We start from the raw sequence: 144,179 nt of genomic DNA, 5'->3' as shown, positions 1-144,179 counted from the left end.
TTTCAGAGAACAGTCACTTTCGTAGGTACTGATGGATATAGTAAGCCTTTCTTAGTATTGAAAGGGAATGAGATGACAATCTTGCCATGAAGGTAGAAAAGTAAAAAGAAACAGGTATTTGGAAAAAAAAACAGATTAATTTCTCTGATAGGCTGGTGATGTCATGATGGGGTTTGAAGAAAATATTCATGATCACGTTGTTAAGTGAGAATAAGACACAGACAATATATAGTAATTGTGAAATACACTGGGAATGTTGAAGTAAATAGTGCAAGACAGAAGAGAAAATTTTGAGTAAATTTTGTTTTCATTCCCTTTAAATCTGGTTTACAGACACTACTCTAGGTCTCTGAGAGATGAACATTCCTGCAGAAGTCTAAGTCTGCAATATGAAGTCAGTCTCATTGATTATCCAGATAGTATATCTTACATGCCTCATTTAATACGCTGCTCTAAAACAGTTCTCAAACTGGCAGACAAGTTAAAGTGCTCCATAGCATCCGTTGCAAAATGCTAAAATTGCATGCATGAATTGGCATGGCTCCATGAACTCAAATAGATCTATTCCAGTTCTCCTCAGCTTTCCAGACACTGTACTTATGTAATTGCAATACTAAACCAAAAAGATTAATGTGTTTTAAACTCCTCTGAAATGCATTGCTGAAAACTAAATCCAAAAATGAAGACAGATGTGGTTACGTATCCAGGCGCTCTTGACTGTGGCTGCAGATCTAGGATATCTCCACAGATTTCTTTGTGAATGAGATTTGCTTTGAACAGAAAAACCTGTGGAAACTAAACTTGAGAAGGAAAGTTGCTGCTGGCTCTGCCTTTTGAATAGGAATAAGAGTGACACACTGATGCAAGAATTATGGAGCTTTCCAGGAGGGAAAGATCAGGGCCTTGACAGCACCACCATCACCCTCCTCAGAGTCATTTGGGGCCCCCACCAACACACCCTCTTCCTTTCAGGCCCACAGCTGCATTTGAGCTCAGGTCCTGGCCCATGGCCCTTGTTGAGATACACTATATGCATGCTGTGTCTGACCTTGAGCATCTTGACCTTTTCTTCACGATTTGGCCTTTTCTTCATGATTTCACTTTCTGACTCAGCTGGTAATCAGTGACTCTTGGCTGACACAGGTTACTGCTACCAGACCTTCTCTGCCCTTCATGGCTGGGATTGTGCCTCTGTCTTGGCTCCCCACCTTGCCTTGAGAAGACTCTGCTTGCTGCCTAAGTTAAATGCCATTACCACTCAATTTGGAAGGAGCACACTGAAAGAGAAAACACCTGGCACCTAGATTTTAGCTGTATCTTACTAATAAGCTACTCAGTATTTTGAATAAAACAGAGCTAAACCTTCAGTTTCAGAGGAATAGACACAATTCCTCTTTCTGTTACAGGCTTGTAAGGCATAACTACCCCACAAAGCCGAAGACATCAGAAACAGGCCTGCAACCTGCCAGAGGCAAAATGGGTCAGCCATGGGAGGAAAAGCAGATCGGGAAGCAGTTTCTGCACTCTTTAGGAATGGAGCTGGATTCCTGATAGAGCAGCTATATACCACTCACTCCATGAGCAGGCATCAGCCCTGCGTTTTCTCTGGATTAAGTTTGCAGGCAGCCTAGCTGAGAGTGTCTGGACAGAGCTCTTGAGGTGGCTCTAAAGAAAGAGCTTTTTACACGCAGTAGTTCAGAGATCCTATTCTCTTCTGCTAATGAGAACTAGACTACTAAAAATTTAACATACCATAATAACTGAATGTAAGGAAGTGTCTAATGTTACTCAGTCATCAACTTGTTCACTTACAGCCAGGAAGAAAAGATTAAATTAAGTGGGAAAAATACTGAGGCACAATAGGCAGTAAAAGTTTTATTTTATGGTTGAAAATCCTGTTTTTCAAAGTGTTTATGCATCATTCTTCCCCATCACCTATTGAAGTTGGGGTATCTTTGAACTCTGGTATCAGAATATATGAATAAAACAAATGTGGGGGCGGTTTATTAAACAAGGTTCTTTTCCTCCCTTTCCAAAAAATTCTGGATATTAGTTCAATAAGACTATTTAAGATTGTGAAACAAACCCCCAAATAATTTATGTAGTCTGATAAATTGGCAAAAGTATTGCATTTCAAGAGTACTGAATATTTTATTTTATCGTTGGTTTAAGACTATTATTCAAACAGCTAAATTTTATAATTTTTTTTAATACATAAAAAGTAAAGAAACAAAAAGCTAATTTTTAGCAGCAGAAAGACTTTTCACACTGGTCTAGCTATTTTACCTGTGTTTACTGGGAGTACTTTGGTAGACATTAGCAAACAGGAAGTTTTATTCCATATGACAAGTTGTACACCTTGCAGAAATCCTTGTAATATGCCCTCTGACCCCCAGGCCTAGATGTCAGATTTGTGCACGGTGTATGATGTCTCCCAAAGTGAACTCCTCATACACATGCAGACAGTGTTTCACACAGCACTGCAAGGGAGACAGTGAAGAACTGGCTTCAGGAGCAAAGCTGGCACACGAAGGCCTGTGCAATCAGCTCACTTACATGCCTGTTTTGACAGCTCAGCCCTGGCATGAACACTGGCTTTCCTAGCTAAGTTAGCTCTTAGCCAAGTGTAGTGACAGCTAGAAAAGAAATAATTTAGGAGGTGAATGCACTGGCAAGATATTAGCAGTCTTCACCATTCTTCAACTTCCAGCACCTTTGGAAAAGGTGACCTCCAAACCGGGGAGAAGGGGAAGGAAAAGAAAAGAAGTGGTATTTGCTCTTCCTGGTAAATAAAGTTAATGGAACACAGATGTGCCATATGCCTACGCAAACAATAATATGACCTGAAAAAACAATGCTTAAACTTTCCTGCCTCTTACTGGAAATGCTTTCTGCTTTCTGTTTGTTATAAAATATTTAATAATAGCATTTAATTTAATTGTAGCAATTAGAACCTTTTTGAGATTTGTCTTTATCCTAGGAACAATTTGCATCAATGCCTTGCCTGTAAACAGTAAATATTTGAACTTATTTGACTCTGCTCTGTACCAAGAAGTTGTCAATTTTTCTCTGTTTTACAGTTCGATTACAAACAGGTCACATTAACATCTGAAAACTAGAGAAACTAGATGGACACAAAATTTCCTTTGAACAAAATCTGAGTTCAAATGAGATTTCTGCTATCAGATACATTAAAATTCTGCATTAGGTAATTAACAGATTACAGCAATACTTTTTGATTATTTTTTTTATTTAATCACATTTAATTTGATCCTAAACCTACCAAGTCTATACTCATGCTTAAGCATGGGAAAGCAATGATTTTCAGCTTTAGCCCTAACCCAGCATCCCTTTGCTATTCTGCAGTGGTTTTGTTTGTTTTTTTTTTTACTTTTAACAAATAGAAATAAAATCACATACTGTTCTGATTAAGTCTTATTACCAAGAAATATTAAGCTGACAAATGTATCCTGTTTCACCTACTCCTCAAAACCCTCTGAAGAGTTCCTCAGATTTAACGTATAGTGGTCTACAGCAATAGATTCAAAGGGATTTTTTTTCAAGACTCAAAGACACCACTGAGTTAGTGCGGTTTGATGAGTTACTATTCCTTAGATGACCCACGTCATAAACTGTTCATGAACAAAGTTTAAGTTAGTGCATTTTGCCTCCTAATTACAACAGCTTGACAGAGCATGCACAGATCTGTTACTGATGTCCAACTAGTGTGTGGCAATGACTTTATGGCATTGTGGTAAACCATGAGTGTTGATTGAATTTAAATAAATGTTGGAGGCAGCACTATGGCAACATTGTGGATCCAAAGCATCTCTTGTGAGTCTGGGGAGCAAAATGTCGTATTAAGCATGTTCTTTAGTTCTTTAGGATGTAATCAATGTATTTTGTGTTAGAAAAAAAATTTGGGTGATCTAGTAAGGATAGAGAAACAACATGTAGTTTCCTTTACTCCAGGATGCTACTTCCCTGCTGAAGAGCTGAAGATGGGGAACTGGTATGCAAATATGCAAACCTCTACATATGACAATTACTTTCAGCACAAATTTCACCCATGATTGAAATAAGGTTCTCAATCTCAACTTGAAAAGTTTCAGTAGAGAATCTGATACTTTTGGGTGCTGTGCTGGATTTTTTTAAAGTAATTGAACCCCAAATACTCCTGTCACAATAAGGTATTCCTGTCAATAAACTGAAAAGTGAAACTTCAGAGCCACAGTATGATGAAATTTATCTCAGATGTCTTAGTTTTCTACTCTTCACCAGTGCATTTGTTTTTTTTTCCCACTGTTTACTCTCTGCTGTACATATGTCCACCCAGACTACAGTGAAAATTGTAATCCTCTAAATATAAAGCACAGGTAACAGCTGTGTCTATACTCACACAAAAAAAAAGCAGCATGTGAGACAAATCTTTGGATGCATTTCATATTTACATGAAGTGATTATGAAGTATGTATTAACCATTAGTGCTCAAAAATCTTATCAGCTGCCAGTTTCTTTATATTGTGTCTTTTTCCATTGCTGTTTGTATCATAACTATTCCAAGCTGAAATTCCGACATGAAGAATTCCTTTTTTTTTATTTTTCTAAACACCAGTCTGTCCACATTTCCTATGGTGAGACAGATAGCCCAGTAGTCACCTATAAATCCAGGTGGTATTTAGGAAGGGGGTGGTAAGCAGCACAGATGAGATGGTGTTGAGAAAGATTTGCTCTAACAAGCACCGCAAAGTGTTTGTATTGCAGATGCAGCATTGTTATTTAAAGATATGCAGTGACTATCTGCATAAGTCTTCTGTCGATAAATCTTTCTCTAGCCAGAAAAAAATCCTGACGCTACTAAAATCCTTCAGGTTTTCCCACAGGAACATCCCCATCTCTGAACTGTTATTGCTGTTCTGCTTTCATCTCTGAGCTATAACACTCTGCCTGGTCTTCGCAACACTGCTGAAGGTACTTGAGCATTGTGTCTGTGGGTCTTTGCTACCAATGGACATGTGTGTCTGGCTTGGGCAAGACTAAGGAACCTACTGGGCTGGCTTTGTTTGCCCTTTGTATTTTTAATCTGAAGTCCATGCATCAAGCTATAAGAAAATGTTCTTGCTCATATATTCCTCTGAGGAGGTGGTTGTTTGTCAGATCTTCTCCTTTATCTTTTATCGGTACTGAATCTGTCCTGCATTCCCCTTAGTTTACTGCTCAAAGCTGGGCCTTGAAGGATATGCAAGAACAGATTAATGAATGGACACTGATAATTCAGAATACAGAGGAACAGGTATACTTATTTGTCTTCTTATAAATATGCAAGGCTGTAATTAAAAACACTTAAAGACCAAACACTACATAAAATCTTTACACATTACTTCCCATTTTCTTGGGATAAACCCAAAATTTTCTCACAAAATGGAATTGCTTCACGAAAACACCCTCTACTGTCCATCTGCTCCTCTAATTTATACAGTAATGGGGAACAGCTGGATAAAGTTAAGTGGCCCTCATTTTGTGAGATGAATTTCCTTTTGTTTTCTGCTGCCAGGAATTAATTAGAGTATTTATATCTGTATTCCAACCATCATTCCTTTTCTTGAGTGTAATATGAGGACAGAAAAAAAAAAATGTTTACAAAATCTCTTCTTATATTTATTTCCTAACAGTCATGATAGCAAATGTTTTTCACCTGAGGCTTAAAAAACCCAAAGAAAAGTGCACTGACAGAGTCCCTGTGTACAAGGTCCATACAGAAGATTTCAGAAACGAAAATCATGTGCAAAAGCAATATTTGCTCTGAACATGAAAAATCCATACACTGGGATTTGTTCTCATTAACTATTCGACAGTTTAACACTTGATTCATAGATATTTGTTTAATCTTTTTAAAAGGTAGTTTTCAAAAAAACATTGGAGCTACAGACAAAGTTTATAACTGTAGTGGAATAATTCTGTGTAAATATTAAGATGTTTAATTACACTGGCTTGTTTGGATTCACAGAGCATTAGTGAAGCAACCCCAGTTTTGTAAGAATGTTTATCATTCAGTGTGACAGTACTGCATGCAAATATTTAGAGCCTTGAGACCCTTTGAGATTTCTCCACTTCAAGACCTTGTCCTGGTTTCAGCTGGGATAGAGGTAATTTTCTTCTTAGCAGCTGGTGCAGTGCTGTGTTTTGGATTTGGTGGGAGAACAATGTTGATGGCACACTGATGGTTTGGTTGTTGCTGGGTAATATTTATACTAAGTCAAGGACTTTTCAGTTCCTCAGGCCCTGCCAGTGAGAAGGCTGGAGGGGCACAAGGAATTGGGAGGGGACACAGCCAGAGCAGCTGACCTGAACTAGCCAAAGAGGTATTCCATACCATGGGGTGCCGTGCTCGGTATATAAACTGGTGTGTATGTGTCGGCTGGGAGCTGCCAATCACTGCTCAGACACTGGCTGGACATCGGTCAGTGGGTGGTGAGCAGTTGCACTGTGCATCACTTGTTTTCTGTTCTCCCTTCCCTTTGGATTTCATTCCCGACCCCCCCACCCCCCCCACTCCCCCCTTTTCATTATAACTCTTATTGTTATTGTTCTTTCATTTTTATTTTATTTTAATTAATAAATTGTTCTTACCTCAACCCTCAAGTTTTACACTCCTTTTTGATTCTCCTCCCCATCCCTCCGGATAAGGCGAGAGTCAGTGAGTGGCTGCGTGGCACTTAATTATCAGCTGGGGTTAAACCACAACAGGTCCTTATTCAAGTCTGAAACTAACCACTTATGTTGCACAAACTACTTTTTCTTTTCTAGCTGGTTGCACAAATACAGAGAGCTTGCAAGATGAACACAGCTCCAGAATGAACAGAAGAATTACCAGAACTGGGGAAGTAGAGAAGCTCATGTAGGTCATGAAGGTCATGTAATAAGTATGTGGCCAAATGTCTGCTAATGTGATGAACAGATACCAATTTAGACCTAAAGAGAATGATGTGTCAAGAGCCATAACTTCTTTCTTGTTCCTTACATCTTTGATGAGATCAAAAAGCAGGAGAGAAGATGGAGTTTCTCATGGAATCACAGAATCCTAGAATTGTTTGGGTTGGAAGGGACCTAGACCAGGTTGCTCAAAGCCCCATCCAGCCTGGCTTTGGACACTTCCAGGGATGGGGCATCCACAGCTTCTCTGGGCAACCTGTTCCAGTGTCTCACCACCCTCACAGTAAAGGCATCACTATGTATATGTTGAATACCAGCATTTTTGGTAAAGGACGGAGAAATAGGTTAACACAGTGTTACTCAGATCATTGCTTCTTGTTCATGATGCCAAAAGTGTTTCTGGGCATGCATATAAATTATGCATATAATAGTGTGATTTTAATTGTTACTTTTGAGATAAGCAGAAGCTTTCTTAGTTTGAGACATTCTATCTTTTCCACGGTATTTGTTAAAAAACAAAGCAGAAAAATACAGAGCTTAAATTACACCTGACATTAATAAAATGTTGTTTGTTACAAAGATTAGCACACGCTACTGGTTAGCGTTTAGTAAAACAGTGATAAAATTATCTCTTCTGTCTTTAGTCCCTATATATAACTGAAACAAAATACTACTTGAAGATAACTAAGAAGAGTATTGTGAGATAAAAGGGCAATTCAGAGGTGCAAGAATGCTGATCAACAGGCTTGAAAAGTATTAAATGGTTCATACAGTGATTAATTTCAAACAGTTCATTACTCAAAATAATGTTTCGCAATCTATTAAATGCTTAGAAGGGTCCTCTCTGCTACTAGTAGTTCTACAGCACAAACAGATGGTTTTGAAAGTTCCTGGCACTCTTATTTATTTTCTTCCCACTGGTAGTCTTGTCAGATTTCCAGACTGTGCTAAAGTAAAAGAAAGAAAGGCACAAAGAGAATCGTCTTGCTTCCACTGGCCCATCTCATTCAGTTTTGTATTTCTAGTAGTGACCTATGTCAGATGTTCCAAAAGGTGATGGAAAACAACACCTCATATTTATGGCCACATCGCCAAAGCCATTTGGAAGCTGAAGTTTCATTGATACCAACTTTTGTGAATTTAAGCTCTAAGGAATAAATTGCCTTGAGCATCTCAGATAACTTGAGATAGCAACAGAATAAAACAGATGTTTATTCCCAACCTGTGGCAATGACTAGTTGGTTTATTCACTGGAGCACAAGGGATGCTTTTTCTGAATTCATTTGTGAATTAACTTATGTACCATTTACAAGAAAGAATTCTATCCTTTGCTCCTCTGTGCAAGAAAATATAAATAGAGGTACTGGCATACAGAAACCTACTGCCTAGTTGCTGTGCTTTGTGCAGACGCTACCTTCTGTTAGGATTCTCCAGTGCCTAGTAAAGTATGACATTATTTGAAGCCTTTCCTCTGAAAAAATCGGTTGAAATTGGTCAACAGCTTCAGAAATTACATGAAGAGAGTATACTTTGTCATAATTCTCTCCTCCCACATAGGTATTATGCACATGTCATCAAGGCTTCAAGACTCAGAAAACTGAAATTAAATTAGATACATTCAGTGCTTCAAACAGTGAGAGGGCATAATTTTGGTAATGCTTCATCACTTCACTCCTAGTTGATGATTTCTTAGGATCCTTTAATACCTTCCATCTGATCCAAGAGAATCACATGTAATATGTTTTCTCATTCTATCTTGTCTACTGTTAGCATAATACAATCTGGCAATATTTCACAATCCTGAAAATCAGAGTTCAACACCTGCCAGTGATGGGCAAGAATGGAGTTTGTCATAGGATGCTTGAAAATTTCATAAACTTTGCAATAAAAATCTTACATTACTGCTACATAGGTTATAAAATTGAGCATTCAAACTGTCTCAACCCAGAAAGTCTCAAAGCACCAAATTTATTTGTGTCTTCTTTTTGCCACCTGTGTTCATGTTCTTTATGATGCAGGATCACATGCAGGTTTGGGGCTTTTTTTTTTTTTTTTCCCCTTAACACCCTTTTGTTCAGTGCTGAAGACAATGCATGAAGGAGAAGAATTAAGGATGTGTGAGAAACTGCGGAATTTTCAGGTCTTACACCTTGACATTAAAACACAGAATAATAACTTTTATTATATATACACAGAATAACACTTTACAGGGTGGTTCTTCATTTTTCCTAGCTTTGGTGTAAAATGAAAGTATACAAACCAAGAAATAATAAAGACTAAAACCAAACCCATTAACAATTTTAGCAGACATATAACTGTTTCAGGGTACGGATAAGAATTTCTGAGGTACATACCACCCAATGAATCACATGATTTATATTAACAAATATGAATCTTTCGATATGGGCCTGTTGTGGTTTAACCCCAGCTGATAATTAAGTGCCACGCAGCCACTCACTGACTCTCGCCTTATCCGGAGGGATGGGGAGGAGAATCAAAAAGGAGTGTAAAACTTGAGGGTTGAGGTAAGAACAATTTATTAATTAAAATAAAATAAAAATGAAAGAACAATAACAATAAGAGTTATAATGAAAAGGGGGGAGTGGGGGGGGTGGGGGGGTCGGGAATGAAATCCAAAGGGAAGGGAGAACAGAAAACAAGTGATGCACAGTGCAACTGCTCACCACCCACTGACCGATGTCCAGCCAGTGTCTGAGCAGTGATTGGCAGCTCCCAGCCGACACATACACACCAGTTTATATACCGAGCACGGCACCCCATGGTATGGAATACCTCTTTGGCTAGTTCAGGTCAGCTGCTCTGGCTGTGTCCCCTCCCAATTCCTTGTGCCCCTCCAGCCTTCTCACTGGCAGGGCCTGAGGAACTGAAAAGTCCTTGACTTAGTATAAATATTACCCAGCAACAACCAAACCATCAGTGTGCCATCAACATTGTTCTCCCACCAAATCCAAAACACAACACTGCACCAGCTGCTAAGAAGAAAATTAACTCTATCCCAGCTGAAACCAGGGTGGTATGTACCCCTTATTCCATACAATTTATGTCATGATACACCTACCAATGTATACTCACCTCTCCTGTCCTTTAACATAAATACACAGATTACCACTGCCTAAGTCTATTGACCATCCCACTAATGTCTCTTGAGTTCATTTATTCCATGACTTTGGGCTCCATCTGTTATAACAGTCTTTCTAGGCAGGCAAGATGGTACAAGTGTTGGATTGTTGCACATTGAAGCCAGCTCTGATTCTATTACAGCTGCACTGGTCTAGTTTCACCAAAGTAATTCTTCATTGGTATGGCAACTGAAGAGAAGTCACATTCAAATCTTCAAATCCAAAGTGGTGGAAATGTGTGCCACAAGATGCCCAGTACCAATATGCATATAGGTGTGACAATGTACATTATGCAACATTAACATCACATAACTCAATTCATTGGTTATTTTCACCCAAAAGCAAATCCTCTTGAGGAACATATCAGATTTCCCCATTCTCCTGCGTTAACCACCAGCTGCTCCCAGTTTCCTGAGCAAAAGTAATCTTACAAGTGGTTTTGCCTTTGTCTGAAGCAGGAATGACCCAGATGGTTTTCCCAAGCATATTTTGAAGGTGCGCTACAGGAACTTTACCACTTTCTTCAGTACATAAAAGTTTTGACTGGGCAGCATCAGTCGATTGGCAGATCCTAGTATTGACTAACCAGGTTGCTTTTGCTAAATGTGTATCCCAGTGCTTGAAAGTCCCACCACCCATTGCTCTCAGCATAGTCTTTAACAGTTCATTGTATCGGTTGATTTTTCTAGAGACTGGTGCATGACAGGGAATTTGATATATCCACTCAATGCCATGTTCTTTAGCCCTGGTATCTATGAGATTGTTTTGGAAATGAGCCCCATTGTCTGACTCTATTCTTTCTGGGGCACTGTGTTGCCACAAGACTTGCTTTTCAAGGCCCAGGATAGAAAGGAAAACCCGATCATCCAGGAACCTTGGAATTTATTGTGGACTGGCCAGAAGGTAAAGATTTTGGGATGCCACCAGAGGAAGAGGTGACACATGCTGAAGAAAAACCCGCTTGTATAATAAACTGCCAGAACATGAGAAGCAGTATGCCTTGTTTACTGCTGGGTCCTGCCATATTGTAGGAAAGCATCAGAGGTGGAAAGCAGCTATATGGAGTCCCCTACAAGTTACAGAAACTGCTGAAGGAGAAGGTGAATAAAGCTGTCACTATATACAAAAAATTACCATTATAAATTGCAAGCCTAGTTCCTGTCACTCATATAATATCCTACATTCATCTTTTATTAAATATATGCAACTGTTCAGTTCTGCTGATTTTCACACCACCACAGTGATATTACTTATTATGGTCAGCTGTCACACAAATATCTTCATGTTGATTTTGGATGGTGGCAGCTGAGAATGTTATAAAATATGTGCTACAGCATCCTGTGGATTATCAGTCCACATGAAAGTTAGCTTCCAGGAAGCAGAAGAAGACTTGTGGTAAATGTTATTTGAGCAGCGTTCAAACAAGGAAATGTAAGTGAAAAGATGTATTTAAAATAGCAATACTTCCTTCAGCAATTCTGGAAAGACCAGCAGAGGAGAGCAGACTTCATATTGTATCTGGTATGCAGAGAGGCTCTCTTGCTATCAAGTGTAGGAAGACAGTATGTGAAATCAAGGAGCTCCACAACAGCATAGGACATACCTGGTGGAGACCCAGTTACATAACCCAGAGTCCACATGAGCTGCCAAAAGCATGATTTCAGGGAACAACTTTACTAAAAATGGGGTTTCTTCCTGTACAGTTCTCTCAAGGAAAAATGCAAGAGATGTTTTGTTTCCTTGTCATTTATACTTCAACTAATTCTTTGAGCACTGGGAACACACCTGCCTTTGTGCATTTATCTCATAATTTTCCCATTTCACTATTTTTTATTTTTGCTGCTTGGTTTTGCTGTCTTTTTCATAATTGGTGGGTCAAGGGATAGGGATTTTGGCTATTAATAATTTTGGAGGGGTTTTTGTTTTTGTTTTCATTTCTCTTTTTTCCTTGTCCTTTCTATTCTGCCTGTCTCATCTTGCCTTCCTCATTAACATTATTTCTTCAAAAAATTAATATTAAGCTCAGCTTCATGGTTACAAGTAGCATTTGCAGAAAGAAACTGAATAGATATAATTCTTCATCCATCCTCTGCATATACATACTACCTAGAGACCTAGATAATTAGAAGATAGATAAATATTTTCAATATAATTAGTGATAATTGTAATATGCCTATTAGAATCAGGTAGGAGGAGACATTTGAGATGTCACCGGAGGAAGAGGTGGCACATGCTGAAGAAACCGGATTGTATAATAAACAGATTTCCTTACCTGGCTAGATTATTCTGGTTTCAGCTGTCTATTTTCCAGTTAGAGGAATACAGAACATTCTTATTACTCCTGCTAGATAGTTTTTTCGTAGTCTCCAAATGCTATTTGCTTTAGTATTGAGAATTTCACAGATCTCTCCAAAAGTATATGAGCAGTTTTGCCTATTAAAGTTATAATAAATTTCTAAGCAAGTCACTATCTTGTCAGTCAGAAGCAGCATAGCTTTCAATGATTCAGAGTAGTTAATTTCATGAAAAGTATTCAGAAAATACTTACCATTTGTAAAATGATGACAACTTAAACTTCAATATTACATCAAGCTCAACTATGATTTTTAAAGTCAGTAAATAAATTAATTAATCCAGCAAGCACCTAGCTATAACACAACCAAATATAAACAACCCATAATCCTTACAGACACAGAAGAATGTATCACTGCTAATGGCAGTTCAGTCTGTAAGCTTCGCTTTAATTACATCATAACTATTAATATAAATTTTAGGCAACAGATACAGTCAATTACTGCAGTTCCAATTTCCTTTGATTACAAAAGGATACAAGACAGGACTGACCACTATCTACAATACTAAAAGTATTTGTTGGTAACATAGGATTCATGTCTCCTATTTAAAGAAATGCAAGTGCCTGTTTCCTCTGAAAACAGCATACATTTCAGCTTGCTTTGGCTTAATGACTATTGCTTATCAAATTCTTCCTTTATTCATTCAAACATTCGTTGATAAACAGAAGAATTATTCAGAAGAAAAAAGCCTAATTGGAACTACTATGGAAAAAAGTAACTTTAAGCTGTTAATATAGGAGAGAACTTTTGATTTGCTTTGCTATCTGGAAATACTGATTTTGTGAAGCTGGAATTGAAGACCTTAGACCAAACACCTTAAATAGAGAGAACTGGGCCAACATAAATAGAAGGAATGATGAAAAATCTTTTAGTTAGCAGCAGAGCACAATTCTTTCAAAAAATATATGTCAAAATCCTATATGACTTAAAGGATTTTGAATGTACATCCTCATATGTATAGGATGAGCACATAGCCGGCATAAACTGAATTAGCTCCCTGAATTCTAGGACTGTTAAGTCAAATAGTCCTCCTTGTGAATTATTTCTTCATTTTCATCCTTATAGACCAAGGTACCTTTAGTTGACAATCAGGAAAGTTGCTAGAAATAAAGCCTGGCATTCCTTTCAAAGTATCTCCTCCTTCAAAGAAAAAAAATTGCTTGTTTTCTTATTAAGAATTAGTTCTTATTTGCAGCAAGATGCTTTGCTGTGTGCTCCTGACATAGCTAAATTCTCCACGGTACTGAAATTCAAAGTAATTCAGTATAAGCTTTTGCTAAGATCTATATAATGCTAAGAAGAACGTTCAAAATTGGGGTGGGTCATTACCATTATCGTGAATGCAGTTGTATGTATTGACTTCTCAAGGACAAGTGCAATATATTTTGGTTTGGTGGATTTACAATGGTAAAAGACTATTTGCCACTCTTTATCATGCACCATTTAAAAGTGAGAATCCAAGACAAAGAACAACATATGCATTTTTCATTGTCAAAATACTAACTTTGAGTGGAGAAGGTGATTGCTGAAGAATAAGATGATGTGCTGCATGATGTATGAGTGTCTTAAACAACAAAAGATTCCTTAACAGGTTTGCCAGGCTTTGAATCAAGACTTGTGTTTTGCAAGTGGAGCAGGAGTATGTAATATATTTTCTATCTTTCCTTTTTTCTCCTTTGTGCAGGCATTTAGAGGTGATGAAAGAAAGAAACATATCACTGGCTTGAGTAAGCCATTGTGTAGGTAGTTAAGAAAAGTTTTTCATTTCATTTCTGTAGAACTTTTCTCTCTATCAAACTAAGGCATTTAGTTTTTCTGTGTTCAAAGTAGACTGCTTCAAAATAGTCAGTGTATTGTTATTTCTTTTGCAGAGTATTGTAATAATATGGATCAAAAAGATTAAACTAATATCAAATAAAACATGGGAGAAAATTAAAACCTTCTAGAAAAAAATGTCCTGTGCATATACATGTGAGAAAAGAGCCCATAGAAATGACTGAGAAAGGGGATGACAGAGTAGAAGAAAAGCAGATATTGGGTCGAGAGTAAGATCAAAATCTTTCATATCCAGGTAATGTTAGGCCAGTTTTAAGTGATTCTGAAAATCTCACCACTGACCTATTTTTTTCTACAGCCCCCCTCCCTCCCATCCCAAATCTAGAGACACTCAGTCCACTGAGCGGGTTTTTAACCACCAAAGTGACTAATTGACCATTTGACTGAGGTCCAGATATAAGCTGGAGCATTTCTGTTACCTCTGGGTGGCTGTCTTTCACAAATTGTATGCTGAATTTGCTCAATTCACCTCTGTGCTGCCAGCCTCAGGAGAATGGCCCAGGGCTACCTGGCACATCAGACGAATGCATGGCATAAAGTAACCTTCCAGGCCAGCTCAGAAGTGTGTCTCCTGAGCAGTGCACCAGGGGCTGTGCTGCCATATCTGCCTTGTGGCTCCAGACTTGTCAAGGTGTCAGTGACACCAGTGAAAATGAAAACATGTTTTCTGACACTATGAAGACCAAAGCAAAACAGTCAGGAAATTTAAGCTTCGGAAACCATGAGGAGAAATGGAAAAATTCTCAGCTTTTAGATACTGGGCTTTTGTGATACAAGCCTATTCTGCTGTAACTGGCATGTTTATACACATGCAGATCTTGAATTAAATTATACCAAGCATTATATTTTGGTGCTGGGTGATTTTCCAAGCATTTGTTTTGTAGCCATTGTTAGTACTACAGTTCCATTAAGACACAGACTGAAGCCTAGCCTTTTGCTAGTGTTACTTTTACTGAAATTTAGGGTATGTCAGAAAGGCCATCTATAAGGAAGGAACACTGATAACATTTATGATTCTCCTTGTCACATAGTTATAGCATTTGTCTGGGCACTTACAGACAGTTAACTGCTAGATGTTACCAATGCCATGGGTAGGTCGATTGTGTTTTAATAATACCTTTCCTAATTTCCAGTCCCAGTATTGGAAAGGAGTACTGACATTAGCCACAAGCATCCTTTTAACAAAGTAGAACTGCCATTAGGCCGCAGGCATATGTCCAGCTCACCAGCACTTGGACTCAGGACTCCCTCAAGCCTTCCAGCCAATTAAGGAAGATGTAAAACGCTAATCAACTCTAAATTGTGATCTTGTTTAATGTCAGCAAAAAAAAATTATTTCCTTTCTTTTTTCTTCTTCAACAGCAGAATACAAGCTTTCCAGAAGAATAAAATACATGACTTGCTAACATACTGGCCCTGTATGACATTTCCAAGAAAACATAGTTTGTGAGTTGAGCTAGAATGATCCTGGCAACTACTGCATACAATTCAGCAGCAGTCACCATCCAAGAGTAGGCAGGGCTGCTGTGTCCTGGGGTCTCGCAGTTGGCATGCTGCTACACTCACTCTTACTCCTTTCCAAAGAGATAAAAGCATACACTGATGCTTCTGCCATCCTCTCTGTCTATATTCAATAGCCCCCACATATTCTTCTTATAATTTAGTTATACAGACATTCCAGTATTTTATATATACATACACGCACATGCCATTTTATGGAAGCTTTCATTAGCCTGTAATTGAAAGCCACCTAAAACCATCCAACAGACCCTATTTTGAACCTCCGTTTCAGTTACGGCGTAGCCAAACCGCATGTTTTACACACCTGTGCTATTTCACACCTTGCAGGCAGGTTTGCCAATGCCTTTTAAATGTTTTTTTCTGAAGATTATTTCCTCTCTTGTAACCTTCACCCATACCCATCACTTAGGTTTACGACCAAGCTGCTGGGATCTCCCTGTGTTTTTGACAAGCTGCAGTAACAGCAAAAAATTTCAAGCCTCTGACTTGAAAATGAAATGTCAGTCCACAAAGTTGCTGTTAGGGAAAGCTGGTGACAGAAGACCCGAGGGTATGAAAGCAGCCTTGTACTTTGACAACTGCAGATTCCAGACTATCAATTACATTTACCTTAAATTCAAAACATCTTCAGGTAAGAAAGTTAACCGCAGCAATACTGTAATCTTATTCCATTTGCTGTTGTTGTCCCAGTTTATTTAAATCATCAATTTGGAAAAAAAAAATTCATAGTATTTTGGCTTTCTTCCTTCCCCTTGCCCTCACCACCACCACCAATTTCCCATGAAGACAGCAGGTACATGGCACTTTTTGTTAACAGGTTATTTTTAGGAGTTGATTGGTGCCTTTGCACTAGATATAAATACCAGCCCTGAAAAAGGAGAACACTTTCTGAAAGGTGCTGTGTGCTTTAGCTGCATGCACCAGAACTGATGAGAGGCTTCAGCTACCTGCTGCACTGGCTGCTCTTCACAAGGCCAGAATGCTGTAAATCTTTGTGGTGAAAGACTGATAAATGAGACACACAGATCAAACCAATTTATTAGAACACTTAAATATTAATTTAGCTTTCATTATTAACAGCAGATAAATATTGTCATGGTTTGTTCAATCATTTCCTCACACAAATTCATAGGCTTGGTCATAAAGCCAAACTCAGCTCTTTACCAAAAAGTGGAGGTTCATATTGATGTGCCAACGTGTGGTGGGTTGACCCTGGCTGGACACCAGGTGCCCACCAAGCCCCTCTATCACTCCCTCCCCAGCAGGACAGGGGAGAGAAAATATAACAAAAGGCTCATGGGTGGAGATAAGGACAGGGACATCACTCAGCAATTACTGTCATGGGCAAAACAAGACTTGACTTCGGGGAAATTAATTTATGACCAATCAAATCAGAGTAGGGTAATGAGAAATAAAAACTAGATCTTAAAAACATCTTACCTCCACCTTCCCTTCTTCCCAGGCTCAACTTCATTCCTGATTTTCTCTACCTTCTCTCCCCCGAGCAGCACAGGAGGGGGAATGGTGTTTGCAGTCAATTCATGCTTCTGCAGATCCTTCTTCCTGAGGGGGAGGACTCCTCACATTCTTCCCCTGATCCAGCATAGGGTTCTTCCCATGAGACACAGTCCTCGATGAACTTCTCCAACATGGGTCCTTCCCATGGGCTGAAGTTCTTCACACACTGCTCCAGGATGGGTCCCTTCCATGAGGTGCAGCCCTTCAAGTACAGACTGCTCCAGCCTGGGTCCCCTGTGGGGGCACAGGCCAGACAAGCAAACCTGCTCCAGCACGGGCTCGTCTCCCCATGGGGCCACAGGTCCCACCAGGAACCTGCTCCAGCATAGGCTGCCCAGTGGGTCACAGCCTTCTTCAGGCATCCACTTGGGTTGGATAGTAGGCATCCACCTGGCTCTGTTGGATATAGAAGAAGCTTCTAGCAGCTTCTCATAGAAGCCACCCCTGTAAGCTTCCCTGCTGCCCAAACCTTGCCATGCAAACCCAATACAAATGACTCCTTGTCAGGTGGCAGTAAAGTCCCTCAAAGCTCTGTTTCAGATCTATCTATAATCCTGCAGGACTGGTGTTACATGCCGGAGACCTGAGTGTGATTCTGTTTGTATTCTCGGGAACAGAATTAAGACTCAAAATGGAGTCAAGAGCCAAGGAACTTTATTTGCCCAACAATAAATCTGCAAATGCAAACAGAGAGAGAGCGAGAAATAAAGAGAGAGAAAGGGAGGAAAGAAAGAAGGAAGGAAAAAAAGGAAAGAATTCAGAGCAGTAGCTTCCACCCCAGAGTTGTGGCATCCCATCAGTTCTATTTGTTTCCAAGTCCGGTGGGGGAACATTCCACCTGATGTTAGTTGGTTCCATTTTTTATAGAGTTGTTACAAGCTGTTCTGCTTAACCACACCTTCCACTCGGCAATGATGTATGTGTCCAACATTCCTCAGGGCCCTCCAGGCACCTTGATCCCCCTGACCCCAAGTCTGGGCACATGCACAGGGGTTTGGTTGTTTTGCAGGATCAGCCTCCCCCGTTGCTCCATGGCGTCCGTCAGTTTCCTCCTTTAACAATGTATAGATAAATCTCTGCAGTGACAGTGGTGTTACCTTCCTGCCTTAACAACGTCTGAGTTTCCTGCCATAACAATGTTGAGACAAGACATCTGCTGTGGCGATGGTGGGTCTCACCAGTGCAGTTTCTCACAACTGGATGTGGCCTGAGTTATCCAATCTGTTGTTGGTGCTAGCATGTGTTGGTGGCCTTGGACAGACAGTGTCCTGAGCTTAATAGTTCTTGCAGATTCAGCAGAGCCACTAGGCTCCAGAGCTTATCCATTCTGATGAGACATCCAACCAGTACCTCTCAGCAAACCCTTTCAATCTTGTTGGCTTGCTGTTTTCTGATAAGTACTTCTCCATCCACACCTGTAGGTACTTGTGAGGCCCATTCACAACAACTCACACAGAACAAGCCTTTGAGGCATGTCTTAGTCAACACACACTTTTTTGAACACACTGTGAAATACTCCCACTTGATGTGCAGAATTAAAAAGCTTTCACAAGTTTTTCCAAAGCTTCCTAGCATGTTCACTTTCAGACACTTACAAACCCTAAAAAACAAGGATAACCACCAATAAGAAGCAAAAAGATCTGCAACATCACATCACATCTATTTCCTCCTCAACAGTCCTGCTCAGTGCTTTATGTAATAACCTCCACATGTTTTTCCAGACAAATTTTTAATAACAACAATGAATCCCAAGTATTTTGTTGAGTCTTTTAGAAGCACTGCTATAACTTATGCACATAATCTAAAGTAGCACTTGATGTTATTATTAACAAAGACTAGATGCTTTCAAATAGCTTCATTACTAACTATATGCAAGGTGCTGCTGGCAACTCATTTCATACCAGAAAATAACTGCACTGTGGTAGAAGTTCTGTACTCTCAGACTTTCACTGAAGGTCTCTATATTGGTCACTTTATGTCCTGCTGAAAATATTGTCGTTTTGAAAAGATGATAATGATTTCCGCATTCTGCAAATCTACTTATAGGGATTGTGTGTGATGCAGTTTACTTCTTGACACTATCTTCTTCATTCTCTGCTCTGTATTCTCACATCGTGCTGTACCTCTTCACAAAACCTGTCAAACAGCACAGCTGGAGTTAATAAACTGAGGAAGGATGCCCATTAGCAGTTACAGACATCCCTGTTGTTTGATGATTTCAGTTTTCATTATCTCTGCATCAGCACTGGTAGTCCTGCAACTGAAAAGCCATCAAAATAACACAGCTTGAAATGATAAATGAAAGTAACAAAACAACCGCAGCACAGAGCATGCACTTCTGTGGGCTTTTCTAGGTGAACAGAGATCTGTATCTGTGCTGCGGCAGTCTTATACTACCACACAAAAGGTTTATCCAGATGTGATTGTTGGCTTAAAGCCATTGGACTCATTTCACACAGACAATTTTCTGTAAATGCTAGGAAACTTAAGAAATTACATTTGATTGTTCATCCGCAGAAACACATTTTAGAAGGGTACAAGATTTTTCCCTTTCTTTAAGGAAGAGAGGAAAATACAACAAAGTCCAGGAAAAGTCCATATTAACCACAAATTATCTTACTGCAAAATGATTATCACTTAATTGGAACTAGTCAGATTAATTCCTGACTAATTTCCTACATTTATTCCTGAACTGAGGTTAGGTATGTAACTCAGGAAGGTACCAAATTCTCAATGAAGAGTTAACATAATGGATCAGAATTCTCTGACCCAGTTTAACAATTAGCTGGAAGTGGTGTGATGTGAAATTTAAATGTACACTCCAGAGCAGGGAGTTCTTTCATCCTTTTCATAGAATTTCACAGAAATTCTTTCATCCTTAATAAACATGGCTAAATTTAAAACTGAAATGTATATTTCATTTTATTGTTATGAATACTATCTGCCAAAAGATGCCAACAGCATATTTTCAGCAACTAAAAGTGCATTGCTCTCACGATTTGTCAGATCTGCAATGTATTCATATGGCTGCTGTATATAATTAAACATGTAAAGCAGAAGACTGAAATTAATAATTAGCCCTCAAAATTTTGAAGTAGTGTCTGGGAATTAAGCCACACAGCTCCCATTATAGTTCAGAGAAATCACACAGCTAGAATTCTTCCACTGCTTAGGAGATCAGAAGCCAGCTTCTAAAGTATTCTTACTTGTGGGAGAGTAATTTGCACTTTCTGATTTCATATGGTTCAATGTATTTTTATTATGTGTTTTTGGTTCTCAATTTGTATATTTTTCTGATAAATTAAAAGTTATGTATTGTGATTTCAGGTGTTCAACCTCAAAGATACGATTCATCACAGCTTTTTATTGATAAACAGAAAAAAAAAATCAAAATTCACTTTAAAATAAATACAAAGTGAAAAAACAGGCAAACAGACAAAAATCCCAAAACAAAGATCCCATGGTTCTGATTTGTAAATGCCCTTTTATTACCACAAAGAAACTTCTTTTTTTTTTTTTTGTGGGTTTTGTTAATGTATATGCTATCAAGTGCAGCCAGTAAGATGGTTTTCTAATTTTAGACTCTTGTTAACACAAAGAGTAGGGAATTTCAAGGATTCTTAGAGCTTCATGAAGCCTCATCTTGCTTTGACATTTGTTGAGCAGTCGCATACATTTCCACTGCAGAGAATATAATTATAATTTAAAAGGGGCAGGGGGGAGAGAACATTATTTCTTCTCAGAATTGTGCATTTTGGCACATGCAGTATTTATTCAGGACCTAGCTACAAATTGACTCCTACAACTGTTTCCTAGTTTTCTTTCCCTAACTGGTCTTTGCCTGTATGTATATAATATACATGGCATATGATAAGTCAGGAACTATGCATAAGCCTAAATGTAACAGACCCCGTTATGTTTCTACCTGGATTTAGTTTTCTGTGGTTTTTTTTAAATAATGGAAAAGAAGACACAGTAGTTAGATATTGAGTCTTTTGATACCGAAATACTATTCAGGAACTTCAAGAACACTTGAGATGTGTTCATCATCCTTCGCCTTCCTGGCCAAATATGTGTGAACAAATTAGTTATATAGTTCCATACACTTTTATTCATATTTTATCTGTCTGCTCAGATATTGAGTATGTATTTTAAAATCTTGGTTTTCGGTAAAGGTTTTATCAACATTTTGGTTTTTAACAGTCAGGTATTTCTTACAAGGGAAAAAAAAGAAAGAAAGAAAAAAAAACCAACAGATTTTTTTAGCCCATAGTCAGAGTTCCAGAAACAGAAGAAAACTGTTGTTACTCACACTGACAAATAATTCCTTACCATTGACAAGTAACTGGGTTTTGAACACATGCTTTTACATTATATAAACCTCAGATTTCCCTACTCAGAAAGTCAATGAACTGTCTTGTGAAAGTTTGACTGCAAGCTGCACACAGACACCTTTTTTTTTTTTTTTTTCAAAGTTATTTTGAGGTAATTATTTTTCTTGTACCTGAACTGATTGCTGAAATACATTTTCTCTCCCTACTCCACCCCCAGTCACTTTTTTTGTTAATACCCTGCAGGTATTTAGAATTAGCTTTCATGTCATGCCTTAGTTCTACTTTCCCCAGGCTTTGCAAATTCACTTTTCTTAATAAACTTTTTTTTTATCATTTTTGTTATCCTTTCTTTGGATTCTTTCCAATTCCACAAGATCCTTTTTGTATTATGGAGCCCAAAACAGTGTAAAGCACTCAAATACAGTCTCACCAATTCTGCACTGAGATAAAAAATTAATTACCTGCCCCCCTTCTCCTGACCTAATTTGCCTCATTATACTGTACATGCTCAATATGGTATTTGGCATTTTGCAGCATATCACTCTGTATTCTTCTGCAGACTTTATGGTTTGCTCTGAGTCTAGTAATTTCCTGTAGCCATGGAAATTTCCAAATTAGTCTTTCACCATGTTACACATTAGGCTTTTTCACACTTCACATTCAACATGATTAGAGGTTGATTTTGTTGTATTTAGACCCTGATCATAGTACGGCAGACCAAGGTCTTTCCTATAGTCTAAGGGATAGACAGAATAGACAGATAGATAGAATAGACAGAAAAATGATAGTGTAGTTGGGTGCAGCAAATTCTTCCAATTCTGTAGTTATACTGAAAATGCAGATATCTTTTTCCTGTTTGTGCACACTACCAGTGCTACTTCAGAGAAGAATAAGCTGTGCTTTCCTAAAAAATTAGTATATAACTTAATTTTTTTATTTCAATGTCTATATTGGGTTATGGTTTCCTCCTAAGCTTTATATATCATGCCATCAGATCAAGCCTCGTTTTCCTGAGTTCTGGTAATTATTCTTCTTCACCTACACTTTTATTTTATTTTATCTTTATAGAAGCAAGAAGGTTTGCTACAGAAATTCCCTTTAATCATATGAATTATGTCACCTTGGTCATGAAAGCTGAAAGAACGGCACTGTATTAAGGGAACATGAGTATCCTCTCTTTCTTTACCAGTTAATCAGACATACCTTAAGCAGCAGTGGAAATGCTTTGTATTCTCATGCTGTTACTGATACAGCCTCCAGGACCTTAACCAATGTACAAAGACATTATCACAGCATTGTGCAGCAGATTAAACCCTGTGTTTGCACACTTAATGGAAAAAACAAATGTTTGGCTTAACAACAGTTATGGACTTGACCCAATGACTTGACTCATTTATAAAGCCAGGTATGACAAAACACGATTAAAATATTCTTACATAGATCTGTCACCAGTCTTTTAATATCTCTAGTTAACATATTCTGTTCACATGTGTTAGCAGTGTAAAAGTGTCTAAATAGGTAGACAGATTTATTTTGGGGCAGGAAAATAAAGCCACAGGGTGTCATAGTCACTCATAGCACAGAATTTGTTGTTGCTTAATAAGCAATTTATTGTACAACTTCATACTGAATCTTATGCAAACTTCAAAGTACGCCTGATGAATTGCTTTGTACCAGTAATGATGGGATCCTTAACCTATAAAAGGTGCATAGCCACATCATTCCATAAGACCTGACAAATTTCCAATGACGAACACTGCAGACAGGTACTTGCTAACCCAGGAGTCATCAGAGCCTACAAGTTTTATTATTAGTTCAGTTTTATATTGATGCTGTTGCTTTTGACCTTACAGACATATCTTAAGTAACACAGGCCTCTAAAAGATTGGGTGAGTAGCCTTGACTTGAGTTATATATGTTTTCTTGCTCTTTAGTCAACAAGAAGAAAGAAGCATCTCCCAAGGGGCAACTCAGTTTTTCATAGACTCTTACACTATTGTTGATTATTATTTCTGAGAAGCAACTCTTTCTGTAATGATTCAAGAGGAAGCCTAAATAGACTAATTTCAACCAGATTCCTAACTTTTAGAGGGTGAAGGGAATGCGCAATGAGTGACATCAAATGTCACTCCAGGCAGCAGCGTGAACTGTTGCTGTGATATTGACATTTTGTTAGCTGATAAAAGAACTCTAAAACTGTGCAAACAATTGTATGATTTGGCCTTGTTTGGGTGTTGGCTGAGCTATGTGGCTCAATGTGGCTGCTACAAATTACAAAAATGAATGTGAGCAGTTGATGACCCTGGCAGAACTGCTGATGACCTCTGCTGAGTACTGATTAGCCAGCAGACAGACACCAACATGCAAGTTCATGACTGAAGATCAGATCATTATGCTAGTGTCAGCCTCTCTGGCCACAGCTAATAAGTGCATCACTGATGAAGCCAGGGACATTGAAACTCATCTGCATTAGACTTCTGATCAGTGGAGTGCTTTTATTCACATCAGTTTTCTTCTGATTGAAAGCTTAGCACCAGTGAAGAGTGATATTACCTGTTGCCTGTAATGAAGCACTAGGTTGGGATGATGTTTCTGTAAGTGCATCCTCAATACAGAATGGAATATTTGCACAGATTCAGCCTGGTAGCTGATGGTCCTTGACTGCTTTAATTTCAAACACGCTACTTTCCATTGAAATGCCATGCTTGTTTATTTATTTATTTATTGCATTGGACCACTAGAAATGGATGCACAAAACGGATTCTTGAAGCAGTTTATCTCCCTACAGATGAAAAATGCTGTCTCTTTTTATTAGGAGGTGGGTATATGTAGGACAATATAAAGGTATGAAAGTGATGGAAATAATTAAGCTAAAAACATACACTATTTTTTGACATTGTTGACTGGCCTTGTGATACTGTTACTACTGATTTAGGTTTTTAGCTCATCTCTGATAAAATTCTCTGATAAGGTTACCTGCAAGATAACAAGTATAACCTGTTCTTCAAAAGACATCTGGTAAAATGATGAATGAATGGATACATACACACATAAGTTTCACATCTTGAATTCTCTATTCAGAAAAATAAACTGGAATAGGACAGAGTTTAGCATTCAACTCCTATAATCCCGGTGCTTTCATAACTGAAACAGAGGCATAGAGCCTGAATCTCCAAAAATTATCGGAATTCGGCATTCACAGAAGAAGTTAAAATGTCTCTCAGCTGCCAGTTTGGGAGTGTCTTTCTGATTATACAGGTTATGGACACAAAAAGTGAAATATGTAGGAATAATAATATACATATGCAAATGTATATATGTAATAAACTTTATGAGCCAGAATCATCGCTAATCATTGTTTAGCCTTTTCATTGTGAGAAGTTACACCAATAGCAGTAATTTTTTCACACCCTGAGGAATTTCCAGTGCCCACACTTTACTCTTTCAGGTAGTCTGAGGAGGAAGATATTTAACCAAATCTCTCAGGCTATAAAGGATCATAGAATCATAAAATCTAAAATTCGGAAGGATATACTGTGTCATTAGTCCACCTCTCTGCCAACACAGAATACATCTCTGTATTACATTTATGCTCTTTTCTCCACATTTGTCTTTAGTTCAACAAACTTATCCGAGGAAATTATTTTATTATTTTATTGATTTGATTAGTAATTTTCAATGATCCCTCTCCCTCTCCTTTTTATATGACCCTGCTTGGTATTGCTCCCTCAAATATTCATAGACCGGTCATTATAACCCCTTATAACTTTTATTTGGCCAAGATGATGTATATTTAACTCTTCTAATCTTTTGTTCAGTACTCATTACTTGAAGTTCTCCAATCAATGACCCTATTGTAAATCTCTCCTTCCTTTTGGTCAGACAAGAAATTTAGTCAGAAAATACCTGGAGTGAAAATGCTGTTTCAGATCTTTCACTGCTCAAATCTGGTATAACAGAGAGCAGAATATGTTTTCTGCAGTGTGACAGAAACAAACAAAAAATGTTCTGTATGATATCTGAATGATGATATTCAAAGTTATGTTCCTTAAAAGGAAAGATACTCCACCTTACATAATTTGCTCAGCTTTACTTTTCTTACCTTCTTCTGGTGTGTTCATGAAGATGTTAAATGAGATTTGAACATTTTTTCAAATCTCGGGATTTGTAGAACATTAGTATGCTACAGTCCAAAGGAAAAAAATCTAATCAGAGAACAATCCCTACCAAAGATAAAGTTATTAATTTTATTTTTTTCAAGATTTCATTCTGCTTACTGCTATATATATCATGTTTCTTGTGATTTCTTGAAAAATCAACCTTGATTTAATAGGTTCGAACTTTACTGGTCAGAGGAATTAAGCAGTGCTTATTCTGTCCACTGCATTAACCCTACCTTCTGTAGCAAATTGTTGAATATTCTTTGATAACAGGTTAATTTAATATGATTTATTTCTTATAAACATTTACTGCCTGCAATTTTCCTTAGGGTGCTAAAGGATATATTGAAGTATTCCTCTGATCTCATACATTGTACATACTTAAGAGACTTGTAAAAACTTATTCTATAAATGACAAAATTTACTTCTTGAATTCTTAAAGGTGGCATTTAATGGTTCTGATTCTGATGCTATTTTTGTAAGTCTATTTATACAATTTAGCCATGCTAATTGCTTCACATACATAATATTTAAAAGATGCATTCTTTGCTATGATTGCATGTTTTAAATTTTTCTGTATGCTCTAGATTTACTATCAACCACTAACAGTCTTACCTTTCTTCTCAAAAACAAAAATTGCATATGAAATACATCTAAAAAACAGTGTCACGCTCAAAACTCCTGCTAGCAACAGTCTATCTGCCTGAAGCATGATTATAGACTATGGAACAGATAGTGTAGAAGTCCAGTGTCAGAGACTATACATTAAACTTCAATTTATTGGAAACTAAGGAAGTAAAGAGGAAAAAAAATCAATGTTTAATATTTAGATGCTAAGAAAATTCCACTCATCTTCTGAGACCCAGACAAAGGGAATCACTGGGTATGTTGATCATCCTCTGCTTCCCCCCGAAGTTTTATAGTTGGTAGGTCTTTACAAACCATTTTATTCAAAAACTGTATACAGGGAAAAAATAGATAGAAATAAAAGAAAAGCAATGTAATATGGAATCAATTATAAGTTGTTATAATGTAGTTAATATCAGAGGTAACACAATAAAGCAAGAATGTTTTAGAGGTGGTGTATTTAAGTTCAATAATAGTTTTCAAATTTGTTTTATTTTGTTTCTGAGCTTTTCTTCCCTTTTACATGTCAACATGACCATACAAGAAAAAAAAATTATCACAGCTGTAAACATGCAAATATCATAGTTAGATTCCAGTGCTTCAGAACAATGTAATAAAATGTTGTGGGATTAAGATGGTCATAAGTAACAGTAAGAGATATTGATACAAGTTTTACAATTCAAAATGTCTATCACAGCTGTTCTCAGTACGGTATTTGAACACCTCAGACATCTGGTGCTTTATCAGCTCCTATAAAAGATTCCTAAAGAAACCCTCAAGAGAGAGAATGCCTACAGTATGAAAAAGTTTTATAGACTCAGGTTCCTGGCCACTGCCTGTCAGCATCATTAATAGTGCCAATTTTCAGCTGAACTGAGAAATGCAAAATGCAATTAATCTTTTCCTTCACATTAGATGAATAGTTTATGTGTGCACAAATCTCCTTTAAACTTTCAAGCCAGTGATGATGAGCAAATACAATTTTATCTTTAGAATTTGACTTACAGCCAAAAATGTAAAGGAGTTTAAAATCAAACAGAATCAAAATCCTTCATTCCATCCATGTCACCCCATATTATTCCCCTAGTCATTATTTCAAATATGAGCCATATAAAGTTTGAAGAGTCACATTGTGTTAAGTTACTGCATGTAACACAATATGAACAGTGTAATAGGCATGAAGCAGCAAAGAAATAGTATATCTGCTGAAAGTTGATGCAATTTACATTTGATGATAAAAAGTGCAATGGATTTTAACCTGTTACTATGAGGCTTATTGATACTTTCAGGTTATTGATGCTCTGAAAAATGATTTACATTGTTATGTACATTTCAGTACAATTATAATGTGCGTCAGCTCCAGTGGGAATGATGAAACTTCCTAAAAATAATCATGTAATTTCCTTTTCTTCCTGCAGCGTCCCTTCCCTGTCAGTGTGCCATTATGTTACAAGAACTTCAGGTGCCTGAGGTCAATCTAAGCAAAAACAAATTAATGAAACTTTAACACAGTGTAGGATTTGAACCTATTTATTATGAGTCCACTGAATTATTAACCAACTCATCTGTCTAGTATCTGGAAAAGAACCTTTTGATTAAAAACTATTGAAAGGTGGGTTTAGTAAAATTTGTTTCATGAAATCTTACTGAGTTGAGTACTTTGGTGATTTACCATTGTAAATCTGTTTTATGTTTGAATTTATCATTATGTCTATATCATTAAAGTAAATAATTTATATATAATTTTACCTATTATGTGGATTTGAGTGTATGTAACACATGAATGTATGGGGTTTTGTGTGTTTTTATAGGCACATGTAATACACACACATATGTTTGCAGAAAAGAAAGGGAGAAAGACTAGATGACTATTAATATGGCCATGGTTTTATTAATGTAATGTGGATGCATATCGCAAAGGCAGGTTGTATCCAACCCTTCAGCAAACTGATAAGTAGGAATGAAAGATCCTATTTAGAAAATTTTCAATGAGGGTGGACATGTATACTGGTAGATAGCTGAGAAGAAAATAATGAGCTTCTGTGTCTGTTTCTGAGTAACAATTGAGCAACACCAGTGGAAATGAATCTGTGTTGATGCTCATATCATCTTTAGGTACTCTTGACTACATATACAAAAGTCAAGGAGAATACTCAACTGATAAAAGCCTAACTCCATTCATTATTGGTAGGTGTAGCTCTTCAGAAGTATAGATTTTAAACACCTCTGAACAAGTGATGACGAGGCCATTAAAGAAAAATAAAATCTCTTGAAACTAACACATCAGTTCATGTTCAAATGCTACCCTGCTTTGCCCAGTGAGGCCCTGTTGAAGCAATTTCATACTCTTTTTTCATACTCTTTTAAACTTTATAGACATCTTTTTGTAGTAGATAATCAGTTTCAATACAATCTGGGAAATTTCTGATAGCATTGAATGAAGACAAAGTTCATAAAAAATATTTACTTGGTTCATCAGTAAATATTGCTAAAACCACTTTTTGGCTTTAGTGATTTCCCTATAGAGTTGGAGTTGGCTGGGATGAACCCTTGATAGTATTACTCCTTTAAATTTGGAGAATGACAAAGACATATTTTATTCTTCCTATTCAGGAGCTTCATTAATAAATTCTTTTGCAGTTTTCCTCCCTCTTCTATTTTTATTTGTTTGATTGGTTTTTTTTTTTGGTTAGTTTGTTTTGGTTTTTAACAGTCAATTTAAGAACAGCACTTAAGTCTGTAGTGTCATCAATATTCAAAGCAGTTTTAGTGTCTTGGCTAAAAGTGTACAAAAAGAAGAGCCATTTCACTCTGGCAAGGCAGGGATGGAATTTCCAGAAAGTGGCCTTCTGTTCAGTACCTATACGACAAATGATACTGATGAGCAAAGGCACGGTCTACACAACTCTGTTGGTGATATATTTTCTACCAACTAAATTCAACTGACCTTTGTCAATACATCTCACTGTCACAGAGCTCTGCAAGACATATTTAGACCTCAGAATGGCATATATGGTTTTTTGTATCTCACCCTCCCTGTCATACTGCATGTATAGTTTGAGCATTCTTCTCCTGAGTTTTGACTGAAAATAGGCACGCACATCCATGCAGCGCAAACACTACCCAAACAGGATATCCTACTAGGTTAGATGAACGCCTGACAAGGGCAACTTAATCTAGTGCTAACTGGAGTAATTAATCTTTGGAGTCAGCTGAGTCATTGTGAGGAACATATTTAATGCTTGCTGCCCACCCTGTAGCAGTTACATTTTTATTTCTGGGTACAATTCACTATGTTGTTTATTCTGGATATAGCCTCAAGTCATTTAAGACTCAGATCAGAAACAGCTAGTTTTAAACTCTCTAGGACAGAAAAAAAAATATTCAGTACAAGGCATAGTTTTTATATGACCTATTTGAGTGTGTTTTGAAAGGTTGTGTGAAATTACTCATTAGAGAAACATGAAATTGGCAATTTTTGATAGCTACATAGCCATCTTAAATCAACCTAAACCAGGAAGCTATCAGAAAAGATAAATCTGTCCATAAGGACCTTCACCTTCTCACCAGAGCTTCCTTGCTATGCCCTTACACTAGCTTTACTTATTTTGAGCTATGGTATGAATCATATCTAACAAAAAAAGAAATAATCTGTTGGGCTATATAACCACTCTACTGTCAAAAACTGGAATAGGAACATGCATATAAGTATGAGAAGAAAAATTGACCTAAGTGTACATCTTTCATTAAACATAATCCAAGTCAAAAGTGGGCCATCATGATCTTCTACTCATATTTTTCCCAGTGCCTGCTTAGTACTAGATACAACAAGAAAGTAGCTACAGAATGAGCTAGATCAGAAAGGTGAGCCAGACAAACATACATAGAATTAAGAAGGGTAGGATCATATGAGGAGGAATGACAGGAAGGAAAGCAAAACCACCTGTGTTAGTAGAAGTCCTCAATTAGGTTAGATTAAACATAAGACAAAACTTCCCTCTTTCATCAGTTTAACATGATTGTGAAGCCTCAGGGCTAAAAGTTTGATTATGTCTTGATGCAAAGCTTCATTGAATTAAAATTAGCTGTGAAGACAGTAGTTTCTAATGGATTTAATTTATTTCCTATTAACACAATTTGCAGTGAGTACCAATGGAAGGTGCAATTCAAGTTATCAGTGATACGCATAGTCTCAGGTGATAGCAAGCAACAGATGCATTAGAGAAAGGTACTGAAGACAGAGGTGGAAAAAATGCCTTCTGCCCATTGTTTCCTGAAATCTTGACTTGGTCTCTGTTGTTCAATACAACTTTAAGAACTGGAAGATAAGATTTTTATTTCCAGCATTTTGCTGGCCACTGAGATGTGGTGACAGTAGGTTTTTCTCCTGGTTTCAGCTGGGATAGTTAGTTTCCTTCTTAGTAGCTAGTGAAGTGCTGTGTTTTGTCTCTGATGTGAGAATAATGTTAATAGGACACTGATGTTTTCAGTTGTTGCTGGGTAGTGTTTCTAAGTTCTGGATCAAGGACTTTTCAGCTTCTCAGGCCCTGCCAGTGAGAGGGCTGGAGGGGCATGGAAACTGGGAGGAGGCACAGCCGGGACAGCTGACCCCAACTAGCCAAGGAAGTATTCCATACCATATAATGTCATGCTTAGTATATAGACTGGGAGAAGAAGAAAGTGGGGGGAGCATTTGATGTTATGGTGTTTGTCTTTCTGAGTAACTGTTATGCATGATGGAGCCCTGCTTTCCTGGAGATCGCTGAACACCTGCCTGCCAGTGGGAAGGGGTGAATGAATTCTGTGTTTTCCTCGCCTGTGAGTGCAGCTTTTGGTTTAACAATTAAATTGTTTTTATCTCAACCCTTGACTTTCACATTCATTTCTGATTCTCCTCCCCATCCCTCTGGGTGAGGAGGAAGTGAGTGAGCAGATGCATGGTGCTTGGTTGCTGGCCAGGGTTAAACCACAACAATTTTAAAGTCCAATTTGAATTTATTGCCTTTAATTTAAACAAATATCTTCTGTTTCTGAAGAATAGGACATGGAGAACAGGTGTTCCTGATCACCTGGTTTTTACTGCTGGGTTTTTTGTTTATGCCTTTACATATCAACTATTACTTACCTCCTTCCTAACGCAGAGGTTCCATTTTTTTTTCCCATTTCTACTCATAGGAGAGATTTTCCACTTTCATCATTCATCAATGATAAAATGCTTTTCTTGAAATGGTATGAACAATGTTACCCAAAATATTCAGGATCAAAATATAGCACTTTCTTGAAAGGATTACATTGTTTCCTTATGTACTGGGTCTTTCCCTTATGAATCATCAGGATTTAAAGTATTTTTAAATGTGAATGCAGATTAAGCAAAGTTCTTTATTGAAGTATCTACAGGATAAATTCATCCATTACCAGTAAGGCAATTTCCACAGACTTCATGGCACTTCAGGTTTGGATTTTGGTTGGCAGGCAAACAATTTGTATCTGGTAAAATTCTGTAGTAATGATTGCCAGGCATGAGACTTTAACCATTTAAAGCCAAGTTAAAGCCATTTTTTTTAGTAATAGAAACTACATTCAATATAGACAGCAGAGGTTTCAAACAAACTATTCAATGTAGCTAGAAAAAAAATCTTTCAAAGTATGTAGTATATACACCATGTAATACATGGAAATTATATGCATTCTTCCAGTGTTGGATGTAAAATCAATCCTTTTGTCAAGTGCTGCTATTGTAGACTGCCATGTTGGAGACCTACATTCAAACAAAGGACTCGGAGGGCTGGGCACTTAGCTTCCAGGGAGAGGAGCCTTCTGCCATTCAATAACTCTTCTCAGTCTCAGACGACAAATGAGCTACTGTAGGTAAGACACTTCACAGAAGCTTCTGAAAACCCTTTTAATAAAGTCTCACATCTGAGGTTAATGACAATACCTAAGGTGTGGGAGTCATGTAATAAGCGTAAATCTGACTTGGAAAATTAAAAACAAAGAGCAGGAAACAAAGAAAAAAAAAGCACTAGTTTGAAGAGAATGGCGTTATAGTCAGGAGGAGTAAATAATGAGGAACAATGCAGTATGATACATGAGGACTTAGATGGTTTAAGTACTAAAAGATGAAAGCTAGTTCAAAGCAGCTAAATAGAGAGCAGTGACAGGTTCCTAGGGAAAAAAAGGATATCAAACAATTGGGTGTGTCATTAAATATAAGAAATCAAAAGGTAAAAAGAGTCTAAAAGATAATTCTGTGTGCAGCATTAAATATGAATGATAAGTAATAAGATGAGAAAAGAAAAATCTATGTCTAACATTAAAAACAAAGGAATATTACCAACTATGCCTAAGTAGGGCAAAAAGGAGTCAGGTACAATTTATTAATATAAACAAAATCTAGAAGAAACAGACTAACTAAGATGTGAACAAAGGAAAAAGAATCACTTTCAGTTAAAAAATCTAGAAGCTTATTCACTCCTAGGAGATCAGAGTGGAGCAAAGGTATGTACTTCTCATTGTACAATTAAAAGCTCTGCTGGGCTGCAGCTTTTGCTCACTGTACCAACATCTCAGCTAAACTATCACTGCTGTGAGCTCGAACACCATGCCTAGACCTTCCTTTGCTTATGTAGTTATTTGGAGGAGTTATGTGAGGCCCATGTGATGATTCTGTAAGAAAAGTCAAAGCAAAAGAAACTGGTTTTGAAAAAATGCTTGAGGCACCAAAAGCTACAGATTAGAAGCATCCCACAATCTCACAATGAGATCTCACAAATACCTGTGAAATTGTGGACCATATGTGATGTTAGCAGAATTCTTAGGACTATGAGTTCTAATGGATGAAGTCCATTAATAGTAAATCACATCAGTGTTAAATCCCACTGCTCCTCATATTCTTAACTATGACATAACAACATTAAAAACCTGGCATTTCTTTTTTTCCTCTTATTCAACGGGGATGGTCTACTCTTTCATTAAGAGAATGACCCTGTCATACCTGGAGTTCCTAGGTCCTTTTTTCATGGTTTTGAGCCCTTGTGCATTTGGCCTTGACAAATCTTTCCTGCCATATCATTCATGATATTACCATAAAAAATTCACTTGGGACTGAAGTTCAGCATAAATGGTGGGTGATTAAGAAAAGCAGTGGGTGGCTGCTTTTTGTACAAAACTAAAAAGCTGGAACTTTTCTTGCTTTTCTCTTTCTAAATTACAAATACAGAGCACATATTAAAAATATAAGCATTCAGAACTGAAGAAATTCTGGGTGGAGTAACTGAAGTAACTACTGACTAGTAATTCTTAAGAATATGGTAACTGCATGAAGCCCTGCTACGTCCCTGTTTAGCTTCTCCTTTAGTCCATTTTCATATACCACTTACAAAAGAGACAGTGCAGCTCAGAAACTGTGATTTGTTCCATTTTCTGGTAGCAGGAGGGCTCACTGCAGCTTTGGTTTGGTGCTTTAGTTCAGTGCAGCAAGCTCTGTGAGACTGCTGGTGGCCATCTTTTAGCATCCTTTGTCCAGGTTACTGGGCAAAGTTAAGCTGTAGTACACTTATATTGATAATTCAATCTAGCTTGGCAAGGTTTTCATGGGTGTAATGCAAGGCACACTGCTAACTGCAGGATTATATCTTGCCCCCGTCAAGAGTGTGGGAGTGTTATAAATTCTAACTGAACAAAGCATATGAATTGCTTATATCATGCAAAACAATATGCTTTTCTCTAGAACAAAAGAAAAGCAGAACTATTTTTTTTAACTAAAAAAGTAATGAAAACCTCCCCCGCCTCCCCCCACCTCAGAAAAATAGGGTTTCAGACTTCTTTATCTGTTAAGACTGAAATCTCCAATGCTATAGAAATAAGAATTAGCATTGTTCGGGGTGGGCCTGTGAAGACTGCTTTTCACTTGTCTTTTTCTTAATCTGAAAAGCCTGTAAATTGATAAAACCAAATCTGCCATACAAAAATGTTTAATAACCTCACTAAAGGCTAGCCCTTACTACATCAAAGTATTGAAATTAGAAAAAGCCTTGTACAAGGATGAGAGAAGCAGGCAAAATATCTTGCACAGACACAGGGGGAGGATAAAAAAAGAATAGCAAGTTGTTAAAGTGGCTGTGAGTACTGTTCTTGACAACACTTCCATCTTCCAAGAGCAGATGTAAATGAAGGAGAATGGTAGTCGGTCACCAGTTCCATCTTGGATTAGCTTGTGTCACCCAATTTTCTACTGTTCCCTGATATAGTGTGGGTGTAGTTCAGCGTGTGGAGACAGAAGTACTAAGATATACTAAAATAACTTTTAATATAAAGGATTATTTTAGCTATGTTCTGTAACGTATGGGGAGCAGAAGGTGGCAAAGAAGAAAAAGCAGGTGTTCACAAAGCCCCATTCTCTAGGACTGTACTACATCTCAATGTTGTCTCATGCAGTCTGGGTTCTTTTACCGAGCTGTGGACTGTTAAGAGTGCAGAAGAAGGGATCCAACAATCAAACTGCATAACAAGCAATAGCACACTGGACGCTTTAACTCCTGAAAATGAGCACTTTGTGGAATGGAAACAATACAGGTCATACAATACCAGAGAGAAATAAGAGACAACATTTCTTTTGCAGGTATGAAGCAGAACCAGAGTCATGTCATAACACAGTTATCTCTGGGCTGATGGTACCTATGTATGTGTAGCACAGACCAGAATGCTTCAAAGTCAGGGCATCTTTAGTTATCACCAGAACAGATGCTGGAAGCTCTGCCTGTATCTATGTTAGTAAATTAAACTTTGCAATGCTATCTAATTGTTATCATGGTGCCTGGCACAGTTTTTTGTCTTAGCCAATTGGCATTTTCTATTGAATGTATATACTTCATTTGTATTATCAAACCCCATTCTCAAACCTGTACTATCCACCATGTCCTTACAACCAGATTGACCTCACTACTTGCTATGAGACTAACTATGGTTATTGTATCTTGCTCATACAAGTCTGACAAATCTGAATTTTCTTTGCCTGATAATCTTGGGGGTTATAAAATATCAACTCAAATGTTGTCTTATATCCCTGGAAACCATTCTGCTATTCTTTTTGGTCATACAAAAAGCACAGCTGACTCATAGCAATAATCTGTATTAATTCAGTTTGGCAAAAATCTTTTTAATGTTCTGTTTCCTTTCATATTCTTGTCTCAAAAGCATAAAGTAAGATGCTGAAGACCAATACCAGCACCTGTTTTATTTCATACTTCATGATAATACCTTCGCTTTTCGAAATGTGACTGAGCTTCCCATAAGTGGCAGTTGTAATTCCAGTTCTATATAGATGCCCTGAGATCTATTTAAAATCCCTTAAAATGATAGTATTCACCCGCTTGAAGGGTTCACTACATTCCAAGTCATCTTCATATTTACATAACAATAATTGTATTGTTTCTGTAGACTTAAGTGCCATCATTCTTTTTGCTATCTCTCAGCGAAAACGTACTGCTTCCCCTCCTACTCTTTCTAAATCTTTTTTAGTCTTTCTGATATTACACAATTGCTCTACATCATAAGCAATGCTGTGCTGACTGACTTTTTAGTCTCTGAGCACACATATTGTTTAATTTTCTACCAATAACTCTTGTATTTTGGGAGAAGGTGATCTTTTTTTCTTTTTCTCCAGACAATAGGTAAAAGGAACTGATAATGATACTAAAGTTAAATCAATCGTTCTATTCTTTCTGCATGGACATGAAACATCTCTTACTTCAAAGGAGATAATTTTTAATCTGTTAAGTCTAGCAGATTCAGATATAATCATCCAGATGTGATCTAACCTTCAGGAAAACCTAAAGAACTCTACACCACCTTCATATTATTCTCTGCATTTTCTGAGATACGTATGTAATTCCTTGTTCCACTGTTTCTATTTTGTATCTAAGTCCAGTTCATTAATTTGACAGAAAGCTTTATATAATATGTACAACCTCTTCACAATGGTGCATGACAACATTTTGAGAGAACAAAAGGAAATGAGAATGAACAAAAAGATATTGCCAGATTTTTTAATTAATAAGAATAATGAGGAACTGTCGAAATCTCACATCCTTTTCCAAGTATCAAATCACGTTGAACAGTTCAATTGCATACTCAGAGAAATGTGTATATCTTAAGTTTAAAAATAATTCTGTTTATGAGGGATGCTTTTATAGATATTTTGTTTGTTTGTTCTTTCTCCTTTCTTGTCAACTAACTTAAACACAGGAAGAGTTTCACCACAGAATCACAAAACCATAAAATGACTGAGGTGGGAAGGCACCTCTGGAGACCATCTAGCCCAGCTCCCAGCTTAGGGCAGGATCAGCTACAGCAAGATGATGAGGACTGTGTCCAGCTGGGTTTTTAATATCTCCAAGAATTAAAGGTTCACAGCCTTTCTGGGCAATCTGTGCAAGTGTCTGACCACTCTCACAGTAAAAGTGTTTTACTGGTGTTTAAATGAAATTTCCTGTTTGTGCCCTTTGCCTCTTTTTTCATTGGCTACCACTAAGAGTCAAGCTTATATTTATACCATCCAAACAGCAATATCTACAACATTGATATCGCCCCTGGGCATCCCTTTCTCCCAGCTGAACATACCCAGCTCTCTCAGCCTTTCCCCATGCAGCCAAGACTCCCATTCCTTAATTATCTTTGTGGCCCTTTACTGGACTTGCACCAGCATGTCTGTTTCTCTCCTATAAAGCAGAGTGCAGAAATGGAGACAGCACTTCAAATGTGTCTCAGCAGGGTGTAGTAGAGAAGGGTGACCTCCCCTGACCGGCTGGTAGCATTCCTACCTGCAGTGCAGGAGGCTGTTGGCCTTCATTACTGCAAGGACACAAAGGTTAAGATTTCTAAAGATATCTCCTGTCTGAATAACTTATCTTACACATGCGAAAATGAGGGTGATAACTTTTATATATGTTTAATTATATATCAATAACTGATATAAATAGAAATTTGGCACTTACATATTTCAGAGAATGTGGACCAGCAGAAGCTTGTTTATTGTCATGCAGAAAGTTATAGCAAAGAAGAAAACAGTGTCCTATCACCAAAAAAGCCTATTCCTAGACTCATTTTCCTACTTTACTGGATATATTTGACATTAATAGAATAGATTGCAAGCTACTGACATTATAATAGGTATCTAAAGTTAACATTAATTTAGATGTACTTTTAATCTTGGTAAATCTGAAAGCTGAGTCATGATTAATTGCAAGTGAAATAAAATACCAAGGAAAACAATACCACTATTTTTCAAGCAAACCATTTACATGCAAAGCTATGCAACAGCAGGACCTCTGACCAATGAAACATACAAAACACAAAAGCTGTCACCTCCTCAAATGTTTTTCTTCAGTTTCAGCTTCATACAAGAAACTATATAAGATTAAGGTAATAATTTCTTTATTAACTTATAGAAATAACATTTTCAGAAACATTGCTTTTATTAAGAAAACTGGAGCAAAGCTGAACAGTGCCACCACAAAAATATACTGCAGTGAGAAAAATAATTAGTAAATTGCTGTGCTGCACAATCCAGAAGAAGGTACAAATAACATGATAGAAAAACAGAAGAAATGAAAAGCTGTATTGTATTAGCAATGCCTTCTTTATATTAACCAGAGTGTTTTATTAACGGATGTTATGTTTACTAGTAGAAAAGATCATTGCTAGCATAATACACATACCTCAGAAGAGTCATTAATATGATACAGCTACTCTAATGAAGAATTCGTGTCACTCAAAACAGAATTATTTGATACAGAAGTACTCACATGCTGTAGTGAGTTTTGAGGATTGATTTGTTTCTAAATACTCAGATTCTATATGTAATATATATATTTGGCAATAATTGCAGGGAATTTATACCTTCACAATTGTTGGCTGAGGGCTTGATCCACTGAGGATTTGACCTTTGACTCCCACTAGAAAAAATGCAGTTTTCCCAGTAGATAATAGGGTGTTGAGACGATGAGAAGATGCAAGGTCAGGCACAACTCTTGTGTTTGAAACTGATGATTCAGAACAATTTCAGAAATCACAAGCTAGAGGACTACATAACTAATTCAAGTAGTATACTGCAATGGCTGACTTTAACTAAAATAAGAAAATTCAAGTTTCAACAGCTTTTGTAAATCTGCATCCTGTTCAGGGGCCGCAGTTCACTTGGATGTTCTATTGGAAGTGCATAAGTACAAGATAAACATCATATCCTATTCTTGTGATCATACGTGCAATATAATAAAGGCAGTACAGAACTAATAAATTAGAAGGAAAATGTGAGAAGCAACGATCAAATAATAGTCAGGAGACCAGATGGGTTTTGTAACCTGAACAGTAGCAAAAAAAAAAAAAAAAAAAAAAAAGAAAATGATGGATGTCTCATTTATATTATTTGCTACCTCTTTTATCTTTCCCTCTCTCCCTGGGGAAGCAGAATCCTCCTCACCTCTTCAGTCCCTGGAGGTAGATGGCAGTGCTGCAGTTCCACAGGGGATGGCAGGACAATCCTTTCAGCCCACTTCCTCATGACCCTTTATTACTCCACCATAAATTCAGTCAGCAACGAGTACACCAGTTCTTCTGTAACTTTGTTTTAGGATCTAGGAGCTAATTAGATGGAGGAAGAAGCACTAGGAATACTTGGGTGACAAGATTTCCAATACATGCAGTGGCAAAGCTGAGCTGAAACTGCTCAGGTTCATTTTCAAGTTGAATATGTTAGTCTTGCATGTCAATGGTGAGCAGCTGTCTCCCTCTGAGAGACTGTTATTTTTAAGAGGCTACTAAAAACCTTAAAGCTGAATCTGTTCCTAAGCTATTAATTAGCTTGGTCCAAAATATTAGTCTGTCTTAATTAAGCCAATTCCATATGGACCAAAATAAGTTTGCTAACTGAATTTCAGTTTAAATGGAAGCACTTATTACTAGAAGCATCGTATTAATGAGACCCTTTTAACAAAGGTGGTGATTTTCTCAAAAGCTAAAAAAGAGAAAAGAATAGTACCTACAGTACGAGTCCTGTATCTTCCTCATTTTTTGTGAAATGTAGTTTTAGCCATAAAAGTTTTTTTTGACATTTTTACCAATATGAGCCACCACCATTCACCTATTTTGCTATGATAGCAAAATGGCATTTTTTAATACATTGCTCACTCAATTGCTCTCAAAATCATCACTTGACAAACCAAGGATGTAGATAATGTGGGATGTTTTCCAATTTTCTGTATGTCCACAGTCAGAACTGGTGACCATGGTATTTTACTACCACAAAAAAAAAAATGATTGATGCTTTCACAAAAATCAGTACAAAATAACTATTTTCTCTCCAGCAAAAGTGGGGCAGCGAAATGCCACAGAGATTTCAGGATGCTGAGTCTCCATCTTTCTGTGTATTTTCTATTGAATAATAGAAAGTTCATGGATATCTTCACAGTACCCATCTACAGCAGGAGCATAGCCAAAATCCATTTCATTTGGTCACAAATCTTCTGTATAGGATTTACAGTTCTTCTGACAGACTGAGGAGGCTGTTAACTCACAGTCTGAACTGATTCTCCATCTGCACATTTTCATTACCACTGAGAGAAAACAGTTGCACTTATGACTTACCAACTTCTTGTTTTCTTAAGCAAAACTGTTCATTTGAGGAAGAGGGAGAAGGAACTCTTACTGTGAAAGCAATATCCTATGTTTCTTAAAGCTTTGAAAATTCAGCTTCACTTCATTGAAAAATTAATCAAATCACCCTTGAGATACTGTTAAAAACCAACACATTCATGCTATACACCTAATTATTTTGATAAACCTACTGATTTAATAACATACTTTCCTTTTTTGTATATGTTGTGCTTAGTTGCAAAAACATACACACATTTATAGTGCCAGCATAGGTCCTAATTTAAGGTGATCTTATAAGCACAAATTGGAAGCAATTATAAAAAAAAATGTTTTTAGGCAAAAGCTATGGACTAATTTGCAAAAATATTTTCAAGATTAAACTGAGAAACAACCAAGAAGCAGGTTTTACATATCCGCTATCTTCAGTCCTTGTAGATTTTAGGAAGAACGTGGATTACACTTTGGGACTACCTGACCCAAATGATTTTTACCATTGCTCATTCTGAAGGAAAATCTGATCCATTGCATTAACTGTTAAAATTGCTCACCTACATTGCAGATGACTCCCCATGACAGTATTGCAATACCAAATTTTATGTGATGATATTGGTCATGTCAAATCTGTAAAGGATGCCTTTTTAAATAGCTGTATGACATACCCTTTAAACTCTGCAGAAGCTTCCTAAAGCAAAGGGAAAATAACAATAATAATAAAGGTAATCTCTTTATATCATTTAGCAAATTTGGAATAAAAAATCTTTATATTTTTTTAAAAAAACAAGTATTTTGTGATTCATAGTAAAGGAGAAAATCACTAGCTCTGCTGATAAGGAATATTTTTTGAAAGAATTACTGAAAGGAAAAGGTTATGACCTTGAAATTCCCAGCCAATATGAATGAAATGAAAAGAGAAATTGGAGATGATGCTAAAAAAGGGGGAAAGAAAATAGATTAACAATGATGACTGAAAAGATTTATCTGGAAAAGGACATCCTCCCAAAGAAAGACATATTAGACATATTATAACCTATCTTGCTATTAAAGTGGAAGAGAATTGAAAAATTACATAAATAAGCAACTATCATAATGGCAGAGTATTATAGTATATTAAGGTGATAAAATATCCTCCCTTTTCCTGCTTCGTCAACATGTTTTTGTCTTCTTCATGATAGATGAAGAGAAAGGCAGATGAACAGATTTTTTTTTTTCACTGTCTTGCTACTGACACTCAAGTGAATGAGTTACAAAAGAATGTAATTTTTTTCAGAGAGGACAAACCTATAAAAAGAGTACATAAAGGAGAAAAGCAAGGAAGTTTATGTTAAAAAAGGATTCCTTTCCACTTTCAGAAAATATTGGGGTTTTATTCGTATTCTGTGTATTCCAGCAGCTAATTGAACTTTTCTATGAAGTAGTTTTGAGAAGAAATTTTTAAGACGACATAGGGGGTTTTTTCTCCTGAAAAACTTGATTTTATCTCTAAGCTCTGTGCATTGTTCATATTCAGTGATGTAGTTCCTGTGTAGTTTATTTTTCCACTACATGTCCAGACAAGTTTTTGTGTTTTGCCTTTTTTTTTTAATTATTATTATTTTCCTTTCCCCTTGTTTGCTGAAGCCTTCGATTATATAATTAATTTTTTGTATTGTGAATGACTGGTTTGGGGACTGTGATCTTTATATTAAATGTGTTATGTACCTAGCACAGTGGGACACCTAGTAAGTTCTGTTTCCAAATACATTGTGAGAAAAATTCAAGGAAACCCCATTTCTGAATAAAATGTTATGTAGGCACCCTGCCATTAGTCATACCTAGAGTTCCTCAGTGCCTTAGAGTGATCTTTGAAAATAAGAACTGATCACTTCTTAAAACAAAATGGGTTTGAGTTGAAGATTACTGTAAGTATACTACTGGCTGCCATTAAGCAACATTGCAATAACTAATATTCAACATATTTAGCCTTTTACACTAATTCTATAACAGCAAATTACATATTGCTAAGGAATGGAGGCAAGCACCAGAAAACTGTCATTTGCACTAATGTTAGAATGGTCCATAGCACAGATGGCACAACTTTGTTCTTGCCTCCTACTGTTCACCTCAAAAAATCCAGACAGCGGTATGTAAGCACAGGGCTTTCGTGGCTAAGAAAGCTTCATGATAAGGATGTGGCAACAGGTCTTTGACACTGTAGCCAGAAAAATAGACTCTGCCACTAAGTTCACTAATACAAGAGTAGCCTTTGTGTTTGTGTCCAGCTAATAACTTTCTCTGTTGCCCCTATACAAATATATGAATATATATGATCATTTCGGTGTCTTTTTTTCCCTTTTAAAAATTTTTCCTCTAAAATTCATGTTTTATTTGCATAGACTTCTCCACAAGTAATATGCAGCCTTCACAAGGGCAACATATTTGATGATTGAGTTATAGCTGTTAATTGTTTGATTGATGCAATACATGGCTGTATTTTTATTCCTTTACTTGATAAATGTTTAAAAATTTCAGATAAGATTATTCACTGCATTTATTTAAAACAATACTCTTCACCTGTACAGAGTGAAATATATTTTCTGATGAAAATTCATGAGATGAAGTGTCACCTTCAGAAAGCTTTTGAAAAACAAACTGCGAGGGTGGATCTTTCTGTCTGAATTCAAGTTTATAGTTCCATTGGAGTACCCAGCCCATTTCCAGTGACAAGAAATGTACAGTGATATGTGTACCTTTCCTGAACCTATTACATGCTGTGCCTCTGCGTTGGCTTTTTTGCTGCTGGGAGCAAGGCCTTGGAGCACAGAACAAGCAAAGTGCCTGGATACTGTACTTGTCATCTGAAAAATGTTTACTTGTAGTTTCTGTCTGGCATCTGAGCTCATGATTTTCTGTGCTTCTTTAAGAAATCTGAAATCCTCCAGATCCTGCTTTGTGATAAAGTTTAGAAGTAATTTTTATTTTATATTAGGTCCCATTATGTCTTAAAAAGGTGGTTAGCTTTTTCTTCCAATGGCAGGTGTATATCGATGCTCTAGTTTTCTCATGTGTAGCGGGAAAACACTAGTGGCATTGCAGGACAATAAAGTGTAAAACACAATGGACACATCACTTTGCTGGGTCCAACAGTGTGAATTTTAGATGCTGAAGTGCTGTGGGATGCGTTATCCCTTTTGCTTCCGATGGCCTTTGAGTTACATTTTTCATATCAGATCATGAAAGAACATGAATGCTGGAACTTTGAACGTTCACTTTTGTTTTTCTACTTCTTTCATGAAGATAAAAGTGCTTCCTTTTGACATCAACAACATTAAGGGCTGTATTTGTTCTCTTTCTCTGTCTTTTATCAAAAAGATATTGATTACCTTATAATGGTATTTCTTTTCAGGTTATAGAAGAACAAAGCTTATTCTGTTATTCCAACTTTCTTGGAACTGTTGTTTGTAGTTTACATTTGCCTGCAACATTTCAGTCAAACAGCTAGCACTGCTCTTACTCACTTCAAAGGTATGAGATGATCGGTTGCCATTACATCAAGGCTTTATATGCTGCTAAATTTCATCTGCGATAGTTACATAGTTTATTGTCTTATGAGTAGGTCAAATTCAGTTATCTTTATTCAAGTTTTCTGACTAAAAAAATGGACTACAGAGTCCATAATTTGGCCAGCTGTTATAGTTAAAACACTTTTCCTGTGATATTGTAGGCAAAGCATTCTGGATGGGATATTATAGAATCATGGAATCATTTAGGTTGGAAAAGACCTTGATCATCAAGTACAACTGCTAACCTAGGACTGCCAAGTTCATCACTAAACCATATCCCTAAGCACGGCAGCTACGTGTTCTTTAAGCAGCTCCAGGGATTATCCTTAATTGCTTCCATATTCTAATTTATTTTTCTTTCTGAAGACAGATGCACATGGACATTCACACACATACATACATGCATGTGCACACACACAACTAAGACAAATATGTTCAAGCCAGTCTTGAATAATGAACTGTTTCAATACAGACGAGTCTCCTAGTTGTGCCTCAAAAGAGGCTTTTAATTTGAACATAATTAATTTTAACATGTGTGGTAGAAAATTGAAAATGGAACTGAATGTTGCAAAATCTACAGTGTTTATCTTCCTGTTTGTGAAGGAAGGTTACAAAGATCCCATGCAGTGCTTCAGCCTGAATTGTTCTGTGCATAGCCAGGCCCATGGGACAATGAAAGGCCATGCCATACATCAGAAATAGCATGAGGGAACAGAAACAAAATAGTAGCAGAAACAAAACCAAACCATAGCATATGCAGTGACATAACAGGGTAGTAATGAATCACTGTTACTGTTATTGACTTGAAGTAAGTTAACAATCAGTTGGGGTGAAACACAAATGCAGACAAAAGAGAGAGGGTTATATCACCTAGAGAGCATAGATTTTTCCTTTTCAGACTGGTGGAGGCTGACAGTTTCATCAGCTCTCCCCTTTAAAGTAGGGTTGCTTTAAGTGCTGAACCACAAATTCTCCTTTTGGAAGAGCCAAGAACCACTGGCTGCAATTCAGCTGCACCAGCCAGGTCAGGATGAGGAAAGGTCTGGAGGGCAGAGGAGTCCTAGAAGATAATACATATGCATTGGAAAAGATGTGAGCTGATTCCTCTGGGTTTCTTCCCATCTTCATTGAGGAATACATGGTGAGTCTTGGGAACTCCTTCCCCTTCACTGCTTTCTCTGTGCTTCTTTCTTGAAGTCTAAGAAGTACATAATAGGACTGTGGGCCAGGAAAAGGAAGTAGTAATGTTTTAACTTTATTTTTTTTTAATTTTATTTTTTTAATCACAAATATCTGTTTTCTGATTTTTACAAATGTTGCTTTACCTTGCAGATGAATACAGTAGAAATAAATACACAGAATTTTTTTCAGAGTTATTACAGTCTAATACTATACACACACAAACACATACACTTGTGTAAGTGTGCATTTATAAGAAAGCTACACATAAATGTGCCTAATTCTATAGATAAGGAAGTTAAGATGGGGTTTTCTAAACAGAAAAGTTAATTATGCAGCATCTCATAATTATTCTAAAAACATTTCCAGTCCATGTACTACTGGAGGATTGTTTAGAAAAGGCTGTGATTTACCATAGAAAGCATTCAGAAAAAGCAGAAAGTAAATTTACACTGACTGTATTGTATTCAGTGATGACAACCTTACTCCTGAACACTACAAGGTTCCTTCCTCCCCCAAGCAAATCATATGTTTCTATTCAATAATAATAATAATAATAATAATAATAATAATAATAATAATAATAATAATAATAATAATAATGTTTATTCCTGCATTTCTGTAACAGAAAACATGAAACTTCAGTCTTATAAGCGTACAGGAAGAAGATTTCTCAACAGAAAGGGAAAATCTGGCTTTAACATATTCCAGATGTGTGGATTTCAGCATACTTATATTCATACAGACTCATATGATGGATTCTTTTATTTTATTTGAAACCTATTCCTTAAAGCAAGCATTTGTATTTTTAACTTTAGGTGAGGTTCTAAACATTAGCATTTGTGTGCGTTTTATTCAGCCTACCTCATCATTTTCTTGTTTCATGCCCAGGGCTTAGCAGTTGGAGTTTAAAAACAGCCAGCTTTAATGTCTATGACTGACATGTAATTTCTGCTTACTTTAAAGCTTTTTTGCTAACTTTGCCTTTTTTAATATTCTTTCCTGTCCATAATCACAAAGCTACATAAGCTCTTTTGTGCCTTAATAAATATTGTCAATTTTTTAAAGCTCAACGTGTTGTATATTCTTCTTCAAAGATAGTTATTAAGCATATAAAAAGAAGCTTGTTAAATTTGTAGGTTCATTTTTGTTATTATTATTCCTACAGCTTATATTTAAATGAGGAAAGATAATCCATTAAAGAGGTTGAACTGTCAAAAATATTGCCATATCTATAAATAATTATAACCTTCCTGGGTTTAAATAACATTATGGCTATGACACAAACCAACAAAAGCCTCTAAATTTGAAATTAAATGCTCTACCTTCCATTAACACTATTGTTTTGGTTAGAAACTCAAAGCCATGTGAATGCAAAGGATCTATTTAGCTCATAGCTATGACATTATTATCTCATGTTTTTAAAAGTGAACAATGACACGTAACATGCCTGTTTGTAATATATATGTTACATCTTAGTGCCTTAAATTACATGTCTAATGACATGCATATATTTTACTTCTGCAGAAGTATTATTGATAATAGAAGAGTTAAAAGATACAGCAACACAGGCACTCAACTTTGCTTCTCATTATCAGATCAAGTAAACTATTCTGAAAGATACAGTGAAAGCAGTTTTGCTTGTCACACTAAGAAGAAACTTATCATTACAGCTGGACAGACAGATTTTCCTCACCCCAAAATTCATTGCTGAGTTGTTTTTCAAAGAACAATGTTTCACAAAGCACTTTAAAAATTTCTGTAAAATAGAAGACACACAGAGCTGAATTATTTGTTACATAGATTTTGCCATCATTCACTTGGAGTTGCTGGCAGAATTCATTCATTATTTGCCAATGTATATGAGTATTAGATTAATAATAACATTATTTTAATATAATTTAAATTTTGCCTGCCAGGACCCTTACCACCCCACTGCATGGCAGAATATGTGTGAGTAATTACCTTCCAAGACATACACATCTAAAGACAACCAAAATACATAAAGCCAGCAACTGTGAGCTCCCTAAGTCACCCCTCCCACACTGCAGTTAACTAATAATGGATCTTCAGGTGGGAAACTGCAGTCATTTGATTTGAGGACTGCATACATCCTTTATTCTCTTTCCTACACAATCCATTTGCTTAATACATGTTTATGACATATTTTTTTCTAATTATAATCTATTTCACATCAAACACTGACTGATAAGGGATCATTTAATATGAAAATTTGGGGTAAAGCATTTCAAAAAAGGAAGTGATGAAGGAGAAAAAAGAAGTGAGTGGCAAAGTGTTCCAACTGAACGTTGGAAAAGAAAATTTTTAGAAAGCACTCACTCTCTATGAAAATTTCCCCCAGAGCCCATCCTGCCCTCAGTGAATGTTTGAATGAGGATGGTCAGGTCAGGGGAACGATGACGCAAGATTTACTAACACAGTAAACTGCCCATTCTGGGTTGTACTTCCCTTAATGCATGAGGGGTCCCATCTTCTTTCTGACTTACCTCCTTTCTTAAGACAAAGAGTAGAAATAAACTTTCAGCAATGTAACTTTCATTTTTATGTGTAATTTAGTTAAAATGAACATTGATTAGTGCACTTCATGTATAATGCCATGCACTAGTCAAACTGGATATCCTACAAATGGAATTCTTTGTGTTAGGCTTTGCTTTTCTTTTAAAGCAACTAGGGCTAAACTGTAGCCCTGTATATAAAGATGTATATTGAGAACATATTGCTCATTTCACTGCAAAAAACATTTCTGCAAGCCTTTGTATTTTTTATTGTGTTTAATTTATTATATCCCTGTCAAATTGTAGCAAATTTCAAAGTAAAATAAAAATGTCCAGGAGTAGGGAAAAAAAAATTAAAGTAAATCTTAAATTACAATGTTGCCAAACAGCATAAAATACCAACAAATATCTTTTTCACAACTGAAAAGAAAATACATTTTAAAGTCCATGTAAAACCTTCCAACACACACTTCAGAGCAAACATTTGTATGACAAACTGAAAGAGTATGGAAAGAGCTGTTTTTCCTACTACACTGATTAATCACTTCTAAGGCCAGAGAAAATATCACCACTACTGTGTTTTCTTACCTATCTAGAGAATTTAAGCTGTTTCTATAGCTTTTAATAATCAGTTTAACTGGCATTTTAGCAGCAACATTAAACCTAGGCACAATGTTGATCTCTCCACCCTTCAAAGACGAATAGGAAGGCTCATCTTTAAGCACATGCATAACAATACTCACTCTAGGCTGTGCATGCACATCAAGGTAGGATCATCTACAATATTTTGGTGTTTTGCTCAAGTACAAAGACTTTATTACCTGAAGTTCAATGCTCTGGTTTAGGAAAAAAAATAATAGATTGCGATGCTAGTGCTGTACACAAAAACATCTCACAACGACATGGTAGGGTGGGTGCACACATAGGTATGCATCTTTCAACTGAAGGTTAGGCATACCAAAGCATCTTGCTCTCAAGGATCTTCTCAAGTCTATCTAGAAGTCACACTTATCTAGGACATCTAACTTGACTTTGAAGTAAAGTAAGTTTTTATTTTTATAATGATCTCTAAAGTGTTGAATAGTTTGTCTTGGTCATTTGAGATACTGTTCATTTTTCTGTTAAGGTTACAATTACAATACACCAAGACTCTTTTGTCTCTGTTTTTTTTTTAATTACTTTCCTGAACTGGTAGCATGCTAGCTATAGAATGAACTTATTCCTCAGCACAGGTTTTGAAACTCTACTGATAAGGAGCTCACAAGTATTTTGAGAGTCAAAACAAGCTGGAAAACAGAAATACAACCACAGATGTAGCAATCTTCAAAAAAGGTCATGAAAACAGCTTCTGTCAGTTACTAGTCAGTAGCAGAATATCTGTATTACTAATCCCATAGCATGACCTACAGCATGAGGCAGAAAAATCAGAGCACATCAAAATAATTAAGACCAAATATAATAAGCAGCTTTGACTTCATACAAGTAAAATTATTTAAGGAGAAATCAAACATATTGCATTGAAGATTTTTAATCGAATGCATTCATAAGAATAGGGTACTTCTTACATTTAAAAAAAAGAAAAAAATATTATCTGATTGCTCTTTGATGGACAAAAAACATTGATGAACTGTGGATGAAGTCACAAAAGTACAAATGTCTGATTCAACCTGAAGTGGAAAAGACTCCACCTTTTTCTCATTTCCCTGTTAGAAAATATACTGTGTCTGGTCTTAAGTCTGCTCTAAAATATCTCCATTAATTCTTTAGAAGAAACAAAGCAAAATACCTTACTTACATTGCTAATTTAATCCTAGAAAAACTAGATCTTTATTCTTCCATTATAATGCAAGCGTTAAGTACTACTTACTTTTGCAGTGAGGCTGGAATCAAGTAAATAACTCCTGTTATTGCTACCTCAAAAAATAAAATAGTTTTAATATCCAGTATCAGAGTTCCTGCTGTGTCCCTCTGAGGCTTTTTCATACCAGAAATTGAACTAATCTCTATTATGGAATCAAAGTAAATAACATCCCAGCTGTTATTTTGTTTTCTCCCCAAAACAAAAAGTTAAAGTAGCACAAAAATAATAAATTTATTTTAAATACCAGAGGATATAAGTGTAGGAGAAATGAAATAAAGTTCACTGACCTTTTTCCTTAATTTTCATTATTTTTCTGATTTATGTTAATAATCAAGGGTAAGCCACATGTGACTTAGTTCCATTCCCTGGAATAGTTTGAATCTGCAGGAGATAAAGAAAAATTTAACAAGCTCAGAACTGTGAAATCTTCACTGTGTCTAAATATCATTTCCATATTTAATCATACTACAGAGACGATTCTTTAAATGTCATGGATTTTTCAGACTGACAAGTTCCTTCACATTAGAACATGTTCCTTATTAGAGTGAAAAATATTGTGTTTTCCTTTCACACAACTTCTCTTCTAGAAATCTGACTTATTATTCAGTACTAGCTGCCAAAGCTGTATGAGGGCTTTATTTGGAAGGAAGTCAAGAACTGATGTAACAAGTTTGCTTTTCCCATCTGCATTGCCTAAGTCCCCAAAAGTTCCAATTTCCTCTCCTTTGCATATTGGCTCTCAAGGCATCAAAACCACACAGCCTATAGACAGGAAGAATAGCCCTTGCATCTCTTGAGACAGTAGAAATGAAATCCATTTGAACAAATAACCATTTTTCCACTAATAAGTAGAACCTTACAGGTTACTCTCGGTGTGGATTTTTCACTACTGAGTAAACATTTCTCTTTCCTTCCCTTTCCTAAGAAGCAATCATTTTCAGAAATGTCTGTTAGCCAAAGGAAGCCAAATGAAATGGTGGATTTCTCACCCTTTGGCTTTCAGAAAGCGAGGAAATGGCTAGTGTATGTATATAAACAGCTAATACAGTGCTGAGTCCTTGAAATCTGGTCATAATAAAAACATATATACTTTCTATTCAAAGCAATTTCAACTTGAGCATTGGTATCTTTAAGAATTAATTTTTTAATGTCCTGTTTCATAGCCTTCATAGTTTGCCAACAACTTTCCCAAAGTACATATCAAACAGGAAGAGGGAAGATGAGAGTAACAAGTTGCACAAATATGTGAACAGAAGTGTGATACTTTTCCCTTCAGCAGTAATGGACACCAGTTGACATTTGAAATAATGATTTCACTGGTAAACTGAAGCATTTGAAGCATAAGAAAAACTCACTGTCCTAATGAACATGCTAATAAAACAGTCTAGGAAATTTCGTGTTTAGATTCACTTTTCCCTTTGTGTTCATGTATCTTCAAACTGACATTATCTTGGGATTTCAGCTTTCAAAATGTTGATTTTTCCTTCAGGGAGAAAACTGTTTGTACAATGCAAAATTTCACTGTATCTGGGCTCCACAAACCTTTCCCCCCCTCCCCCCCGCCCCGTAAGAATAGTTGTCTATATTAAAACATTTTGATGGAGTATTATCAGCTGCTTTATCCTGTAAAATGCAAGTGTGCATTCTTTCATTAGAGAATCATAACTGCTGATACCATTCACCTCCAGAGCAATGAAAGCAATGAACTGCAGTTACTTCTTCCCTTTTTAGCTATTTCCAGGAGACCATAATAAGCAGAAAACTAGCATTAGTAAGTTTTAATACTCTTTTATTTTGTATTCAAATCAAATTTATCTTAATAGAGAAATATTTTATTTACCTTTTTTCCCAGCTACTTCCCATAAAGAAACATTTTTGGAAGTAGACCTCTCATTACTTCTTTAGAATTAGTTTATGAAATGTGGAGCTGGATAAAATTGAGGGTTTATCCCATTTGCTGTATTTTTAATATGCAATTCTTCTCAAACTCTCTATCAAATTGAATAGCTGATGCACTTTGAACACTTAGCTCAAAAAGATAGATGACATTAGTTTAAGATTTATATGCTACAGTATCTGTCACAATAATAATAAAATCTGACAGTGCAGATCATATGGGTTTTTCGCACAGCAGAGGTAATGTGTTCTTTGGAAGATAAAATGACAATTTGTTCAAATCATAGGTTTTAAAATTTTAGACAAACAAGGTATCTCTCATTCTACGTATCTCATTCTTTCAGAAATTTTCTTTGCTAAAAATACTATGGCAGGATCCAGACCACCTACATTCTGTCTCTGTGGGAATCTGACACATTGTGGATGCCCAAGAAAATGATCTGAAAAGCCTGCTTTGCAGGGCTGCTTACCTCAGAGACACTGAAGCCTTGCTAGGTGCTGCTGTGCACAGCCCGTGAGTTCCCATGTTCTCTAAACATCAGCTTTACCCTACGTCCACAATCACCCTCCATCAGCAAAGGGAGACCCCTGGCTCCTGCATCCTTACCCAGGGGGTCCAGCATGGTATGCATACTAAATACCTTCACCTCCTTCATAATGTCAAGGTGTTATTCAATGGAAAGCTCAGTACTTAGAACGACGTTTATTTAAAAAACAAACAAACAAACAAAAAAAACCAACAACCCAAAAAAACCCAAAAACAAACAAAAAAAACCCCATGTTGATGGAAGAAAAGCAAGGTGCTTATCCCTTGCATAACAACAAATAGTAAGGTCAGCCTGCCAGGAACTGGAAGATCTATTATCTCTGCCTGAGGGAACTTAACTATAGCGCCTAATTCCAGTTGCTGCCTCACCAAATTATCATTATTATTGTGCAGCCAGGAAAACAAGAATCCTGGAGACAGTATACTAAAACAAAAATGAAAGGGTCTCTGGCTCCATTATCTAGAATTTAGGACACTTTGTTATCATTAAAATCTGACGGACCCATTAGCTCTACAGCTATGACGTAATGCAGCATATTCCCTCTAAAACCTGAGCTGAAATCTGTGTACAGCACTTGCATCCATTTACTTAAGTTGGATTGTTTGGACCTATTTATTTTCCAACAGACTTATGCACTTCACAATTTAGACACACCTGAACATCACAATGTCCTCATTTTCTGTATTTCTGAAATTAGTTCAGTTCTCCACTCAACTGTGTCTTTAAAAACAAAATCAAACTACACTAAATGTATGTTCTTAAAATTGTTAAAGCAAAGAAGGGTAATGTACTTTACAAGAGAAACTTAAGTCCTTGTTGTTATTTTCTTTTCTAGGACTTGCACTAGCCTTGTCAGTTTGCACCGTGCACAATAACACAAATGTTTAAGGACACACCCTCAGGTAAAGAAACACATTTTCCGACTATGAACTGAATTAATCACAGATAAGTCTAACACTAACCAGTAGTATTTACAACACCATTTAAATGTTACACAAGTGACACAAAACCAGAAACTTTTGGAAAGCAAATAGAAACAGCTGATTGGTGTTTGCATTAATTGCCATTTGCAGCAGAAACTTCTGAGGACATCTCTTAAAGCCTTTAAATTCAGAGCAGCCACTGTATTTTCTTTTTATGCAAGAACCCACTGGGTACCTGTAACAGTTCTTATTCCTATTCCAACCTTCATAAAGAAAGGTCATTGTAACAAAATAAATCACAGTGCAGTCAGTGTTTATCTTCATATCAGAATCTATACCTTCTACCCAAGCTTGTAGAGTAGGAAATTAAAATATAAACACAATAGGTTCGAATATTGGAATGAGAATTTATATTTTTCTTTAAACTTTTTACCTATTTCTTGATTCCAAACCATTTGTATGAAAAGATGTTCACCAGCATTCACCTATGCTACCTCTTTAGTTTCAGGGTTATCCAAATAAATATTGAAGATTCAATATTATATTCACTCACTATTTGAATATCCAGTATTACACAGATAATGTTCTGAAATATTTTAAAAACTGATTCCACAAAAAAAAAAAAAAAAAAAAAAAAAAAACCAACCTGAAATTTCATTCAGAGCCTTCCTCAGGCAAAATCTTTACTCTTCCCGAGTAACTGTTACATGTGCTGGCGGCCTGCTCTCCTGGAGATGGCTGGACCTGCCTGCCAGTGGGAAGCGGGGAATTAATCCCTTGGATTGCTTTGGTTGCGTGCACAGCTTTTGCTTTACCTATTAAGCTGCCTTTATCTCAACCCTTGAGTTTTACATTCCTTTCCAATTCTCTTCCCCATCCCTCTGGATGAGGGGGAGTGAGTGTGTGGCTGTGTGGTGCTTGGTTATCAGCCAGGGTTAAACCACAACACATATTCCAAATAAACTTGTTATCCTGAGCCAAATGATTGATAGCACTCTTGTAAAAAAAAAATGCATGATTGTTAGGCAATAATTTTAACACTTAGCAAGGTATTTTATGGACATTAAATAAGCCTCTGCTGTGCTCTAAAATTCACAGAGTTTCAGCTCCTGTAAGCCCAGATGTACTTTTGAAAATGATGAATCTGTGCTGTGTTAAATTACTTACGGATCTATCCCAATAAGACCAAGACAGGGCTATCTTCAAGGGAGCTGTAGTCAACAGCTCTGTTTGAAAGACCTTTCCAAATATTTATAAATATCCTTTTTGTTTGCTTTTCAGCTAAGATTGGCATGTGACTTTAATCAATTGGACTTCAGTAAACTTCACACTTCTGCAGTGGTCTGTTAAGCTGTTAAGACTTGTGAAGCTTTGTAGACTTTCAGATATGTTGTTTTTTGCTGACGGTAGCTGTTTCCAGTGTGCAGTAGCCCCATATAAAGGAATGACTCAGAACTGAGAATTAAGTAGAACAGTAGATTTTAATATTGTTGTGCACAGTCTTAAAGAGAAATAAATTGTTAAAATAGGTAATCATCTTCAATATTTAGCAAAGGATCCAAATGTTACCATTGGTAATGTTATATATCAACCTTCAGGAATGGAAGTTTTGGTGATCTAAATTGTCCATGTTTAAATAAACCATTTAAAACACTGTATGGTGGTTGGGAGGACAACTAACCCAAGCCTCAGTATATACAGAAGGAAAATCAGATGGCTGATATCCTGCCCTTGTTGGGCTTAAAACTAAGTGAGGCTGGGATTCACAGTCCAATATCGCTCCCATTACTTACAAATCCATCCTGATGGTGGCTACAACCTTTTTTCTTTTTTTTTGTTACTAATTCATTGTTCCTTTAGGTGCTCCTCCAGGATATAAATAAAGTGTGTTCTAGGCCCTGTTCAGTTTCAGAAGAGTCTGAAAATACCAACTCAAATATCTCAGGAAAGATGTTTTGTCCTGCAAAATTTTGGTCTGTTTGAACAGCAGGCAACTCATGTGGCAGAGGCCTTTCTCAATCTGTGCAGCTGAGACTGGACCACCAGGTAGAAAGTGACAGTCTAAACAGTCAGCAGATGTCAAGAGAAAATTGAATGTTGCCAGACATTAAACTGTTCTCAGACAGCAAGGGGGAATGAGGTTCTGTTATGTACTTTAGGGGTGGCTTATTTATCTTCTGCATTAAGAATCAGTAGATAAAATGCACAGGTGGTCCAGTACCTAGGATCCTTTGTCCTCCAGTAATATCAAACACTCAGAGTAGAAGGCTTGTAATCTTACAATTACATTTTATGTCCAAAAGATAGGTCTCTGGAGCTTTCTTAGACTTCAGCTGCATTAGCAAACTGATCAGGTCTTGGTCACAGGCTGTAGGGCTGGCTGCCCATACTGCTTGTACACAATCTTCAAAAAAATGCCGGTGAATGGCTCAGGGAATAGCATGGACTGAGGACTGTTCCTAGTAGGGGAAAGTTTCCCAGTATGCATGATGGAGATCTTGTTTTGGAAAGTCAGAGGGACAGCATTTATTTAAATTATTATAACAGGAGCCATATGAGTTTTAAGGGGGGGAAGGGAACTCTCTTTCTCATCTTTCCATGTCTAAGTGGGTAAGCAAGGTTGTGGAGGTAGCAGTGATGCATGTAGTCATCTAATTTTCCCATAAATTATCCTTTAATTATGTAAGCATCTGTGTCTCAGAAATACCTTAACATTTTGTCTCAAAGGTACACATACTAAAAATTTATAAGCCTACAATTAAAAGAATCTCCTCAGTAGGAATGACAAAACTTTTATATACTGTATTATAAAGTGTCTGTGGTATGAAAGTTTTCATGAAATATTACCTCATTTTCAAAATATTTTAAAACAGTGTACCCTATAAGCTTTCCTAGTATGCACATTTTTATACCTCAATTTTATACATATTATACAAATTGTAAGTTGAGTTTGAATTTTTCTGCTACTGCTTTGAAAATGCAAGTAATCATATAGGTCATGATCCTTGGGTTTAATTAGGTGACCATACTGAAAACATTTTATCAAAAGACTTAGATAAATAAAACAAGGTCAAAATGCTAACTCATTTTCCAGAGGAGAAATGTCCTGTATGTATAATTTTTGCTAGCAAGGCACTTAGGTTGCAATAACCTGTACCAAAAGGAGTCACAACAGAACACTGTACAGCAGAAGAAAGATTTTATAAATGTGATGTACAATTTTAAAGGGGAAAAATCTAATTTGCCTGTATTTTTGCTATCTGGAAATTTTTGTTTATGAGTTCTCTTATTGTTGCAGCTGGAATCAACTGTGAAGGTAAATTGCTGAAGAAGCAGATTACTAACCTAGTTTATTTCCATTAGACAGCACTACCTTATAATGAGTAATGGGAAAACAAGTCTCATTTTTTATGCATGATATATCCATTTATGTAGCCTTTACAGCTGCAAATATATATATATATATATGCATCTGTGATTACTGAGCCCAATCTGTTTTAATTTTAGGAAACTAAGTTTCTACACTTAAAGAAAGTGTCAATGATGGTTTTTATAGCTATATAAAAAAGCTTGAAACAGACTAAAATTACTAAACCTCAAGATAAAATATCACCTTTAAAAATTGTTCCATGCTTTCTTTCTAGGACAAATATAATCTCAATTGGACAGGTTTAAGTAAACATTTCATCATGCAAAATATTACAAAATTTTCTATTAAGCTATCAACCCAAAAAAGAAACCGAGGAAACCTCAGAGTGAACTGTCCCTGGAAATACCTTGGCTCTTGCAATCATTCAAGGTTGGAGGACTTTCTAAACAAGAAGCTGTACCTCTCTACCATTTTGTTTACTAAATACCTGTGCACTCATCCTCCCTAAATTTGTCTAATCTGTTTGAACTCTGGCAGGTTTGGAGTGGAGGTTTTTTTGCCTTTTGACATAGACAATATTCCAGGATAACGAGTTCTATAATTTCAACACTAGGGCTAAAAGTTGTGCAGAAGGGTGCATAACTTGTTAAATATGAAGACATTACTTGGTTTAGAAATGCAAGAACCATCCAGAAGGTCAACACAAGGCTGCTGCACATGTCCACTTTCAGTGACAAAGGACAGGATGCTCAGGCAAGACCTGGGGAAAGAATGCAGGACAGAACAGTCAACATTAAACATTTAAATATGGACAGTGATCTGGAGAAGAAGAAAATCATGTAGGATGATTCAAAAGCTTTCATTACATTTAAACAGACTTGTTGAACCAGTCTGTGAAGCAGTCTGTCTAAATGTCCTTGTCCTAATTCCAGCCTGGAGGCTGGAATATCACCCACAGGGCACATGTTTATATCTTTCACTTCCCTTCCCCAGGCTCTCATGCAAGTGAGTTATGTAAAGATTTAAAGGAAAGTCTATTAATATTCCCTCTCACACCATTCTTTTTCACAACTGAAACTATTTTGTTATGGAAGATAGCATTACAGAGCTAAGTGAGAGCAGGATGAGGAAGGTAACAGCAAAATACAGGCAGCTGGGAATGGTTCAGCTGAGATCCAAAGTGCAAGCAATGAAGAGACAGTATGTCAGAAGGCTGCAAAAAATGGCAGGATCTTACAGAGGAAAGGTCTGTATTGCACAGTCTGCCTGGGGGACATGCCAAGCAGCGAAAGGAATGTGAAGGAAGGGGCAGTGTGGTAAATTCACATTTGCTGCTTCTGATCTAAAAGTAGAATGGTGCTCCCTGAGAGATAAATGCATTATTCAGAAGCCATTTCAGGCCTTGGCCAAAACTGGACTTGAGGATGCATATAGAAGTACGAATACAGAAGAAACCATTTCATTGTTAGTTCCTTACTTTTACAGAATGCATTAATGGTCAGGAGGTTTTTAAATATTGCTAATTTTAGTGGTATTTTTTTTAAAGATGTAGGAGCTATCACTTCAGCCTTTTTTTGTGAGGGTGGGGGAAGATGTTGGGGGAAGAGGGAGAAAAAAACACTTTTGCTTTCCTTCATGTAGTGGAGAGAAAAGAATACTGAAATTGGAGGCTGAATCACAAAATACTAGTGCACTATGCTGTCACTTGTGTTTGTTTTTCAGGCCAAAAATGAGCTGAGATGCAGGCCCTGAGATGCAATGGAAACAAAAATATATTGATGCTTACAATGGTAAACTCAGTAGTAGAGAACAGGATATGAAAGTGAAGGCATAAAGCAGATGATGAGTCATGTCGAGTGAGGAGGTCAACTTTGCAGATACCAGTCTTTTGGTATTGTTAATTTTTTAACATACATGTTAAGAAAATAATAGCTAAGCCGTATAACTTGTTTACAGTATAAAGAGAAATATTTTGCACACCGTGTAAAATCCACAATGTTGAAAGTTTATTTCTGCCTTCTGAGCTCTACAGTTGTTTCTCCTGGATGTTTCAGCAGCTTATCTCAAGTTTTCTTCAGCTTGTTTACTGAATTTTCAGTCTGCTTGCTCAGGAGATTCTTAAACCAGACCAAGCTGACTAAAATTTCTGCAAATTGAAGAAAATGCAAGATAAGGAGTTAGAGTGTTCAAAAAGTAAGAAGAGCTGCAAATATCTTGGCAAGGAATTAACACTTCACAGTATCTACAAACATACATATATGCTATATGCATGTGTGGTTTCATCATGTGCATTAAGTAGATTTTATACGCAGTGGCAGGTGTGGTTTGTCCTACATACCATGCATAGCAGTGCATCAGCCACTCACTGTTTCCTATTTAATTAAATAGGAAAGCCGTAAGTAAACTGCTGGCAAAGACACAATATCACATACAGGCTCAGTGGCTGCCACTGTATTTAATTAATTTAAATATAATACAGCTGAGTAGAGAGATGGAAAGCAAAATCTAAGTATTTTTGAATCCAATTGTTCTCATATGTGTACAAATGTAGTAACATGCTCATAAAAACAGATTAGGAAACTATAGATAAGAGTTGTGGAGGAATACATTTTAAATGTTCTGTTGCTTTTCTTTTAGAAGGTTCATTCCACCAAAATTGGCTTTTGTGAGGTCTTAAGAAATAAAAAGCTCCCTCATGCACCACTATTAATTCTCTCTTCATCTGTAAAAACAAGCCAAGAAGTGGTTTAATTTACTGTTGATCACTGGGGAGGAAAAAAAAGGAATGCAAAATTTAAATGACGTTCACACACAAAGTTAATAGCTTTTATTACTCTCAGAAGGAAAGTGTAGCAGAAGTATTACTTCATCTAATATACAGACAGCTTTCAGCTTTATAGTCCTTAATAGTTGAAGTGCTGTTCTGCAAATATGCATGGACTTAAGACACATAGGTATCTTACCAAGACAATAGCAGTCGGTCTAATAGTGTATTGGATTTTACTGGATTGCACTGTTATTACAGACCTGTTCAGTGCTTTTCATGCACAGATTTCAAATTCCTTACAGAACAACTGAGTGACTGTCATTAATACTAACAGCTAGCAAAGGCAAAGTGCAGAGGGGTTGGGAGTTAAGTCTTAGAGACCAGCAGTTTCCCAAAAGATGGGGGACAGATTTCCAGAGTCCTAGTCCAGTGCATCTACTTGCACATTGTTTACTTCAAGGGGGGTAGGGTGGGAAGGAAAGCTGAAGTAACACACTGATGTGAAATAAAAGCTTATTCAAATCTTGATCCAAATCTGACTGATAAGTGATGCAAAATGGTTATTTTTTGAACATTTCAATTCTTAACAACTTATCCAAAGCACAGAAATTGCAGAGATGAAAGCCCTGTCCTAGAGTACATTTATCTCCATATTTAGAGCAGTCTTTTCATGAGTTAAGAGGACTTCAACTCCTTCTGATGAATTGGTCAGGGGTTTGGCCTTGATCAGCTATAGACTGGAAATAAGGAAAAACTCACTCATAAAATCTAGCTCTTAGCTGTTACTTAAAATGGATCTAAGTCAGAGAAAATATTTAATTTTTGATGTACCATGGAAATTCAGACTAGGAAACTCAGCTGAGTCACTATTCAGTTGAGTCACCCAGCTGACCAATTTCTGCTATTGAAATTTCTTATTTGGAATAACCCCATGACCTAAAATAATAACAGCTATGACAAACATTATTATTGTATAAAACCTGATGCATTTTTCTTACTTACACAGTAATTGCTTATGTTCATATATTTTACCTAGAAAGTGAATGAACTAGTATCTGCCAGCATAAATTCTATATGTGTATCTATAGTTACTACTGTACGTTACCAGTTTTTTTCCTTCTGTTGTGTGTTTCAGGATGTAGTTTCTGCCTTTAGATTGGATGTAGTTTCACTGAGCTGTAAATATGTCTCCAGCCAAATTATCTACATTTAGAGGAGGGTTTTTTTTTTTTCCCTTGTCATCATCTGAGGATAGAAGAGACAATGAATACGATAAGACTATAGCAGATATCCAGTAATGCTGTTATCAACTGGCTAACTCAGCAGTATGCTTTCAGCATTTTTATGGCACAGCAAAGACGGGAAAGATCCCTTTCTGTCAGTCCAAATCAGCTGCATGCTCCAAAGAACGGCAATAAGCATACACAAAGTACCAACAGAGTTAACGCTACTACCAACATGTTCTTCAGTTTTCTCATCAAATCTACAGCTTGCTCCTTCCATGAATAAAAAGTCTTTTCCTCTTTCCATTTGTTACTGTAGGTAAGATCAATCATTTTCTCACTGATGTCTTCCCCTATCAAAAAATTATCTCTTGGGGAAGGATGAGTAGTATGACATCCTTATTAATACCAGCTGAATCAGTTAAAATCCAATGAATACCAAATGTACTAATGATAATGTGTGAACAGTAAATAGAGTTTATTGTTACTTACACCAAATAGTGCCTTGTTTATATATGTTTCCACAAAACAGTCTTATTGGAGTATGACCTTGAAGAATGAATTTATTCCTTCCAGCCCATTAGCACCATCTACTGCAACTTGGCATAACAACAGTCCTTGGCACAATAAGCACAAGTTTCAATTTTTGTTTTCCTTACATCTGTCATTCTTGGGATTTTATTTTTATTCCCACTTATTGCTCCAGTGTGGCCTATCAAAAAAGGTCTTAATTTGTAATTTCTGAAAAAGTTACTGGAAATGTGACTTCTTTTTCAGAAGAAATCATCCCACACACTTCAACTGGTTGACCTCAATAATAGTAGGAGTTTTGAAAATATTTAAGGTAAAAATATATTTTCACTTTCTCTTGCTTTTACCTGTCAGGGTGGAGGGGAAGAAGGGAAAGATAGTTTTAAATTCAATATAAACTAAGTCCCTAAAGTCTATTCCTGCAAATGAAATAACAGTCTTCTCTCACGTGTTGTCAGGATTGAATAGGAAAGACTTGGTAGAATTTCATCAGGTTATCAAGTAGATCCTAGAGTTTCAACATGGTCCTCACAAAAATTCATTCATAATTTTCCTCCTGAAGCAGAGTGTTCGTTTATAGTGCTAAATACCATCAGGAAAGAGGGTTAATCCATTTGATAAAGGCTTGGGATTGTCTATCTGTCATCATACTTAATTTTAGCTATATAAATTTCTCCTTTGTCTCCCTCTTTTCTTCCCTCCATTCAAAGACAGTTGAACCTGCAAATGCCTCTGCATATTTTTGTTACACTGGGACTGGACTGGCTACCTTACAATGCCATGAGCTAAATCTTACCGGTTTATTTAGATTCGTTCTGGCACAATACCAATGGCTGCAGTGACTGTTCTGACTCCAGAATCATGCTTAGGTAAATGAAAAAGAACCATGCTTTCAGATGTGTTTCAATAGGACCTGTCACATGCTTGGCTTTATAGTGCATACCATTTATGAACCCATGCTGAAGAAAAGAGCCACCATGATGAAATTAAAGAAAAATAAGTTATTAGAAAGGAGGAATGTACCTTTTCCTCGTATAAACTAATGTAAAACTTGAATTTCCCCCTTTAGTTCAGTTCACTTTACTCCAGAATGAGTACTCTAACAAAGGTTACACTGGTCCCTCAGACCACCCTGTCAATCAGCTTATTTGTGCCACTTACAAAAATATGCCTACACATGCTTGCCTTCATGGGCTTAATATGATATGCTTTATTTTGCAGATATCGAATCATTTAAAAGTTGTTTGCTTGTAAGAATACCTGGTATGTAAGGCACAGATTTAGAAAAAAAAATGTTGTTAAGCAGTGAACATACAGAAAGAAATGAGCTCTCTAGCATGCTGCAATACAGCAGAACAGCAGCCTTCCACAGAGAACAGAGTGAAAAATCCCACAATTGTAAATTAGCCATGTTCCTTCCTTCTCCTTATGCAGGCATAAGATAATTTCTGAAACCTTTTCCATATTTTCTTTTAGCGATTTGAGGATCATAAATTCCAAAGATTATATGACTCATTATGTGCCTTTCTGGGTTATACAATGGCAACTTCCTTCTCAGGCAGGCAGGCAAATCTAGAAGTCAGGAAACAGAAATACATAATTGCATCTTTCAAACATATGAAGAAAACAAACAAATTTTTGATGTAGGTCTCCATTCTAAGTCAGATATTTATTTTTGTTACAGTCACAAAGTATTGGTGGAGGAATATTTCCTTTTCAGTATGTCCTTCACACTCTCCCCTTCAGTCTCTTGAAACTTAATATATTATTTTCTTTTAGCTTCCAACTCCTCTTTTACCTGTCCATCAACCCTCTATTCCATAGATCCAAGCATGGTTTTCAGTCTTTTTGTCTTTTTTTTCCTAGAAGAAAGGAGGTTGTGTTTTTTATTGTTTTCACTGCAGTAAGAGGAGATGGAACATTGATTGCTTTAATAAAACTTTCTCCTATACTCCAATGTTAACTTATCCTTTCCACATATTGTGTTTTGCTGTGCTAAAACTTATTCTCTACAACAGGTAAAGTTTTCTCCTTTCAGTAATTGATTACATTTTTAATATTAATTAATTCATTCGTATTGGATATTTTCATTGTATTTTAGACGTTAAATTACCATTATGACAGGAGTTTAAATGAGCTAGTCATGATCTTGAGAGTAAGGACATGCACACAGAAAAAATTAGAACAAAATAGTGCAAAATTTATTCAGGCATTGACTGATTTACATAGCTCCAAATGCCAAACATAATTGTATTGATATTATAACATTTATACTGTATCTGTTAAAATACCAAATTTGTGGTACGTATTATGAATAGAAGTTCAGATCTTTGTCCAATTTAAAATTGGTGGGCCTACTACAAAACATTTAATTCAATAGAATAAGTCACTATAGGATAATGTTTTAAGCAAGACTCCAAGTGGTGAGGTGGGTAGGATCTAGATCAGGTGAAAGCATTTTCCTTCTAAAAACTGACAGGGTGTTGGATTTTCATTCAGGTAGTCTCTGATGAGTTTAGAGAGTAAATTCCCAAAACGATGCCATGTGATCTTGTGAAGGAGGTGTCCTTCAATATTTCAAAGAATCACTGGGTCGGCACTTTTTAAGCAATAAAAAAAAAATAAATTTGATTAATGGTTTGTCAGCATTAGTGCATGGATTAAAATATCTCACATATGAGTGACAAAGCATTCGAAGTGACAATAGACATGTAAAAGGGTCAGACAAGAAAGCTCAAATATATCGTTCAGCTTCTGTGAAAGAAATCACTAAGAAGACCAGAATTCTTCAGTCTGGAAAAGAAGTTAATTACAGTATAGAGTGAATAGAATACAGTATATGGTACCTGAGTGCCATGAACTGACTGGATAGGTATTAGCTTTTCCTCCATCTTTCACAATGACAGAAATATGAGGAATCAAATTAAGGTAGCAGATACAAACAATAAAAATAACAAAAATAACAATAATAACTAATAATTCATGGAACAGGAAGCCAGGAAGGTTTATACCAAGGGTTGTTATAGGCACTGGAAATCTATATGAGGTCCAGGGGAAAAACTCATGGACAAAAAACTCCACTGAGAAATGACAATCCCCTGTGTTGAAAATTGGAAGCTGAAAAATAGGAGGAAGGTCTCTTTTCCTGGCATCCTCTTACAGTCACTCTTGAAAAAAAGAATAAAGATTAAAGAAACCTATCAGAATTGAGAAACTAAATTGTGCTGAAAATCTGGATGTGTGCTAAACTCATTGCAATAAGCAAGGCCTTGCATTACTTTTGGCTGTGAGGCATCCCTGAGATGCTTTCCAAACTCTGAGTCCTTTATTTCTCCCAGACATCTTTTTTTGTCTCTTTCTATCACTAGCATTTATCACCTGTCAACAGATCCTTTAGGTCCAGCTAAGTTCATTTAAGCTTTGTCTGCAGGCAGAAATGACCAATGTGAATTAGTTCCAGTCAAACACCAACCCTTAAACCTCAGTCAAATTCTACACAAATCATTACATATCTTGTAATACAAAATTTAGCTTAAAGTGTTAAAAAAACCCTAAGTTTTTTAAACTTAGGTTTTTTAACTGATTTTTAAAAATCAGTTAAAGTGTAAAAAAAAAAGTTAGTATTAATAAAAAGTGATAACTTTTCAGCAATTGATCATGGACCTGTAGCCACAGGCCACTTAATACCTCATTTACTGGTTTTCCAAAGTTTGAGTATTGCTGAACTTCATGTTCATGCATGAACTCCATGAACACTGGAAATATGACCAGCTATAATCAGATGAGCCTAATTTCAAATTAGTAAAACTTTCAGGTATCTTTTTTTATTTTTTTTAAATTGTCTAGTGAAAGAGAATGGCTTCTTATAGGATAGATCTTCATATGCACAGTAATATTAACACGAGCCTGTTGTGACGTTCCTGCAACTGCTTGAAGTTAATTATATTGAAATATGCCTTGCTGTGGTTTAACCCCAGTCAGCAAATAGGTGTCACACAGCCACTCACTCACTCTTCCCTGGCCCCCCAGTGGGATGGAGTGGAGAATCAGAAAAAGAAGAGAAAAAAAAAAAAGATAAAACCCATTGGCTGAGATAAGAACAGTTTAATAATTGAAATAAAGTAAAACGTAATACTGATAATTATAATAATAATAACAATAATAATAATTTCAATGGAAAGGGGGACATCAAAAAGAGAAAGAGAAATAAAACTCAAGGGGGGGGGGGGGGGAGGGAATAAAAGGCAGAAAAAGTGGTGCAAATTACAGTTCCTCATCATCCACTGACTGATGCCCAGCAAGCCCTCAAGCTGTGATCCCACCCCATCACCACTGGCTAACTCGCACCAGTTTATATAGTGAGTATGACATTCCATGGTATGGAATACCCCTTCGGCCAGTTTGGGTCAGCTGTCCTGGTTATGTCCCCTCCCAATTTCTTGTGCCCTTCCACTCTTCTCACTGGCAGGACATGAGAAGCTGAAAAGTCCTTGACTTAGTACAAACACTACCCAGCAACCACCAAAACCATCCATGTGTTATTAACATTATTCTCATACAAAGTCCAAAACACAGCACTGCACAAGCTACTAGGAAGGAAATTAACCTTGAGCCACCTGAAAAAGAGACGCTTGCTTTTCCCAAATTCATTATGCTGAAATGGTGACTATGGCCATGAACTTGCAGAGATGTCCATAACTGAAAGCAAAGGCATATCCCAAAATCTTTCCAGCTGTACTACAGGGCACTGTCACATCTGCCACTTCAGAAAGCAAAACAAATGAACAAAACCTAACAGTCTTTCCCCTTTTCTTCCTCCTTTTTACTATTGTCAGGCATGCTTCACAACATGAAACCTGTATCCCAGTCATCCTGATTTTATCCTGATCTGCTTTCTCCATCAGTTCATCAGCACTCTGGGAGCACTGGTGTATCAGTTTCCTCATTATCTGAAGCCCTTTTCTGATGCCTAGATTCACATTGGCAGAAAAAAATTATCCTCTGATCAGAAGACTATATTATGCAAAGCTACCAAACTCTTCTGCAACAGCCTAAATCAGGGGTCCTCAAACTTTTTAACCAGGGGGCCGGCGCGCGGATGCAGTGGCAGGCAGTCATCTGCGGCTGCTTGGTTTCACCTCCCCAACCCCCGGCGGGGGGGGCGGGGGGGGTCTGTAAATACCAGGGGCCGGACTGAGGACCCTGGGGGGCCATATCCGGCCCGCGGGCCATAGTTCGAGGACCCCTGGCCTAAACAAAGCATTGATTCAAACACAATCTAATGAGCTAACAGTTGGCTTTAGATGGCTGAGTAATGCTAGAACAGCTCAGCCTGGAAGGTCACCTGGTTCAATATTTTGTGGGGAAGGGAACCTAAATGAGATTACCTGGCACCCTGTCTATTCACATCTGGAAAACCTCAAGTGATGGAGATTCTACCATGTCCCTGGGGAGATTGTTCCAGTGAATGATTGTTCTCACTGTAAAAATTTCTTTCTCATGTCAAGATGAAACCTCTCCTGGTGTAACTTGTACCTGTTGCTCCTTGTCATCTCCATGTAGCTCTTTAAGAATAAAATAAAGAGCTTCCATCTTCTTTGTAGCTACCCTTTACGTACTGGAATACTGTGATGAAGTCCCCCCTGAGCCTTCTCTTCTCCAGGCAGAAAAGATCTGACTCCTTTAGTCTTTCCTGTAGGGCAGGTTCTCCAGACCTTTGATCATCTTCGTCGCCTTCCTTTGGATCCACTTTGGTCCGTCTGCATCTTTCTTGAATTGTGGGGACCAGAAATGGACGCAGTACTCCAGGTGCAGCCTGACAAGCACTGAGTGGAATGATTGCATCTCTACCTGTGTTAGTAATGCCTCTGTGGATATGCAGACCAGGATCCAATTTGCCTTTATTGCTGCAGTGGAACACTGCTTACTCCTGTTCAGCATGTTGTCCACCAGAAGCTCCAGATCCCTTTAAGCAAGGCTTCTCCCCAACCACACAGGTCCAAGCCAGTACTGCGCTCTATGGTTATGTCACCCAAGGGCTCTGTATTTGTCTTTTAAACTTCATGCTGCTATTGCTAGCCCACTCCACCAGCCTGTACAGGCCTTGCTGTAAGATGGCTGTCCCTTCAGACATGTCCACCTCATCACACAGTTTGGTGTTATCAGCAAACTCGGTAAGGGTGCTCTCAATCCTATCATCCAGATCACTTATGAAGATGTTGGACAGCATGGGGCCCAGTATTGATCCCTGTGGGACCACACTGGTGACAGGCTGCCAGCCTGAGTGAAAACCACGGATCACCAACCTCTGAATGCAGCCTGTTAGCCAATTTCCCACCCATCTGCAGATTAGCTACCCAGAGTCTTGCCAGTTTTGCCGGGAGAAGGCTGTGGGAAAAACTGGTGAATGCTTTGCTGCAGTCCAGCTAAACAGTATCCACAGCTGTCCCCTGTAGACGGAAGATATTATTTTGTTTTAGAAGGTTATGAGGTTATTTTGGTATTATTTGCCCTTGGTAAATCCATGATGGCTTTTCCCAATCACCTGCTTCATTTGTTGTGTAAGAGTTTCCAGGAGGACTTGTGCTATTACTTTCCCAGGGACTGAAGTAAGACTAGTGGTCCTGTAGTTTCCTCAGGTGACTTCTGGGCCCTTCTTGTAAGTGGGTTACATTTGCCCTTTTCCAGTCATCAGGGAGATCCCCTGATCTTCACAACTTCACGCTTCAAAAATCATGCAAGAAGATTTCAGGGATCCTGCCAAGTACTAATAATCACATTTCTGCCCTACCTTATGGGACCTCAAAGAAAAATAGTAAGATTTGTCTGGCAGTGAGACAGCAGGAGGACAGTGTCATGGCAGCCCTAATTCTGCCCAGTTTAAGCAGTGATGGAATTGCAATAGAGGCTGAGTCAGACTCATGGAGAAAGACAAGAACTCCATTAATTCATTCACTTAAAATAAAAGAGGAAATTATTGTACTTCAGTGTAATAAAAGAGTTTTCCAGGCACCAGCTACCATGAGGGAAGGGAAGGAAAGACATTTTACAAGGGCATGTAGTGATAGGACAAGAAGCGGTGGCTTTAAACTGAAAGAAGGTGAATCTAGATTCAATATTAGGAAGAAATTCTTTACTGTGGGGGTGGTGAGACACTGGAACAGGTTGCCCAGCAAATCTGTGGATGCCCCATCCCTGGAAGTGTTCAAGGCCAGGCTGGATGGGGCTTTGAGCAGCCTGGTCTGGTGGAAAGTATCCCTGCCCTTGGCAGGTGGGGTTGGAATTCAATGATCCCTTCCAACCCAAACCATTCTAGGATTCTATGGAATGGTCTGTGCTACAACAAAAATATAGCTGTTTGTACAGTGTATAGCACATACATCACTAAATTATAGAGTAAGAAGGAACATGATATCAGCCAGTCTTTATCTGACAAACCTATTGCACATTAGGCTGTAAAATTTTGCAACCAATAGGTAGTGTGGGGTGGTGAAGAGCTTCAGAGAATAACTTGATAAAATTACAAACTAATCCTAGAAACTTTCAGACCTAACAACCTTCACACCAAGAAAACACTCACAGCAAAAATACCTCCTGCAAGCCTGATGTACTGACACTCAGCTGGTTCATAGTATTCCACTTTTCCAAAAATGTCAAGGTTTTAGAAGCTGTAATTAAATTGATTGTTACAGGTATCATGTAACCAGAAGAAACTTGGGATCTTGTGGACATGCCAAAGATCCAGTGGAAGCAGTTTTCACTGCATTTCTGCAAAATGGTTACTTACACATTTGCGGTATAGGTATAACTACTTGCTGACACACATAGTTGTAAATATCTTCACAAGTTACAAGTCAGTGGCAATTCTACTGTGTCTTAAGTCTGAAATTTTATTACTGGCTTCATGGTCAGTCGGTAATGAGAAGAATTAAATTCAGTGACCTAGATTCTAAATTCTAGAAAATGAAATAAAGTGCTGCAGAGAGTAATGTTTTTGCAGCGTACATCAAGTATTTTGTTAGTTGAAAAGACTGAAACACTGTGATGCACACACTGGAGCATATCTAATGTAATATCATATATTATATATTACCTTTTTGCATTTTATTTTATATTCCACCATCATTCTACTCAAACAATAATGGAGAATATTGCTTGCATCACAGAAGAGAAAGCTATTTAAACAAATAAGACAAATGCCGTATAGTCTGCGTCAAGACACTCTTCCACCAGGAAAGGGATTGGTTTGTTTTTAAGGAACTACAAGACAGCATTTGATGACTCTTATTATGAATCTTACTATGTTTCAACTAGGAAATCTATATTCCCTCTCATCTTATACAAAGCATTTCAGAACCACTTTGATTCAGTAACATCTTGGAAAAGGAAATGGAAATCCTTACAAAATATGAGTCTTGTGGATAACTGCAAGCTATAAAAGATATTTGGGAAAAAAGTCCTGAAAGAAAAAGTTAAGTGGCAAATGAAATTTTCTTTGGAAATACAAAAGTTTTGCATGCTTCTGTGTGGGGAAGAAACAATCACCTAGAACTAGCCAAGCAACTGTAATTCTTAATTACATTGTAGATTTTTTTCATGTTGTTCTGCTTAGGCCTATTAGAACTCATTTAGCTGTAGTTTTAACTTCCATTCTCTCGCAAATTTAGTTTGTACCCATTAATTACAACTGTCATGAAAGAAATGCAGCCATTAACAGTGCCAAAATCCCAATACATGTCTACACATAAGCCTGGGATGTGACACTACTTGTTATGAAAGCTTTGACACAATCCTCTCCTGAACCCCTGAAAATTATTAGCTCAAAATATTGTTACTGGAAAAAAAGACTTTATAGCTACTTATGTGAAGTGAGCAATAGGAGGACAAATGTTTTCAAAACAGGTTAACAAGTTATAATTACTGAACAGTTATTATCTCACGAACTGGAAGAAACTTTCCCCAGGGAAATTTCTTTTTACACTATGAACTTCGAAACTGGAACTGGGCCTGGAAAAAATGGATCAAACTAATGTGACTGATATAAGCACCAAAGTTTAGTTCATTAGATCTATATTTAAGAGAGAAATACAAAACAGTTCATAATGGTCTACATATGTCTTTGTTATTACCTAAATGAAAAACAGTTGTAAGCATGCCTAAACTAAAATGGTGGCACACAGTATTTGATAGTGCAAATGAAGACAAAAAGGCAAAAAGAAACCCTGTGGAAGACTGTGAATTTCTAATCAGATAGATCGGCATGAGAAACAGATGTTAAAATAAGCGAATCCAATATTTATATCAACATCCATGAGCAATAAAACCTGACAGTCACTAAAATGAGAAGTATCTTAAAATGAAATAGAGCAAGACTACAAATTTTTACTTTAGTCATGACAGCATCTCGAGGTCAGATATGTAGCACCAGAATATCAGACCAGGCTGCCTAAGATATACATCCAGACTTCCCACAATGTCAAAGAAGAGGAAGAGAGACAAAAGGAGATAGAAGAAAAAAAAAGAAGAAGAAGGAACAACAACAACAAAAACTATCCAGAGACAGTACATACCATGTGAAAAGTCATGATAATCAAGCCAGTAGGAGAGAACATCAAGCAAGAAGACAGGAAATCCTGTAAATTAACAGCTACTTGGCTTGGGAACTGCTTCTACACTTGCTCAGGGAATAATATACTAAGGATGGTGTTCATTTTGTATTGTATAGTACAGAAGTCCCTCTATGCCCATTGTCAGGATGTAAGCTTCCGGATCAGGTCGAGAAATTAAAGACTGTACCTGTTATATGTGCATACAAACCTTGTAGCACTCAGTCTTATTGAATGATGAACGAGAACCTTTCAGGCTGCAGGAGTGATTCAGAAGCCAGGTTCTACTTCCTAGGTTAGCACTCTAATCAAAAAGATACTATGTTAAATATATGTGGGTTTGCATAAGCATTACTATCTGTATTTCTATGGATGGACTGAAACTGTTCAATCATATTGTGCTATTATTCCTCACATTCTTATCATGACCATCCCCCAGGTTTGTGTGATTCTTAATTCACAAGCAGTACGAAAGCATCTCTGGGCACTCAAGTTACCAGTGAAATACCTGGTAAACATAGATTTCTCAGGAGTTAGAAAACGGTGAATACTAAGCTGTTTATACAGTTCTACAAGGGCCTGGTTCAGGTTCTCTTAAAGTTAAAACAAAGCTGTCCACAAATTTCAGAAGTGCAATGAATCATTGAAGAGTGCTGTCCTGCCTAACAAGTATTTTGATCTTTATAGTCAACATTCATTTATGTAGGTTTTTAGATGTAATTGATACTATTACATATATACTCATATTAGCTTGTCTAGTTAATTCTAAATGGAAAGGAAAACACATTAAACTGCATGCTCAATTTAAAATAAAAATGTTTCATTATGTTACTAAAATCCTATTAGCTGCAAACTGCAATTACTTCAGCATACTGACTTGCAACACAAACTAAAAATTAAGGTGGTGTTTTGGAGGTTTTTTTTTTAAAAAAAAAGACTTTTCAAAGGAGATACCAGCTATCAGGGAGAATACCAGGTATCAACTCTCAGCTTTTGGTAAATAATTCATGAAAAGGAGATTGCATGGAAACAGTCTGAAATGCTTCATTAGCCAGAAGAATTTGTACCCCACATATCACACTCTAGTTTGTATCTCGATCCTAAGGGCCAGTTTCAAATCCCTATGGAACAAACTAAAGTTGCTAAGGAAAGCACTAGATTTACTGGCATTTGAACCAAAATTACAGTTTCAAATTCACAAATGCACTGAGATAATTACATTTTTGTTGTGTGCTTAAACCTACTGACATATATTCAACAATTTTATTAGTTACAAACAATAGCTTTTTTCCATCTCACCTATCTTTTGTTCACCTGACCTCATCTGCCACCACTGTGCTGCTAAGTTAGGTCTGTGGACCATCTCATGAGATGAGATACTCAGACTGCAGTTCCATTCACCTTTTCTTGGTGGTGAAGCTGATATAAGAAGCTCATGATGCAACACAAGCATCCCTTACCAGCTACAGTTTGCCACCAATTCAGTTCTCCAAGTATTGCTACCTATTATCACAGTGTATATACATATATATGTGTATATATATAGTATATATATTACAGACACATTTTTATATTATTTATATAATATGTGTATAGGTGTGTGCATTTAAAAAATATATTGTATACCTAGTCAAAGCCATGAACCTGATTTAAAAGAAGAAAAATTAAGGGAGAGGGAAAGGGACATGAGTAGGAATAAATAGATAAAATAGAGAATGTCCCATGCTGTATATCAGAAAGAAAAGGTGTGTGAAACCTTGTGTACACATATATTACCTTGCTGTTGATAAACATAACTTGACATCTAAGTAGTATGTAGGAAGAAATTTAGGGGCCAGTCTTGGGAAAGAATGTTCTGTTGCAGAAACAGTCATATTCCGAACCTTTCTAATCTTTCCCCAGCCTTCAGTCTTTATTTCCCACACGGGTTCTTTATATAAATTCCATTCTTGTTTAATTACTTCCCGTATTCCCTCTTTACATTTAACAACCCATTTTTAGGGGTATTGAACCATTATACTGGGATGTGTTGGCACTGCAGACCTCAGTTTACAAATATATTTGAACTATCCATAAGCAACCTGTAGTAACCTCATAGGGCTCACCTAGCCTGTGCTACCATGGCCAAAATGTGCCAGGGAGCTGAGTTAACTCATTGGTAACACCAGCCAGTCAGACAAGCAGCAAGTTGTTTTCTGATCTAATAGTTAGAATACTGTATACTGTTAAACCATTGAATCAATTCTGACATTGTTTATTTGGAATGACTACCAAATAATAACCTAATATTCCTCATGGGTATCTATTCATACAAATAAATCTCATTATGGAAACACCCTATAGCTAGATCCAAGCACAGTTACATTCTCTGGTTTCAAAGTGAATTGAATGGCCTTTGCCGTATGGAAGGTGAAATATTTCTAATAGATGAATCAAAAAAAAATTTGACAGAAGTGATCTGCTTATGATGCACATGTAAGTTTCCTGTTGAAGAAAAATTGGGTAAGTGCAATCTTTATAGATCCAGTATGATCCGTAAGGTGACAGGAAACAATATGTATTTCTTTAATATGGAACAAAAGATGAAAACCCTGTGAGCTTTCAGAAAACATCATTGAGGTTAATGTGTTATTGTTAATGATCCTATGGCTTACCAATATGTCCAAGCAGTAAAGTTAGCTAATGCATTACTGTTTTTTCCAACTTCAATTCTTTCATACAACAAACTGATAGGAATATAATGGTATTAAGACTAGAGAATAAAAACTACAGAGGAGAAGACACTGGGTTTTGTTCAAGGATACCAGTATTCAGCCTATATTGCATTCATTAGTATTTACAAAATTTACTTCCTGACAGTAGCTGTTTGTATAAATTCTGACCTCGATTACAAATATGACCTATATGAATATGCAAGAAAATGGCATTACAGATTGCTCATTTCCAATAACAACAGGACATGGGATTAACAAATTGACAAATACTGGATAATTTATGCAATTGAAATTTCACAAGTAATAAGGAAATTAAAAACACAAAAACATGCTGAATGCAAGAAAATGTGAGAGACAGACGCAATGAATAATGATGAAGATGCTCGGTAGCCACTTCATAGTAATTTCTGAGCAGTGGTAAATGTCACAAAATTTTAGTTCTAGAAATGAATAACTTCAGAGAAAAGGTCTAGAGACAAAACTTTTTTGATTCTCATTAGTATAAATCAGAAGGGCTCCAGTGTCAGTGGAATTATCCTAGAACTACCTTGGGTACAGCTAGGATCAGTATCTAGACTTCTGAAAACTAAAACGTACAAAGCTTTTTTTCCAAAAAAAGTCTGGATTACTTATTTTGTTTTGTACTTCTGTGTTTTGCATTTTCAGATCAAGAATTTTTCTCATTTGTTCTTATTTCATAGTTCAAACACTAAGGACATGTATACATATGTGAGCATGACCACACACAGCCACATGCATGCACAGTTGTGAATTTTCTAAAAGAAAATATCAACTTCAGAAAAGAAATCAACATTTTTTACCTTGCAAGTCACAATCAGGAATTCCTCATAGCTGTTCTGGTATCCATTTGAAAACACTGGATGTTTCTGTTAAAGTGAATTTGAGGCAGAACAAAAAAATAACTTTACTTTGACCTGAATGTTCTATCATTAAAAAAGATATCATTTGATCTGGTCTGAGTAAAATATAACCTCTTCAGGATTACAAAACAAAAAAACAATGTAATTGACTATTTGTGTAATCACACCATGCAGTAAAGTTTACAACTAACTATTCCTCTCATGGTCTAATTTCCCACTTTGCCTTTCTGCCAATCCAAACCAATAAAATGGCCTACAAAAGCATTAAATTACAATAGTTTTAACTGGGATGGAGGAGGTAAGGAGGTCATGTAAACAGGTATCCAACTCTCCTGAGAGCCTGTAGGTACTTGTAATACTCTTTTCAGCTGTTGGTCATCACCTTAAAGCTGAGCCTGATGCTAAAAGGGAGTTGCTTCTTGTCTGCTTCACTTTACTGTAAAGCTGAATAGCTTCATCTAGCCCTTTCATAGCTTTTGCTGGAAGAAAACACTCACTCTTCAGGCATCTTTATTCAGAAGGGGGCAACTTAATAGCTGAGTAAGGAAGTCTGCTTACATAAGACTCTCCACAACACCATTCAGAACAAACAGCTGGAAGCTTAGGCTCCAACTTTGCACTGACATAAAGTCAGGAAGTTTTTTCACTGTTAGGCATTGCTCAGACAAGGGGCCGTCTTACAGCAGTCTCACAGCTGTTGGTGTCTGCTTTCCAGCTGAGATCATGACTCAAGGTGTGTTTTTTCTCCTGTTCCCTACCACAGCAAAGTTAAATGCCATGGCTAGAAGAAGCAAAGGTCTGCATGTAAAGGAAGGGAAAACAGAGTAATTACACCCTCAGGCAATAAAAAGGTTACCACTGTTTTTCAGTTCAAATAAATAAATCAAACGTGGATGCATTTTGCATGTTAGCAGGCATGCTATGTATAAGTTTGGGAAAAGGGTTCAGTTCCTAACCATCAAGACCCACCCAATATCTTGAATACCAGGCCTGTTTGTCAAACTTTGTGATACTTTCTCAAGGGTTTTCTCTCTATAAACAGCCATTTTTTTGTACAAGTGAAATAGGAATGAGACAGGAATGATTTCTGTAACATCCTTCCACACAAGCATAATAAGTTCATCTTCAGTCAACCACTTGTCAGCCAAGAATAAGGAAAACAAAACTGCTTTTATACACTTCCCAGTGAGTGCTGTGCTGCTACCTATTCCAAATATTCTGATGAAAAAATTATTGTCTCATATAGATCCTCTTATCCAAACTTAGGTTTTGGTAACTTTCAAAAGTTTAAAGGGATACCAGTATATAGTTGTTTTAATTGTCATTTGTTAGAAAAGCATCATCATTTACAAATTTAACTACAATGTTAATACAGCTTTAAAACTCTGAAATAATTATCTGGTTTTAGGAGGATCTCATCACACAGGCCCTTTACTGGTGTTATTAGAGCCATCTGCTTTGTCCAATAACATTAATTACAGCCTGGAAATGTTTATGTCTTCTAAATTTATGCAAAATGCCACTATGGCTAATACAGAGTCTTCAAGAGATTCAGAAAAATGTATACAGATCAAGTAGTTAAAAAACCTCGTAATAACAAAAGCACCACAGGAAACAGACTGCACCACACCTGTCAACAAGCAGTTGTGCATTCCTATGCATTCAGATAACTAAAGTAGAAAGATCATTCCTCATGTTGTAATTAGTTACAGATCTTATTTATCTGCTCTCCATATTATTGATTTTTATTCATAACACTGGAGCCCACATTTGTCCCTTTCCTGCACTATAGCATGATCTGGTGTGAGTGCACACTATTTTTAGTTCCTGCACACTTTAAATCATATACTCTGTTATGACTCAGGCATGATTCATGGCCATATCTTGTTTTTCCATTTCTTAGCAGACAATACAGATATGTTAGTTTGTTTCAATTTATGCTCAACACTCTTCTAAAGCTTCTTGTTTTTATACCATTGAGCAGTGGACAAAATAGAACTGACTATGGCTAATCCAAATTTGTATGGAACATCTACTTGTCACCTCAGCAGCTTTTCTCCTTTCCTCCTTCTGCTGTTTGTGTAAATGTCTTCTTACTCTCATTTCAAAACTTTATTAGATATTCCTTCCATCAACCACAGCAAATCACCCTGTTCATAATTCAGATATTAGAAAACGAAGAGAACTGAACACAACTTGAGGACTGAGCATTCAGATTTAATATACCTACATTGCTTATCTGGGACTCAGACTGAAGAATCTTCAGAATGAAAGGCAGGGTGTAGAAAACACACATTTTTCTTTTTCTTGGTGAAGCTCTGCCATAGCCTGATTTATGATAGCTAGAGATAAATTCAGAACATTTAAGCTTTTTCATATAGGTCTGTAATGTTAGTTTATAATCTGGTTGATATTTATCATTCACAATAGACATAATTTTGATTTATTTTTATTTTTCTTCTTCTCAGCTTTTGCAGAATGCTGATGTGTGCATTTACTTACAAATAACGTCTTGATATTGCCAAAGTTCTCTTCTAAATAATTTTTAAATAAAGATTTCAATGAATTCTTTCTTTTTTAAATCTTCATAATCATTAATCATGTTGAATATCAGACTTAACTTCTTCATTGGATTTAGAAATATATAGTGCTATATATTATATATAAATTATATATTTATAAAACTTAATTTGCAATTAATTTACATTGTACTTTTTTGCACATTTTATAAACCCACATATATCACTTTTGAAACAAAGTTTAGGATTTGCTGACCAAATATATTCATGACCTGGAAATCTATACTGTATCTTCTGCAGTTTCTTGACAGAGGCTGCAAAAGTAACAAATACGTAGATATCATTGACATGTCTACCACAATCTCATGCCATAATGATTGGGCTAGGATTCTTCCTGAATTAGTAGAATTTCCAGGAAAAGAAAACATTTTCTTATAAAACCAGGATTTTGATCTTTATGTATTTAAATGGCAGTGGAGCATCTGGTTGTACAGTTTACTAAGTCAATCTTAGTACACACACCAAAAACAAACAAACAAACAAAAACCCCACAAACAAACAAAAAACCCCCACCAAACCTGAAATCTGTTCAGTACCAGAACAAAATGGCTTTTATAATTTATTTTTACTATCACAAAAATAAATATGTCAATGTTTTATAAAATTTAACTTTGATATTTCCATATTTATGTATTCTGGTATTTTACAATGAAAAAAAATTTTTTTTTTCATTAAAGTATGAACAAAAACACACTTTCAAATACCAAAATTTCCCACAGAAGAAAAGTGTTATTTTCTATCCAGTTCTAGGAAATATTAGAATTATTCAAAGAAAAGTATTTCTGTCATTTCTTTCCCTATATTTGTATGAAGCTCTTTGTGGAAAAAAATCAAAGGGTAAAAGGATGCTATATTTTATAACTGTAATGCTGTAGTACCTTCAAAGAGTATTTATGATTCTACTAAGGGAATATGGGTCTGAAATGTTACAAAATGTGATTTGAAAAACCAATTGCCTACTTCTCATGCTGTTATTCGGTTACTTTGACAGATTTGCCTGAGAGAATGGTTTTATTTACTTTTACAATTTGATTGTTTTGTTTATACTAAACACATTCACTGTGATCCATGCTCAGCCCTTGATGGTGTTAAATAGTTCATGCTTTTCCTTAGGGCAATTATTAATTTCTCATTAATCAATGCTTTTAAATATCTACCTTCAGTATAAGAAGAACTGTGCACCATGAGAGGCTTGTTTCCTGTATGTCTTATAAATCTGCATCTCAGCTCCTGTTGGCATCCTCTTTTCCCTTTGACTTCTGCAGAAATTAGGAACCCTCAGAAGCTCAGAAAAGGTACATAGAACACTGCAATGTCAAGTCTAGCTTTTTACTGCTCATGAGATGCTCATATATAAACCTTTCAGTACACCATCTTGATAGGTCCTAACTTAATTTGACTCTGTTCTGGTGATAAAAGGTGGGACAGAAGAACTAACAGAAAGAAGGTAAGTATTATGAATAGGGAATTCTGGTTCTCAAGGAACTTCACATAGTAACATACGTGTGCATTAACATACACCTACATAGCGTAACCCTAGTTTTCCATGTCTGAATCCTATTACATTTCTATTTAGATTTAGGACCTCTTGATCTAAAAATAGAATATGTAAATCCTTCTTACAGCATACTTTGTAAGTGAATGTTTTTCCTTTTTTTTTCATCATTTAAATACAGATAGGTACTTTTTGAGGCTTCCAGAATTACCCAAAAGATACATGCTAAAAGCATTTCAGGAACAAATATAAATTATTTTACATTACTTGCATAAAAGCATTCAACTCTGCACCTCTCTTCCTTTTTCTTGCAAACAGATCAAGGTCTGCTATCAGTCCTTTCTGATCACACTTCTATTCACTTAGTTTTGTTTCCCCTCATCCAGATCTGCAAGCCTTGAAACTTCTGAACAACTTTCCAGTTCAGAAAGTTAATATTGCCCCCATTTCACATACAGAAAATGAAAAAAACAGAAAATGCAGTTATCCAGACAAAGCCACTGAAGAGAGGTTCCAGGAAATGAACAGACATCTCCTGATTTGAAGTCTAACTTCCTCTCTGAAAGATAGTTTCTCTGCTGATTCCTGACTTAACAGGTTAATGAAACACACACTTGAAGCACTATAGATGATCCCAGTATCTGAACTAGCTTGAAGTGTGTCTGTATTTTGTCTTGGAGGGTGCATACCTTCAAACCCCACTATCCATACAGTTTGGTTAAAGTCCTTCTTGGGATCCACATTTCCATTAGTAGACTCCTCCATTCAGAAGGCTGGATCACCAAAGGGATGCTGGATGCTACTCAGGGAGATATCTATCTGATAAAGACATGGATGCTTGAAGCCCCACGGACTCATTTTTTTTTTTTCCTGCTAAAGATTTTTTGAGTACCTTAAGCTATTCCTGGTGATCATGTTCAAAGCCATCAAAGTCCTGAGGGACATAGTTCGTGCATACTATCCAGCTGATTCCCTTTCTGCTATGTACAGCTGATAAAGTCAGTTAACATGTTTCAAAAAGGAACTTCCTCCTGATTTAAATGACACACCAACTACTAAGTTTTCAGGTCTGTTCTTTAAAAAAATATAAGCTTTTTGGTGTATGTTTACCATTCCTTTACCATCAGAAATCTCTTCATACAGTCATTTGCACAGTATTATCAGGTCAGTTGTTCTATTTGAAAGCTAAATGTATTGAGTTTAAAACTTTAAAATAACTTTCCAAAAATTCGAAGTATTCTTGCATTTCTTTCTAGAAATTTTTCCCCCCAGATTTTAACCATCATTTTTCTATATGAACTGGCACAATATGTTGTTACTGGTCTTAGAAATTATGTCTGTAGAATATTAATATTCTAAATTTACTGGCTATTCTTCTTTTGTATAATTTCTGTTTAGTCTTTATATCAAACAAAACGTGTCATTATAACACAAATCTGATGTGTTTTTGAACTGTTACAATTAGAGGGCTGCCTATGTTTGAAGAATGGGACATACTACTACCAATTCAGCATAAATAATTATGCCTTTACAGTAATGTAATACAACATATATATTTCTATAATATTCTAACAAACTATCTGCATTTAGATATTTAGCACTCTGAATTACTTCACATCTCATATTCTCTTTCTAAAAAGAATATACATAAATTACCATAATTTGCTGTATCAGTTGTGAAATAGAGTACACTGTTGCTTGCATGTGAAAAATCATACCTATAGCTAAAAATCCGTTGGAGATTTATTCCAAATTTCACTTCATATATAATTATGAAGTAGAGCAAATATCTCAGAATGGGCAATCCATACAACAGGATCTGAGCTCTAACTGAGAAACTGACAGTGAGTTCTGAAATGCATTATTGTAATGTCTTGACTTTCTTGTCTTTGCTGTAGTTGCAGTTTTCTAGCTGCACTCAATGTAAATTGATGAGTTTCATATAAGATATTGTAAAAATACCCACTCCAATGTTTGGAATGCTGGCCAAGCGATTCTCTCCTGTTCAGCATCACTAGTGTAATGTTCTTTCTGTTATGAATTTCTATTGTTATGAGTTTTTGAAGGAAACTTGCCCAGAAAATGCAGTGTGGGTCTGCTCAAACAAGTCTAATAACTCCGGGTGTTTTGATTTGATCACAGATGCTGGTGTAAATACAAAAGAAGTTGTCATGGTCTCCTCAGCACAATGCCCTGTAAGCTACAGGATTTGGTTTTGTTGTGTAGGCAGAAAAACTACAGGGAAAAGAAAACTGAGTTTTCAAGATATTAGATACTTCTTTTACTCATCAGACAAAAAAAGCTTTGAACGAAAGCATCCCTGTAGGCAGCACCCACTTGCCTAATAATAAAAAAAAAAAAGCAAGTGAAAATATAACAGAAAGGTGCAATCAAAAGTTTGTATGCTTCCTATAAATGCATATGATTGCTACATGATTATCTTCAAATACAGATGGCTTAAAATTATAATAAGGATTGAGAATTGAAAATAACACTTTACGAGTCAAACCCTGCAAACCTGCAGGCAAACTGCTTGCCAGTTTTCACTACCTCTAATCAAAATAATAGTGTACAATACAAATTGATGAAGGGAGGACAGAAGAAACACCCTGCAAAGTAAGTATTTCATTCTGTTAGGCACTAACTGCAGACATAACCTCCAATCAAACATTTTGGAGGATTGCCAGCAACAGGGTGAGAGAAAGCAGAAAATTCCTCCTAAGAAGATTATATGGCTGAAATCACCACTAAATGTATTCTGATAGAACTAATGGGAAGTAGGTTCATGCTACATACCTCCCTCATTTTTGTACAAACCGCTGGCCCAGTCTGAAGTGTTCATGTAAACACACAGAACTGGCTTGATACAACAACAGATAAAACAACAGAAGTGGTTGATACCAAGGGCTATCTAACCCAGTGACCTAGCTCAGCGGTGGCCAGAGTGGAGGCACATGGAAGCATAAGAGCAGGGCAAGCACAGAGGTCACTTCCTCCAAATATCCTTCCAGTCTTCAGCTAAGGTGCCTTTGTCTATTCCTTTTTGACCCAGTGTAAAGGCTAACACATGAAATACCTAGGTGTGTTATTTGTTAGTCTTCAGGGCAGTAGGGGCAAAGGCTTTCTACCACACTGAGCAGTTCTTGTCCATAACATAAAATTTTGAAGGCATAAAAAGAGAAGCAATGATTCAAGTAGTAATAAAAAAGAAGAGGAAGCTTCAGGAGACCATTCAGAGACCAAGTAGGACAGCAAAGGTGTTAGAAGCAGGTATGGATAAGAGAGCTAGTAACACAGCTGGAAAAAGCCCAGCAGCTTATGTGAAAAGAAATGCTCTTACTAAAGCAAGTCATTGAAGAAATTCAATGCACAACATGCCACTTGTGATCTGTGTAGACCGTGTATTAGAGGATAAGAAAACCATGTCCTTTCCAATACTCACCAGAGAATGACCACCATATTAGCTTCTACATAATTAGATCCTTTGAAAAATCCTGACAAATATTGAATACTTTGCCTGTTGTCAAACTGTGATAACATATTTTATAATGATCTTCTAATGGTTTGCTAATGTCAAATGCAAAGTTTGGTTTGTCAGTAAGATTTTAAAAGTGATTAATGCAAAAAAGGTCAGGTGTATGGGGAGGGAGAATGATGTGGTCATTGTCATGAGGGGTTGGCAAGAAAGCAAACCAGATCTTTATTTATCTATTTATTCAGCAGTCAGTTAGAAAGCCTGACACTATCCTTCTGAACATGTAATGATTTCAAAGGCAGAACTCATACCTGTATCATTTTGGGGTCTGAAACTCCTGACAATTTTTTTAATAATTCTTTTATTATCTCCAGAATATCTTCTGAATTGAGATTTTATTTTTTATTTGTTTTAAGAAGAAAAAAAAGAAAAAGTGATGATCTGGTTAGAAGCCCAGATCATAGACTATGAAAGTTTCCCTCTTGTTTTAATGAGTTTCAGATCACTCCTCTGTTGTACAAGCACTTTACCATCCAAATATTTTTAAATATTTTACAAATTATATATATCTATGGTACCTTTAAAATAAAACTACATCGAAGGTAAAACAGAGTAAAAGTTAAGTGGGAAGCCTGCACACAGCAGTATGTTGCCTAAACACATGGAAAAGAAAATTTATGTCTAGATAACTGAAAAATCTTGCAAATTTTATTACTTCTCCCTATGCCCCCTCAGCAAGGAAATGGTAATAAAAACCAAAGTCTTAATCCTCAGTATTTCTCAGAATGACAACAGTACAAAACCATGAAGAAAATGAGCTTCTTGGAAACAAAAGTGTCAAGCTTAGAAGAAGAATTTATTGAATCAACAATGTGTGAATCTGAGCTTCAAGGAATCTTGAGAGGTTAGATCTGATTATTACATCCCAAGCCATACCTTTTCTAAATTGGCAAATGTTATTTTAAAATACTGAGACATTTCTGCACTTAGGCAGTTTAGATAGCAGCGATGCCTCCTTTTAAGTAGGTGAACAACAGAAAATATGTAAAATTACTGTTTCTGTAAAAATGGAAAACTATACAGCTGCACAAGCTGAGACTTACAAACTAAAACCCAGCATACTCCCAGAGGCAGTATGCAGCTATGCAGGGTAGATGCAGAGTTTTCTGACATGTATCTCTGCTTTAAACAACCACAATGCTTAATGCATTTTGGAAAGCTAGACATACTTAATATTTTTTCCACATTTCAGATTTAAAGCACTTAATAAGTCTTCATAAAGCTTTTACCAGTGCCAAGGAAACAAATGCACATTGTTTCTACCAGCATAGCATCTGCAGCAAATGTTTGGAGTGAACTTGTCACTACCACCACATACACAAAAGGTAGATTTAGAGTAAAAGAAGCAATACACACATATTTTGGTAACTTATTCTGTTACAAATAGAAAAAGAACTAAAAGCCAACTAAACCTAGAAAATGTGAAATTTCTTCTTTTTAATGGTGTTTGATTTCAAAATACCCCACATATTAAAAAAAAAATAATTTTGAAATGGGAGGAATACTTCAAGTCAATGAAACAATTGATTAATAATGTTTTCAACTTTTATTACTGTCTCTCTTTTTTTTCCCCCCTTTAAGGCAGGTCCAAAATTAAATTTATATTGTTATTTTCCTTCTGGCAAACCAAATAATCTGTTATTTACATTGCCCAAGATCCAGTCTGATAGTTTCAGCTAGTTTATCAGCTAAATGCAAAAAAGAATTCACAAGCAGAACAAAGTTCTTTGTTACAAAGCTACCTCATATAATAGTTAAAGATACAGTGTTAAAACAGTCCGTTTTCCTTATTTTTCATAGATACAACCACAGCTGATTTCATAGATCCTTTGCTTTCAAACACAACACCAAAAAAAACCCTTGCAAGTCTGTTCGCATGATCTTGAATTATCTTCGGTCACGCTGAGCATTGCATGATGCTGAGTTACACTTGCCAGTGCTGCAGCAGTGGAGTATGGTTCCCTGGATGAAAAGAGGCTGGGAGTCAGAAGGCCAAGACTTTATACCTTTCAATGAATTTTGTGAGCTGAAAGCAGAGAGCTGAAGGCAGGAATGTCCTCACTCTTTCACAGAACTTTTAACGTAACTTGGACCTAGTCGCTGGTCAGACATAAAAACAAGGCAGAGTGACTTTTTTTTTTTATTATTTCTATTATCAAATCTCGTTTATTTTAGATTGTATGTTCTCTTTAGGAAACTATTATTTACAGTGTTTGGGGTTTTTGGCCAATAAAATTTAGAAAAAGAAAGTTTCTTGACAAGGTAATTTCCTACATATTCACATGTTGGAAAAGCTCTATTGACATCTATTTCCAGCAGGCAAACCAGTCAGGGTAATTTAAAAACACAGTGAAAACCTCAGTAATGTCTCTACTTTAAATAAATATGCATTTTTATTTAAATACATTTTTACTAGAATTTAAAATTTTATGCGGTAAAAGTGTCTGAAACTTCAATTTCGTGTTTTGCCCAGGTCCCTTGATATTTTCTGATTTTCTTTCTTTTTTGCTATTCTTAATTGCTTATTGCTTAGATTGCCCTTTGAGAAAAATCAAGTGCCATGTAATTATAATACAGTATAAAAATACCTACATAATCACGTCTTGTCTATGTGGACAAGAAACACATCCAAAATAAAAGTGCAGGAGTAACGAAACAGAAAACTGCCTGAAGTTTCTGTGTTCTAGTGTATCATTGTATACTTTAGAAACAGTTGCAATCAACATATGCAAAACTAAATTTGGCATATAAGCCAGTTTTGTGTTCAAAGTTAGATAGTTTAATGCTAAAAGGGCACTTTTTTTGTAAACGCTGCATAACTAATAGGCTGTCCTAAGCATTACACCTAAAAGGTCCCAAGTGTGTCTGAGGATGACCGTGTTTCTTTTGGATCATTTTAATAAAGTGAAGCCTCAGGAAAGAAAATATAGATTAATTCTGCATCAAAAAGTAGGGTTAGTCATTAAGTTTTATGTGTTTTAATTAAGGATGCCCATCAAAAATAAAGATTAACAGTTGTGTCATTTCATACAAAACAAGAATGTTAAACATAGCAGGATCAGTTGTAGTGTCCTCTAATGTGCTGGAAGCAGACAGCATCTATTCTAAAGCACTCTGAAATGGGATCTTTGCCTTTCAAAAATGAAATGTGAAAGAATTAAGTACTTCTGATACCTACTAAACATACATAGAAAGCAATTTTGGGAGGTGTTATTAATATCAAACTAAAGGGAAGCAGCGGAAAGTTAATCAGAACACCTTCAAAACACGTATTTATTTAACAGAATTTCATATTTCTTGTTTATCCTCAATAAGCATGTATGTCTTCACATATGGCTGATTTATGGAAACTGTTTCACAGAAGGAATTGTCACTCGCTTCTGTTTAAATTGGGGTCTGGAAGTCTATGTGTAACAGCATTCCTGATAATTGGTTCTATTATGAAGCACTGTCATGGCAAATTTTCCAAGCACAAAACAGAATGCTGAACACTACCTCCCATGAAAAAAAAACCTGACACTATCCTGCTTCAGCAGCACAAATTTAAATTCTAATTGCATAGAATAAATGCAATTATACCTCACATAATGCAGGTGCCAAACCTGAAATTTGGAGTATATATTTTGAACAATACAGAGTTGCCACAGAGCTTAAAACAAAGACAGGAAACACTATGGTTTCAATTCTTCTCTAAATATAAAAGAAAAGAATCCATCTGTCTTTTCAAAGTGTACTACACTGGTACACATTTCTTTTTAACTCACTGTCTAGCAGACCTTTGCTACTTCATTAACACATTTTTCAACATGTCTTATATATCTGCAGTGTAGCAATCCATAGTTTATTCATGTTGAGAGGTTAATATTTCTCAAAGCAATTTAGCAATGTTTCTCCTTCCTTCCTTTTGTAAAATCTCATCTGAATGGCTCTGAAGCAGAACTAGGCAAGAACTGACCCAAACATAAATCTTTTTAAAGATTTAAAAAAAAAAAAAAAAGAAAAAGAAAAAAAAAAAAGGAAAACTTGGGGATTTATTTATTTGTCTTGGTTCTGGCACATCAGCTTTGCTTTGATTCTAATTTTCATGCCTTTTTCTATTATCCAGGTCCAGCTAGCACTAGAAAAAAAATAATGCATTGTAAAATTGTTTTCATAATATTTCAAGTGAGAATGAAACCCAGAAGTTTCCCAAAGACTATCGCATAACATGATCTTACAATATAACCAGCTTAATTTACAGTTGTCTTCACACATTTTGAGATTCTCCACTGAACCATCAACTAAAACATCCATTATTTTTTAGGACATGAAACCTCATTTTGAGGATAGTTTGGACAGATATGAAAAGTCAGCTAAAAATTCTGAATTAAGTTAAGTTTACATAAAAAGCAATTCACACTTTAGTTCAAAAAAAAGTAGTATTTCAAATTGCATAATTCATTTGGTTACATTGCATATTTTTTTTTCATTTCATCACTCTATTTCTTTATTGCAGACCATATCTTATCATATTCAGTCAAAAATCATAAGGTCTCAGGGGAATCCTTGCTCACAAAATTATATGCCAAACATCCTTTATCAGTTTCATATATTAGTGGTCATTCAGATAAATAATGAAAAATCCCCACATTTCTTTTTAACAGTAGTCTGTAGTCACAAATGTGTATACAGACTTACTATAAGGTTTTTAAGGAAAAAATTCTTAATTTTCACTTTTATTTTGCAGTTGAAACTGCAGTGATTAGAAGTGCAGATCTGAGACCAATAAAATGAACCCACAGGAGTATGTAGGCAAAGCATAATGCACTGCAGAAATGGTTTTTTCCCTCTTGGGGATTCCCCACTACACTTCTTGCCAACCAGCTGTGGGGTAAGTTTAACAATAGAGATACCTTACTTTCTCAACCAAATAAGAAGAGGTTATCTGCCTGGCACTCAGAACATTTACTGGATAAAAACAGAGCACAACAAAGGCTCATTTGACTGCTGCCTCATCCATGTGATCTTGAAAATTAAATGCTTAGCAAACTATAAATACATTCACAAAACTTTTACAGTCCAGGGGTCCTGAAACTACAGCCCATGGACTGGATACGCCCCCCCAGGGTCCTCAATCCAGCCCCCGGTATTTACAGCCCCCCCCGCCCCCCCCGCCGGGGGTTGGGGGGGAAACCAAGCAGCCGCAGATGACTGCCTGCCACTGCATTCGCGCGCTGGCCCCCTGGTTAAAAAGTTTGAGGACCCCTGTTTTAAACTAAGCCTTGAAGTCTGAAGGCAGTTCATATAAGCCACTCTTTAGGCCAATTAAAACTATGACATGATAATTTCACATAGCACTAAACTACACAATCAACTCTATTGAATTAGTGCTGCAATCCAAGATAGGATATGCATATTTGCAAGTCCACTTATTTTGTAAAACCAGGAGCGCCATTAAATGATGATATTTTTTGTATTTCTCTGTAATTTGAGAAAAATCTTTTACATTTGCAGGCTTTTATTTCTTAAGGATTCTTATTCACAAACTAAGGGTATGTACACAAAGCTTTCAGGGAACAGTTTAAACCAGTATTTCATTCACTTTTTGCAACAACTTTTCTTACACTTGAACCCAAATAATTTCATCTTTCTCAAATTGAAGAATTCTACCACTGTTTTTAATCTTATCCACTACTCACTGGACTCTGCATTTTTACTTGTATCACAGCATTGTCAAGCAAAAGCATAACAGGCTGGCTAGGCTGCTTCCCCATGCTTTCCACATGGATTAAAGTCTTCTAACTGATCCTTTTTTTCCTTAACCATCACCAGTTTCAAAAGAGTACAGAGCCTTCAGCTATGCTAAATCCTCTGCATTTCTCCATGTTGTCTTTCCGACTCATCTATAGTGCCTCTCTCTTGACCCAGAGAATTAACTACTCTTCTGGCTTAGAGTCCCAAGCACCTCCCGCACAGAAACCCTGACAAAAACACACACCCCTCAGGCCTACTCAGAGGCCTAAATTAATTATGCTAATCAGACTACCCTGGCTAACCCAATTAAGTTTAATTAGCTGATGTCTTTCCTCCTAAAACACCTTGCCTTAGGGACATTTTACCTCTGTTTTTTAGCTAGCTGGAGAAGTCAATCTCTTTTTGCAAATTTGCCCCCTGGCTACAGGCTTTCAGCCGGGATAGGCTCAGAGCAATAAGCTTCTCTAAAGCCTTAGCAAAGCTTCTTGTTTTCTGAATACTTAAAACTGGACTGTATTCACACTGGAATTTGAGCTGTGATCAAAAGCAGCTTATTTAGCAAGTCCAGTTTCCATATGATGCCAGGAATGCCATTAATAAACATCTTTTCTTGGTTTTCTCTGTCATTTGAGAGACGTTACAACTCTTTGATCATATTCAGGAATACATCTGTCTCGACATAGCTGGGCCATTGACCAGCTACTTCCTACCTATCCTGAAGCTGTACATTATTTCATCTATACCTCCCTCTGATCTGACTGCAACAAAACTCATATTTTCCTGGCCTGTCCATGCACAAAATGCAGTGATGCGCAAGCCCTCCTCCATGGCAGATCCTGGTTAAATTTTCTCCTGCATGAGACTGAAAATAATTTCACTCACTCCTCTGTACAATATAGTTGAATAAAAGCTTTTGAATTTCCAGTTCATAGAAAAACTCATTCTTTTCAAAATTTCTATCAGAGCAAAGACTAAACAAAAATCTGAAAAAAAATCTACTGACTGGAATGCCAAACTGGTGTTGTTTCAGAAATACTGAAAAAAAAATTCAGAAAAATGCAGGCCTCTGAAGTTCTTCAGATAGTGTATTAAAGTTAATGTTCCTTTCCCACTATCTGTAAATTGTTCTCTATATTATTTCCAGTGAAAAATGGGGAAAAAAATTATTTCAAATCACAGGAAATTTAAAAGGAAAGTAGAAGGCGTCCTTCTTGAAGTGCTTTTTCCGCATGAAAATGAAGTTGTGAAGTCAAAGGAGGAAGACAAATAAAATGGTGGTGTATGTTGATCAAATTACTTTTTCATCAAAATGGAAATCCCTAAAGAATGGTTTAGAATGGCAAAATACGTTCAGATTTTGAAGTGGTTTGATGTTGGGGTTTTTAAGCTTTAAAAGTTGACATTATTTTATTTTGGGTATCAAACTTGTTCTATTGTAAATAAGGTTAATAATAACTGAAAAAAATTCAATTGTCTCAGTGGAAACTTTTAGTATAACCCAAAGACTTCTGCACAATTAAGTGAATTGTTTCCATTTTTACTCCACAAATATGAGAAAAGTATTTACTTTTACAATTATAATAAATCCTTGATATTTTATTTATTTGGTTTATCCTTGAGGTTATTAAAGTAGTTATTGTGTAATGAATGTACTCTTCTATACAAGCACTAAAAGAAATGTGATCTTGGACAAATGGACACTAATTAAATACCAAAGCGACCAGTATCATATGATAAATGATGATCTAGAAAGATAAAATAAATGATACAAGAATTTGGGAACATGATTGCTCAAATATTTTGTCCTATTAAAAGCTCTGTATTCTAAATAAAATGTTGAAAACCAGGAGAGATTCCTTAAGATATTCTAAGGAATATAATGTTCTGCAATGTATAATAATACAATTTACCTTCCTATTAAAGAATAACTTTGCTTTACATTACGGTCTGCTTAGCTTTTCACCAACACAATCAAAGTAATGAGAGGCATATACGGACTTATTCTAAGTATTTCTAAATAAAGATGACATTTTCAGGATTTTATTTGTGGTTTTGTTTGGTGTTTTGTAATATGCAAAAGTACAAAATGTGTCAGTCTCTTAAGAAATATTTGTACTGATTTCAGTAAGACTTCGTTGACTAAGGGAAGATTGCAAGATTAACACCTTGATTTTACATTCTGACAACATGAATGTACTTTGTAAGTATGGTTTTGATACAGGCACAGTTCTTCAGAGGCTGTAAAACCCAGAAAACATTGTAGTAGTTCACTACTTTGCAGAATGCCAACTATTAGTATTTCTCCAATTAAATACATTAGTAGTGTGCTCTTAAACAGAAATAGGAGTCTCTAACGACAACAAGGAAGACCCTCATAAAGCTAAATGTTACATTTCCAATTATAACACTTGGGAAGCAGTGATAGGAAAAAATGCTGGCTGTTACATACCAGAAGAAACAAGTCAAAATGACTTTCTTGGAGGTTTTCTTTTTTCCCTTATCACAGCTCTACACAGTGGTGCCTTCTGACCTATTATGTTGAACATGTTCAGACTATTCAGCTGTTAGAATAAACTCCAGGAGCAAGTATGAAATGAATTTCCTATTGAAAACATGTTGATAAAATGTTGGAAGGTAGAAGTAGTGGCACATGATGGAGAGAAAATGACTTTGAAAATACTCAATCTAATGTTCATGTTTGGAATTAAACAAGTAGTTGCCTAAAGCTTCCCCTGTAATCAGGAAACTGCATATCTTGCAAATTGTATTAGGAGATGGATTCCTCAAGCAACTAAATAAACTGCAGTGCACATGAAGTACAGATAACACATTTCCAAATCTTTTTTGGGGATACAACCATAATTATAACGAAACTCTACTGTGGATCAGCTCCTCTAGATCCATTAAGGCCAGGTTGTAGCTTGTATTTAGTTCTTTAAAATTAGTATAGCACTACAAAAGAAGGGATTGAAATAACGACCTTAACATAGCAAAAGTAAAGTCACACAATAGGTAGCATATCATAGTCAATGACATTTTTTTACTCTAAGTTAGGATTTAGACTGCTTAGCTCAGTACTCCATCTACTCAAGAAAAGAAATCAAATGTATGATGTCAGTGCACAGATACTACATGCTGTATACTCATGTATAACATGTTCAAGTGGCAGAATAATTTCCTATGAAGTGTGTATATTTCCATTTCCAAGGAGACTGGATGAGTCTCTCAAAATTCTTCCTGAAACAAACATCAATGTGAGCCCCTTTCAAAGCTATAGAAGACTATCCTAAATATATATATATATCCTAAATATATATATATATATATATATATATATATATATGATATAGCTTTCTAGGTAATCTCCAGAGTTACTTGTACTGTACACAACCTCTCTTTCTAACGGTTTGATGTAGGCTCCAAAGTTAAAGTATGTGATGAATCATGCAGTAAGTCAAGGAATTATTAGAGTATGGTAGTGACCCAAAAAAGATCAGATGGTACATATTTCTCCTGAAGGCAGAGGACACTAGTGGAGAGAAATGGTACAAAACAAAGGAGTGAAGTTCAGAGGAGCCATTCCTTTTCAAGTCTTCTCACCCTTCACCTCATAGATCCTTTTAATCCCTCATGGGTGCTTCTATTTTCTGTGATTTCATGTCACAAACAACAATGGGTTAGAGAATGCAATTTAGAAGTTTGCATGCTATACAACAAAAGATGTGGCAGGGGAGCTGCAGATGAGAAGTATTGGTTTATTTTCATTCAGTGTTGACTTCTGAAGATTTTTAGGGAAAAAAAAAAAATGCAACCCTCAAGACCTGGAAAGATCTGCAGGCATATTTTTGGAGAGAGACAAATCCTTCTCTCCCATTGACAAGCTTCCCTGAATTGGATTTATTTTCTGATGTCTTAACTTTGCAAGTAAGAGGCTGAAGTAATTTTTCAAGCTCACTGAAGACAGCAATCTGCTGTGAAGTTCTAGTTTCAAAAGTTGGTATGCCACTGTTTTGATCAGTCTTTAGCCATCCTTACTAGTTGGTAGTGAGATTTGTGATATTAGTCTATACCTGTTCTGATCTCCAATCATCTGCTGCAGGGGAGGAATAAGCAGTAGTCTTGGTGAATATTTCTGTTTCTCTGATGTCATGACTCAGTAAGTTCTTTAGCAATGTCTAGAACTTTTACAGAGAAATCCTGTCTTGGTGCTAGAATTTGAACAGTTAAAAATTAATATTTTGTGGTGATTTTTAATGTATGGGGTAAACCGAATAGGCAATGTGGTTGGATGAATTGAGTGGCTGGATGTGAGACATAGCATGGACTAAGAAAATATGCCTCAGAAGACTTACAAATTGCTGGATAAACTGCTCTACACTGCACATTACCAAATATATATCTCCCCTCCCTGCTTTTTTATGATATTCCATTAAAAACTGAGTCATATTAAACTTTTTCATTTTTACATTGAGCATTTTTTCTGTGTGAAACCACATATGTATATATGAAGGAACATATATACACTTGGTTGAAATGATTCTCACATACATCAGCGCCCTGTGTCTTCAACACAGTTCTTAAGACCCTACTGCAAATGGCTTCCACATTTTCACTCCTTCAGGGTATTTTTTTAATAAATTATTGAAACATCTTCTGTTGTCATTATCAATACAAATTAAAAGCCAAGCATGTCTGGGGATTAGTTGGTTTAGCAGTTATGACAATTTTATAAAATGGCAAGTCAAAACTGTGGAACTTTATATGTGGAATAATAAGATTAGCTTAGGCTGGTGCTTGCATTAGCAAGTAACTCAGTTGTGATAGGAATAGAGCAGAAGAGCAAAAAAATTGGTGCTGAGGACCCTACATTTCCATAATACAGTTTGTTGCTGCACCTGCTTTGCCCTTGTCCTACCAGAAACTCTAAGCCTGAGACAGGCTTGGCCTGAGAAGATACTACACAAGATCTGGAATGCTTGCCTGGGGTTTTCAGGTTGCCATGACCTGATATCAAGAGTTTATCATAATCAGATAAAATTCCAAAAACCTTACCTATGTCCAAGAAAACACAAGCACCGAGGGGCATCTAACAGTCCTAACATACCTCTCCAGAGAGAGAAACGGCCACTTTCAGAATAAAATTCATCCCACTGTGAAAGAATTGCCAATGAGGTATAGACTAGAATGTATGTCTTGTTGTATAAGCTATGGAAGTTCCATCAAGTAGCCTAGATATCTAACATCTAGAATGTCAAATTTAAGAAGCAAATATCCAGATAGCTCCTCCTTCATTACTAAATCATTTTGATGTTTTAATTAATGTTAGATCAGTTGTGAAATAATAAGGACAATGTTCATTCAAACTGGTAAACATTTTTTTTTTAAAAAAAATTGCATTAGAAAAAAATTACAGAATATGGAATGTTCAGTCTGGTAACAAAGAGGGAGAAGGAGACATAGTAATTAAAGAGGAAAGGGGAGAACAGACTGGCAAAGAAATATCTGGAAAACTGTGGGAAAAGGAAAAAGAAATTGTGCAAACCCAAGATTTTTCATTCAAGCTCACACACAACGTAATTTTTTAAACTTATACAAACTTATAATTAATTTTCTTTTTTTTTGTCCAGACAATTAAACATACATAATTACATCTATTTTGCATTTTTCCATTTTCATTAAATGTTATTAAGTTTTAAAATTTGTTGCATAAGATTTCTATATTGTCTAAATATTTCCTTGATTCTTTTTTCTTGACAACATTATTTATTTTACTTGACTACATTTCCAGCTAATTTAATTTCTGAAAAGCTTATTTTTACTATTTATTCAAAAATCTTCTCCCACTTCTTTCAAAACATCAGTTGTAAAGCATAAGTACATATATGGACAGAATTTGTCTAGTTGTTAGACAATTTTATCTCGTCTTTTTTTGGTTAAGGTAGTGCTAGAGAGGTGTTCATGCCCATTCTAACCTTAAAAAAGTCTGTACTCTGGTGAAAAAGAAAATGGATTGTATACCATACACATCTGAGATCTGTTATTTTCAATAATAACATGTGATAGAAGCATTCGTTACAGACTAGAAATAACTTATTCCAACAGTTTGCCATGGTAGAGTTCATGTTAAGTGTTGAGATGCTAACAAAAAACAGGAAATCAAATACAACTGGCTCTTTTCCAGTAGATGGCATTCATCAAAATAGTATATTTCCAAGACACATTATTTCTCCTCAATCTGCAAGTTCAAGGTAACATCTTAACAAAAGAGAGTCAAACAGATACTTCTCTTAGCTGGCAGCACTGTTTATTTCCCACCTCAATAAATCTAATCTATTCTAAGAGGACTTTTCCCTCAACTTTCAGGTCAAACTTAATTTTCAGATGTCATCCATGGGTTACTAGAAATATGCAAAGCTACCTGAACTTATGAGTTAAACAGCTTTTCTAAAGAGACGTGCTTTTGTCAGCCAGACAAATGTTCCGTCTCATATATTTTTGCAGATTACAGCATAGTATTTTGATAATAACTATGGGTCAGATCTTTGATGGGTATAAATCAGAAGAGCCCTTCCAAGTCCTAGCCAGTTTTAGTTCCAGCTAAGGAAGTGATTTACACCATCTTGGGACTTTTTCAGTCTGTATACTTTATTGTTCTCTTCTCAGGTAGTATTTTTAATACTGTTCCTGCAATGAAATCATAAGATGAAAAATTCTAGTGAATTAGACGGGCAGAAATTATCTGAAAGGCTTTGGAATAAGCAGAAGTGTCTGCAAGCATAACGCTTTTTGAAGGAAAATGGGAATCTTCAAAATTATGGAGATGATAATGTTTTAAAGAACACCCACAGAGCTGTGCTACCCACACTTATTTGCTTGAAAAGCAGTAACTTGTGCCCACAACCTTACCAGTACAGCAGTCCAGCTGACTTCATGTTGTGGGGGTGGCTCTGCTTCTAAACAGGACTAGTCAAGGACTGATACTTGTATTAACCCCTTGAGTCTCCTGCAAGTGCTGGAATATCTATGTAGATTGTGGGCATGTCACTGAATCAAGATTTTTGAAAAAAGATTTCAATATTTTTGAAAAATGTCTGATAAATTTCAAAATCACTTACAAGGTCAATTTTCTTTTCTCAAGGCTTGTCCAGCCCAGCATATTTTGATTCAGCCTATACTGTGCAGTGGAGTCTAAGACTGCTGCTACTGGCTACTGTCTATATAATGCCACTGATTACTGTCTGTATACTGCCACTGATTACTGCCATGCCTACTTCAGAAACAAGAGAATCACCTCAGCTACTGATGTGTTTTGTGCAAGCAAATCAAGCCTTGCTGGGAGGAACAGTCTTGCACTAATATAGCTTTTATGCTTTTTAACCCTACTTGTTACCAGTGTTATGCCACGTGGAAAAGTTGTGTTTGGTGGATACATTGGCTCAGATCAGCACAACTTCTTGTATCTCTGATCTCCAATCTGCTTTATGAAAAATACTGCTGTAGGTTCATCTTGTAAAATTATTTTCCCTCATTACTTTTTGTGTCTTTTCCATTCATTTCTATTTCTTGAATTTTAATGGTGAAGGTCTTAGAAGATATTCCGCAAGGAATCTGTACAGGCTTATTCATCCTTTCCTTTTGTTTCCCAGAAATATTAAGCTTGATGTATCCAAGGACCACATATTTACATTTTCTGAAGCTGCATTACACTGATGGCTCCTCATGATATGGTGGTTGTTAATGGATTTTTCTCTTTCCAGCTGAAGAGCTACAAGCATATAGCAGGCATTCACATTAAGGCTGAAGCTGGGATTCATGGGGATCTAGTCTAAGCAGACACTTGGTTTTCCTCCAAAAGCAATGTAGTGAGAAAGACACCTCTAAAAGCCAGTACAACCTATCTATCTTGGATAACTATTTTAGCACAGGATAACTGTCCTTGTAGATGCATTTGTCTATGATCATTTGAAGGAGCCCAGGTGAACAGCTTAAAGCAGGCCTCTAAGTTTTAGACAAGCAATGATGGGTAAGACAAAAAGGCCAAATTCTGTGACCTTTTATTTTGTACTATTAAATCTTACTCCCATTCTATTACTCTAGTCCTCAAGGTCTCTTAACTCTGCACAATATTCAAGTGCTGCTTTGTATTTATAGTTCCTCTCACCTTTATGCCATCAGCAAATTTCATTGAGACATTGAAACATTTTTGCTTTTTGTGCCAGGCTCATAAACGAATATATTAAATTACATTGATTCTGAACCAAGCTTTGAGGAACTCCACTAGTAACCTACTTACAGCCCAACACTTTCCCCTTCAGCATATGATATTTTTCTGTTCTCTTTAGCCATGGTCTTACACAGTGTAAAAATCTTATGTTACTTTGCATTTTTCTAGGCTAGAAATTTATAGATATTCAGAATTAGACATTGGAACACTGATTTCTGCAAATTAATAAAATTAATTAAATTATCTAGTCAAGGACTCCAGGAGTGCAATTCAGTTGTCTACACATGGACATCTATTTCCCTGACCCTCAGCTGCTGCTTTAGTAGGTATCCCGAAGGCTCTGTGCCATATTTGCTGTCTCCATATGGACATACAGGGTACCTTAAGACATGTCAGATAACACTGGAGGCCAGCTCCCAGGCAACTGGTTTGTGCCCTTTGTTGATGTATTGCATGTAGACAGCAAGGTTTTGGTATAAGGCAGGCTGCAGGGGTGGCTTCTGTGAGATCAGAGGCTGCCCAGTGCCAGACATAGCCAGTTCAGTCCAGTTCCACAACACATCCACCACAGGTCAAAGATGAGCCCATTAACCAAATTGGTGGTGGATCTGTGAAAACATATTTAAGTAAGAGCAGAAAATGAGAGAGAGAGGAGGAGGGAACAAAAAGCGAGAAACAAGAGAAGGAACACCAAGGTCAATGGAGGAGGAGGTGCTCCATGGCGGAGCAAGCACACACACTCCTCCCTCAAAGGGACTGAAGCTCATGAAGGACCTATGCTGGAGCAGGTACGTACCTTGAAGGGACTAGAGTCCACAGAGGTCCTACATCAGTACAGGTACTTCACAAAAGGGACTGTGGCCTAAAGATGATCCCATGCTGGTGCTAGTATTATTGTTATATAGTAATGACTATGTTATTTTTTATCATATTGCTTAATATGAAAGTAAACTGTAGTTTAGGATCAATATATTACTAACTGGAAAGAAAATTCTTCACTTTATAGCACATTATTGAATCATAGAATCATTTAGGGTGGAAAAGACCTTTGAGATCATCAGGTCCAACCATTAAACCAGGACTGCCAAGTCCATCACTAAAGCATGTTGCTAAAGACTGCATCTATGTCATCTATGTGGTTCCTAAATACCTCCAGGGATGGTAATGGGGGAGTGGGGTGTGTGCGGGGAGCAGGGGAGGGGAATTTAATCTTCAATCTAAAACTTCCCTGGCACAACCCGAGGCTGTTTCATCTTGTGCTGTCACTACTTATCTGGGAGAGGAGACCTACCCCCACCTGCCTACAGCCTCCTGTAAGGTATTTGTAGAGAGCTCTAAGGTCCTCCCTGAGCCTCCTTTTCTCCAGACCAAACAACCCCAGTTCCCTCATCTGCTCTTCATAAGACTTGCACTCCAGACCCTTCACTAGCTTCATCACCCTTCTCTGGACACAATTCAGCACCTTTACATTACTCTTGAAGTGAGGGGCCCAAAACAGAACACAGTATTCGAGGTGCGGCCTCACCAGTGCCAGAGTACAGGAGGACAATCACTTCCCTTGTCCTGCTGGCCACATTGTTTTGGATACAAGCCAGGGTGCTATTGGCTTTCCTGGCCACCTGGATACACTGCTAACTCATTTTCACTTGGCTGTCAACCAGCACCCCCAGGTCCTTTTCTGCCAGGCAGCTGTCAAGCTGCTCTTCCCCAAGCCTGTAGCATTGCATGGGGTTGTTGTGACCCACGTGCAGGAAGGACCTGGCGCTTGTCCTTGTTGAACCTCATATAATTGGCCTCAGCCCATCAATCCAGCCCATCCAGATCCCTCTGCAGAGCCTTCCTGCCCTCAAGCAGATCAACACTCCTCCCCAGCTTGGTGCTGTCTGCAGATTTACTAAGGGTGCACTCTATCCCCTTGCCCATGTCACCAATAAAGATATTAAACAGGAATGGTCCCGGTACTGAGCCTTGGGGAACACCTCTTGTGACTGGACACCAGCTGGATGAAACTCCATTTACTACCACTCTTTAGGCTTAGCTGTCCAGCCAGGTTTTAACCCAGCACAGAGTACCCCCATGAAAGCCATGAGCAGTCAGTGTCTCCAGAATGTTGTGGGAAATGGTGTCAAAGACTTTCCTGAGGTCCAGAGAGACAACATCCACATTTCCCTCATCCACTAGGCAAATCATCTTGTCATAGAAGGAGATCAGGCTTCTCAAGCAGGACCTGCCTTTCTTAACCCCATGCTGGCTGGGCCTGATCCCCGAGTTGTCCTGCACATGTCATGTGATGGTGCTCAGGATGATCTGCTCTATAACCTTCCCCGGCACCAAGGTCAGGTTGACAGACCTGTAGTTCCCCAGATCCTCATCCCTGCCCTTCCTGTAGATGGGCATCACATTTGCTAACCTCCAGTCTTCTGGGACCTCTCCACTTTGACAGAACTGTTGATAAATGATGGAGGGTGGCTTGGTGAGCTCCTCTGCCAGCTCCCTCAGTACCCTCAGGTGGGTCCTATCTGGACCCATAGACTTGTGCACAGCTAAGTGGAGCAGCAGGTCACTGACTGTTTCCTCCTTGACTGTGGGGAACTCATTCTGCTCCTCACCCATCTTCCAGCTCAAGGAGGTTGAGTACCCAGAGTGAACCTGGTCTTGCTATTAAAGACTGAGGCAAAGAAAGCATTAGGTACCTCAGCCTTTTCCTCATCCTTTGTGGCAATGTTCCCTGCTGCATCAAATAAAAGATGCAGATTATCCTTGGCCCTCCTTTTGTTGCTAAGGTATTTGTAAAAACATTTTTTGTTATCTTTTATGGCAGTAGCCAACCTGAGTTCTAGCTGGACTTTCGCTTCTCTAATCCTAGCCCCGCACAAACTCACAACATGCTTATAGTCCTCCAGAGTTGTCTGCACTTTCTTCCAAAGGTGGTAAACTCTTAAACTATCCTTTTTTTTCTGAGTTCCAGCCAAATGTCTGTTCAACCAGGCTGGTCTTTTCTCCTGCTGGCCCATCTTTTGGCACATGGGGACAGCCTGCTCCTGCGCCTTTAAGACTACCTTCTTGAAGAACGTCCAGTCTTGCTGGACCACTTGGCCCTTCAGAACTATCTCCGAAGGGACTCTGTTAGCCAGGCTTTTAAACAGGCCAAAGTCTAAGGTAGTGGTTCTGCAGTCCCCCTTCCTTACTCCTCTGAGAACAGAAAACTCTATCATCTCATGATCACTATGTCCAAGATGTCCACCACATCATCCACCAGTCCTTCTCTGTTTTAAACAGCAGGTCCAGTGGGGCATCTCTCGTGGGTGACTCACTGACCAGCTGGGTCAGGAAGTTGTCTTCCTCACACTCCAGGAACCTCCTAGACTGTTTCCTCTCTGCTGCATCGTATTTCCAGTGGACATTCAGTAGGTTGAAGCCCCCCATGAAAACAAGGGCCAGCTATCTTGAGGCATCTCCCAGATGATTGTAGAGTGTTTTGTCGGTCTCTTCATCCTTGTTGGGTGGTCTATAACAGACTCCCACCAAGATATCCGCCTTGTTGACCCTCCCTCTGATGCTTACCAATAAACACTCAGTCCTACTGCCACCAGCATTCAGGTCTAAACAGTCAAAACACTCCCTGACATACAGAGCTACTCCACCACCTCTCCTTCCTTGCCTATTCCTTCTGAAGAGTTTGTAGTCATTCATTGCAGCAACCCAGTCATGCAAGTCATCTACCATGTTTCTGTGATGATGGTTATGTCATAGTCTTCCTGCTGCACAATGGCTTCCAATTCCTCTTGTTTGTTGCCAGTGCTGTGGACATTGGCATAGATGCCCTTCAGCTGTGCCATTGGTCTAGCCTCCAACCCTGGCATGCCGCCCCCAGGCTCATCTCTAGCAAGGCTGGTTTTATTCCCTTCCCCCTTCAAATCTAGTTTAAAGCTCTCTCAATGAGCCCTGCTAACTCCTGACCCAGGATCCTTTTCTCCCTTTGAGACAGGTCAACTCCATCTGTTGCCAGCAGGCCTGTTGCCCTATAAACTGACCCATGATCAAAATACCCTGAAATTTAGCCAGTGACACCAGGCGTGGAGCCAGGTACTAATCTTATTTGAGCTCAAAATTCTGAATCCCAGGGACATTGGTATATAAGATACACAAGAAGTGGAAAAGGAGACAGTCTATATCATCAGAGCATTGCAATGGTTTTATCTAGTATTTAACATGTATAAGTTAGACAGATACCTATGTTGATTATATAGGCTCCCTACAGCCACACCAAAGCCCTAAGGAAAGAGTCTGTACGTTTGCTAGATGGTTTTCTACAACCATTGACCATGCAAGGAGAATAACTATTTGGTTAGATCTGATGCTTACGTTTTTGACAGATAAGGTTAACAGTTTATTGTGGACAATGACCACCAAAATCTCACCTGATATATATTGGATGTTTTATATGCCTCCAATACAGAGAATATAGTTGAGTGAATATATCACTGTACTCAATATTATTTCACTCTCTGAGGAGCAATACATTATACCTACTAGCATTACCCCTAACATTTTGGTGAAAATGAGTTATGATTTGCATCATTAACTATGATTACTGTTTCAAAAATAGACATAAAATGTTTGTATTTCCCATTTTCTGTTAGAACAGATTTCAAAGCTCTCATACATTCCAAAATATATTCTTTTAATTTTTTTCCTAGAACACTGCTACTTTACAGAATTGAATAGGGCATTTCATGTTGTTGATCTATATTCAGGCCAGCTGTGGTTAGAATACAAATTAGGTAAAAAGTTTTAGAGTACTTGTGCAATAAAACTACACTATGCAAAGACAGATACTATTCAAGAGGGATATACAAGAGAACCTAAATGAAGGTCTTCAGTAACCTCACAAAAGGTATATAAGTGCCTCTGTGAGATAATTAATCAGTTTCCCATGCTTAGTGAGAGGCTGCCTAGACAAAAAAATGAAACATAAGGTTCAAGTGTTTGGATAGGCACTTGGGTCAGGGCACATGACTGATATGGCATTAAAAATTTTTTACCCCTTTTTTAAGATACACATCAAGTAAAGGAGAACAAACAACCTCTGTTTTTCACCAGTGCTCACTCGTTAAAGTGCATGCCAGGAAATAGTATTCTTAGGTTCTTCTGAGTGCAGCTCCACTTTCACAGAACAGTCTTCAGAATTAAGCTGCCCTTAGCACTGTTCATCACAATTGTTGTTCACTTGCTGAAGATGGTACGGCAAAGACAAGTATCTCCTTGCTGTCTACAGCAAACTTTCAAAGCTAAAAAGAACTTGTATACATGCAGCTTCACTGGGGGAGAGTGGGCTCCAAGAGAGGAGTGGTTGAGGGAGCTAAGCTGTTTGGTATAGGATGTTCATGCATGTGAGTTTCAGGGTGGGTGATAAAAAGGCAGTCCCAGAGCTTCCAGCAGCACATCCTACTGAAATCTTCCCTGTGGAGTGAAATCAATCAAAAACTGCCTTTAGGCATTCCCTAAGGCAAGATCAACTGTGGACTGAGGAAAATGCATCACTCAAGAGGGATAGCTTACCTGCTTTCCGTAGTTCCCCAGAACTCCATCACCCTTTTTCCAAAAGGTTTAATATCATGAAATGTGCTAGTAATGATTTTGAGGGTTTTTTTCCTTTTTTACTGTAACACCAGGCAAATTCAAACTTTATCATCCACTTCTAATTCTTCATTTTTTGGAGTCTTTTCTCAAGGATAATTGATTCCTTTGGGTTCTGGGAATTCCTTGGGTTCTTCTAGTAGCTAGCAGCAACCCAAGGGATAGGGTTTTAAGTGTAGAAATTGACAAATTTATTTGGAAAGAAGCCAACAAAACCCACAAAAGCAGAACAAAACATTTCCATTTTTCCACAGTTATTTTTCCAGTGACAGGGGAATGGAAAAAGTTCTTATATTCACTGTCATTCAAAATGAAAACTTTCTTAAAATATCAAAACTTCTTTCAGAAGGGAAATTCAGAGTGCCAGTCAGCTCTGCCTGAAATTACCTTTCTGAATTCATTCAACCTCAGAAGCAAGTCTGTGATTCTTTCCAAAGGATCTGAAAAACTGTATTGTATTTTCACTTTAAAATGCACATTAAAGCATTACATATGCTCCAACATGCATTCTCAGCAACAAAAATGCTTTTAACCCTCAACTTTTAAAAGCAGCTGCAGGGATTTGTTCCCCAGAGAAGGCAGTCTTAAAAAGGCCAGCCAAATTTCTAGGTTCCTGTGGGACCGTGCTAGGCCTGTTTGGCTTGTCTCTGGGGCCTTTCACACAGTTCAGCTGAGGGAAGTGCAATTTGTTCAGTTATGTTTGCTGATCATTCTTTTTCAACCAACTCACCAAGTACAAATATCAAAAAAGTGAAATAACTGGCCAACACAGGAAATATCTAAAGTGCACACACTTCCATTCCACAGTTACACCTTCAAGTATTGTATTAATTGGAATCTTCCCTGCATGCATAAAGAAATTAGGATTATGTAATTTTTCTTTCCCTCATAAATTAAACATTCAATATTGCTCACTAGACTGAGTTCGGTTTCTGCATTCATCCCTTACAGGAAACAGCAAGAAGGAATTGTGGGTTACCTGAAGCTGTTGGTCACCCATGTCACCAAGGTACCTCAGTCAATAGCAAACTTTCAGTTATGTTCTGTGCAAATATTAGAAAAGATTAAAAAAACACTATGGGCAAGAAAGTACTTAAAATTCCTTTTGTTTATTTCCCCAGTATTTGGACTGATACATTAATTGCTTTAGCACATCATCAGAGTTGGTATGAACGCGGCTTTAGTTTTCAACTGTGAAATACAACACAAACTGCTTCATAGGAAGTTCTTGTGATTATTGCTTTGGAGTAAGGAGAGAATCCTCTGGTAAAATTGTGAACCTATTTAAAGGTATTGAAAAAACACATTACAAAACACCCTTTGATCCAATAATTTTTCACTTTAAGTAAATAAAGTAGATAATACTTGATAATTAAAATGGCTATATGACTTACTAAGCACAGTCAGCTGGTCAGAGGCAGGAACAGAACTGAGATTCTCTTTGTCCAGTGCCTAGAGGCGGTTTGTGGAATAATCCTTGATTTTTTTCTCCAACATTTTCTTCACTGCTCTAAAAAGATAGTTACAAGACTCTTACTACAGAGCATTTTCACACTGAACTCTTAACAGCTCTAGCATGGTCAGAAGGCAATGATAACTTTAAAATTTAACTTCAAATTTTGATAAGGCTGGATAGAAATCCAGGAGACACTCTACCCCTTTTTTGCCTCTAAGATTGTCTATTTACTAGCATGTCATGGCTTTTGCCTTCAGCTCCTGGCACATTTGCAGCAGCCTAATCTGAAAATGTTAGTGTAAAATTGGCTGGATTTCCATTACAAAGATGGAATACTCTTTTTCTTGAAAAAATAAAGCATTATTACAAATAAAATATTGCATGGCTTTTAAATATTTTTTCTTATTACCAAAGGCAGAGATTTCAAATAAATCTATCCTCATGGAAAGAAATAGTTAAAATTCTGAGTAATGCAATAGCAATGCATTTTTATTGTAATAATTGTAACTAGGAATGAAATGGTACAGAGCCAATCCTCATTATCACTTGAAAATTATACTCTTACTAATAAAAATAAAACCTCAAATGTCTAAATCAATAACATAATGCTATATTTTACTTCACCTTTGCAAATATTACTGTAGCCATCCTGGAATGCACTATTTCATGGTCTAGTCAATAAAAGATGCATCCAACTTAATATATCCTTCCCTTTCCCCCAGTTATGTATACAATATCTCTAACAGATCTGTGAGTATAACAATCTACTCCGACAGCATTATTTAGTTTTATGGCACAGTCTGTATGTCAGACTAATACTAAATATACTTTGTTATGTTCATGCCTGCTACCTTGACCAAAAAAATGTCAAAGAATACCTAGCATTGTGAAATAGGTCAGCTTCAGATGTGATTTCTATTAAAAACAAAACCAACAAAAATAAAAACCAACACAACAACAAAAGAATAACTATCTTTTTTATTATGAAAGCTGACATAAATCATTAGGGAAAGCATGAAATGGCAAGCTTAGCACAGTGTTACTGAATAAAGGTCCTTAGGACCCGAACAATTTTTTTGTCATATATTTACAATTGCATAACAAGAGATTACAGATCCACAAAACCAAATTTCTAAGTACTGAGTAAATGCAGTAATACATAATCAGTAAATTATACTGCTGTCCTCATATGAAGATAAGCACTGCTAGTTCTTAGGGTTGAGTTGGAGCCACACTTTTGTTTTTAAATTCTGTTGAAGGAAAAGATGAGGATAATGAAGTGAGAGTAGAAGGATGCTCTGGTGTTAGGAAGGCTAGAAAACAGGCTTAGGAAACATATTTCATCAAGAAATTTCACACAAATTAAGATTTAGGTAACTTTGGCCAGAAAACAGTGAACTACTCTGCAAGGTCAAACCATTAGGTGGACAGAAAAGCAAGACAGTCTAACCTGATTATTGTGAAAATACTGCCAGGAGAGCTATAAATTTGTACTTCAGAAATGTATTTCTTTTCTTGAGAAAATAACTGCATATGAATTTATTGATAGAAACCAAGACTGAAACCTGAGGACCCTAAAAGCAGATGTCATCAGACATCACAGAACATGTATGTGTTCCGAATACAGCTACAGATAGAAAACTATGGTAATGAGAAAAGCTAGTTTGTAAATTGTTACAGGTTGATTACCTATGTCTATGGACAAAGAGCAATGGAGCCAGCAACTGAGCAGCACACCCACACATGGGAAGGGACATAATCTGTCATAGTAAGCAACCAACTCCTTGCTCAGACTGCCAGGATGTTATACTGCTTCTTTGATGTGAGGCCAGAAGATTTGATAAGGAGGGATGATGGGGTTTATTGCTAGTACCATAACATTTGAGAGCAAATAACAAACAAGGAGGGTTTTGAAGCAGGGACTACCTTTCAATGTGTATTTTTTTACACAAGTTTTTTAATCTGTCGGAATAGTATACATAATGGGTTTCTTACAGCACTTTGGCAGTGCAGAGGCAAGTAGGAAGAAGCTTTAAAATTTGGAATAAAACATGAGGACACTCTGGTTAGGATTAGATCAGCTAAGGAGATAGGAGGTCTTTGTTATTTTCATTAATGAAACCACAGCCAATTTAACTGTTGTTATGACTGTATAAAACCCAAATTAAAAATAGCTCTTTATCCCAAAAGAAAAGCTGCTCCACAACTCACGGAATATGTAGACCACACCAAACACAGAATTATTTTTAAAAATATTATTTATGCTTCACTTCCTGGAGCAGTGTAAGGAGGCACCAACTAGAGTATGAGACGGTGCAAAACATGGGGAAGAATTATACAAAATGATCAAAGAGGATATAATGAAACACTATGGAATCAGTTTAAGAAAGTTAAAAAAAAAAAGTCTAAAGATTTTGTTGGCAGTGAGTTCTACTAAGTAATAGAACAAATAAGAAACACTAAAAAAATATATGTTTGCACTTGTAGCATTTAGAACTCAAGGGGAAAAATATTAGCACAGAAAATACCTAATAGGGAACATGATGTACTGAATACAGAGAGAATTTGGCAGTCTGGAAAGCTGGATTCTAACCTAAATGTAATCTCCTGTCATCTCACAAAAATGCAGACAAGACGCTTTTAACTCTTCTTGCTCTCCTGGCTTCTGACTGTCTTGCTGGCTTAGTTTATGAACTTCCTAAGGTTTAGACTGGAAGTTCTCTGTTAACATGCTTATACCATGCCCAACACAACACAGCTTCAATCTCATCTCAATCTGTGCCTCTTTATGGCATGGAAAAATAAATAATAAATACTGTTTTCAATCATTTTACAGAGCAGAAACTTGATGCAGTGAGATTTTGAGAACTTTTAGGTTTATATTATTTAACATGAAGACTCAATGAAAATATTATCAGCAACAGTGGTATAAAAGATAAGCTTAAAGATAGACTTAAAGATAGAACTTCAAGAGGAGCTTAAAGATAGACTTGCTAAAACAGACTAGATGAGACTAACCGACAGGAGTAGCTACAGAATATATGCTTCCCTAGGCAGGAGAGATAGATAACGCTTGACAGTTCAGGGATCTGTTTGAAAGAATACCATGGGCAACAGTCCTGGAGCTGTTTGATTTTCATGGATCAGCTCTTCCAAACTCAACAGCAGTCAATCCCAAAGTGCAGGAAATCAAGTAAGGGTAGCAGAAGGCCTGCTCAGATTAGCATAAATTGGAACATCAAAAGGAGGCATACAAGAGGTGGAAGAAATTTCAGGTCACACAGGAGCAATACAGAGGCTCTGACTGCTTGGTCATACAGGGACCATGCAGGGATGCGGTCATGAGAACCAAAGTCCACCTGGAGCTGAATCTAGAGAGGGATGTGAAGAGTAACAACAAAGGCTTCTACAGGCACATCAGCAGAAAAGAGATAAGGGAAAATGTGGGCCCACTTCTATATGTGGTAGGAGAACTGGTGACAAAGGACATTGAAAAGGCTGAGGTACTCCATGACTTCTTTGCCTCAGTTGTTAGTGGTGAGATTTTCCTACAGGAATCCCAGGGCCCTGTGAAGAGTCAGAAAGCCTGGAGCAAGGAAAGCTTACCCTCAGTAGAGAAGTGCTGAGGGAGTTGATCAATGTCATTTCAAGGTCACTTCTTTTTATCTTTGAAAGTTCATGCCAATTGGGAGAGAAATGGGGGATTCTTGAGGACTGAAAGAAAGAAAATGTCACTCCTATTTTGAAGAAGGGCTTGGGGGAAGATTTGGGGTACTACAAGGTCATCAGCCTCACCTCAAACCCTAGGAAGGTGATGGTACAACTAAATCTGGAAGCCTGTTTCGGACATGTGAAGGACAGAAAGATGACTGGGTTCAGTGAGCATGGATTTACAGGGGGCCTGACCATGGTGAAATGACTAGCTCTGTGGACAAGGAGAGAGAAGTAGATATTGTTTACCTTGACTTTAGTCTCCTATCACTTTCTCTTAGACTAACTAATGAAATACGTGTTTGATAAATGAACAGTGAGATAACAACTGGCTGAACTGCTATGTTCAAAGGCTTGTCATCAGAGCATGAAGTTCACCTGGAGGCCAGTAACTCATGATATACCCAATGGGTCAATACTGGGGCCAACACTGCTTAACATCTTTATTAATGACATAAATGATGGGACAGAGTGTAGCCTCAACAAGTTTACAAATTACACAAGACCGGGAGGAGTAGCTGGTACACCAAAGGTTTATGCTGTCATTCAGAAGAACCTCAAGAAGTTGGAGAAATGAACTGTCAGGGATCTCATGAAATTCAGCAAAGAGAAAGGCCAAGTACCACACCTGGGAGGGAAGAAGACCATAGTCTTCTACGACTGGAGAAGGACCCTGGTGGACAGCAAGCTGAACATGAGCCAGCTGACAGCTTCCTGCCCTGCATTAGGGGGAGTGTGGCCAGCAGGTTGAAGGAGATGATCCTTCCCCTTTATTCAGCACTGGTGAGGACATACCTGGAGTACTGTGTAGCTCTGGGCTCCCCAGTACAAGGGAGACATGGAGTTACTGGAGAGAGTCTAGCAAGAAGCCACTAAGATATCAGCACCTGACAAAAGAGAGTAAAGAAGATTGATCCTGGCTCTCCTCCTTGCTACCTAGGGAATAGACGAGACTAAATGGCCACAAACTGAAACACTGGAAATTCCATTCGAGCATAAGAAAAAAGGTTTTTACTCTGAGTATGGTTGAACATCAGAACAGGTTGCCCAGAGAGTCTGTGCAGTCCCCATCCCGGGAAATATTCAAAAGCTGTCTGGACATGGCCTTCATCAACCAGCTGTAGTTCACCCTGCTTGGAGCAGGTAGGCTGCACAAGATCTGTAGAGGTCCCTTCCAACCTCAGCAACTCTCTGATTCTGCATTTTATGCAGCTATTACAATCTGAAAGGTAAGATGCATAGAAAGACAGCTTTTCAGCTCCAATGCTTCCAATAATGTTAAGTAAATTTACATTTGATGAGGATCTGGCTAAGAAAGCTTTAGAGCATTAGATGCAAGAATTCTCATATAAGCAGAACTGGCAAACTGCATAAGAAAATGAGGCTGTCAAGGAAATGTGCTGACGGTTAAAGTATGCTTCTCAGAGCAAGCATTCAAGTTTAAGGAAGGAAAAGTGAATGGGAATATTAAAGGGAACAGTGGGAAAACATGGAGGTTTGGGGAAAGTGCGTGCATGTGGAAAGACAAGAGGTAGAGATATCTTACACTCACTAATTTAGCAGAAATGCTAAAGATTTTAGAATAGATAACAAATTACCTGCAGAGAAGCAGACAGAATGATGAAAGTAAGGAGCCAAAAGACAACATAAAAAGACATAAATGATAAGAAAGATGATAGGAGGGGTTAGAGCCATTTTATTTAATAAGCTGTTGTTATTATTTCTAATTTGCTTTTCCTTTAATATCCATGGAAATAGTCAAATGTTTTACTTCTCCCATGAAAGATCCTGGGATATCACAGACACGTGGGAGAAATTCAGGGAATAATTCTAACTCAATATAAAATTACATGTTGTATATATTTGAAGAACAAAACTTCTTCCTTCCTGTACACTCGCTGGCCTAAGGAAGGGGATTGTGAGTCCCTCCTGTCATTCATTTCCAAAGTTACTAATGATATGAGGCACTACCCAGTACAGCAAATGCGGAGATAAGAATCAGTTAAATGTTAAAGCAGTTCACTGACAGTTCTCAACTCTCTGTGTACCTCAAACCACCAGAATTACTTTATGAATTATTCTAAAATCCTTCTTTTGAGATTCATTCTTATTTCATCGTTAAATACATTAAACTTTATTTCTGTCTCTAAAACATATGTATAATAAAGGAGTTTAGAAAGTATCTGAACATACATTTTAATCCTTTTTATATCTCTTGATGAACTACAAATTTCAAGAGAAAACAAAAACTTTGTAAGGCAAGAGGTGATATCACTGGAGGTAGCAATTTACTTCCTTCAACTCACTGAACTGTAAATAAAACACTATCCTAATAATTTTGGGGTTTTGTATTTTTTTATTGCATCTACAGACAGGAAGCATTCTTCAGTCGTGGTGAGGCTGTTGGAATTAATTCAAATTAAGTTTCCTTCTTGCTTAAAAAAGTGAGTTTTATGTAGTGAGGCATTGCCAACATAAGAATAAACATGATATGCCTTAATTTGTCTGACTTTCTGCAAAACACTGTTGCGGACAAAGATGATGTTTGGTAGATATTCCTCACAGCATAAGTATCTCACTGACATTTCCATAAATCTTCCTTTTTTTTTTTTTTTTTTTTTTGCTTATTATAACAATAAGGGTGGTTGGCAGCTCTGTGGAAGGTTTTGATGCCATCTTCACAGTACAGCTAAAAGGAAAAAAAAATGCAAGCTGTGGGGACTTCTAGTATTTTGGTGTGCTCAACCTTTAAAATCACAGCAAGAACTCTAATGCAGCTTAAAGGAAATAGTGGAAGTTTATGAAACTGTATTCTATCAACAGCTTTAGGAGCATCGCATTTTTCGTTAGAATAATAACTAAATTTTGACCTTTGAAGTTCTTTTCATCTCACAGGGAAAAGTTAGCTTTCTTCCACGGACTTATCCTTTAAAAAGAAAGCAGATAAATAATAATTGGTAACAGATGTTTTATTTGTATCGCAGTAACACTGAAAGGCCCTAACACAAATCAGAGGTTCCATTGTACTTTAAGCTAGGAAACACATTCAAGGAGACAGTCGCTTCTTCAAAGCCTTTACAGACAAGGCAGACGCATTCTTTCTTCTGAAGATTAGAGATGAGGCATTGAAGCACAGAACAATTGCATTTCTGCAAGTTGCACAAAACGTCTGTGATAGAGACAAAAATTAAACTTAGTTATTCTACAGATAATCTTAATTCTTTTATCACTGGATGTCCCTTCATTTCCAAGTACAAAATACTCCCAGGGTAGTGAGAGTAACCATGGAGGCTACAAAGAACCTTTTTGGATATATAACAATCTTATAAATACCAGTTTAATCCATGATCAAAATAGGAAAACTTTTCCTAAGCTGGAGGGATATAAAATGCATTTTGGATTTTTGTGCATACATGTAAAATCTTACTTTTTTCTTAATAATACACATCATGCATGTTTGCATTTGTTTCATTAGGATTTCATTTCTGCACTATTTCTTCTATGATGAACCCTGTTTCACATAATCTGTGGTATTTGATTTCCTAATGGGATGGATATCATTACAAAATACTGATGCAGGCTTTCCTTTTCTGTATATAATGCCTTCAGTATGCATGAAATAATGAATGCATAGCAAGTCTTTCCAGATTGTCTATTGATCTTGGTGCAGTACACTGTAGGGATACAAAATTGATGGAAACTTGAGTGAAACTAAAAGAAAGAAGATCCAGAATTTGAATCTTCATAAAAGTGGTGAAGTAAATTGAATGACATGTTTCTCCAGCAGCTCCCCAAACTGGCTGAATGTGTATATCTGAGCTATCACCAATAATAATTTGAGGTCCTTTTTTTACCAGCTCTACTACATTAGCAGGAACTGGAAAACAACTCACAGAGGTAGAGGTAATCAATTATTACATTAATCCTACATCAGATGCAGTATACTCTGCTTAGGAAAGAGGAAGACACTTTTTTTAAATATTGAGTGACCACATTTTGTGTCCAAATTCAAAGTAGTCTAATGTTCAAATGATTGGTTCAAATCTATTTCTGAAACTCAGATTAACTAAAAGTATCTCTGCAGAAAACTCAGATATAAATGTATATTTATATATCAGAGAATCACAGAATAGTTGAGGCTGTAATGGACCTGTCATCACAGCACTCTCCAAACTAGCCGGCTGCAACAAGGTCTTTTACCATCACATACCAGCATACTCTTCATGCCAGTCCCTCTGCTGCCTTCTCCTAGTCTGTCCTCATCCAGGGCACACTTTCTCTCTTCTTCCTCCTCTCTCTTCCTTGGCTGCTCTCTTTTCATTGGCTGCCCAACCACAAAACAGAACCAGCCACAGCTGCACCTTATCTACATCAGCCAACCCACTTCCCCTGAAGCCAACCCACAGCTGTATGGTATTAATATTAATTAACCCAGTTTCATTCCTCTACAATTCCCAATTCTCCCCCCCCCCCCCCTATATTTTTAATATTTCATACCTTATGTTTTTAACAATCATCACAACCTTTTTACAAATAAACTTTTCATACAGCCTGGACAACTTGTCTCTGAACTCTTTTTTCTTCTTAACATTTCATGCCTTATGTATTTAACAATCATCACAACTTTTTCACAAATAAACTTTTCATACAGTCCAGACAGTTTGTCCCTGAACTCATACACATATCCCATCTTCCATTTTATTTTGGGCTTTTCAGCTTCTGGGGCTGATCACCTTTCTTCTCATCTTTTTTCTTGACATCTAGGATTTTGTTTTCTTCAGAGTGGGGTTCTGATGAACTTGTAGTACCTCGTCCTTTCACCTCTTGGGTCACGCCAGAAGGTAACCTGAATGAGCTTTCAACAGCAGCAGATCTAGAGTACAGCACTAATACATTACTCCGTGTCTCAACAAGCTTCTCAACATCCTTGCGGTTGCTCATTTCTTCTACAACTGGAGACACCTTCAACGAGCACATAACACTGGCAAGAATACCACCAGGCCAAGCAGCAGCAGGAACAGCAGGAGCTGCCCGCAGCACCACCCTGCTCCAGTGCCTTCCCCCTGCACAGCCATCACCACTGTCCAGCTGTACCCACTCGGGATCCACCGCCGCTGTGGGCTGCTTTCACGTCTGGCCATGTATTCTGCTGCTGTCGCCCATTACCCTCAGTCTCTTAACTCCACAGCAGTCAGGCTTCCTTCTCTTTGATCCCAAAGGCTCACCTTTACTAGTGTCTGATCTAGATCCCCAGGCTCTTCCCGCCTATCCCAACGTGATCTGGATCGCAGGCTATCCCTGCCTGTCTCTGCTACATTAGGCACCGCCACCACTGTTCAAAACTTCAAACATCCCCCAGCACAGCCATCACCACTGTCACCGCTCACTACACTCAGTCTCATAATCTGAAGGGCCTCACACGGGGCACCAATTGTCGCAGCACTCTCCCAACTAGCCAGCTGCAACAAGGTAATTTACCATCTCATACCAGCATACTCTTCACACAGTCCCTCTGCTGCCTTCTCCTAGTCTCTCCTCATCCAGGGCACTCTCTCTTCCTTCTTCCTCCTCTCTCTTCCTTGGCTGCTCTTTCTTCAGACCTCTGACAATTATCTTGGCCAACCTACCTGCTCAAGCAATGTCACCTAAAATCAGCTGATAGGGCCATGTCCAGACACCTTTTGAATATCTCCAAGGAGGGTGACTCCACAACCTCCCTGGGTAACCTGTTCAACAGTTCAGTCACCCCCACAGTAATTTTACATTTTTTTGTTTATTTGTTTAACCAGAATTCCCTGTATTTCAGTTTGGGTCCATTGCATCTCGTAACTTTGTTAGACAGTGCTGCAAAGAGTCTTGCTCTGGGATCTTTACAGCCTTCCTTCACATACATGGATAAGATTTCCCCTGAGTCTTCTCTCCTCCAAGTTAAATAGTCACAGCTCTCTCAGCTTCTCATATGGCAGATGCTCAAGCCCTTTAAGCATCTTAGTGGTCCTTCACTGGGCTCTTTCCAGTAGTTTTATCTGTCTACCTGACTCTCATACTGGTGAGCCCAGAACTAGACACAGTACTCCAGATGTGGTTTCACCAATGCTGAATAAAGCATACACTTCTGGCTCGTGTTCAACTTGCTGTCTAACAGGAGCACCAGGTCGTTCTCTGCAAAGAGACTTTCCAGGCCCCATTGTATACTGGAACTTGGGATTCTTCTTCCCCAGGTGCAGGACTCAGCCTTTCCCTGCGCTGAATTTCATGAGATTTCTGTCAGCCTGTTTCTCCAGCCTGTCAAGGTCACTCTGGATGGCAGCACAATGCTCTGGTGTATCAGCCACTGCTTCCAGCTTTGTATCACCCACAAACTTGCTGAGGGTACACTCTACTTCACCATTCAGATCATTGATAAAGATGTTGAACAAGATTAGAGCTAGTACTGACCCCCAGGGTACACCACCAGTCACTGGCCTCCAGCTGGAGTTCATACCACTGATCACCTCCCTCTGGGCCTGGACATCCAGCCAGTTCTCAGTCCACCTACGCCACTGTCTCCTCTTCCAACCCATACTTCGTCAGCTTCTCTACAAGGGTCTCGTAGGAGACAGTGTCAAAAACCTTGCTGAAGTCAAGGTAGACAATATCCACTGCTCCCCCCTCATCTACCCAGACAGTCATTCCACCATAGTTACCTAAGTTTTCTTTCTTGCTCTTTTTGAAGACAGAAGTGACATTTGCTTTCCTACAGTCCTCAGACACCTCTTCCAATCACCATGATTGTTCAAAGATTATTGTGAATGACTTTGCAGTGACATGAGCCAGCTCCCTCAGCAGTCATGGGTGCATGCCATCAGGCTGCATGGACTTATGGACATCCAGTGTGCTTAGTATTTCCTGACCTGATCCTTTTCCACCAAGACTACATCATCCTTGCTCCAGCATTTCACCCTGGTCTTTCCCCCCTAGATTTCTGAAGGCCACTCCTGCTTATAAGGACTAAGAAGGCAATATTCAGTACCTCGCTTTTCCATGTCCTGTGTCACCAGATCCCCTGTCCCTTTCAGCAGCAGGCCCACATTTTCCTTAGCCTTCCATTTGCTACTTACGTTACTTAAGAGAAGCACATGTGTGTGTGTGCATTTCTTCTCATTCCGTGTTGCTCTCGATTAATTATTTCTCATATGTGTTGTTTAGTCTGAGAATATTTCCTCTGCAATGAAAACAAGCAATTTAACCTATGGGTGGTTGAGGATTTTTTCTAATATGGCCACAATATCTTACAGGAAAAAAAATATATGCCACATTTACAGGAGTAATTTACAGCATTTTTGTATTTTTCAAAGAGGTCTGATAGCACACCAATATTAAAAAGACTTCTCAAAATAAATAATTTCAAGGCTGCTTGTTTTAAATGTCTGATTCATTCTGTGGGCCCAGAGATGAAATTAGCAAGTTTGCTGAAAAAAAGATGCCATGTAAAATGATATTTATTCATGGCACAGCTGACTGCACTCAAAACTTTGCCTTCTTTGTTAAGTTTGACCAGATAAAGCTATGGTATTTTGAAAACAGACTGCAGCTAGGCAGTAAATAATCATAGGCACACTAGATTTTTTGACATAGAAATTATTTTACACTGTTATGTCAAAAAGAAAAAGCTATGATTTCTCCATTCCTCCTAGTTTTAGTATTTAGCACCTAAACTGTGAATTAAAATTAATTTATTTTCAAGTCTGTAGGCAAAAATTTAAGAGACAAATTATATATATATACACAGTTTAAATTTAATACTTTAAAACTTAATGAGTCATAAGAGAACAGGTTTGAAAAAAACACAAAACAAAACAACAAAAAAAAACTTTAAATGAAGATGAGAAGAGGCAGAAGTGAAATCAGCAAAAGACTTGAGTTTCATACAGGCTAATTTGGACAAAAAAGTGGAAACTTTACAGAGATGACTGAGTTACTGATGTTAAAATAGGTGTGACTTCAGAAGACAGATTGAGTCATCCTACCAAAGCTGAATCTTTCCCTAAGAATTAAATTAAATATCTCCTCCATGCAAAAAATAAATAAAAATGCAAAGAAACTTCATTAAGACAATTTTGTCCCACTGATTAAATATATAACAAAAATAGATTAGCAATTAAGCCATTTACTTCATATTATTTTCTTCTACTACGTAAACTTTGGAGTGTAGATCGGCTGGAAATTGTGTCTCTTTATAACTCATGTTTATCCCGCTTGCTTTTTTTTTATATATATAAATCTCTCAAGTTTTATATAGTTAAAGTTACCCCAAACTATTCTTCCACTAGTATTCTTCATTGATTGTGGAGAACAAGGTGTTTCAGGTTCCAGTGATCCCACATTACCTTTTCCCTGAACCCACCATTTTAACCTTGGTGAGCCATTGGTATAACCATTTCAATAGTCATCCTAAAGAAGCTTATTAAACAGTAACATAGTCCAGTGTTTTTTCTCCAGCAGCATGAGATTCTATTTAGGGAGCACAAACAAACACTTCCACTATCTTCCATCCATTCTCCTCACTTTCTCACAGTATTCACAGTAGGAATTGCAGGGGGTACAGCCCTGATTTTAGTATCCATTTATCAACCTGTTGCCCAAGAACTTGATTAATTCATTTTGGATTTGCTTGGTATTATTTATCTCCACAATCTCCTGAAGCAACACATGCCAAAAACTCACTAACTGCTATGTAAGGAACTACTTTCTTTTATATCTTAAACTCTCATTCTGCTAGTTTCAGTGAGTGTCTTCTTATTCTAGTACTGTGGGATTTGATGAAAAATAGCAGTGTATTTGCCTTATTACTGTCTTCATGACTTTGTCAATATTTACCTTCTCTCTCTCCAGGCTTTTCTTCCCCAAATGGAAAGGCTCAAGCATTTTCATCTTTTATTTTAAGACAGTGTTTCATTCCCATAATCATTTCAGTTGCTTTCTCTACATCATTTTTAAATACATAATGTCTTTTTCAATATGTAAGAAAAAACATTGTATCAAGTAATCCAGTGCATCAATGTTTATCAGGGAAAAAAAAATGTTGGTTACTGGTTTAGTCTCATTATTTTTCCTGAGGATGCCCAGTATTTTGTTTGTTCTTGAGAACAAAGTGCATACTGAGCTGATGTTTTCGGAAAACTGCCATTTTTCTGGCAGACTCCAGAGAAGTCCGACCTCTCCTTCCTTAAGTGTGACTTCAACTTTCAAGTTCACCATTACACAAGCATGATTTAGTTGTATTACCTCCCATTTACTGGCATCGCATCAACTGAAGTTTCTTTTCTCCATACTTCAGTTTTGTGATGTCCTGCTGGGGTTTCTCACCATCAGTCACATTTAACTGCCTGAAAGACCTTAGTAACATCTGCAAAATTACAGATCTGATTATACCTTCCCTATTCCAAAGTAATCCATGAAAATGCTGAATAAAAATTTAGCCATTGCTGGTCCATGTGGATCCATACTTTTCTTCCCCCTGAAAAGGGATCTAAAAGTTACTAAAGAGTAAGTTGTAGCCTATCCTTTATCTTCCTATTGTGTAAAGCCATTAAAGTACCTTTCGTCTAAACCACAGCAAATTAATTTCTTTAATGACCTTTCATACAGAAGCTACTCAAGGATTTTACTTTCCAAATCTACACATATTATGTCTTCTGCCTCTCCTTTACCCACCTGCTTCACTCACATGCTCACAGAACTCTATGTTGTCTGGCTCCTGATTACACCTGTGCTTTGTTATGTCATTCTTTATTGTAAATCATTAAAGATATCCTTTAAAGTCCTTTTTTTAGATAAAATATCCTGGCAATACTTTTTGTCAGAGGACTGCCAGTCCACTGACAGTGCCTGTTTGGAGTAGATCGTTTACACATGTTCACCAGAAATTCAGCAGTTTCCCATCTGATTCACTTCAAAACTCATGACTGAATGTGATATGGTCCTAGTGAGTTACCCACATAAGTTTGACTTTGTGTCATTATCGGATAAAACATACAAAAATTCCCTCCTTAGGGAGAGCTGTATGGATTACAAGTCAGCCTGCTTTTTATTTTTCTAGCTCCTTTGATTCAGGAATTAATCACAGAGTTTAGTGTTTGAGATGGAAAGCACTTTTGCTCACATATGCACTGAGGTTCATAGAGTCTAAACCAAGTTGGTGAGTTTAAAGAGATAAGAAGCATAAGATTTTATTTTTAATTTTTTTTTAAGGAAAGGAGGAAAGAAACCTGAGTTCACACTGTCATATTAAAATAACCAAATCTTTAAGTGAAAAAGGAGATTTATCCTCTAGCTATGCTTTAAAAGAAAGCAGCAGCTATCACTGCATGCTCAGTAATCTGTAAGTCTGAGGAAGCTTAGCAGATCATACCCCTCAAAGGAGGAAGGCAGTAGGTGCCTAGTTTTTGGATCCCTGAGTTAGGGCTGAATTGCTGAACTACCAGGATTGAGATACTTCTGACAACTGCAGTAACAGCGATTTAAGCATCTGGGCAACTTTAAGGTCAAGAACTGAAGTGCTTACAGATTACAGACCTGTCAAATATAAAAAAGAGCTCTGCAGGAGCTCTCGACCTCACAGGTTTATACTAAGACTTCAGAATATGCTGCTCTTCCACTTCAAGTACTTAAATTCCTTCTGAGATTGTGCTTTTGGTGACTTTGTCAAAATTTGCTGTGTTTGCCCAGCAATCACACCTTTTTGAAGTAAACAGATAGTTGTGAAAAAATTATAAATCCCAGAGTAATTCATGCATTTTTGTCCTGTAAAAAAAGGCCTAAAAACCAATGAGACACATATTTGCTGGTTTACATTGCTTAACTATGCTTATAATACAATACTTCGAATAAATGTATAGTGTTGACCTCTACTGAATATAATATCTGGTGTTCTGATAAACTATATATGACTATCACACACTGTCTGTGTGAGACAAATACATTAATATAATTTAAAATCTGACTTTTTCCAATGTTAGCCTCTGCCTAAAGCCACTAGCAAAGAATACCTTATGGCCAAATAGCAAATAGCTGTGCATTTGTTGCAGAATGTCTTGATTTTATTGTTAGAAAACTTGAAAATAACTCATTTAAATTCCAAAATGTTTTTCACATTTTACATAATCTGAATATTATGTTTTGCATTTCTTACAAATCCAAGTCCAAAGTTTCTGTCTATATGCTTCTCCTCTCCCTCTCTCTCAGTTATTTCACAATACTTTGAAGTGTTCAAATCTGTTGACTATTCTTTAAACTGTCCTTTACTAAGAAATCTACTGGGAGTTGGGGCGGGGCGTGCAATTGTATTAAAAAAGATTTGTGTGGAGTCAGTTCTTCTTATTTATTTAGAATGGTTCAGAAGATTTTCAATGAAATGTTGGGGACTCTTGTAGACCTCTTTTTTTAAAAAAAAGTAAGAGGAAAGTTTCCAAATGTTATAATATATATGTATAACCCATATGCATATGGTATATTATATATGTATATACATTGTATTAGAAAAGTATTTCCTTATATCTTCCCTTCCATGCTCTTATTCTCATGTTCTCCCCCTGTAACTTGCCTGTTTTTAAAATCAGAAAAGTCCTGTAACATAAATATCCCAGAAATACTTTTGCCTTTTCATCACAATAAGGACCTAATCTAATTAACCCATTTTAACCTGATTAACTTGGGAAGTAGTGTAGAATGAATGAACAAATGCATAAATGCATATAAACACATAACAATAGTAATTATTTTACTGCAAAAATTACTCATTACCTCCTAGCATTATAGCAAGACTTCTGACATTCATTAAAGAAGTTGCTCACCCACCTCGGAATACACCAGATAATCAGTGGTAATTTGTTCATTAATTCAAAGTATTATAGAAATTTGATACTCTTATCCACATCAGAAACAAAAGACCACATTTTTGGTGACACTTTGTTCATGAATTCAAAGTATTATAGTAACCTGTCACTGCTTATCTCAACTTCATTAATTCAGAATGATTGCTTACAAAAGCACTGCAGATTGAAAATGAGAGCATCTATCGCTTTAAATCCTTGCCTATTAAAACACAAACAGATAAATTATTTTTTTTCCTCCTTTTTAGAATGCACACGTTAATTACATTACTAGCAGACAAGCTGATAGCCTTTGGGTCCCTGGAACGAGGAAATCATCCAGTCTGGTCCCTTATATTCACACACCATAGAAATTTCCCCAATAATTTCCCCATAATCCATATGAACTCATAACTCCCTTTTTAGCTAGAACATCTCTTTTACTTTGTAAGACACTGGATTTATTTAAAGTTTTCAGGCAGTCAAAATCCACAACCTCACTAGATAAGATTTTATAAAGATTAATTACTTTTACTCTCAGAAATAAGTACTTTCTTTTTCATCCTTGAATTTATCTAGCTTCACCTTGAAATAAGATCCCTGGATCTCATTATACCTTTGCAGCTAAATTAAAAAGCTTGATTCCTGTAGTATTTTCCTCGTGAATATGCTTATAGATAGTGTTCAATAGGTTAACTGTATGCCACATGGACCCAGCAATATAACTTCAAAACTTGTACTATACCCTACATTTTAATATTCAAGAATACTTTTATGATGATCATTTAAAATATTGCTAGATCAGCATAACCTTCATATAACATTCAAACAGATCACTTCTCTATTCTTAAGGAAAAAAATAACTTAATATTCACTTTTGGGCTTTGTTTGACACTGAATCCTGATGCACTTAACCCTAAAATATTGACACAGTTGTTACCTACCTTCTTGTTGTATAGGATTTCCATTCAATATATACTGATTGCCATATAAAAGGCTTGCATGAGAACACTGTTGACAAGACATTGGCACTAATTGTTATCACAGAGAGTTGAGAAATGGAGAATTGGATTGACTTTCTATCTCAGTGAGACAGGAACAAATTCATCAAAGATTGCCCATCATCTCCATAACTGCCAAAGGAGCTATGGATTAGGTCGGGAAAGATCAAACACATAGTGCTTTGATTTCAGTTTCTTCTTCTCCATGTTCATATGCTGAGAGAAAAAAAAAGCTTTTTACACAGCTTCTATGAAAAAAAATAACATTTTAAAAAGTAATATTCTGAAACAAATATTGCTTTTAAGACAAACATAATGTTTCTGCATATTCCATTCCATATAAGTAAAGGTATTTGTTGACCTAGTTTATACAAGTAAGTAATTCAGCACAACAGAGGAAGACCAGCAGATCAAAACAGCTGGTGATGAGACCTGGCAACAACACCCTGCCTGGTCTGTGATTTTAATTCGGACTAGCTTTAATCTGTTTCCCTGGACCAAACACCATCAACCTACACATGCTGTGAAGAACCAGTCATTAGTTTGAATTTTTACAGTGATGAAGTGCACAGTTAGAGCAGAGGTCCCAGTTTAAATCCCACCAATGGACAGCTGGTTTGTGTGCACCAAAACATCCCTTTGAACCAAAGCAATGTGTAATAAGTGCAATTGATTAGAAGATTAACTTCAGAACTGGCCTACTGCTTCAAGTCAAAATGCTGAGGGTGCGCCTGTGGAATAATAGCTGTTTAGAAACCTGATCAAGGACTAAGTGCCTCTGAAACATGGAGGTATGCGAATTAGAGAAATAGTCAGAAAGAGGGAACTACTCCCATGTTTATTATCCCATCCATGAAAATGTGATGCAACTCTATGATCCAGGTTTATAAAAAGATGAAGTCTGGCTGAAAATACAATACTAATTCTAGCCTCTAAAGCTGTCTGCTCAAGCACTGACAGACCACAGACAACAAAAATCCTGTAACTTCACAATAAATGTTTGAATTTCTACTTCTTCTGACTTCACTTCTCAAGCCATTACATCCAGGAAGGATCTATATGAATTTCTCAGCCTGATTTCAGCAGCTGTCATATAAGTAGCCAGCTCCTAAATTCAGAAGATTTAGATTGCACCGTTTAACTTGTATGAGATACTCTAGAAGGAGTCCTCTTGATTAAACCAGCAGTAAAGTGTATTCGACACCCAATGAAACACCTACATATTCTAACAGACCTGGATACAGCATATCACAGAGCCTCAAATAAGCTGATTCTTGAGTGTTTTTGCCATTGCCCTTTCATTAGCTATTTGCAGTAACAATATAAAAGCGTCATAAACAAATATTATTCCCTGAAAATCCAGAAGTATACTACTACTCAAAAATATACAAAGATTGTAGTCGTACTCACCAGAAGATCCAGAATTCACATCAAAGAGTCTGTAGGTGCTTCTTGTAAATCACCATTGTCTTTGCCTCACTCACAACAGTCCTAGTCTTAAGACCTAGTCTTAAGAACACGGGGTATTTCTGCTTCTTTTTATTCCTTTTATGATATGTGATCATGCTTTTATTGCCACTCTTCAGAAAAATAATATCACAAAGTTTAAGGGACTGAAAAGCATTCATTTCTGTTTGTTCTTTCTCATAAATCCTTTAGCCGGATTTATAACAAAACCTATTTCAAAACTATTCCAAAGGGACTGCCCAAAAAGAAATGCAACCTATACAACAAGGTTTTCGTCTTCTTACTTGATAATTTTATAATCTTGAACATTTTTTTTAATTATGTAGATAACAATGTTCCAAGTTTATCTATTTGTAGGTACCTGAGGGTTCCAGGTATAACACTAAGCAAATACACAGTATACAATATGTTTGCTTTTTCTCAGATACCTCCTTCAGTTTCACCACAGATGATTTCAAGCAAGTGCTGTGACCATAGAAATCTGTTATTTTATGTATATATACATAAAGTATGAAACCTTGCAATGGGTTCATACCTTTGAGCTGCAAACTGACTTTCAGCTTCCTACACGAAAGCAGTTTTTAACATATAAACAAAAGAAGAAGATTCCTTCTACTTTTCAAATTACCTTCAGAAATAGAGATGCTGAAATTATTGTGTAGAAGGTATGCAACTGGCATTTTCCTGAGCTGGGAATACACACTTACTTAATACAGTGTCACATCAGATTATATCCAAGGAACACTACCTGTGAACTGTAGTGGTATCCATTAGCACTATTGTGGTCACAGGTCTGTCAGCTGTGCCAAGAAAGCTGTTGTTGCCAAGAGGTTTGGGGAGGTGCAGGTGTTAAAGATCAGCCACTGATGTGCATTGTTGCTCGAAAATTTTGTGTACAGCTTCTACTCTGGCTTTTTCATTTGTCTCTTTGCTGTTCTATTATTTGAAATGAGCTGTTGTTGCTTTTAATACCAAAGTGAGAAGGGTGCAAATTCACCCCTACATATCTGTTAGGTTATGTGAAGAAAAGACTTCTCTCCCTGCACACAGACCTGTGAGGCACAGGATCAGTCCAGAGAACCTCAATAACCCCATCAGAGACACAAGCTCCCACTCACTCTCCACCTCAGCCTGGGGTGTCCCAGGGTAGCTTCAGGCCCACAGGCTGGGGATGTCACTCTCGGACAGAGGGGAATGCAGCATTTGTGGTGGGATGCAGAGGAGGAGCTTCTTGACATTGCACCGCAGTTATGAGTTTACGAGAGAAGCCAAAGGGAAGGAAAGGGAGGGATCAAAGTGTTTGGGAGAGGAACAAGTACGGGAAAATAGACAAATAAGGTGATAAAAGGGGATGGTCACATATAAATAGTGATATTCATATATCCATGTTCCAGGTGGTCAGTATGCTTGCCTGGCCATGCCCTGCGCCCATCACCACAGTCTGTCCTGTCCTCTTATTAAATCCCATTTTTAACTCTTGACCTCAATGAGGGACCCATGTGTGTGGATGGGGGGGGGTGGGGGGGGGTGGGGGAGTGTCAGGCAGTGGGGCCGGGCAGGATCTGAGTGCCAGCAACTGGAGTCAGAACACAGGTCAGAGGAACTGTGCATCTGTGGTGCCAGCAACTGGACAGACCAGACTGCATGCACGCTGTAAGTGTATGTGTGTCACCATGTAATCACCAGCAAATACCAAACAGAACTAGTCAGGGAACAGGATATGTGGCTTGGAAACCAGGTACAGAAGTGGCTGTAGGTCTGGGGTGGATACATGTGTGCACCTCTGTGAGGAAGACAACAACTGGAGGGGCCTGGAGGTCCTGTCTGGCTGCTAGTTGGACCACAGGGTCCAGAGAGAGAGGGAGAGTCAGAGACAAGTGCACAAGCCAATCTGAGTGTCTAAGACTGCTGGCTGGAGGGATGCACAGTATGGATGTCTGTGTGTCTCTCTGCCTATGTGTGCACAAGGGGACCTGGGGATCTCTACCAGCCTTGGAGGCTGCCTGCCCAGGTGCCACCCATGGGGGAGACTGGGATCCAGTGGCAGTTACTGCACAGACCAAGTGTCTGAGCCCAGCTGCTGGAGGGATTCACCATATGCATGTGTACATATATATATTCCCATAAAGGGTTCTTCATCCTGACCAGCCATAGGGTGTAACAGGATGGGGCCACGTGCTGTTTGTTTTTGTACGAGTGCTGAATGTTTCTATTTTCATCTGTGTGACTGGATGTCTTTAAATATAAATACACGGTTTGTGGGTTTGTGTGCCTATTAGGAATGTATGCTTGTTACCAGCTGAACCTTGGGAAAAGGAGCTGCAGTACTCTCACCTCTATCAGGCTACTGAATTCAGCAACTACTAGCAATACCCAGCGTCAGTAGGTGGAAAGGGAATATCCTCAACAAAAACATTTTCTGCATACACAGTTTTCAGGAATAATATAAAAATAAGTATAAAAGATACATAGATATTTTTATGTAGAGGAATGAAGGCAGTGGGTTGATTAGCATTGATAACACGCAGCTGTGGCCTTGCCTGTGTGGCAGTGGGTTGATTGACATGGGCAATGTGCAGCTGTAGCTTGTTCCTGCTAAGTGGTTAAATAGCACCAAGGAGTGTGGGAGTAATGTGATCTGATCTTTGGAGGAAGGGGATACAGCATAGATAGTAGAATCTGACCAATGGCTAAAAACCTTGTTGTAGCCTACTTGTTTGTTTGTGCTTTAACAATTGGTGCCCTGTGTGAGGCTGACTGAGTTGGACTCCAACTACAATAACTGGTGCCCAATGGGAGAACCTGCAACCCATAACAGGCACTGTGAGAGGTGAGCCATTACAGCTAATTGATATGGGTGTATTGCAATATTTGTTGCTCATCTTAACTCAAATTGCAACTTTTGGTATCCAGTGTAGATGGGGAGTGATAAAAGGGTTAATATCAACCTGTATACAGTATGGAGTAGGCTCACCCTATGCTAGATCACTGTTATGGTGTATTTTCACAGCAGAGCTTACTGCTCATGATTGCTGTTCAGTTATGCAAATTACTTTGACCCCTATGCAAATGTTAATGTTTGAGTTGAATTGGAGGTGCTTGGTAAATGAGCAATCATTGATGAATTTAGAATACCCCCAGGATGATCTGTGTTTTGGGGTAGGGGTTCCACAATTGATGGGGGAGGCTCCAGTTAACTCAGTTACAAGCTTGCTTACATCGTTTAGTCCTGCAGCAGGGAAAAGAATTAAGTCTCCAAGCTTTATTGCAAGTTCTGGATCATGGCACTCCACAACAGTCATGGACCACAATTAAACAAGGCCCAAATGAGGGATATGTGTCATTCCTGGACAGGTTGAGAGATGCCTTGGACAAGCAAATACAGAATGGGGCAGCTATGGAAGCATTGTTACTTCAATTAGGTAAGGACAATGCAAATGAGGATTGTAGAAAGGTGGCTGCAGGCGTGGTCAATTGTAATCCCACTTTAATAGAATTAATGGATGTATGTGGGAAGGTAGGAACTGCTGCCTTCCAACTGGAGCGTCTGGCAAAGACCTTTGCTGATGCAGTTGGGGTCATCTGCTGTTCTTACACACGTGGGCAAGAAGGTCACCTAAAGAAGGTCTGTCCAAAGAGATTGAGGCTGGGAAGGGCTGATGGCTCTGGTTTGGTATGCCATCGATGTAACAAACCAGGGCATTTTGTAAAATACTGTAGATCTAAATTTAATACTCAAGGACAGTTATTTGTAGGTGGCAACAGAAAGCAGAGAAATGTGAGGAACCACATGATGATACAAATGAATCCTCCACAACAATTCCAGGCTTATGCAGCCAACTCGCAGCCCAAACTTCAGGGAGTGTCAGATTGGATGTGACCACAACAGCAGCCATCACAATAGAGAATGATAAAGTACATAAGGTCCCACTGAATGCTGTGGGACCCGTCAGCAATAAAATGAGTGCGCTGTTGCTTGGATGTTCTAGTGTAACATTACAAGGTTTGTTTGTCTTACCAGGAGTCATTGATGCTGATTATATGGGTCAGATTCAAGCAATGGTGTGGACCCCCACCCTCCTGTGTCAATTCTTGAAGGTAGCCAGATTGCACAATTGATTCCTTTCCAGGAGCAAGTTAATTATGCCCATGACAAAGTCCAGGGCAAAGAAGGATTTGGTTTGACAGGAACACCACAAATTTTCTGGACTCGGAGTGTACAAAATGCTCGACCAGCTCTAACCTGTAAAATTGCCTTTGCCAAGGGACTCCTCCTGCAATATGGGTACCAGAATGATTGACACAGGAACAGATGTAACTATTATATCTGCCTGCATCTGGCCTCGCTCTTGGTCTGTCTGTTTGGCAGGTTCCATATTGGCGGGAGTGGGTGGTGTGACACAGAGTGTCCAAAGTCAGTATATGGTGCAAGCTCAAAACTCTGAGGGCCAGACAGCAACAATCTGTCCCTGTGTGCTTGATGTCCCTCTGAATTTGTGGGAACAGGACGTTTTGGGATAATGGGGAGTCATCATTGGTACCCAGAAGACTTTTTATAGGGGTCACTGTGATGGAGGGCATACAAAGACTTATTCTGCCTTTGACTTGGAAGGCAGATACCCCTGTTTGGTTGGAACAGTGGCCCCTTCCTAAGGAAAAATGTGTAGCCCTCCAACAATTAGTCAAAGAACAATTAGCACAAGGACACCTAGAACCTTCCCATAGTCCTTGGAATACCCCTGTGTTTGTGATAAAAAAGAAATCAGGCAAATGGAGCTTGTTACAAGATTTAAGGAAAGTAAATGATGTAATGGAGGGAATGGGAGCCCTGCAATCAGGCATGCCTTCCCTGACAATGATCCCAAGAAACTGGGACACTTTGGTAATAGATTTAAAAGACTGTTTTTTCAGTATTCATTTGCATGAAGCTGGTAAATGCGAATTTGCTTTTTCAATACCTAGCAGAAACAACAGAAAAGAAGACTCCTTGTAAATGATACCAATGGACAGTGTTGCCGCAGGGTATGAAAAACAGTCCTACTATATGTCAATGTTATGTAGCAAAGGCATCGTCACCTGTATGGGAACAATTTCTACAAGTATGTTGTTATCATTATATGGATGATATACTTGTATCAGCTACAAATAAGGCTGAACTTCAACAAGTGTATCCAGTTTTGCAGCAGTCATTGGCCACCTCTGGGCTATGTATAGCACCAGAAAAGATTCAACAACAAGCCCTGTGGAAATACTTGGGAATTAAAGTGCTAGATCAAATGCTTGAGCCACAGTCTATCCAGCTCCAAGTAAATGTCAAACCCTAAATGATTTGCAAAAATTATTAGGGACCATAAATTGGGTAAGGCCATACTTGGGCCTTACAACAGAACAATTGAAACCACTCTTTGATCTATTGAAGGGTGACATTGATTTAATGTCTTCCCAATCACTAAGGAAGCCAGCTTAGCCCTAGAGAGGGTGGTCAATGGTCTGCAACAGAAAAGGGTACACCATGTAGACTTAGAAATGCCGATAAGTTTATATATTGTCATTGCTAACTATCATCCCATGGGATTGTTGGGCCAATGGAATGAGTGCTGGCAAGATCCACTACATGTCTTAGAGTGGTTATTTTTATCTATACAACCATGGAAGACAGTAAGCACTCAGATTGAACTCGTGTCAAAAATCATCACCAAAGGATGTACATGGTGTGTTCAGCTCACAGGCCAAGATCCCAATTACTTGATAATTCCCATTGAATGTGATTATGTGATTATGAACAGTTTACAGTTTCAGCTGGCTCTGGAAGGATTCAAGGGACAAATATCCTATCAAATTCCCAGTCATAAATTATTACAAACTTATTCAGACATACAAATACTTCAAAAGCCACTGGTAGCAACAGCCCAGTGCAAGGCCCTACGGTCTTTACAGATGGTTCTGGGAAATTGGGAAAGGCAGTGGTCACTTGGTATGACAGGAAGCAATGGCAAGAATTGATACACCTGATAGAGAGATCACCTCAGTTGGTTGAACTTAGTGCTGTCATTGTTGCCTTTAAAACATTTTCTCTATGTGCTGTAAACATTGTTACAGACTGCTTATGTTGTGGATGTTGCATGATGCATTGACCATGCACTGCTTAAGGAGGCAAATTCAGAATGACTATTTTTTAATTAAAAACACTATGGGTAATAGTGAGTCAATGTACACATAGATATTACATCCTGCACATCCACAGTCACACTGGATTGCCAGGATTCATCTGTGAAGGAAATGTCCGTGCTGATGCTCTCACAGCTCCTGCTTGGACTCCTCCAGTGCCAGATCTGATATGACAGGCCCTCGTGTCTCATCAGTTTTCTCACTGGGGGCTCAGGCACTGGTCTGTCAATTTAAAATATCTCTTGTGGATGCAAAATCCATCATCGCTGCTTGTCCAGGGTGTCAACAATTGGGTCTCGGACTGATGTTTCCACAAGGGGTCAATCCACATGGATATCAGTCCTTGGATCTGTGGCAAACTGATGTCACACATGTGCCTTCTTTTGGTCACTTACAGTATGTTCATGTCTCCGTTGACACCTTCTTGAAAGTTGTATGGGCATCAGCCCATACTGGGGAGAAGGTTCTGGATGCCATTTCACATCTTCAACAGGCTTGGGCTGCTCTGGGGGTTCCAAAGCATCTCAAGACAGACAATGGACCAGTATATTCATCTGCACGTATGGCCAAGTTCCTTGCTTCTTGGGGGGTGGAACATGTTACTGGCATCCCACATTCCCTGACTGGCCAAGCCATTGTGGAATGTGTTCATCATACTTTAAAGCTACTACTTGAAAAACAGAAAGGGGGAATGGGTTCTGAGACTCTGCATGCTCGCCTATGGAAAGCTGCATATACATTGAATTATTTGACTGTGCTGGCTGGGAAAGTGTCCTGTGATTATCTCTCATTTCTTGCCTTTACAGGGAGGAGATCCTCCTATCCGAGCAAAGGTTTTAATGAGAGACCTACAAATGGGAAAATGGACAGGCCCGTGGGATTTAATTACCTGGGGATGAGGGTATGCTTGTGTCTCCACAGATGCAGGGCTGTGGTGGCTTCCAGCTAGGTGTGTTAAGCCTGGTTTAGATCCTAGAATTGGCAAGAGGACATCAGATACCAGCTGTTCCACAGAACCCTTGAGAGGGGAGTCAGAATATCTGGATGACCCTGATGGGGAGACTGAATCAGATGTAGCTTTGTGCCTTCTTAACTCAACCTGAACAGCCTTTCCACATACCCTGCCAAGGGCCCTACAATAGATAATAGACACAGCCTTTTTGGTTAAAAACAAAAAGGGGGAATTGTAGAGGAATGAAGGCAGTGGGTTGATTAGCATTGATAACATGCAGCTGTGGCCTTGCTTCAGAGGCAGTGGGCTGATTGACATGGATGATGTGCAGCTGTAGCTTGTTCCTGCTAAGTGGTTAAATAGTCCTGAGGAGTGTGGGAGAGGGGGTTGGATGTAGGAGGAGCAGTGTGGTCTGACCTCTGGAGGAAGGAGATACAGTAGCATCTGACAGATGGTAAAAGCCTTGTTGCAGCCTACTAGTTTGTTTGTGCTGCAACATTTTTACACAAAAATACTCATTAAATATTATACTAGTTACATATTCCATTCTGTGACATTTTCAATATATCACATTGGAAGTTCATATTAAGGCAAAAATGACAGGCTTGCAAATGAGGTCTGCTCCTAGAGTTACCCCCATTCAATTTGTACAACAGTGCCATTATAGCGGTTATAGTCAACTGAACCAATTCCACACATACTTGAAATATAACAAAGATGGATAAATCAATGTATAGCATAGAAAGGTTCAAATGTTTTAAAAACGGAAAGAGCCAAATCCTGTTACTTCTATAAAGTTCTCTAGAGCAGTGCAACTACCATATACATGTCAGACAGGATTTGGCTTACAGTCAACATTAATATTCAAGGTTGATAAAATCAATAAACTGGTTGCTTTAAGACATACATGCATTGAAAACAGCAATAAAAACCTCCTCCATTCTTCTGCAGATTACTGCAGTCACAGCAGAACTATTGGAAGGGATAACATAAACACTAAGCAACTTCATGCAAAGTATAACAGAGCTCTAGTTAGCTAATGCTAGACTCCTAGAAAAAAAGGAATTCAAGATTACTTTTTTAACTAAAAAAATAAATATTTTTCAAAGCTTCATTTAAATGTCTTTAATACACATCTGAATGTACCCCTAACAGAAGGAAAAAGTTGTAGCCTTTTACACTTTAAACTGAGCCCACAGGGGTTGAAACCATCCAGAGGTACCTTGACAGGCTTGAAAGGTGGGCTCATGCCAACCTCATGAAGTTCAACAAGGCCAGGCCAAGATCTTGCATGTGGGTCAGGGAAATTACAGGCACAAATACAAGCTGGGCAGAGAATGGATTGAGAGCAGCCCAGAGGAGAAGGACTTGGGAGTGCTGGTAGATGAGAAGCTGATCATGGCCTGGCAGTGCATGCTTGTAGCCCAGAAAGCCAATTGTATCCTGGGCTGCATCAAGGTAAAGGTGGCCAGCAGGCCAAGGGAGGTGATTCTCCACCTCTACTGCATTCTTGCAAGACCCCAGCTGGAGTACTTCTTTCAGCTCTGGGGCCCCCAAGAAAGAACGGCAAGGACCTGTTTGAGTGAGTCCAGAAGAGGGCCACAAAGATGATCAGAGGGCCAGAGCACCTCTCCTATGAAGACAGGCTGGAGAAGGCTCCAGGGAGACCTTATAGTAGCCTTCAAGTACATAAAGGGAGCCTAGAAGAAAGCTGGAGAGGGACATTTTACAAGGGTATGTAGTGATAGGACAAGGGGTAATGGCTTTAAGCTGAAAGAGGGAAGGTTTAGATTCAATATTAGGAAGAAATTCTTTATTGTGAGGTGGTGAGGCACTGGAACAGGTTGCCCAGCAAAGGTGTGGATGCCCCATTCCTGGAAGTGTTCAAGGCCAGGCTGGATGTGACTTTGAGCAATCTGGTCCAGTGGAAAGTGTCTCTGCCCATGGCAGGTGGGATTGGAACTAGATAACCTTTATGGTCCCTTTCAACCCAAACCATTCTATGACAAAACTACGAAAGCCTGAAGTTGCCTTAAGCTTCAGTGGAATTAAGGAACCAGGGAGATATAGACAGCACCTCATAGGATGAACCCATATTGCATAACACCTGTATAATATTACATAGCATATGTTACATCTTCTTAGACATTTCATACTCTGCGATAAATGTTACACTCAGAGGTAGTTCTATTACGATCATTGGATTTCTTCACATAAAAGCAAGTTCAGTGGATGCGGAAAATTAGTTTCTGCCTCAAGTTTTCTTTTTACCATGAGCATAAATCTCATTATGCTAGCTGAATGTACATTCCTGTCATTTAACAGGACAAAGGTTTTATAAAAAAAGTATTTATTTACTTCTATAATTCTTTTTTGTGTCTGCAGACACTTTAATCAATAGCTACAGAATCATTTTCTCTTCTTGATACAATACCATTTAATGTATCTCCGGTTTAAAGTTTAAAATAGAAATTACTAGACCAGTTTTATCACTACCACATGTCCCTTGAAAACTACTTGAGGTCTTTCAGCCCAGACTCATACCACTAAACTACAGTTGCTTAATGGAGTCTAAGTTAAATCCCTTCTCCATATCCAGGACAAAGTGATTCAGTCCACCAGTCTGCTGGCTCCAGTCAGCAGGTACGTTTTGTACTCCTTGTGTTAAAGCTGTGTTGTGATGTAGCAGAGGATTCTAGATCTGTGTGAACACAGAGAGGAAAATCTTCAAGTCACAATAACGGGGACATGGGTTCCAAGTTTCATTTCAGATTCTGTTTCTACATTGTGTGTGGTGACTCATGCGCTAATACTCCAGGGTGGAGAGCCTGTCCCCCACTGATATCACTATAGCTTTATGCCTGCTAGTTACAAGGAGACAGCAGACACAGTGCGGGCTCCTCTGTTTGAGGAAGCTCTGCTGCAGACTTTGGGTGCACACCACTTCTGCCCTCACCAGCCAGTCTTTTCCTAGCACCGACCACAGCCTGACAGTTTGCGCCACACATTAAAGGAAAAATGCTACTAGTTTCTTTGCAGCCCAAAGAAAATATTCTTTTGTGTGTGCGTCCTTCTTTTTTTAATGTGCTTAAGTCTGGTTCAAAGCTGTGAATTCCAACTTCACACAGACTACTAAATCCAGGAGAAGGTGAGATTTCAGAATATGTTGTTCCTATTCCTAAAGCCATTTGCAGAACTTGGCCTTAATCCTCACTGTATTCACATTCTATTAAAGTTCAGCATCTGAAAAAAAAAAAAAAAAAGAAAAAAAACTGAGAAAGCTTTTTGTTCATTAATTGAGATCTATTTTAGCTCTAATAGTCATTACAAAAAATCTATGGAGCTGAGGGCTCTTCTTATCCAGTTGGAGGTTATATTTAATATTCTGGCCAGTTGTCTTTTACATATGGATTTGCTAGATAACAGAGCTGCCAAATTAGAGTAATCCAAAAATTAAGAATAATCATCCACTTCGTAACATTTTAACCATTTCACTTTTACAAATGAGAGTCTTTTCACAAAGGATTACCTTCTTTCCTATTAAAGCAATTGATAAAGAATTCTGCACTGCACATAAGGTATGCCAGGCACTACTTATTCTTCCCACATTCCAAGATACTGCTATATCTTAGAGAATCATTTATAGCAGATTGTTACAGGTAAAATGGGACATCACTTTTGGTCTTTCAGGCTTTACATGTCCTAAGGGTAATGATTTGCTATACATCCATAATTTTCAGAAATAGTCTCTAAATTTGATATAGCTTAGTCCATAGATGTTCAGTTTCAAACAAATCAGTTCATGTTTTTGGAAATAATTACCTGTCTTTCTATTTGCTATTGTTATTTCACATAAAGGATTAACTTTCGTTCCAGAAAGGAAGACAAGTTAAGCAGTACTATATCAAACAAAAGAAAAAAAATGCATCTGCAACTACCAATTAACATGTCTGTAGTCACAAAGGATTTTAAAATTAACATATATTTTTTTCAGACTGAAGTTTCCTAAGATTAAGCCACAGTAAATAGTATGGTATGTGAATTAGGACAAGGCAAAGAAAAACTAAATACAAAACGTGCTCTTTCCTTCCCAGAATGCTGTGTTTGTGATATTTTAATATTTGTAAATTTGAAGAGTCCAGTAGTGCTAGTTTAACTGTACCTACTCCCTAAAGCATGAGCAGTAAGAATTTATGCAAAGTCACTTCTACTGGAATGTGTTGGAAATGGAAACAGTAATCTTTCTTCAAAAAATATGAATCTGACAACCCGGTAAGTTAAATGTGTATGAAGCTTATGTGTTATTTTGCTGGACACATAGGTCAAGATAAAGGCTTTCAACAAGTAAAGGAACCTTTCAGGTGCACAGCTGAAATACATAATTTCCTATAATTTTTGGAAGCGTGAGAATAGTATGGCTTGTACTATATTTGGCCAGTTTGAGTATGCAGACTCAGGGACTCAGTATCCATTTACACCCAGACCAGTTTTCATCTAGGGGCTTTTGATTTCTAACTTAAATCTTAAAAGAGGATATCTGACACTAAAAAGCAGCTATCATAACAGTATATTCTGTGTGGATTTTGTTTTCATGGTTTCAGCACGCTCTGAACGCACCTTGGTCTGGGGTCCTCATTAGCCTGTCACCTGCATATCACTTGGACTTAGTGGTAAATAGGTGCCTACCAAGACTGAGAAACCTCTTGGCATACAAAAAGATCAAAAGGTACACTCCTGACATGGCCACCATCACTGTAGAACATTTTTTACTCCCAGTGCAAAATTGCTTCTTTCACAGCCTTGCAATAGTGGTAAGCTTTGAAATCTGTAGTTTGTGTGTTACCTGGAAATTAATTTATTATTATTTTTTTTAGGTCATAGTTCAGAGTTGAGGACCTGACAAGGAAATTAAGAATTTTTGAGATGTCTAAACTGCTTCCCAGATAAAGCATTTTCTTATGGTTTTGGTATTCTTACCACTAAATGCAAGAGCTGAAGATTATAAATAGAAGTAGACTGATCAGCTATTTTATTTCTTTTCATGCTTTTCTGTCTGAAACTGAATTGCAGTGTTGCTATAACAGTGCTTGTGAAGGTCTGTCAATGCAATGTCAAACATAGCCAGTATCAACACTACCACTAATCTTATCAGCAAGCCTTCTCTGGCAACATACTTTCTTACAGTATTTTTTGTCATAACCCATCATTTCCGAGAGGGAGCCTGATTCACAGATTACACGTTTAGGTTGCCGTATTTCAGCATATCCCTGTTGCAAAGCATTTGAAAGCCTGAAATGGGTCCAGCCAACCCCAGCAGAATCCTAAGGACATTTGTATGTGCTCTTTATATATATATATATATATATATATACACATACAAAAATTAACTAGGAAGGAATTCAGCGCATCCCTGAAATACCTGCTCCTAGAGGACCTTAGCTGAGAAGTGGCAGCTACAAGTCAAAGTTCCTACAATTCCTAAATCGCAGGAACAATAAAAGTACAATCCACATACAATATAACAGCATCCCTTCCAAATTTCAGTAGCTGTCCTTTGCACTGAGTGAAAACAGCTCACTGAAAGCTCTACAGTACTGCATAAAACAGCGTAAAGGCACTGTTTACTACTGTGTTTCTTCTGATGGTATACTAGCATGCAATGACACTGTTTTGTACAGCACTCATAGATGCAGATGTCAATTGTCAGAATGCTATCACCTCTGGTATCCAGGCCAGACAGGAGAGACCATCACCCTACCAGAATAACTTGTAGCTACAATTTTAGCAATGCCCATATTGAAAAAAGACCAATCATAAAAAAGTAATACAACTTTACAGTATAGACTGATTCGAGAGGTGTTGGTCGGTTATGAGAGGAAGACTCCAATAAACATCCTTTAGTTCTTGCCTTGTGCACAGCATTATCCCAAACGATAAGCTTGAATATTTTCAGTCACTCATTTTTGGTATTTACATGTTCAAATTACATTTTAGGGGAGAACATTTATGTATTTACATATCAGTGGAGAATTTATTTGCTAGCCATTTGAATTTGGCTTGTTTAGCTTTGCTTCTGCCATTGCTAAAACTGTAATAGACATTTTGATTAAGGTTATGTAAAAAAAAGTCAGCACATTTCAATAATGGTCATTTTAAAAATAAGCAGTAATAAATAAGTACCTAGGTACTTGAGAAAGTGTGAGGATAGTATAATTATAAATCATTTTATAACAATAATAATTGTTTAGCTCAAATTTTTCTTTCGTAATCCATCATTTCTGTAGAGATACATTTTAAATGAAAAATTTATTTATCAATTCCACACACATAAAATTCACAAAGTTATGTTATAGTAACAAGGGCAGTTAGAAGTGTTCATGTTTCCTATAAAAGAACATTAAACTTTCTTTGAAAATTACTTTTTCCTCAGTGACAACTAATTTAACATTCCAGTCTTCAGCTACAGTTTCATCAGACAAATGAACACTACAGAAAAACTATGTTATAATCCTTTTAAAATAATGGTTTACTAACAGCTATGTATTGCACTCAAAAACAATTGCATGCTTCTTTTTCATTTTGATATGGACAAGTAAATTCAGAAATACTCATTCCCTTAACATAAGGTTATTTTATTTAATTATTTTTCTATATAATATTGGAGAAGAGATCCCATAACTGCAGTTGTGCTTATAAATCTCACCTGTCTTTGGTACAATGTCATACAACAAATTTCAGCTTGAGTTTTCTGAAAAACTGCCTCTGTACTGCCTGGAGTTTCCGTCTGATAACTCTAAAACCCTTTTCACATACGAACTCATCAAAATGAAAATTTTCTAAGTGTTTACGGACTACAAATCTTGAGTTTCAATTTCCTTAACCTTTTAGCCTGGCCTCTTTTATGAAATAGAAAAGAATTTGAAGCCCTGGAAAAAATCAATTAATTTTTACTGTGTACTAGTAGGAGGCATCTTCATAACATATGCAAAGCAGGTGTCAGCCATTTGGGAACTATATTTTAATATGGTCCAGACAGACATTCAGATCTAGTAAATGACATGTTGCCACACTGGGCAACTCATTGGCCCACTGATTCAAAAGGTAAGACACTTTCAAGTTTTCCAAACTGTTTTTAAGACTTCTTTTAGTTTTCCTGAATTTCTACTACATGCAAGCACCACCCATTAAACAGACCATTTCTGACTACTAGCAAAGTGAAGGTCTTTCACCCAGACAGTGAAAAAAAACCCAATTTGAAGCCACAGAACGATAACATGGGAAAAGGGCAGATTCAGCCAGCTAAAACAGGGTTCTCCTTTAAGTATGAATTTGCCAGAAGTCACAAGAGGTTGAGATACAGAGGAGACATGAGCTTCAGTCTCCTAGCTACATCAGGTCTCCAATAAAGACAAAACAGTGCTCTGTAGATTCCTTTAAAGGATGCTCTGTGCAGTTCAAAAGGAGTAACCATGATAAAATCTGTTAAATAAAATTTAAAAAAACCCCTTACTTTGAATCACAAAGCTTTTAGTTGCAGAACAGAAACACACATGATACACACACAGTAGATATAGTGAGACCACATTGTCATCTAATGCATCAATGTGCTGGTGACACTGCTAACAGGTAACCAAAATTCATGACATAGATGCATCTTTTGAATCCTTAATGAACCTCACTCACATATGACTAATCTGTAAGTCTTTGAAGACACTGGACACACACAAGACCATGTAGGAGCTCTGAAGCAGAAGGATAGCATTCATTTCCAAAAAGCAGCACTGGGAAACCGGCCTATCACTTCCTGCAGTTCTCTTTCTAATATTATTAGTACAAACAGTCTTCTGCTACATGTAACAAAGCAAAGGGTTTACAGAAAACACAGCTCTTGCTTCTCCCCATAAAACAGCAATACTAACACACTATTAATAGTGATAATAAGGAAAGAATTTAAGATTGTCTAGACTTTTAAACTGTGATCACTTTCCTTTAACTTACATGGACTTTTTTTAATGCATTGTGCTATATCAACTAGGAAGCAACCTTTTTTTTTTTTTTTTTTTTTTTTAACTGGGAGCATATATGCTATTACAGCCCATATTCTTAATCAACATGACTTTACACATCGCATCTGTAAGGTACTCTTGCCTTTGACCGTTTGTCTTATTATAACAAAGACAATTATTTGAAGCAGTAAAGGGATCCTTTAAACTTCACCATATTTGAAATATATATATAGTTTATAATATAGAATGGAAGGGAAATGAAGTAATTTTCCCATACTTTAAACTCTGTAAAACTGGTGAGCAAGATATATCAGTATCACAGTAATATGTTTCTGCCTACGTAACACCAGTAATGATGACACAATGGTTTTGTAGAAGATTAAGTTCCCTATCAGTGTTTCAGTTTTGTGATCTAACTGCATGAAACATCAAACTATCCATGGGAAATTACAAAGGGTCTGAAGACAGTGAAATTAGATGAATTTCAAAAAAGCAAGAAATGAGTCAGCCTGTAATTTCTTAATCAGCATCGTCTAACTTGAAAAACGATGCTAATTTCAGCCAGTTACCCATTGAAACTTACTTACAAACATATACTAATATATAGCAACTATAATTACTGACCTCTACCCATCTCTGTTTTCCAAGTAGAAGGCTTCAGGTCCAGGATGAGTAGCAAACTTATATAATTTTTTGCCAGTATCAAATATAAAGGTCAAATAGGGGACATTTCCAAAGCTACAACCCATAATGAATAAACAAACCAAATTTCAGGAGCCATGCTCCTGAAGAGCATTACAAATAAACAAGTAAGAACATCAGTCAATGAGTGACCTTTAATAAAGGTATAGATGTGTGATTAATCAAAAAAGTGTAAGTGGCAATTCAGTGGTTAAAGTGGAACATAAACCACCTTTCTAAGTCCTGCTTAACATCCTTTCACTTTGAAGCAGATAATTTATCTGCAAACTATATAGCACTAAATATTGTGCAATATATTGAGGAAGATGATTTCTGACAATTAATGAAAAGTGGATGAAGTATACTTCTCTTTAAATACAAATCAATTGCATGTGCCTTTTTTACAGTTTCTCCCGCTCCCTAAAAGCAGCTACTTTTTGTACCCATTCCTCCCACCCACTTTCACTCTCCAGAGCTACTAGTTTATACTATGGTTCCATGAAACAATCAGCCTGATATTAAGTAGAAAGGAACAGAAATTGAAGTAAAAACAGTCAGTTGTACAAGACAAAGCTTTGAAAAAATCACTTTGTCAGTTCAAAAGGATTCCAAAATTTTGAAAAGCTAACTTTTTTCCATACAGACATTATTTCAGACCACATATCACCCATTCCACTGCTTGCAGAAAGCCTGCATAAAACCATATGAGGTGGTCTTTGTGAACAGAAATGCAACTGTGTTATATCTGATCAACTTGGGACCATCAGGGAATTGAGTGCACATATCCAGTGACACTGAACATAGAGACATGAATTTAATAGCAGACATTGCTTCTCTGGTACAGCAGAGAAGACTTGAAAGAGGCTGAACTCCCCACACTATTCTTCCTATGGTCTGAATGAAAAGCTGGGGATACATTATTATTTCAGTTCCCAAACTGGATAACTTCTTGCTTAAAAAGGTAGAGCAGGCTGGTGAAAAGAAAACCTGATTTTTTTCTTTCAGTATTTTTTTTTTTTAAATAAATGTTCCACATTTGCTTCCTTTAAAAGCAAGTTTCCTCATAGACTCTCTGATGAAAGGATAAGCAAATTAAACAGAAAGACCCAGCAAGGATCTGAGGGGCAGTGATGAGTGGAGGAACCACAGTAACTTAATCAGTGAAAACCTAATCAGTGAAAATTAGAGCAACTGAATCAGCTTCTCCTACTACTATCAAGGGAACATGCTTGTCCCTGGTGTGAAAACCACTGAGATGATTCAACAGCAGGAACTCTGTCTCACAGGCCTTCAGACTAAAAAGGGATTATTGACTACAAGGTTACAGGATTTATTAAAGGATGGAGAGGGGAATAGGATTGGTGGACTGTGTAAAAGTTATTATGGGATGTTTCAAGTGAATTTCATGAATATTCAAAAAATTTTATGGGATGTTTAAGGGAAGGACTGAAGTTTGGGAAGGAGTGTGACAAAGGTGAACTGGGGAGGAACACACATGGGAAAAGAGAGAAGAAACATGACAAAACCAGTTTCATGTGAACAGGTCAGAAGGTTGGTCTGTCTTGCTCACAGAGGGGATGAACAGGTTCAGGCTGTTTGTGAGACTCACGTTTACGCAGAGGCTATGTGCACTTTTGTGGGTACCAGTACAGGCACCATTCCACATGGTGGTCTGTGTGACCACAGTGGCATTAGCCTTGTGTGCACACACTGGGAGTACCTTGCTTCTGGGGACAGGGAACTGCAGCAGCTTCACATGCATGTCTCCAAGGCCTCCTAGTCCACCAGATTTGGCAGCTTCTAGCAATTCCTGCAGAAAAATTTGGAAGACTGGAAACAATCATGTTACTACTATTATTTTTCAAAGGCATGTTTCAGACAGTCACCAAATCTTTTTTTGAGCTTAGAAAGCTGTTATGACTCCAAAGATTCCTCATCCCTGAAGGTATTTAAAATCCGACTAGACATGGTCCTGAGCAACCTGCTCTAGCTGACCCTGCTTTAAGTAGGGGCTCAGACCAGGTGGTCTTTCAGGGTGCCTTCCAACCTCAGCCATCCTGTTATTCTCTGACAAAATTTCTGCCCCTCTTTTCCAAATGTCCTAAAAATTATGCAGTACTATTGTACAAAAAATGTTAAGCAAAAGCTCTTAGGGGACAAAAGCCACTTCAGAAGAAGTTCTATGGTCTATATGGCCTCTAGCACGCAGACTTAAGTTTTCTCCATCTATGCTGTGAACCATGTGCCTCTGTAGCTGAATTAAAGCAATGTTCCCAACAAATCATGTTAGACTGGATTCCCCCCATATCATTGTAGGCCTGTGGTTCAGAGCTGCTTCAGATTCAAGCAACTCAAAATGTAGAAAGATCATGAAAAGTATAATATAGATATCTATAGCAGGATCGTTAGAGATAGATAAAATTTAACCAAACTCCCTGTTTTATTGTAGAGCTAGTAGAAGCCAGTCTAAAAGGGAAAATCTAAAATCAGACACCATTATCAATGTAAGGTACAATATGTTTATGGCAAAACATTGCCTCAGTGGAAAAACTGATACTTTCAAAAATAAAAATAAAATGTTTTTCTATAAAACATCAACTCTTATAATATTTATAATCCGCTTGAACAGACTTGTCTAATAAAATACTTCAAGATCAAGGAATCACTGGGGCATTTAGCCTGCCTTTGCACATACCTCAAGCTAAACGATATACCAAATTGCTCTTGCAGTCACATGAGTAATAAACAGGTTTGACTGAATCATACCTTTCAGAAAAAACATCCAAGACTAATCTGGAAACATCAAGAAGTGGAGAATGCACCGTTTCTCTCTCTAATTCCAGTGGTTAACACCAGCAACAATAAAGACATGTACTTTATTTCTAATTTAAAATTGCTTGATCTTAACATCCAGCCATTAGTGCCTGTCATGGTTTAACCCCAGCTGGCAACTGAGCCCCACACAGCCACTGACTCATTCCCCCCACAATGGGATGGGGGAAGAGGATCAGAAGAGTAAAAGTGAGAAAGCTCATGGGCTGAGATAAAGACAGTTTAATAGATAAAGCAAAAGCCACACATGCAAGCAAAGCAAAACGAGGAATTCATTCACCTCTTTCCATCAGCAGGCAGGTTCAGCCACCCCTAGGAGAGCAGGGCTCCATCATGCATAACGACTACACAGGAAGACAAACACCATAATACCAAATATTGCCCACCCCCTTTTCTTCCCTCAGCTTTATATACACAGCAGGACATCATATGGTATGGAATACCTCTTTGGCTAGTTCAGGTCAGCTGCCCTGGCTGTGTCTTCTCCCAATTTCTTCTGCCCCTCCAGCCCTCTCACTGGCAGGGCCTGAGGAACTGAAAAGTCCTTGACTTAGAAACACTACCCAGGAACAGTCAAACCCATCAGTGTGCTATCAACAGCCTTCTCACACCAAATCCAAAGCACAGCACTGCACCAGGTACTAAGACAATTAACTCTATCCCAGCTGAAACCAGAACAGTGCTATTAGTTCTTATTATGATTTTTCAGGTGAAGGACCCTGTAATACCCAGTATTTTCTCTGTGTGAAACTTAATAACTGTAAATCACTCAAGCTGATGGTATAATATGCAGAAAAAAATTAGTTAACAACTTTAAAGGAAATTTAAGAAGAAAGAAAAGAAAAGAAAAGCTCCTGGCTTTTCCTCCTACTACTTTTTAATACTTGTAACAGTTAGTATTTGAGATATTTTTACCATCTTGTGGGGGTGGGGTGGTGGTGGTGTACTGTTGGAGGATATCACACTACTACTGAAATCAAAAGTGGTCTAATCTGTACAGTTCATTTAGGTCAGAACCATTATCCAAATCCCAGATATGCTTATTTGGGTATGAACATATGAATACTGTTTCTAAATTGCAATAAAGGATTTCAGATTTAAGATTCAGCACAGTTTCCTATTTTTATCACGTTTTATCATTAACAGAAAAAAACCACAAACTTTTTCTTGAGTATGTGTTCCTAGGAACCTAATTCTGTAGCTTAGTATGTTTAGTTTCAGCCTCCCATATTTAGCTTTTTAGCATTATTTAACTTCTAGAGACAAATCTTAAATATTGTGATGTTTGTTCCTGCAGATATTGATATATTTTGTGATATTATTATATGGGGACATACTATATCAGAGATCAATACAGATAAATACTGAAAAAATAAGAGTACATCTGACTTGTGAAAGCCTAAATTGTAATATCACCCTGTATGTCAGACATTTTATTTAAGATCACCATTGTTGATGTACTCCAGGTTCTCATGGGAAATAAAAATAAAGAACTCTCACAAAAATATATTATTTGGGGTTTTTTGAATTCTTCTATTAGGACATTGGAAGAGACAACAAAAACTGACATAGCGTCATTAAAAAAGAATACTAGTTATTGCACTGCTTCATTGTATTTCCTGAATAGCCATTTTGTTTCAGACTTCTTCAAGTATTACAGCAGTGAGAGATACCCCCTAGGTAAGCATATACCATCAATAACCACTAAGGCCAACCTTTATTCATACCCTTGATTCTTTTAGCTCCTCAAAAACCTTCCTTCTGGAGTAATATTTCTAGTCTCATACTAAAGAACAAGGAAAAGCAAATGTCTGTGCTTGACTTACTAAAGAATAACAAATTCTGATTCAAAACAATGTGTGACAAGACGGGCAATGAACTAGTCTGATTTTGTGGAGTTGACTGAGATCAAGAATTCATTTAACTATTATCAGAATAATTTTATGACGGTAGATAAATGCATTTAAAGGCAGGAAAATACCTAGTCACTTTTGCATCTACCTTTAAAGATATCGTTAAACAGAGACAGAGTTTAAATCTGTAAGTGTTCTCATTCAAATTTTATATTTGAGTTTTCTTATTCAAAACAAATAAGTAGCAATTACTAAACTCCCTAGAACAAGCTAAGCTCCCACTGAGAAAAACATATTCTGCATTCAGAAAGTTTTGACAGCAATTATACCCCAGTACTATCAAGCCAGATGACTTTATAGAACGGATGTTTCAAATCTTGCAGGCTTAAGTTTCCAGGTCCAAGATTTTATATGGTCTGTGTGTTAACTGCCTCCACCTACATGGGATCTCTAAGCTGGGGGCTCATTTTGTCAAGAAATAACCCTCTCCTCATCCCAGAGTGAAACTTAATCTTTTCATGATTTGTTCAAAGTGAAAACCTACCAAGACCCAGATTCACAGACACAATGAGGAGCTTAAACCTTACTGAAATCAAACTGGCTTAGGCTTCTGAATGCTAGCCCCAAAATCAAACAGAAGTTAAGAAATCCTAGCAGTTACAGATGAATTGTACCTATAAGTTTCCTCCTTTTGTCTGCACATCAAAACACTTTTATTAAGGACCAGTAAATAAAATTAAATTTCTTGAAGTACGTTAGCATACAGGTGCCTGAAGTACTTATAGAAAATCACAGAAACTTTCCTGTGTCAATCAGTGATCAGGTTAGATGGAGCTTTGAGCAACCTGATCTAGTGGCCCATGACAGGGGGTTGGAACTAGATGATCCTTATGGCCCCTTCCAACCCAAACCATTTAATGATTCTATGAAGTTTGAAGGCAGGCAAAAGTAATTCCCAGTCAGCATGAAAGAAAAATTTTATGCCCCTACAACAACACCTTGCTTCCATTGTTAGGATGTTGCTCCAGCTATCCAAGCTGCACGCGAAGTTCTCCAAGCCTCCACTACAGTCACATCCATGAGGACACAGGCTAGCCTACTCCCAAACTTCCCAGGACAGCCTGATTTATTACCTTAGCTGCATCACTTCTCTGTCTCTCTTTTCCTACTCTTTTTCTGCCTCTTCTAGATGGCTTTGAACCAGTGACAACGAATGATCTTCTGTCATGTGTTTGAATTTGAACAAAAACCAAGCAGCTTTGCTATTGTCAGGGGCTTTTAAGCTTTACTGTGAAAGGTAGTAACAGTGGGATGGTATAGAGACCACACTAATATTTTATCTAATGATACCTGTTACTGGGGCCCAGCAAGCTGTTATTGACACAATGCGTTCAGTGACATCTGATTAATCATTATATCACTAACCAGAATCAATGGTTATAACTCTGAGGATCTTTCTTCAACCTTCCCACTGAATAGCTTGCACTGGTTTCAAGTTTAACCTAACAAGAAGCTGTTTAACCTATAAGCCTGCAGCTGTAGGAAAGTACCCTGGGTTTTTGTCACCATGGTGTTTACTGGAATGCAATTGTATTCCAGTGGCAAAATATATGTATGTTCTCTCTGACTGGAAATATATCCCTGTCAAACCTTGGACATATAGCACTACCCAAAAGAAAAAATGTAAAAGTAAAAACAGAGACATTTTCTTTCACTCGAGTGCAAGGAGAGTTATTCTGTATGACCCCCCTGGCAGCAGCAACCTCGTAATTACACTATGCTTTTAGAAGCTGGGAAAGCAAAGCATGTGGAGAGAACTACACTTACCTACCTTATTTGAGTTCTGTGATGACAGAGTGGAGTCATTAAAAAAAAATTTAAAAAAAAGAAAAAAGAAAAAAAAGAAAAGAGGGAAAGAGATGATAAAAAATAAGGCCTCAGATATCCACCTTGTGTGGTCGATGGTGAATGACTATATAAATACCCTTGAGGTTCTTGTTTTAAGACACTTGCAGTACTGCTAGAGAGTAAAATATTGATATGTTGATTCCTTATGCTTGCTTTTTATCATATTGGAGGGTTCACTTGCTGCTTACGTGTTTAGTTTATCCTCAGCATCCTGCTTAAAGTTTGCTTAGTAGACCCCTTCACAAGAGAACGTAGATGTAAGGGCAGGAACATGACGGTCAAGTCCTTAAAAAGAAAAGTTATAGTGACATAATATGAGTACTATTTTTTTTCCTATGATACTGTTAAAACAAAATATGGATTGCATCCTAGTAGTATAGTTCAGTCAAATACATAAAGTGTTCCTGTCTGAATAGCATGAACAAACAGAAACACAGCTGCACATGTATCTTCTGACTAGTTAGTTCTTAGAAGGTCAGGGTCAGCACAAGCCAAGGCTTTTAGTCACTGTCTTCATCACGTTCCCACTTATATCAAATACTTTCATTTCTTAACAGAGTTAAATTTTCTGCTTCATTTAAAGGATGGCTCCAGCCTGGTGCTTTATGGCAGCAAGGCACCTTAAGATTGTGATGTTGAGTTCGTGTCTGTATAGATTCCATAACCAGACTGTCAGCCCCAGCCTAACTTCTTTGGATATATTTCCCTGTTGCATCTTATGTATCAGAAGCTAGTTGCTTGTTTTCATATATCAAACTACCACTTAAAAGGCTTATTCTGTTTTTCTCCACTGTACCAAATGTCACTGAGTAGCCAAAGGAAGGCATTTTGGTATTATAGTTAAACATATGTATGAAAACATAAGAGAGAAGTGATTTTGGAAGAAATAATGAAAGACTAAGCTGTATGAAAACATGTCAGCAAGTCTATGGCATTAGTGATCAAGACAAGCACACAGTAAAGTAAAACATGAAAAATTCATACTCAAAAGCCATGTATGATAACCCAAGTTTCATCAGTTTCAATTCTTTTAACTCCATTGCATAGAGCTCATGAATTACAGCTCCAAGAACTGAGCCATAGTTCTTTGTTTCTGAGCAGAAACAGTTTAAATTTAAACTGGAATGATAAGGAAACCCAAGGTTATTAAATCCAAAGGATTAGGCATTATCAGGCAAATTTTTTTAAAGAGAAGAGGAAAAAGGAGCAGAAAGCAACCCCTGACTCAACAAATCCAGTGCTGGCACCATTAGCTAAATACAGTTCTTCTTGTGCATTCAGGCGACCTAAACATCCAAAAGTCTGTCAGAAGACAGGTCATGATAATGAGGCAGTTTCAGCTAATATCAGATCCCAGCTACCAGAGATACCATAAGGAAATTAGAATCCATCCATCTAGAACTTTAGCTTACTGCAAAGTGAAAATAATATCAAAAAAAAGGAGGAAAGGTCACTCCATT

The sequence above is a fragment of the Falco rusticolus genome, chromosome 1, assembly GCF_015220075.1.
Source record: "Falco rusticolus isolate bFalRus1 chromosome 1, bFalRus1.pri, whole genome shotgun sequence".
Lineage (NCBI taxonomy): Eukaryota > Metazoa > Chordata > Aves > Falconiformes > Falconidae > Falco > Falco rusticolus.
Note: the sequence above shows the minus strand (reverse complement) of the source record.